General features: G+C 42.7%; 13 protein-coding genes and 1 long non-coding RNA gene across 19 annotated transcripts in view; 9 read left to right on the plus strand and 5 right to left on the minus strand.

Moving 5' to 3' along the window:
* The window catches only part of top1a (DNA topoisomerase Ia), an 11,429-nt gene extending 1,732 nt beyond the window's left edge, over nt 1-9,697 (plus strand). The window contains exons 3-21 of the mRNA XM_082534974.1: nt 1,785-1,881; nt 1,980-2,100; nt 3,199-3,251; nt 3,348-3,443; nt 3,560-3,629; nt 3,744-3,832; nt 3,977-4,092; nt 4,172-4,293; nt 4,399-4,521; nt 4,876-5,063; nt 5,153-5,297; nt 5,615-5,758; nt 5,905-6,090; nt 6,170-6,238; nt 6,388-6,502; nt 6,662-6,789; nt 7,798-7,892; nt 8,006-8,155; nt 8,356-9,697. Of these exons, the coding sequence (XP_082391100.1) occupies nt 1,785-1,881; nt 1,980-2,100; nt 3,199-3,251; nt 3,348-3,443; nt 3,560-3,629; nt 3,744-3,832; nt 3,977-4,092; nt 4,172-4,293; nt 4,399-4,521; nt 4,876-5,063; nt 5,153-5,297; nt 5,615-5,758; nt 5,905-6,090; nt 6,170-6,238; nt 6,388-6,502; nt 6,662-6,789; nt 7,798-7,892; nt 8,006-8,155; nt 8,356-8,458 (2,210 nt within the window). The 3' untranslated portion in view covers nt 8,459-9,697. The remainder of the gene's footprint in view (nt 1-1,784; nt 1,882-1,979; nt 2,101-3,198; nt 3,252-3,347; nt 3,444-3,559; nt 3,630-3,743; nt 3,833-3,976; nt 4,093-4,171; nt 4,294-4,398; nt 4,522-4,875; nt 5,064-5,152; nt 5,298-5,614; nt 5,759-5,904; nt 6,091-6,169; nt 6,239-6,387; nt 6,503-6,661; nt 6,790-7,797; nt 7,893-8,005; nt 8,156-8,355) is intronic.
* A 936-nt stretch (nt 9,698-10,633) lies between these two features.
* On the minus strand, nt 10,634-24,348 carry zhx3a (zinc fingers and homeoboxes 3a). 3 transcript variants are annotated; one of them, XM_082532580.1, is made up of 3 exons: nt 24,136-24,348; nt 12,768-15,672; nt 10,634-12,222 (listed from the first exon to the last, which is right to left on the minus strand). In XM_082532580.1, exons 2-3 carry the CDS (start codon nt 15,473-15,475, stop codon nt 12,186-12,188), a joined length of 2,745 nt encoding a protein of 914 aa, XP_082388706.1. In that variant the 5' UTR covers nt 15,476-15,672; nt 24,136-24,348; the 3' UTR covers nt 10,634-12,185. The 3 variants fall into 3 exon arrangements, with proteins under 3 accessions (XP_082388706.1, XP_082388705.1, XP_082388707.1); XM_082532579.1 differs by having other exon boundaries at nt 23,948-24,348; XM_082532581.1 differs by having other exon boundaries at nt 10,634-12,219; nt 23,948-24,346.
* Nucleotides 24,349-25,959: 1,611 nt separating this feature from the next.
* On the plus strand, nt 25,960-30,054 carry fam83d (family with sequence similarity 83 member D). The gene is made up of 4 exons (XM_082532582.1): nt 25,960-26,728; nt 28,209-28,376; nt 28,482-28,606; nt 28,721-30,054. The coding sequence occupies exons 1-4, from the start codon at nt 26,243-26,245 to the stop codon at nt 29,586-29,588; spliced, it is 1,647 nt and encodes a 548-aa protein (XP_082388708.1). The 5' UTR covers nt 25,960-26,242; the 3' UTR covers nt 29,589-30,054.
* Nucleotides 30,055-47,045: 16,991 nt separating this feature from the next.
* Nucleotides 47,046-48,978, minus strand: mafbb (v-maf avian musculoaponeurotic fibrosarcoma oncogene homolog Bb). The gene has a single exon (XM_082534390.1). The coding sequence runs from the start codon at nt 48,637-48,639 to the stop codon at nt 47,674-47,676; it is 966 nt and encodes a 321-aa protein (XP_082390516.1). The 5' UTR covers nt 48,640-48,978; the 3' UTR covers nt 47,046-47,673.
* A 1,596-nt stretch (nt 48,979-50,574) lies between these two features.
* LOC309706439 (DEP domain-containing mTOR-interacting protein) lies at nt 50,575-53,375 on the plus strand. The gene is made up of 9 exons (XM_082532986.1): nt 50,575-51,094; nt 51,204-51,382; nt 51,520-51,643; nt 51,799-51,977; nt 52,129-52,338; nt 52,456-52,590; nt 52,715-52,785; nt 52,990-53,094; nt 53,203-53,375. Exons 1-9 carry the CDS (start codon nt 50,859-50,861, stop codon nt 53,326-53,328), a joined length of 1,365 nt encoding a protein of 454 aa, XP_082389112.1. The 5' UTR covers nt 50,575-50,858; the 3' UTR covers nt 53,329-53,375.
* LOC309706440 lies at nt 52,376-54,408 on the minus strand. The gene is made up of 3 exons (XR_014276740.1): nt 54,167-54,408; nt 53,248-53,319; nt 52,376-52,581 (listed from the first exon to the last, which is right to left on the minus strand). It is a non-coding gene; the product is annotated as an uncharacterized lncRNA (long non-coding RNA).
* Nucleotides 53,561-58,083, plus strand: adnpa (activity-dependent neuroprotector homeobox a). Its single transcript, XM_082532983.1, has 4 exons — nt 53,561-53,980; nt 54,417-54,530; nt 55,162-55,254; nt 55,381-58,083. The coding sequence occupies exons 2-4, from the start codon at nt 54,423-54,425 to the stop codon at nt 57,712-57,714; spliced, it is 2,535 nt and encodes an 844-aa protein (XP_082389109.1). The 5' UTR covers nt 53,561-53,980; nt 54,417-54,422; the 3' UTR covers nt 57,715-58,083.
* Nucleotides 58,084-58,518: 435 nt separating this feature from the next.
* LOC309706438 (bcl-2-like protein 1) lies at nt 58,519-61,081 on the plus strand. Of its 2 annotated transcripts, none has more exons than XM_082532985.1 (3): nt 58,519-58,625; nt 59,180-59,754; nt 59,858-61,081. In XM_082532985.1, exons 2-3 carry the CDS (start codon nt 59,203-59,205, stop codon nt 59,984-59,986), a joined length of 681 nt encoding a protein of 226 aa, XP_082389111.1. In that variant the 5' UTR covers nt 58,519-58,625; nt 59,180-59,202; the 3' UTR covers nt 59,987-61,081. The 2 variants fall into 2 exon arrangements, with proteins under 2 accessions (XP_082389111.1, XP_082389110.1); XM_082532984.1 differs by having other exon boundaries at nt 58,560-58,721.
* Nucleotides 61,082-64,713: 3,632 nt separating this feature from the next.
* Nucleotides 64,714-69,044, minus strand: gata1a (GATA binding protein 1a). The gene is made up of 6 exons (XM_082532335.1): nt 68,926-69,044; nt 66,902-67,133; nt 66,313-66,813; nt 65,715-65,860; nt 65,476-65,601; nt 64,714-65,379 (listed from the first exon to the last, which is right to left on the minus strand). The coding sequence occupies exons 2-6, from the start codon at nt 67,113-67,115 to the stop codon at nt 65,092-65,094; spliced, it is 1,275 nt and encodes a 424-aa protein (XP_082388461.1). The 5' UTR covers nt 67,116-67,133; nt 68,926-69,044; the 3' UTR covers nt 64,714-65,091.
* Nucleotides 69,045-74,955: 5,911 nt separating this feature from the next.
* On the plus strand, nt 74,956-79,894 carry LOC309706214 (ras-related protein rab7). Its single transcript, XM_082532528.1, has 5 exons — nt 74,956-75,102; nt 75,355-75,481; nt 75,592-75,810; nt 78,088-78,213; nt 78,332-79,894. Exons 1-5 carry the CDS (start codon nt 75,041-75,043, stop codon nt 78,416-78,418), a joined length of 621 nt encoding a protein of 206 aa, XP_082388654.1. The 5' UTR covers nt 74,956-75,040; the 3' UTR covers nt 78,419-79,894.
* Nucleotides 79,307-92,440, minus strand: hcfc1a (host cell factor C1a). Of its 2 annotated transcripts, none has more exons than XM_082532523.1 (28): nt 92,305-92,440; nt 90,948-91,148; nt 90,263-90,411; nt 89,192-89,352; nt 88,875-89,083; nt 88,557-88,641; nt 88,340-88,446; nt 88,058-88,237; nt 87,732-87,974; nt 87,482-87,630; nt 87,205-87,387; nt 86,895-87,119; nt 86,417-86,521; nt 86,088-86,304; nt 85,836-85,972; nt 85,603-85,750; nt 85,298-85,518; nt 84,025-85,027; nt 83,639-83,778; nt 82,955-83,089; nt 82,636-82,843; nt 82,184-82,459; nt 81,978-82,084; nt 81,749-81,883; nt 81,467-81,652; nt 81,060-81,357; nt 80,901-80,964; nt 79,307-80,801 (listed from the first exon to the last, which is right to left on the minus strand). In XM_082532523.1, exons 2-28 carry the CDS (start codon nt 91,141-91,143, stop codon nt 80,762-80,764), a joined length of 5,307 nt encoding a protein of 1,768 aa, XP_082388649.1. In that variant the 5' UTR covers nt 91,144-91,148; nt 92,305-92,440; the 3' UTR covers nt 79,307-80,761. The 2 variants fall into 2 exon arrangements, with proteins under 2 accessions (XP_082388649.1, XP_082388648.1); XM_082532522.1 differs by having other exon boundaries at nt 84,025-85,030.
* A 4-nt stretch (nt 92,441-92,444) lies between these two features.
* LOC309706211 (blue-sensitive opsin-like) lies at nt 92,445-104,716 on the plus strand. 2 transcript variants are annotated; one of them, XM_082532524.1, is made up of 6 exons: nt 92,445-92,517; nt 100,907-102,881; nt 102,997-103,165; nt 103,263-103,428; nt 103,696-103,935; nt 104,493-104,716. In XM_082532524.1, exons 2-6 carry the CDS (start codon nt 102,503-102,505, stop codon nt 104,595-104,597), a joined length of 1,059 nt encoding a protein of 352 aa, XP_082388650.1. In that variant the 5' UTR covers nt 92,445-92,517; nt 100,907-102,502; the 3' UTR covers nt 104,598-104,716. The 2 variants fall into 2 exon arrangements, with proteins under 2 accessions (XP_082388650.1, XP_082388651.1); XM_082532525.1 differs by lacking the exon at nt 92,445-92,517 and adding an exon at nt 100,789-100,819.
* Nucleotides 104,717-109,039: 4,323 nt separating this feature from the next.
* Nucleotides 109,040-112,093, plus strand: LOC309706212 (blue-sensitive opsin). Its single transcript, XM_082532526.1, has 5 exons — nt 109,040-109,583; nt 110,059-110,227; nt 110,353-110,518; nt 110,718-110,957; nt 111,511-112,093. Exons 1-5 carry the CDS (start codon nt 109,205-109,207, stop codon nt 111,610-111,612), a joined length of 1,056 nt encoding a protein of 351 aa, XP_082388652.1. The 5' UTR covers nt 109,040-109,204; the 3' UTR covers nt 111,613-112,093.
* A 5,517-nt stretch (nt 112,094-117,610) lies between these two features.
* Nucleotides 117,611-119,825, plus strand: LOC309706213 (red-sensitive opsin; the record flags this gene model as incomplete). The annotated part of the gene is made up of 6 exons (XM_082532527.1): nt 117,611-117,713; nt 118,448-118,744; nt 118,877-119,045; nt 119,141-119,306; nt 119,398-119,637; nt 119,727-119,825. The coding sequence occupies 6 exons, from the start codon at nt 117,611-117,613 to the stop codon at nt 119,823-119,825; spliced, it is 1,074 nt and encodes a 357-aa protein (XP_082388653.1).
* Nucleotides 119,826-131,311: the final 11,486 nt, after the last annotated feature.

Here is a 131,311-nt window from a genome sequence, read left to right on the forward strand (position 1 = left end):
AATATTGTATAAGCTTAAAATATTAAACAGTTAACTTTTAGTACAATAACTTTAATTATTAACTTTCAGTTTTAAAGACTAAAAGTAAATTCTCCCTCTGTTCTTTGAGTGGAAAAGGTCTGTTTAAAGCAAATGGTATAACAAAATAAAATCTACAGTGCAGTTTACAAAAAATAAAATCTTTAAATGTTTGGGAGTGCAGTCTTGGAAAAATGTCCTTTTCGGAGTGTGTATCACAAGTCTAGCTTCTTCATAAGCTGCATGAAGTCTTCCCTTTTCCAGCGTTTGGATTGGCATCATGTCTTTCGCCAAACAAATGGTGACATCGTTCCTGCGTTTGCTTTTCTTTCTTGTCATATGGAGTACAACTGGCGAGACTCGGCGATTCCATGATGAACTAGCTCACTTTGTTTTAGTTTTGTAGCATTAGCTGCAGAGCTTTCCTCCTTGGCTTTCAAACACTCCTGGTACAGACTCGGGTGCTGATGCTTGAGATGGTGAAATAAGTTAGATATTTCCCGTATTTCTATATTACTGACTTCTTGCGCTCCTTGCATGCTATCGTGGTCTGTTCTGTATCTGTTCATTTGTATCCAAAATATTCCACACCAATGAAGTAGCTGCTCTTTTTGGGAACTAAACCTTCAGCAGTAATGCTGCATTCACCTTCACAACTTTAATAAGTTTGTGCTTCTTGACCCACTTAAGTGTAATCGGGTGACATGGTTATGCCATGAAATTGACTTTTTTTTTTTTTTTTCTTCTTCTCTGAGGCAACCCGCCCCCTCCCCCCCAATTCAGCTGTATTATTGTGAGTGATATGACATGGCCCACCCCTAGCTATGACACAACTCCACTTCTGATTACTCTGCACCAGGGCAACATTTGTCTGTGGTACTTGCAGACCCTTAGCTAACACGGTCTTTACTTTCAGGCTTGGCTAAATTGGCACAACTTTGTAGTTTATTAGTAACAGTGCTTTTAATTTCACTAAGCAGTCTGGCATAAATCGGAGTAGAATAAAACTCATCTTTGGATTAATGGCTGAACAAAGACATCCGAATTAAAAGGAACTAAATGAGCAAGATCTGAATCTGTTCTGAGACGGGCTTGGTCGCTGATTAAACTTCTCATGATTGGTACATGTGTGCCATTTTTGTCTTGTACTCTAGGAAATGTAGACATTCACATTGGTTAGATGGGCTAGAAGCTCTCAGATCTCCTTTTGCCTTAGACCTAAGGACAGTTTCTGTAAAAGAACCAGATTTAATTTGGCATTTGTTAATGACAATGTTGGGGTGTTAGCTCTTTAATTTTGAGAGAACTCTCTTTTAGGATTACGTTCCAGTCTTGGCTTGCACATTAAAGAAACTCAAAAGGCTATTTGGTTCTCTTGCATGTTTTAACATGCTAGTTGCTTCATATTGTCCAAAGCATGCGGCTTATAGTGGCAGTAGGAGGTGCTGTGCTGCTGTGTAATACATTATCTATTTGCAGCCTGCATGACATTCATTTGGGACAGACCTTTTTGTACTGAGTAATTTGTTTCTACTAAGAGAATAGACACAGGTGGACTGTTAAAGTTGTCATTTAAGACTAGTTTTCTGGACATTATCAATCTTGGCTGCTTGAGAGGACTCTGTTTTTGCTACTTATGCATTAAAACACACTTTCACATGTTTGCATATTAGTCCTCAGTGTGAGCAGACGGTTGTTTTTAATTCAGTGCGTCATTGTATCATTGTCTTGTTTATTTTGAAATTTAATACAGTTTTTATTTTCAGACTCTCACAAGCATAAAGACAAATATAAAGAGAAGGAACACAAACATAAGGACCACAAGAAGGATAAGGAGCGGGAGAAATCAAAATATGGAAACAGGTATAGTGTGTGTTTGTGCTTCGCTAGACATGCTTGATTGCTTTAAATAGTAGAAACTGAATGAGGTTAAATTAAGTTGTGAATTTCTAACACTATAGTGATCACAAGGATTCCTCTGATAAAAAGCACCGAGATAAGGAGAAGGAAAAGATGAAGCACAAAGATGGCAGCACAGACAAGTATAAGGAAAAGCACAAGGAGAAGAGGAAAGAAGAGAAGGTGACTTGCCAAGGAACTTACATGATTGTAACATTTACAAATTAATTTTAGTGGTGCTACATTAGGCAATTATGTTGTCTAAATCATACACTGGTATTATGGATTAAAATAGTTGTTTTTTTTTGTTTTTTTTTTTTAAAGATGTGATAAATGGGAGGGGGAGAGCTGTGTGATATGACCAGAATTTCATTTCCTGTTAGTCATTTCTTATCCCACTAACAAAATCACAATCACTATATGGAAAGAGTGCTGTTGCTCTTTAATATTTAAATTCAAAAACTAAAAACATATTGGACTTGTGTGGCGACATCCATAATGATAAATGCTAGATGACCCCCACACAGTCCCAAGGTTTCCCCAGAGCTTTCCTGATGTTTCCAGCTATCCTTACTGCTGGATGCTGAGTGTCCAGTCTCTGAAGTGCACCATTGAGCTCGTGCAGGGATACGTTGTTCAAGTCGTCCATACATCTGCTGTTGCAGCGTAGTATGCTACGTTGTGGATTTCCTCCACTACTTTGGCTCGACACTCGTAATATAAATGAGGCAGTTCAACTTAGGTGAAGTGTTTTCAGCGGGGCGTCGTGTACCTTAAATAGAGTGCTTTAAAGTCACAAAACCCTATAGATATGTTGTAATGGATGCTGTTATCTTCATGAGTCTTTCTATGGCATCCAATGCGAAAGCCTGTTCTAACATTAGACTTTGCTCTAGCTTGAGCACTTAAACTCCTTTTGCTTCTCATTCGTAAACTCTTTCCATATTCTTTCACGGGATTCTTGCATAGGTTTGTAAGAAGAGGTTTGTGTCTGTGGCAGGGACTGGTTTGCAGTATAACTGACATAACGTCATTATGGTATATTTCATATTGCACAGTCTTAATGGGGTTGTCTACTTAAAATAATAATGTATTGTATTGTCAAACTGCTCTTGATATCAGTGTTTATCTACTTAGATTTGGTGCTCTCAGATTAGTTTTGAACCCTGTAGAGAGGTTTTATAATGGAAGTATGAGTTTATAATTTTGCGTGTATGTGGGCATAGTTGTCATTTGCACTTCAGGCTCTTCTGTCTTACTGCCATTGTGTAAACATTTCAGATGAAGTCCTTTGATGAGAAAATAAAAAAGGAAAAGGAGAATGGCTTTGCCAGGTATGTCAGCACTATACTTTGCTCTTAAGTGCTGTCAGGATGCAGCATTCATATGAAGCTATCTAACTTCTGTTTTTAATGCGTTTTCTTTGGCAGCCCACTGTATATGAAGTCTGAGCCTGAGGATGATTTTTACCACTCTCCAAAACACGAGAGGTCTCTAAAAAGAGAACGAGATGATGATGATAACGAGTAAGTTCTCTGTTCATAGACTGTAGTCTGTTTCACTAGGTTAGAGCATCTGTAGTCATCCATGCAAGTAAAGTTGTATCGCTGAGGCCTGATAACAAAGAGTGTTTTTGTTTCAGCGCTGAATTCAAACCTAAAAAAATAAAAACTGAAAATGACAAGAAGGCCAAGAAAAGGAAACAAGACGAGGTAAGTAAGAGACTTTAGTAGAGGGCAGAATTGTTTTGCTGCCATATCTTTTGTGTTAAATGTTAATCCCTACGTTGTCAGAAAGAACTAAATACTTTCACTTCCTTTTCCCAGGACATTAAGTCCAAAAAAACAAAACACAAAAAAGAAGTAACCGATGGAAAAAAGAAAGCAAAGAAAGAGCCTGAGGAGAAGTGGAAATGGTGAGTTAATTGGGTTAGCCAGCTGTACCAATCATACATGCTTATCAGTGTGGTGACAGGACAGCTGGATGTATTGTTGCTGGTTTTTTGTTTTTGTTATTTTCACTGTCATTATGTAAAAATGATTTATTTGCTTGATTCTAGGTGGGAAGAGGAGAGATACACAGATGGTGTCAAATGGAAGTTCCTTGAACACAAAGGGCCAGTGTTTGCACCAGCGTATGAACCTCTTCCTAGCCATGTCAAATTTTACTATGATGGTAAGGCTTTGCACAGTTCATCTTGTACGCTAGTGAAGGACTCTGAGGTGATTATAAATGTCTGACTTTTACATTTCAGGTAAACATATGAAGCTCAGCCCAGAAGCGGAGGAGGTAGCGACCTTCTTTGCCAAAATGCTGGATCATGAATATACCACCAAGGATATCTTCCGTAAAAATTTCTTTAAAGATTGGAGGAAGGTAAGCCTAAAATCTCTGCTCCTGTCAATAAAATAAAAATATATATATATCAAAAAATCTGTTCTTTGATTTACTTTAGTTTTTTTCAAAATTTTCTGGACACAGGAAATGACTTCAGAAGAAAGGGCTAAGCTCACAGACCTGAAAAAGTGTGACTTCGGTGAAATGAGCAACTACTTCAAGGCACAATCTGAAGCAAGGAAAGCCATGTCTAAGGAGGAAAAACAAGTAAGCTGCTGCCTACGTGTAGTGGGGCACACAGCATATTAACCTTAAACCCTTACATTCATTGATTCCTGTAGAGGGCTCTAGAGTTTTCTGCCATGCTGGATGTCATGTACCTAATAACAAAAGTGTGTTTCAGTTCTCCTTGGCTTTAATTCTGTATTTCCCCACTGATATCACACATCTTGTGAAACTTGATCAGTTGGTCAGAAAGAAATTCATAATGTTAGGCTGCTGTGATTTGATTAAAATTGGCACTTAAATGGTTCCAGTGAACAGTGAGTACCTAAAGGACCTCTGCAAAATGAAGCTTTTTTATTTATTTTTTAATTTTTTTAATTTTTATGCCTTTTGTAGAAAATAAAGGAAGAGAATGAACGCATCTTGCAGCACTATGGCTTTTGCCTCATGGACAACCACAAGGAACGTATTGCTAACTTCCGCATTGAGCCCCCAGGCCTGTTTCGTGGTCGTGGAGACCATCCTAAAATGGGGATGCTCAAACGCCGAATCAGGCCCCAAGACATTATCATCAACTGCAGCAAGTGTGTAAAGTAGTTTTATTTTCTCCTCGTGCTGATTACCAGCTTTTAATGCAGAATGTGATAACTAAATATTCACTGTTCCATAATAGGGATTCCAAGGTTCCTGAGCCTCCTCCCGGCACCAAATGGAAAGAAGTTCGTCATGACAATAAGGTGACTTGGCTGGTGTCGTGGACAGAAAACATTCAAGGCTCCATCAAGTACATTATGCTGAACCCGAGCTCTCGAATCAAGGTAGGCACCATAGCTGGCACATGCACAACGACTTTTTTTGTCTCCAGTCAAAGTTGAAATGATGCTGTATGGTCCAGTGGTCTCCTTAAAACTTTCCTGACTCTTTTGTGTTGCTTGCTCCACTGGAATGTAAAAATTGAGACCTTTCAAGAGCAGATTTTATTATTTTATTTATTTTTTTTAAAAAGTGACACAACATACTCCTGTCCTGTGGAAAAACCTAATTTAATTGGCTGTCACATAAATCAAATTGGGCATGCTTGTTTATGTAGACCTTTGCCTAATTTGTTACTCCTGTCTCATCTTTTTGCCTGCAGGGAGAGAAGGATTGGCAGAAGTATGAAACGGCACGTCGACTGAAGAAATGTGTGGACCGCATCAGAGCCCAGTACCGCGAAGACTGGAAGTCCAAGGAGATGAGGATCAGACAGAGGGCTGTGGCTCTCTATTTCATTGATAAGGTGAGGTCCTGTTACTGCTATTTGCATTATCAAGTGGGTGCATTTTGAAGGTTTTATGGTGTAATGACTTCACATTGCATGTGAGGGTTGGTGCGTTCTTGAACACTACCTCATTTAAGGTACTGTCTTTGTCTGGTGTACACTAGCTGGCTCTGAGAGCGGGTAATGAGAAGGAAGAAGGAGAGACTGCAGACACTGTGGGCTGCTGCTCACTGAGAGTTGAACACATCAAACTCTATCCAGAGAACGAGGGTCAAGAGTACGTAGTTGAGTTTGATTTCCTGGGTAAAGACTCGATCCGCTACTACAACAGAGTCCCTGTGGAGAAGAGGGTGAGCACCATTCTTACTGAAATGCAGTACTTTTGTGTAAACTCTGCTTCTTTATTTATGTGTGATTTGCCTTTTCCAGGTATTTAAGAATCTACAGTTGTTTATGGAGAACAAAGAGCCTGATGATGACCTATTTGATCGGCTGAATGTAAGTAAAATATACCCAGTTAAAGAAAACAAATCCCCTTTAATTTATGACTTGAGAATTCACAACATAAATCCTTATTTGAAATGACTTTCATAGCACCGCCATCTGCCTTTTTAAAACTTGGTTTCTTAATTCCATGTCTTCCTCAGACATCAATCCTGAACAAGCACCTTCAGGAGCTGATGGATGGTCTGACAGCCAAAGTTTTCCGTACATACAACGCCTCTATCACCCTGCAGCAGCAGCTGAAGGAGCTCACGACTGGTGTGTTTCCACGTAAATTGTGTAGAAATAACAAGGGGAGACAGCAAACTGTGTTCTGGTTTTGTTGTTATTGGCAAGCTTTTTATGTAGGTTTGTCTGCTGTTGTATAGCTAACAGGGTGGTGATAACTTTATTTATTTATTTTGTTCATAATCTTAGCGGAGGAGAACATTCCGGCCAAAATCCTGTCCTATAACAGGGCCAACAGGGCAGTGGCCATTCTGTGTAACCATCAGAGGGCTCCACCGAAGACATTTGAGAAGTCTATGCAGAACTTGCAGTCAAAGGTAAAAACTTTTTTCATACTCCAGTGAACTGAAAATGGTCCTTTTTTTTTTTAATTATTATTTTATTTATTTTGTTTCCTTTTGCCAGTCCTGGTGTGGAGATTGCTCTGTTTAGTTTTTATATTTGTTTTTTGACTTTTCACTCTAAACTCAACCAACAATGCTGCTAACATAAGAGGAGTTTCACACCACTTTACATAGAAATCAAAACTCTGAAGTCATTCAAATGCAGAGTATTGAGGAAATATGTTAACACGATTACAGAACCAAAAAGGTGGAACTGGGTAGTGAGGGCCTTGTGCACACATACTAAAGCAATTATGTAGTTTATCTCCTAAACAAAAAGGCAAGCATGTGGGCACATTTGGATTAGATGACTTACTAAATGGCTTTGCTGACAAGGTTGAAGCGTTTTTGTAAACAATAATTAAAGACCGCCTGACCAACATGCACTGCAGAACATTGTTCCATGAGTTTTGTCTCCTCTCTTTCCAACTTGAAGACAAAAAAATTAACTTTGTCCATCATCTAAATTGACTTTTAAAAATCCCTACAGCTGTGTTCTTTTATTTTTATGCATGACAGATTTACCCATGCTTGGAGATGTGTCCATCAAGCAGTGCTCTCCTGTTGTGCCATGCAGAGCACTCAAACTCCCTGACTCAGGCACTTTGGGTGTCATCCCTGCTAATTTAGGGGGGGGGACCTCTAAATGATATTGCAGTATTCACAGTACAACTTGGGGTTATAGTACAGTTTTTCATTAGGCATTTGCTTCCTTGGGATTTATAGCCACTAGCCAGCTGACGGAGCTACACCATGTGAATCATGTTTCTTCTGATTTTTGGCCACCCTGTAGGGGTACACTAAACTATAGTCTCAAGTTAAAAACAATCTGAGCATGGAAGTGTCTAGACAGTAAAATGTAATCTCCAAAATATAAAAAGGTCCAGTTGATCAAAAATAAAATTGATCAAACTCATCTGAAATGATTACTGTCATCCTTAGATTGACGCTAAAAGGGACCAGCTTGCTGATGCCAAGAGAGAACTGAAGAGCGCCAAGGCAGACGCCAAAGTACGAAAAGATGAAAAATCCAAAAAGTAAGTAGTCAGAGGTTTTAATAAAGTGTTTTTTTTTTTTTTCTTTCTTTCTCTCCCCTCTTGTTGTGAATCTTGTTTACATGCTTGTATTGCATTGTCTGCTTTCTCTGTAGGGCAGTGGAGAGCAAGAAGAAAGCGGTACAGAGGATAGAAGAGCAACTGATGAAGCTGGAAGTGCAGGCAACTGATCGAGAAGAGAATAAACAGATTGCACTCGGTACTTCCAAACTCAACTATCTGGATCCTCGCATTTCTGTGGCTTGGTAAGAGATTATTAAATTTTCTACCTTATGGTCACAAAGTAAAGGTACTAAATGAACAAATTAATTTTGGTGGTCAAAGGTCACTGACAAGGCACCAACTCCAATTTAAGAGGTGTCCTGTTACTTTTTGTAGTAACATGTAGTATGAAAAGCACTACTGCAATAAAACCTGTCCTTTATTTTATGACATTGTGGTGTAGGTGTAAGAAGTGGGGCATTCCCGTGGAAAAGATCTACAACAAAACCCAGCGTGAGAAGTTTGCCTGGGCCATTGACATGGCAGAAGACGACTATGAATTTTAGTTTGTGGTTTTAACTATGATACTTTTTTTTTTTTTTTCCAAAAAAAAAAAAATTGGATACTTGTTTTTTAGCTTTACTGAATTTTGCTCCGTGGCCAGACCTGACAAGGAATTTCAGAACTTTTGAGCGAAAAACAAAAAGGGCGACAAGATGAAATGATGTGAGGCCATTATGAAGGGTTAGGGGGGAGTTGTGGATAGTCTAAACATCTGATCTGAGATCGGGCAACAAGACTGAACTTTACCCACGACTAGGATTCAAGGCTTATTACTTGTAATTTAAAGACCCTTTTACCTTCTGTGATTGTCCACACTCTGGGACAAAAACCTGACAATGCCTGAACTTTGAACTCTGTGGTCCTTTTAGCTACTGTATCAAGCAAAAACAATGCTTTGTATCATTTTATTTTCTTTGTTCACTCACTTTGTATTTTAGCCATCCCATGTATTATTAATGAATTCTATATTTTGATAGACAAAGTAAAAAAATTGAATGAATTCCTTAACTACACCCACGCGCCTTTTGAGGAAATGAAAATGTGTGTTTGCGTGTGTGCGTGCGCGTGCTTGTGTGTGTTAGGGCTCAACCGTAGAAGCTGTCTGTTTGGGTGAATATTTTAAACTGGACTATGTTGAATTGTTGAGCATGGAAGGGGATGTCTGGGCAGGCAAAGGGGAAAATACTGCAACCATGTCAATATTTACTTAAACAAGCAGAATGTGAATATTTTGTTTTACAGCTTCTATCAGGGACTTTTTTTTTCTTTTTCTCATTGTAAATGTGAACCAATCAATTTTATCCTTTTGTTGCTAGCACCCTCGGACTCTCTCGCTGCATAGCCCTGTCTACATCTGATTTTTAACTTAATTTAAACAATTGTTCCAAAAAACCTCCCATATCTGTTACTTGAAGATGCTATGATAATGTATAAAGTCAGAAAATGGAGAGCGTGTGTGTGTGTGTGTGAGGGATATCAACTTTTGCCAAAAAGGAAAAAAAACTTCACCAAACTGTTACAATTTTAGGCAGGTTTTTAATTGTGTAATGATTGAGTATTGTAACATTTAATGTGAATTCAGTTCATTTTACTCCACTCTGTTCCACTCTTATAGAAAAGTTGATGTAAGTAGCTGTAAAGTCAACATTTTATTCCTGTTTTACCTTTTTTGTCATAGCCTTTTGATCATGTTTTAAGCTCATTGTAGATTGAAAAATGATTAAAACATTACAGGTAACTCATTGGCTTTGTGTGTTTTCTCGTTCTGTCTCTTACGCCACTGAAATGGCAACACCACCTGAGTTCAATTGCCCCATCAGGCCAGGGTCTTTCTGTGTGTTTGCATGTTCTCCCCGTGTTTGTGTGGGTTCTCTCTGGGTACTCCGGCTTCCTCCCACATTCCAAAGACATGCAGTTAGTGGAGATGGGTTAAGTGGTAACTAAATTGCCTGTGAGTGCGACTGGTTGCCTGTCTCTAAGTGTAGCCCTGCAACAGACTAGTGACCTGTCCGGGGTGTACCCTGCCTCTCGCCCTAAGACAGCTGGGATGGGCTCCAGCCTTCCCCTGCAACCCTGACAAGGATAAACTAAAGACAGTGGCTGGATGGATGCATATATTTTCCCCCTCCCTGATCAGAGGCGCCCCCCCCCCCCCCCCCCCAGCTTAACGGATGCCTGTTGGGTTTGGAGCTTTAGCCACCGTGGCTCTCTTGCCTGATTTACAGCATTCTTAAACACAACTTTATTTCCTGTAATGGGAGAGCAAGCATGAGCTCTAAATTTTATTCCTATATCCATGAACAGCCCTGAGAACTGAATCAACAGAGCTCTGAAATACTTTAAGCTGGAAAACAAGCTGGTGTTATTAAATTCATGTGGGCAAAAAAAGGGTTACAAAAATAAAAACTGGAAGGCTTCCCCCTGAATGTGATGTAGGAGGACTACACTACAGATATAGAGATGTTTGGGTGTTGCCTGCCGCCCCCTTATCTCTGGCACAAACTGTATTGTCAGCTGCTCGCCAGCAGGTGAGGCTGTGTGCATTTCTCCAGTCCTAGCACATTGCATGCTGCTTGAACATTCATCACACTGAATAATTTGACTAACACCACATGATTCATATTCACCCCTAACACAAGGTGCCGAACAAAAGAGGTGGGGGGGAAAAAAGGAGCCTGTTCTGCTTGGTGAGTATTCAGTTTATTCTGTAAAGATTCAGAAGTGTAGAAAGGATGATACAACAGTGCTTTATGATCAGACTATTTCATAAAAGTTTAAGTCATCATAACACCGTAAGTCCAGATTCCATTTATCTCAAACCAAAATAAATTTGTAACATTCGACACAAGTGCATACACTGCTGGTAGGAGATGAACCTCCAATTTCACTTTGGATGGTATAGCACCGTTCTTAGCTATTAGCAGCTTGACAAAGATGCAGCTTAGTAGGATTCATGTAGTGACTGTATGTTCATATAAACAAGAAAATTCAGAGGAGAGCAAAGATCTCCTCATTTGGCTCTCTAGCTAGCACAATATCTCACTCTGTCAGTGTCTAGGGATCAAATTGATAATTTTGCTTTAAACAACATTTTGCCAGTAACAATATTTGATACAATTACAGCTTAAAGTTAAACATCTCCAAGTGTACAGAAAGCAGCACAAGATTGTTTCACAGATATAGACCAACAGTGACCATCAATGCACTGGCATGTTTTATCTTTTTTTTTTTTTTTAAATCTTTTTTCTTCTTCTCTTCTGGACAGCACAGTAGCTGGAAAGCAAGGTGATGGACAGACAGGTCATATAAACACATGGACAGAGCTGAGTAAGGCAACGTTAGCGTGACAGGCTTCTCTCTGTTCAGTTTGCAGGGCAGTGTAGTGTATTGATCTTGACGGAGCAGTCAATACCTTTACTGTGGAGCAGTGTGATTCTTTTTTTTTTTTTTAGCATTGCTGTCTTCATTAGTGCATTGTATATAGTCTCTTGCGTGTAGCTGAACTGCAAAAGTGATCACCAACATTTATACAGATCTAAATAAAACATGTTTGATTGCATCTGGACTTACAGTGACTATAGAAGAGTAAATAGAATTGAAAAACCAAATAAAGGAGAAAAAAAGTAAAATTCAAGGCAGTGCTGAAGTACTGGTTGCTAAAAAAGTAAAAAATATCACAAAGCCAACAATAACATATCCTTGACACATCATTTGTTTGTCCAGTCAGTACAAACCCTCTTTTATAGTGCAGTTTCAATCATATATATATATTTCTCCCTCTGACCCCAGAACAATATCTCTCGGCCCTATCCTACCCTATCTTCGCTCATTCAAGTCAGTTTTCCAGTCAGTGTGCGTCTTTTCTCTTTCTTGTCTTTGATCCCTCGTACTGACCTCATTGTGCACCCTCCCCACACAACCACAAAGAAGCATGAAAGGCTTAAACATCACAGGACTCAAAGGTGAGAAGTTCTTTCTTTTGACGATGGCAGGAAGTGATGGCAGATGGAAGAAGAAGAAGAGGAGGAGGAGGCGGAGGAGGAGGAGAAGGAGGGGTGGGGGGTATTCACAGTTACAGTCAGAGTCCAACGGTCCAGCTACAATCACATCTGCTGTCATTATGAACACTCTTTTTTTCTCTTTTTTTTTTCTTTTGTGTTAAGACCACGGCCAGGGGAGCGAGCCAGCTTTTGAACATCATGGTCCTCTGGCGAGAGCAGGCCTGCTTCATCACACCTCCAGCATCTCCATCCTCAGGCGATCCCTGCTAAGCAGCACACGCAGACAGACAGGCAAACAAAACATACACAAACTGTGAGGATGCGATTGGATCATTCTGGTTGCATGGCACTGCTGCAGTGTGTTGTAAAATTGAAGGGCTTTTTTTGGGGTGGGGGGTAGCACAGTAAAAAGACGCCTGCGTATGGCTTGTCTTGCCTCTCGGAAATCTAACTCACCAAAGGCAATTGTCATGATTTATTCACATATGTTAGCATGCGCTCTCAATCTATAATTCAGCGGGCCAGACTCCTACTTATCTAAAAATAGCTTCTTAAACACAGACCTTTGATTGCCTGAATAAGCTACACAGCATGAGTACTTGTACCCGCTTCTCCTGCTTTCTTTTTACTGTACATCACGCAGCAGTCACTACAAACAACAAGCTGTCACCCTTTCATCACTCCACCTGCCTTACGTTGTTTTTGTTTTCTTGATTGATAAATAGCATCGAGCTTGTAAAATATCACAAGGCACTGTGAGTGAAATGTGTGTTTCAGTGGTGTGCAAAAAGGATTGCTGTGACTCAAATACCTGGCCTGATTGGAATCAGTCTGTTGTTCAATGAGTGACTGACTAGCCACTGGCTGCTGGTGGTCCTCCGCTCGCTCTGACCAGAGATCCTGCAAAGCTCCCGGCTGCCCCAATTCGTCGCGCTGGCCTCGCTCGCCGCTCCCCTCGGATCCCATCAGGCCCATCAGCGGTGAGTATGAATCCTGCCACACAACCCGCTGACCTGAGTTCAGTCCTGCTTCTCCTTCAAGGTGCTTGTTCATGTCTTGCTCAGCAAGTTTCTTTTTGGCCGCCGGAGCGTCCTTGGGTGGCTCGAGCTCTGCATCTCTGCGACCCCTCGCATCCTCCGACTCCGCGGGCGGCCGCTGGTAATTCTCCAACCACTTCAGCTGCCCGTTCTTGTGGCTGTACCGGCTGTCGCTGAACCAGCGCACCACCTCTGACTTGGGAAGGCCCGTCTGGATGCTTAGCTCCTCGTACTGCTGGCTGCTGGGCCAGCGGGTGTTGGAGAAAACCTGCCGGAGGATGTGCAACTGCTGCGGGGTCTTGTGGCCCCAGGGGGGAGAAAAAGACGCCTGACAAGCCGACCCCTCCGCAGTTTCGGACTTGTGTTCTTGATGCGCATTCTCTGATGTAGCCTCTGGTTCAGTCATCTTCAGCCTCTTGAAGTTGATCTTGATGGGGTCAAGCTTGAGCTCGGGGCAGCTTTTGTCCCCGGCAAATGCGTCCTCCTCCTTAATGAGCTGCTGTAAGATTGACATGCCTTTGATGGGAAAGTCTTTGTTGCTTTTACCTTCTTCAATAATGGATGAGCTGCTTTTTGCAATGACAGTGGTGCTGGTGCTTTCCGTTGGGGATTTGCTGGCATGATTCAGGTTAGGGACACTGTCATTACAGGTAGTACTGGGATATTCACTGCTAATACTGCTGTTGTTGGTCACGTGGATGTAATTGTTTTGATCATCGTCGGGCTTCGAGGCGTGGGCTGGCTCTTGTGCACTGATGATGCTGCTGTCATGATTGTTACAAGTGATGTTAGATTTGCTGGTGTTGTCAATGGACTCTTCACACTTGTTACTGTTTGAACCTTCCGATCCGATTGGTAAACTGTTGCTTTTGACATTTGGTTTGCCGTTGGTGTCAGCAACACAGTGCTCATCATTATTGCTAATGTTGGCAGAGCAAGTGGCAATGCTGTTGATGCCGTTGGCTGGGCCGCTGTTGTGCACCGGTTTCCTGGTGAAACTGTCAACACCATTACTACTGCTGGAATAGCTGCTGATGCTGCTGCTACTGCTGCAACTGCTGCTGCTACTGCTGCTTCGAATGTTGCTGGTGCTACTGACGCAACCGCTGCTCCCCGCCATGTCCAGGCCGTTGCTCTTTTCCGGCTCCACAGTGGGTTCAGTATTCTTGGTCAGTACCTGTGTAGTTCTGACTACAGAGGGGAACTTTGGGGGGACAACCGGAGTAGAATACGAGACCCGGGTAATGTGGGGGTTGGTTGACATGCTGGCCTGTGTGGCTATGACTCCGACAGATCTGGCCTTTACACCACTGTATGGAACTTTGGCCATCTGAAAGTTTGGTCCTTTTGAGCCTGGATGGGCAGTTACAGTGTGGTGGGTTACGATGTGATTGACGTGCCGTGGTGTGGTCGGTTGCTTCTTGGGTGCTCCACCTTGGAACACGGTGTTGAACATCTTCCTTCTGGCCTCTTCGATCTCTTCAGGAGACCAGCTTATGCCCTGCTTGAGTCGTTGGGCAGTAAACCACAGTTTGATCTGCTCTTCGGGGAACTCTGACACCACTGTTAGGTAGCAGAGCTCTGCTTTGGTCGGGTAGGGAAACTTGCCAAAGGATGTCTTGAGAAAGCTGCTGGTGTCCATGGCGGCATCGTAGGTGGGGATGCTGCTGAGGGGGATCATTACCTTTGGAAGGTCTTTATTGGAATCAGAGGAGAGGGGAGAGTAAAGGGAGGGAGTGTGCTGGTGAAAGACTTGGTTGGACACTGTCGTCGCAATCACGTGAGTGACAGTGGTCCTCGGCATAGCTGGGGCACCAGAAATACTGAGAGCCCCGTTTTGGAGTTCAGGCACATTTGTCAGCATGCTGGGGTCTACATCCTTTCCAGTGTCAATCTTCCGTACCTCCACAGTGTGAGAAACCACAATCTTTTTGTGCTCCCCCTTGGCTTTCATCATCTTTGCAATTGGTGTTTTGGTGAGGGAGATCCCAGATTCTCTGTAGTCTTCTCCGCTGTCCGTGAAAAGGCTTTGCTCCACAGTCGTTACGCCATCCCTCTTGTTGACGGCTAGAGAGGCAGTAGCGAGGCCCTGCATTATCTTCGGGTGGGCCTTGGCGTTGTGCAGAGCGAGAGCCTCGAAGCGGACTACTGACACCCCGCAGTTCAGGCAGTAGAAGGTGGGCTGGGCCCTGAAGTCTAAGTGGCAGTTGTGCATGTGATCCAAAAAGTAGTTGAGATCTCTGGACTCGAAACGGCAAGTCAGACAGCTGTACGTGCCTCCTTTCTGCATCTCACTGCCACTTTCAGATTTGGAGGAGCTGTGAGAGAAATGCCCAGATTCTTCTCCAGAGATGCTGAGTATGCTATCTTCTGGGATTGTTGGTAGGAGTTCTGGTAGCGAGCCCAGTATGATTTCCTCACGCACATGTTTGGATTTGGATGGTATCATGCAGGGTACAGTGGATTTCCTCTTGCTGGCCATGGTGCAGCTTTGTGTAAATGGGAGCGTGAGTGATTGGTTGTCCGGTGTGATGAGAACAGAGGGCGGGTGGATAGTGGAGAGGGTTGAATGGAATTTAGTGTCATGGACCAGCCACTATGATATCACAGTGTTGCTTCATGCCTTCTGCCACTTTAGGACTCCTGCCACATGGACAAGTTTAACAGCTCCCGGGGGACCTGTGAGGAAAGAGTACAAAAGAAGAGAGAGGTGTGATTCGTTCATCTTTAAAAAGTGCAAAAAACAGCGAGTAAGAAGCAACGAGAGGAGGCAAAGCGGAGGAATATAATGTGAGATAATTACATTTATTCATTAAACTTGAATGTCATGCAAATCAAAGATAAAGACCTGACAAAGATGAAAAGCAGGTATATGGTCTATGCTTCCAAATGAAAAGAATGAAACATTTTTACATATTACAGTGAGCGCAGTGCGGAGGACGCTAACAGCTCCACACAGGGTAATACGTGTAGGTGGAAATTCAGTGTGATAAGTGTATTTATCAGCAATTACAGCACCAAAGTAAAAGAGTCAAGAGCTTTTTTTTTGTAAAGTATTTTTTTTATTATGATCATAATCAAAGAGGAAGATCACCTTAAATTGCCGTACAGAACGAGGTAACATGAATCTCGCTCGCTAGGCAGATTGTTTAAAAGTGATCAGAGATCATGCACAAATTATTGGTTATTATTCATCTTTTAAAATGATTTTAGGCTGATTTCATAAATGCCGAAAAATATTTAGCATGAAATATATCAAGGCGAAAGGCATAGGAAATATGAGAAAGCATTCCATCAACGAGTATATTAATAGAATTTAGAGCTTCACTAACAGACAGTAAAACACACACACGCGCACTTTGAATACACGCAGTCAGAAATTACTAATCTCACTGATATTTGTTTTTTCCCCCCACAGCTGCCTTACGATCGTCCCTTCTTGTAGCTGATAACACTTCTGAAATGTATTTAGTAAAGCTTTGCCATATTGACAAAACATCATCAAAATGATGCTTGCTGGTAAAATAAAGATAAAGGTAGTGTGTTAACATAATGGTGCTGGGTTCCTTTCAGTCCTGAGATCTCCGTTTCCTGCATTCGGGAAAGGGTTAATATCATTAAATAAATATTGTCCCTGGTGATTTTCGCACCCGCTGAGCGAGCTGCACTCCACTGCAAATTGATAGTGCTCACTGTATCTAACCCCACAGACTCTTTCACATTGTCTCAGCAACCACAAATATGCAAAATATGCGCACAGATTTGTGTCTTACAGAAATATTCCCTTGTCATTGTGCGTGTGCGATTAGAAATGAGAATTCTTTTAAAAAGCTGATTTTTGATTTAAATTTTTTTTTTTTTTTAAGGGGAGAGCCGCACTATATTTCGGCACTGTCACATGCGCAGGTCGTCCCGCCCTGTTCCTCTTTGGTTTGTTACTATACAGCAAACATATGAAGGTTAAATTCAGCGAACAATATTAGTCCACTCTTGGATGTGAGCCATTTGTTTTACATTGCACGTTACGGCGTACCTTCCGGGCATAATGTAATGTGGAAATGGAAATTAGGTGACTCGCGTGTCTGGTGTGTGTTGCAGCAGCCAGCTGACAACAGTACTGTTGAGGACTTGAAATATTCTCATAAGGTTACTACAAACAAAGCTAGATACAAGCTGGCGGCTCAATCCGTCTCATCCTGCATTTGTTCAGCCAGCAGCATGGCGATGCGTGCATGCATACAAACACGATACACACATCACTGAGTGCACAAATCCATTAGCAAAACACTTCCACAGGCTTTCCCTTTCTATTACACTCCAGTTATATGGATGGATATGGATTGTCACTTCAGTCTTCAACATTTCCCCTCTTCCTTCTTCGCGTTTTTATAAAACGTGCTTGTTCTCTCGCAAATATTTAACAAAGTTTGTAGGACAAGATGACAGACACACTGCAGTCTGCATTTGCAGTAGAGAGGTTTTGAGAGTCATTTTACCAGCCGTAAGTGCTAAACACAAAAAAAAAACCCAATGAAAAAATATCAAAGTAGAGGCGCAGCTCCGCAGCCTCTGCCCTCTGAATGAACTTCTGACACACGCGCAGAGCCTCTGTATTTCACTCCTGTCTTCTTTTCTGAGACTGGAGAGGCACTGATGTGTGATATGCTGCTGAAAACGGGTCTCATCCAATCACCATCTTTCTATATCACTTAAGCTTTACCTTCTACCACAGGCTTATCGCCCTGCGAACGACATCAGCCGCATTAATTTCCCCCTAAACCTGCTTTCCTTTCAAATCCGGCATACCTCAAGCACGGCGTGCTGCCGTTTGCTGCTTACAAAGGAAATCGTTTCACATACTTCCAGCACATATTTTTTTGGCACGCTGCGCTCGCGCTAACTGAAGAGCACTTTCACAGACTTTTCATTTTACTGCATCCACGTGCGCGTTCACCGCGGCTGGCTGGATGGTAAATAAAAGATGAACCTGTTCCAGAATTAAAACCCTCAAATGACTGCTCAACAGTACACACTGATCCCAGACAGGCTGTGACGTCCTCCTTATAACTGCCTCTTTTTCATTCCTACTGATGGCTGCTGCTTTCTGACAGGAGGGAAAAAACTAAAATTAAAACAAAACAAACAAACAACAACAACAAAAAAAAACTAGGTCACCAGCATCTTATGCAGTAATCCCGGTTCACTGCATCCAGACGCGGGCATGTGCTGTATGTTTTGCCGCCAGAGAGGTCATGATATTCTCTGACGGCACACTCGATTAACCCCTGGTGAGGACAAGGGGTTCACTGAGGCTGTTCCACGGAACGAGGGATTTAGACGTCAGCTTTCATGCAGCAGAGGGATGTAGTCATGCACATCCGAAACATCTGTGCGAGAGATGTTCCTATGCTATAGAACTCAGCGAAAAATCAGCGCTGGCTCCGTTTGTCTGAGCTGCCCCAATTGCTGCGCTGATCCAACAGAGAGCACATTATGTGCCAGGATGTGTTTGAAACTAAACTCACGGAGAGGGTACTGTAATTTTGGCTGTGGGCTGCGACTGGCGTAGCAGCCCCTGCAAGGGATGCCGGTCTGTGACGAGACAGACGCCGGCCCAGTACAGACGCTCTCCCCTCCCCGAGAGAAACACTTCACTTCCTGTATGAGAAAACCTGAAACAAGCCAAAAGTTGAGAAAGGTTACATAAAGAATCAGGTCACCTATCTAAAGAATGGGCTGCTTTATCTGGCGAGCGAGACGTGCGAGCAGACACAAGACAAGGGCTTCCCAGACAGGGAGCCATTGAATGGTTCCCTCTGAAAAGCCCGGCCTTGTGTTTCAGCGATGAGGTAGACAACGCTCAGACGATCACTGTCCTCGGTGTGTTGTATGTCCTCGCAGTGGCACCGTCTCTGTGGGGGTGGGGGGGCACACGAGGAGGAAACTCTTTTCATCTCATTTGACCAGAGGAGTTGTATCTGAAGTGAGGGAAAGTGGCAGAGCTCTCAGACGTGTTTTTCCGAACACCCACGCTCCAAAGGGGGAGAAACGGAGAGTCCTCGCTCGCTGGACTAAAACCACGTTTACACCGTTACACTTTTTTTTTTCTTTCCTCCCCCCAAAAAAACAAATGGGATTAGGCCAGGTTTAAATTCTGATGGGGTTTATACGTTCCGCCCGATTTAATAGCAGCATAAAGATTTACAGCCTCATGTGCTCTTACACCATCATTTCCATAACAATATTATATTTACATCTCATTAATATTTAATTATATCCCCGTCTACTTTTAAATGGCAACCACGTGAGTGCTACCACCTTTTTTTTTCCATGCCAAAAAAAAAAAGACAGTTGAAAGAGAGCAGCATGTATTCCCATCCATCACCTCATAAACTGCTGCAGTAATTACAATATTACAACACGAAAAAAAAGGGGGAAAAAAAACCAAAAAAAAAACATGCCAAATATACAGCGAGCTGCTGCCAGCGGAAGAGGGAGGCGAGGCTGCAAAGTGGTTGCTAGACATTAAAATTTAATTCAAAACAGTCTGATGACTGATTCAAACACTCCCAGATTGTTGGGTCACATACAGTTGACACGAACAGAGATTGGTGTTTGTGTTGTGCCGCCCGTTCACATGAATGAGAACGCGAAGGCTGGAGGAGGGAGAAGGACAAAGGAAGACAGAACTCAGACATTTGGGAGTGAAGTGTGAGGATGACTGACGATGATGACAGGCTGTGCTGTTTCAATATTCCTCCCCGCTGACACGCTTGTAGGCACGCAACTCTCTACGCTTGGTCCTCACACACTCCCACCTCACCTCCGCAACATTTAGCACCTGCACCGTTCTGAAAAATCTTTCTCTTTGAACTGAATAACTGGCAAGGAGTCTCTCGGTGTGACAGTCACAGGAGAGCTAAAAAAAAAGGAAAAAGAAAAGGAATAAATTCTCGCACTTATGACAACATTTATTTTGTGTGTAATTTGCTGTGACAGTGATCCACGGCTGTCTTGAGAGACTCCTTCAAAAAAAAAATCTGTTAAAAAAAAAAAAAAAGACTTTCTGTCTGCTGGGGGTTGGGGTGGATTTGGGGGGAGGGGGGCTCCTGACAGATACATTTGAATGATCAAAAAAAATCTGTTTAGCAGGAATCTTTCCTGCCAAACGTCCATTAAATAGATTAACGCCATGTGAGTGGATCAGCTGGACACCCAAATATAAGCCAGAGACAGAGAGCAATTACTGTCTTGCACAGAGAAGAGATAGGGAACAATGGCGCCTCATTTATAAGGGAAACGTGACCCAGTGCTGGGAGCCTTTACGCGGCCGACTGTGGAATTGTTCAGTTTCCGCCGCCTCTGCTCGTATCTCGTGTCCGTCATGACGCGCTGCTCCTTCCTGACATCTAATGAGGGGCAGCTTTCAGTTTTGGGGACACCTTTGTGCGTGCGTGCCAGCGTGAGTGTCGTGCTCCAGCGTTACGTGTGCTGAAAAACAATTCAGAGACATCAGGGTCATTAGAACTACGCTGACAGAGCGCACAGGTCTCTCCACAGCCCGTCCAGCCGAAGACATATGAAGAGGTTTCAGTGTGTGGTCTCAGTCTCCATTGTGGGCTCTGATTATTTCCTTTCCATGGGTGTGTTTGTGTGCGTATTAGTGTCTGAATGTCTGAGACGCAGGTGTTGTCAGCCAGCTCGTCCACGTCCTTCTCCTCCTCCTCACGCACGCCGCCCCCCCTCTTACCTCCATGACTGCAGCCTCGTCCACTGGGAGACCAGTCGGTGGTGCCACTCATGTGTTAACATCGCCATGGCAACCCCTCTCTTCCCCTTGCCCACCATGCCACACACACACACAGAGCAGAGTCACTCATCCACACCCACCCAACCTCAAGACACACACACACACGCGTGCGTGCGTGCTGAATTCCTTGGACTGCATCCGGTGCAGGACAAACTTAATCCACATGCCCCGCCAGCCATCTTTGAAAACTCCATTCATGGTTCAAGTCTCTTTCAGTCAACTTTGGGTGAGGTCTGCAGCAACAACTTTGCTTTTTCCCCCCCCTCTCAATCACATTGTGGGGAAAAAAAGAAACTCTGCCGCACTGTTCTCATGTGTGTGACGGGCCGATGAAAGGAATATCACAGCTGAACGGGACACAAATGACCTCCCGTCACTGTTTTTATCTTGCTAAATCTGCGCGGAGGCCCGGTGACCGAGGCGGACAGTACATACCTACGCGCTCTGCCTGTCTGCCGGCATCTTTTTCGGGCGGCCCTGTTTTGTGTTAATATGACCGCTCGCTGTTGAAATGTCTACATTGTTCTGCCAACCCTTCTACCCGTGACCCAAATGAATGACAGACGAGTAAACGGTGGTGCGCTGAGAATAAAAAATAAATAAATAAAAAAAATCTGAGTCATGCATCTTTTTAAAAATCACTTTTCATGAATAAGTTCTTCAGTTTTGTAGCCAAGACTACAGGCATTCATTTGGCAACTTAAGAAGAAAAGGAAGAAAGATGGCGGCATACTGCACATTGTACTGTCCATCCTAAAATGGCTGACATCACAGCCTCTTCTAACTGCCAAAGCCTGGTAAATGCCAGCTCCTGCTGACCAAACCTTTCTTGGATGGGACAGAAAAAAAGTGGCAGGGGCTCTTTTTCCCCACTAGCCCCAAGGTTTTTTCCCACCCATCAGTGCACGGACGTTTCATTTGGTTGGAACTGTGCAAACATGCTGTTTTAGTGAGCCTTTTGAGCGGTCCGGGCTTCGATACGGCATTGGTCCGCTGACAAAAGCAAAACCAAAAAGGATGAAAGACCCAAATAAAAGTGAACCTGCTTTGAACGCCGACCTTTTTGGTGGGAGAAATAGGACTCGCCGTTGTGTGTTGGAGAATTCTCTGTGAGGATCATGAGGTATGCCGCTATCATGAATGCTTGTTTATATAAAACGGCTGGAAATAGATCTGGTTGGCATTAGATAGTTGATTTTCTTCTCCGAACCCAAGGAATGTTATACACTCCATGTCAGCTAAATCTGCAAATCATGACCATATGACCTTCCTTGGTATTCTCTGGCACGGGATTCGTTTTAAGCTGTGGGAGGCACACACACAAACATAACATCCACAGCGACTGCTATTGGAACTCAGAACACCACATCCTTAAAAGTACAGTATGCCAGGTATATGGAGGGATGGCATGGGCAGAGATGCTGTATTTTTTGGAGGGGAGTGGGCACTCTTGGCCCACTACATTGTGTCTGTGTATACAAACACTCCGCTGTGGCCATGACGAAAACTATGAGCTGTGCCTAATTGCAGGGAGTGCGGGATGAAAGGCAATATGCCTGGCCTCATTAGAGCAGTTCCGAGAAGGGAGATGGAAGACCGTTCCCAGGGATCAACAAAAGGGAATTGACATTCCCCCGGTGTAAGTGTCCTGCTAGAGTGAAAACCTCCACACATACTCAACTCACCGGGCCAAAGCTGAACCCGGTCTGCCGGAGCAGCACAGCGAGAGCTCATTTACCTTTGTTTTTGCTGGTCATCACACAGCCTGCAAATTAACTATTGGAGTGCAGAAACGTTCACTGGAGACTGGACTGCGCCCCACACAGCCCCCAAAAACACCTCCTGTCTGAGGAAAACCTCTGTGGCAGAAGAGTTGCGCAGTCATTTCCATGACCCAACGTCATTTCTAATAAGCTCGCATGGTTAAACAATTAAAATACATTCCAAAAATTACCCGTGAACCATGCCTGTCTAGCTGACTGCTTGAATAATTTGGGGTTGTCTCCTGTGCTATGGACACTGGACCCACAAATGATTCACAGAGGCAACATTAGTCAGCGCAGAGGTCCCTCCCCTAAAGCCAGAGACAGACACATGGCATTCAAAGCTGGGTCAATATTTATGTGCAGATAAATGACAATGTGCCCTACAGGAGCGAACACTAACACACACACACACACACACACACACACACACACACACATATATATATATATATATATATATATATATATATATATATATATATATATATATATATATATATATATATATATATATTTATATATATTTTTTTTTTCAATGGATCATTAATAGTGCACAATTTGCGAAATATCTGCCAAAAGAGAAGCTCTACTTACTCTACTGTACATGTATCGTGTGTGTGCGAGAGAGACCGAGCGAGAGAGGGAGAGAGAGAGGGAGAGTGTGTGTAGGGCACCAGCACATGTTGGTAGGAGGAAGAGAAGGAAATGAAAAAGAGTCCTTTGCACAGAGATACAGGCCTACCTTTCTGCTCTGGCAACAGAAATAAATTTGCAGCGAGTGAGCGATCAATAGGTGAAAATTGATACTTGGCGTACAGTTTGAACATCTATGAACTCGGAGGCTGTTTTCTTTTTCTTTTTTATAAAAAAAAAAATCAGTCGACAAGCCTGCTACACTACTGTGTTCAGAAGTCTTTCACAAGTAAAAGCACTCACACTCGCAGCACAGTGGGGGAAACAGAGCGCGTTGTGCAATAAAATAAGCACATACGCCACATTGTATAGCGCGAGAAGGAGCGCAATTTGAGCCCGACGGAGGATCCGTGGTTGTAACTGTAACAAACTGACGAGTTAACCCGTTTCGCTCCATTCACGAGGCTGTGGGGCAACACACCGCCTCGGAGCCGACTTGCCAAAGGCGATCTGCCATTCTATATAACCTTATGAATATTCCCAAAAAAAATCCTCCACCCCCCTCCTCCACCTACTGTCGCCATTTTATACATTGGCGACTTCATATAAACTGCCTCCACTACAGCACCAGATGAAAATTCAATATTCAATAGCGACACATAATTCCAGTAAACAACTTTGGAGATCGCACCTCGTCACCCAGTGAGACGTATTCGTGTTACGGATGAATAAGATGTGTCCTTACCTCAGCCGTCGGTGGTAAAAAATGGAATCCGACATTAATATATAAATGAATAATATTGGATTAGCTCCGATCGCTGCGCTTTGCGAAGAAGAGGAGGCGAGCTGGGGGTGGGAGCTCTCCTCAAGTGAACCCGGTGAACTGGCGTGAACCCGTCAGTGACCACGGCAAGGTACATTACATTACATTACCTTTCCACCCCTCCGCTACACTGTATGAAGACTGCAAAACAACTATGGTCGGCGGTGCAGGACGAGGCTGCTCCAAAAAAAATTAAAGCGAGTGTATTTCCTATGAACACGTGATACAGAGCGTCATCCAAAATCCAAAAGCCCTTTCATCTAAAATTTTGGAGAGGGGCGGGGATGAGATGGGGATGTGTGTGTGTGTGTGTGTGTGTGTGTGTGTGTGTGTGTGTGTGTGTGTGTGTGTGTGTGTGTGTGTGTGTAAGGGGGAGGAGGGTACGTATACTGAGCCCAGCGCACATTTGGGTATATCGTTATAGGGGTAAGGCAGTGCATTCAACACACGCGGGTTATAAGTAGCTGCAATGGCATAAGTAGCTGCAATACAAAGCAGGCCGATCAGATGTTTTGTATTGTGTATATTTGGAATTTGACAGTTCATTCATCTCCCGTTTCACTGAGCTTCATCACCCAAAAGATAACCCTAATTAGGTCACATGCTTTTTTCAATACATGGCTGTCATCTTTAGAAAAAAAATACTCTTGAAGAGCTACTATGAATATTAATCGTTGTGGGAATTGTCATTTAAAGCACAGGCCTATTAGACCACCGGCTTAAAATAGACAGTTACGCACAAGCATAATAGTGATAACACCAATTTACGCAGACGCACAGTAACTGTAGCCTAATTGGACTTGTCTGCATTTAACTTGAAACAGAAGAACACATTTCCCTTTATTCAAACTAGGAGTGGTAGTTATTCGCAATGTAAAGGGAAAAGGGTTTGTACGGCCGTGACCCTTGTGACCTTGTTGGCCTCATGCGCGTAAAAGCGCACAGGAAAAAAATCGGACGACCGTTAAACAGAAAACCTGTGAATTTAAGGGCTCATGGTAAAACAGCATACCTAAAAGGGAGCAATCGTGACTTAAAATGGAAAGCATATCAACAAGCGGCATCAAAGATACATGAGGACATGTTTACATGGTAATATTAAGTATGATAAGGTCACTCTAAATCCACTAATCCACTGGACAAACAATATGGACACATGTCTACTTAAAAGTATAGCAGTAGCCTAACTTCTTAGGCATGTGTAAACTAGGTTATGTGTATATGAAACAAGTGGAGTGCCTGCAGCCGGATGCCCACAGTATATACAAAAACAGCGTCAGAACATATAGGACAAATGCGTGCCTCCAGTATTTACGGAACATGGTTTAGCTATCCCCTCCCAGTTTGTCCTCACTGGGTTTAGACGTTGCCTACAGTCAGGAAAAACAAAGATAATCTATCAAGAAGATGAATCGCAAAAAAAAAAAAGTAAGACAACTCAACCAGCAGGTCCGGTGTGCAGGAACTTGTGCATGCTGTGCTGTAAGGTTAAAAGACACATGTTGATTTAGAGTTCAGAGCTGTAGAGTATTTGTTTGCTTTAGTGGACGGTTTGTGATCTGGTGGAACTTAGTGGATCTGCTTCTCTTCTGGTTATACCGGCTTGTCAGGTTAAAAAAAATATATATTCTGCAATTATTTTCCCTTAACTGCATCACTCCATAAATATGTAGACTTTAAAGTTTATGTGAAATATTACTATAATTCAATAGATTGTGGTATATTGTCCTAATCTTGAGTTTCACTGTGACAGATGAGTAAACTGCTTCCTGTGTTTTTACTTCCATCTAAAGTCAGAGAGTCTGCATTTTTATTTTCTTAATAAACTGTGTTTTTATAAAAAAAACAAAACAAACAAACGTTGAACTACGAGCTAAATGAATCCTCAGAGACACGATATCACGAAAAAGCGTAGGAGTGGGACCTCTGGTGATCCCTGCTATCTGCGGTGTAACCGGATCAGGGTAGCAGAGGGACGTACAGGAGGCTTGTTTTCCTCCAAATGAGCCAATGAGACAACCTTTACATTACACTGACAGCCTGGCTCGGCGAGTCTGGTGACGCCGCTCTGGTTTGACAACCACCCCGCAGCCAATGCGGATCCACGTCGAGCACGAACGGAGGGAAGCAACAAAATACAAATTTCCTTCCTGCAGGTCAAAGCGTTACCTGCCCGCTGCTGTGTGATTCAGGTAAAAGGAAGCGGGAGACGCGGCGATGGCCCTGTCTCAGTGCCTGGACGACTCACCTCTGAGGTTTGGTCCAAAACCTCGCGGGACAGACGAGCTGAACCTACAGGAAGTGTACAATGAGAGGCACCGGCTGGCTCTGGAGGAGCTGCTGTCCGGGGGTCTTGATAACTTTCTGGACTTTCTCGTGAGAGAGAGGATCCCCAACTTTCTGTCGGACGATGAGATCCAACAGATCAGGAGCGCCGCCGTGTCACCGCGGTGCTCGTCTTTCCACGGGGAGGAACAGGCGCTCGAGCGGTCGCTCAGTAGCACCCTGGACTGCTCCTCGGTCACTTATTTCCCAGAGGTGTCAGACGTGGAGCCGCCGCTCCTGGAGCTCGGATGGCCCGCCTTCACAGCGGGCTCCTACCGGGGAGTGACGCGGGCCGTGGCGCACTTCCAGCCCAGCTACGGCGAATGCATTTACAGCTGCAAGGAGGCTGCAAGGCGCATGATTAAAAGCGCTAGAGAGGTACGCACAGGCCCGCGCACACGCACATATCTGCTGTCATTCATTCTATTTTGCATGCCCTTAAAATAAACTGTCCTTTAATGCGTGTCCTGTATCACACTGAAATGTGATATTCACTTGAAGTTTGTGCAAAAATAATGGTGTAAAAAAACAGTCCTTTGTAGTAGTCCTCCTACAGTATCTCTTATTTGTGCGTTATTATCCTAAAACAGGACTTTTATTTTGGTTTTGTCAGGTGACATTTATCACCTGGGCTTTATCTCCCCCCATCACCACCACAACAACCACACAGTCAGTAAGCCAGTATATGCAGACACTTTTTTGCATCATTTGTGGAGGGAAAACGTAAAAAAAAGTCTCCATTGTCCACATGAAACTCCCTTGATCACTTAGAATTTTAGAAGTTCGTGCTTTGAAATCTGTATTAGAAGAAATCACCAACCTTAAAAGGACGGGGGGAAAAAATGCAACAAACAAAAACAAAGCATGAATATTTAATGTGATGTTCCTGACGGGAGCTGTCAGTACAGCCTCTGGTTTTGAAAAGAGACATTCCTGCACGAGGAGAGAGGGAGTTTGTAGCACCTCAGGCCTGTGTAGAACCTGCGTACCAGATGTGCCTCGACTTGCTTCGCTCATCTCCATTCCCTCTTTCGCTAGAAATGTTTTCAAACACTGGATTTTCTCCCAGGTTTAGAGCTTAACGGTGGTGTTGTGCATGTTATGTGCCGACAGCCGGGCCAATCCTTCTAAAAATATTCTAATCCTGGTCGAGCTGTAAGATTGTTTGTTCTTTTGTAATGTTACACCACTCACTGCACAATGTCTTTATTGTACAAAGAAGGCCACTGACTGTAACGGCACACACTGAGCATGCACTGCTGGTGGTCATCTCAAAGGAACGGCCCCATTCCTGAGTTTCTATGAATTTTAACTCTGCTTTTATGCTGCCTCTTGAAAACAAGCATCCCCCAACCCAAAGCACACACACACGCGCACAAACATCATCCAAATAAGGCGTGGTACAAATGACAAAGCTGCGTGTGGATAAAACACCAGTTTGAAGCGATAAATCTAAGATATGTAAATGTCCGTGTCTAATCCTCGACATGCAACCTTTACCGCAGCGTGTCAAATTCCATTCCTCCTCGTGAAAAAGGAGAAATCTGGGTGCAAAACAAAGCTGGGGAAAAATGAGGCAAACCCTACAGTGCACCTACTTGTCTCCTGTATAAAAGTCATTTGTTTGCTGACCAAGCGTTACTGCCGATTGCCATGGTAACAGACCACAGTCAATAGAAAGCTCATCAGCACACACATTACAGGGAGTGTGTCAGACAGAGATTCACGGCTCTGTTTGAATAGGGCCTTGTATTTGATAATAATGAAAACACAATCATGTGTTACATCTGCGAGAGCACGGCTGCGGCCCCCCGAAAAGAGAATTCTATTATATTACCTCTGTAATTTTCCACTGCAGGTGATTGCCATAGTTACAGACTCCCTGACAGACCTGGATATCTTTAAGGACCTTCAGGAGGCCTGCTCCCAGCGCAGAGTCCCTGTCTACATCCTGCTGGACCAGTCGTGCGTGCCCGCTTTCCTCAAGATGTGCAAAAATGTCAACGTTCGCCTGGATGACCTTCGGGTATGTAGCTGGTTCGTTTAAGACAAGCATGGCTCTGTGTGCACAACATGAGCATCAGATGGCATCCCAAAAACCTCCCCAAAACATGTCTCTAATCCTTTGCAGCAAATGAAGGTGCGAACTATAACCGGCACAACTTATTACATGAGATCTGGAGCGAGGATTACGGGTAAAGTTCACGAGAGGTTCATGCTGGTTGATGGAAACAGAGTGGCTACAGGTTCCTACAGGTAAGAGCCCGCTAGCCATCGTGCCCTCCTGATTTATTAGACTGTAAAGTTATGCATCCGTCTTGCTGGGTCTGCTTCTTACCTTCAGCTATATGTGCTTAAAATTCAATTCAGGTTCAACTGGACTGATGGCAAACTAAACAGCAGCAACCTGATTGAGCTTTCTGGTCAGATAACTGAGAAATTTGACGAGGAGTTTCGTATCCTATATGCCCAGTCTCTACCCATAAACACTCACGGACCTCCAAGTGTCCGCAACAGCGGCATCTTTGAGCACCTCAAACACTCAGTTGCTTCCTCCCCTCACCTGCGTAGTGAGAGGCCAGCGTGTCTGACAAGCACGCCCAGCCGTAAGCCACAAACGCTAGCATTGCAGCTACCTTGTGACCCCGCATCTCCACATAAAGCCAGCCCAGAGTCTGACACTTCGACTCTAAACGACGAGTGGATGGAGCGGCAGCACGTTCAGGAGGAGATCCTTGCTGGCAGCACGACTCCACATTTCTCTGCAGAGCAGCAAGCAGAAAAAGAGACGGAGACCCCCAGCACCTGCCACGTGTCGACTCAGACGAGGCGGTCGGTGACGGAGGCTGAAAGCCAGACCGACCTGCAGCTCCCGCAGCATCTTAGCATCATTACTCAAATAAGCAGAGGGCCGAGCCAGGACACCTCTCCCCACTTGGTGTCTTCCAGACAGCCCGTGCCCACCCAGGCAGCTCCAGACACCACTTTAAAGGATTGCTTCCGCAAGCTGACCAAAGAGCGCCAGCACCACTACACAACCATCCGCTCCAAGCTGGAACACATGGTGACCGCCCTGTCCGAGAGGCGGGAACTGGTGGACGTCACCAACGTGACTCAGGGGCTTGGCGCTCGTGGCAGTCAGAGGATACACAAAGACTGTGTGCAGGAACCCAATCCCAGAATGCCTGCTGACAGTGCGGGCATGGGAACATGGCCAAGAGCCAGATGTGTACACTAGTTTGTCTTCGGGGATTTTAGTGGTGGTGGGTAGTGGAGGGAAATGTTACAAAGTTTCTCTGTGCTAAATAAATCATGTTGGCTTATGTAGGAGAATTTCAGCTTTATTCTCTTTGTCTAATTTTCTGCAGTGCCCGTTTTTTTTCCCTCCTTCTTTTCATCCTTTGTCCTTCCGATGTTGAAACAATCCTTTCCAAAGAGGTAACAGACCTGCAACTGACATCGACGTGGCAGAAATTCTAACCAAAGACAACGTAATAAGTGTGTCTTACTGTGAATATTGTAACACTAAGCTGGTTAAAATGGAGTCATATCTGCTGAAGTGTGAGATAAAACGAATCTAAGCACGGTTTTTTATTTTTTTTGTTTTGTTTTTTAAACTCAAATTTGTCTGCTGTAGTTACATTGGAACATGATCCCGAGGAGCAGCTGTGCCTTGCAGATAAATAAAGTAGTATTTTGCTGTATTGCTGCTTTGCTTCCACATTTCCTTTTTTTTTTTTTTGTTGTTGTCTCTTTTATCCTCAATGCTGTTTAAATGGGAGACAACAGAGCTCGGAAAATATTTGCTCAGAAGTTCCAGCATACACAAGGAGACAAACCGCACTTAAGTGACTTCACGAAAAGAGCGAGCACCTGCGCCTCGTGCACCGCCGTGTCTTCATGCAATTAGCTGAGAGACAGCATCTGTGATACTGGCATCTTTTGCTGATTACGCTGGCAATCACGGTTTCTGTCCAGGGTGGATCTGGAGAACGAACAGCACCGCAGAACACAAGTGTAGATTAGGTTGAATCATAAGTAAACGCTTCTTTACACACAGATGGAATTTAAAAAATATATATAACTTCTTACTCCTCTGTTCCATTTTAGATTCATTTTTCACAGAGATTTTTCTCAACAAGTAACAGTTTAACTGAAACAACAGCTTTTTATGCTTTAGTCACAAAAAAGAAAGAACTCGGCTGTCATCTGGGCAGAGCTCTAAAAATTGAATCACGGCTGTTTATTTGTTTAATGTGTCGCTAAGCTGGTCACAAACAGTGTTTCAGTCTTCGTATAGCACAAAGGTTAAGCACAAAGGTCCCACTGTAAAATGCCCAAAACACACCAGTGTCTTGGCTGTGGTCTGAAAGTGCGCTCTGTTATAAATGTGTTACTCACACCATGCTTTATGTGACTAATGTTCAACTACACCGAGAAGTCAAGGTGCAACTGCTCCACAACAACGTGTGCAGATGGCTTAACCGAGAAGAGATAGGAGCGTGTGATTTTAATACACAAAGGGGAGAATGAAATGATTGTGTGCGCCATGAGATCTTCTCAGGTTTAACTACATTTCTTTATGCACTTGGATTAAATGTGAGGAACTAAACCTTTTGTGGCATGTTTTAAAGCAAAACTCAGTGTTTACTATTCATTGCACATTAGAGTTTATAGACACATTAGTCCACTTGACAAATTACACTATAACAATAAAAGTAGCACTGCTGATTGTATACACTTGGACTGAGATCTGGTGATCATTTGTTTAATCAGTATCTACTTAACTACTGGGCCGTACGAGGCATTGCTTTACAGAAATTCAATTCAATTTGCCTCAAGGTGCTTTATATTATAAAGTAGAGGCCGTACAATAATACAGAGAAAACAGAGAATCCCCAACAATCAGATGACACCCCCCCTTCCCCCCTATGAGCAACAAACAAACAAACAAATAGTGTGAAGGGCGGAAAACACGACAAAAGAAACTACTCTCCTGTATGCAGATCAGTTACCTGAAGCTCCTTCGAAATCATCTGCATCATTAATATGCTCTCTGTTTTCAGGTAACAATAATCCAGCTTTTAATATACAAATAAACTGAAGACTTCTTCCTCTATAATAAGTACTCTAGATACTCTGGATTTGTAATTTTTTACTAAAGGGCTGTACTGTGTGGGGTTTTTTTCATGCTGTTTTATTAATTCAGCAATGTACCTGTTTGTTCCTGTGAAAGGCCCCTGAGATGGTTCATCTAATACCAGATAATGAATGAACTAATTAGCAGATTAATAGAAATTGGTATTGTTCCAACAGTTGTGTGAGAAAATCCTAAATTAGCTTTAGGTGGGATTTACAGAGAAATGCACTGAAATGTCACAATAACAATGAACATATCCTGGATAAATGCAACTTTTCTGATGAATTTCAAAAGATTCATCAAGGTAGCAAAGGTCTGCCATTTACAGCACGCCACATTATTACCATTCAGTCTTAATAAAGCCTACACTTCTGACTATCAAATGGCAAAAAGGTAAGAACAGCAGGCCCTCCATCGGCTCCTCCCGTGGTGCGTTCATCCCCTACCAGGCAAACACATCAAAAGCCTCTGCATTCATTATGTGAAATGGCGCAGCTGAAGGGAATTGATCTACAAGTAAATACAATGGTGGTAATATGTGAGAGAATGGTATTTGATTTTAATTGGCTGCTGCAAAGCAACCACTGGCTGTAATCAAGGAAGCAGTGGGGGATCCACAACACAGCAGTGCGCACCCACAGCATTAGGCTCGGCTCACTGGTAAACAGAAAAGCTCCCGTATTCCTCATCACATGGGACGAATAAAAAAAAAACTATAGCTATGATTTGCTTTTTAATTGATTTTTTTCTTCTTAATTGAGAGTGCATAGCTTAACACATTTACCAGAATCCCTCTTACGATGAACATTAACTGTAACACTAGCAAAACTCTGCCACCAGAGAGAGCCCTGTCCCTAACTAAAGCACGCTCACTGGTCTGTTGTATGTTCTGCTTCTGTTACATAGAAGAGGTGACATTCTGGAAACACCAAAGACGTATTTCTTAAATTGAAATAAATCATCGCTTTCTGAGAAGACTTTGATCAACTATGATGCTTATGGTTATTCATTTTAGATATTTTTGTTTGGTTTTGTCCTGGTGATCCTGTAATACTGTGTTCATTTCCAGATTATGGTGAGCAAACAGCCAGCATCTGATGTCCTTATGAGGTCAGTCATGATCCCCGGAGACCCGCAGAGGCCGAACTTCTGCTAGGAAATCCTTGTGGATATCAGCATGTCTGAGACAAGGTGTAACATTATATCCTAACACAAACACTGTGTTCAGCTCTCATTCAGTTATTGACTCTATTATTGGGAATCATCAGAGATCACAGATGTAAAATAACCGTTACGTGAATTGCTCTGGTAAAATTTGATTATGTGCAACATTTAGTGTTTATTTCTCTGTGGGATTCTCACCAGGATGCGTGTAGTTTTTAACCTACTGTCCTCTTCACAGCCCCACACAGTCCCACAGGACAGAATAGATTAGGATGATGCAGACAGACAGCAGTCAGCACACAATTGATTATTGGATTTATATCCATCATGGTGTACATTTACGCGTGCTCCCTCCGTGCCCGAATGTCAATGCAAAGACTGTAGCTCGCTGCGTTTATGATCAGATTGTGTTATTATATAAACTAAATGAACAATTAGATCAGTGGAGTTTGTGTCAAATATTTCGATTTTGGCTTCGGCTTCCGGAAATAATAAACATCCAATCTGGCTTCTGACACTGACTCAAACAGCTCTCCTGATCCTGAACATAAACCTTTTAATTACTGCAAACATGGTTGATGAGTCTGAAGCTTGATTACTTGGCCTTCATTAGTCAGATTGTGGGCTATAGTGACTCCCACAGGCGCAGTTTGGCATCCATAAACGCTGCCAGACTCTGCATTAAGCAATTACGTTGACCCTACTGTACACCCGAACAGGTGTGAGCACGCAGCTCACACAAACAGCGTGTGCTCTGCGTGCACATGCACCTGCATTCCTAACAAAACAGGCTGCATGTAGGAGTTTCAGTCTGTTCTGACTAAAAGAAAAGACTGATAAAATGTGCTTACTACTCGGTGTAATCCGGCCTGTCATAACGGTTTCGTGTTCTCAGTGCCACCTTGTGTTTTGTTTTCCATCAGGGCGGCCGGTGGCTGTCACTACACCGAGGAGGGATTGTTCTGCCTCAGGCCACCGCACGCTGATAATGAATGCTCAGCTCATTGGAAAATGAAGTGTGTCTGAATTATGTGGTCAGGATTTGGCCGTTGTTTGGGTGTATGAGTCAGGCGCAGGGACATGCGCGGACGCTCAGTTTGCACAACACTTCCTGTGTTGTAATGCTGATTCGGGGCCACGCTCGGGCTAATGCAGGTGGAAGGTATTGTTGATAGGACTTTTGTGCTAAACTGCATGATGAGCTTAAAACACGCTGTCCGGCAGCAGCCTTGGAGCTATTTTTAGACAGGTACAGCTGCTTCTCAGCACCCACCCTTAAACCAGCCATTCACCAGAGATTTATAACTCTAGCCCATGAGAAACAGCTGTAGCGTTTTACCACTTGGTTGTGCAGAAGCTGAGGTTTATCCAGAATTATATTTGTTTATTACAATGTCTTTTTCAATTTAGCTGACATCACTGTTAAATGCAGTTATCAGTTAGTGGGATGCATCACACTGCTAGGCATTTAAACCACAAGACTGGAGCGTCCGGTACTGCGGGGATGAGTCAGTGTACAGTCAGAGTGCCACCTGAGACCAACACAAGTTCAACACTTGTGGTGTGCCGCTCCCCCACATCATCATGTGTCCTGGCCCGTCAGATCAGAACACTGTCTTCCAATAGGAAAAATAACAACACACTTTGTTTATCAGAGGAAAATACTTCCTGTTCCTACTGAAAGTGGCCTGGTGTTTCCTCGCATGCTTCATGTGTGCGTAAAGAAACGATTCCTGGGACTCTGTGTTTTTGCACAGAAAACACAGATGTGTCCTTTTGTATGTTTTCCGTGCCATGAGAGTCATATGTTTCCGGTCTTTCGGGCAAAGAAATTGGGCAAGCGTTGGCCACCTATAGCTTTAGAGAGTGTGTATGGATTGAGTGCCAGTGTGTGTGTTCGTTGGGGGGTAGAGACTAAAAAACACAGCCGCACTCTAACAGCCAAGCTTAAGTTTAGCTTACCACTGTCAGTTTGTTGTCTGCATTATTCAAAAGGACACTTTATCAGCCGGGGGCGACTCGTGTTAGCCTGCCTACACTGCGTGCTCCACACAATGATGTTCTACGCTGTCCCCCATTAACTGCGGTGTCTATTTCAGTAGCTCTCTATCCATTTATTGATGCATGTCTTCCATTGATCCCAGCATTGATTTGCCATGCAATCCATTACCCATCTGTCTGTTTCAGCGGGCTTTTAAATGATCCATCAGATTGAGCTATTAAGGAGAACAGTGGGTGAAGTCTAAAGGTTAGTGATACCTTCAAGGAGAGACAGGTTCCTTGTATGTGTGAGTGTAACTGGGGGTGGGTACAGGTGGTCTCACAAGTACAGGACTCAGCGTGAACGTCAGAAGCAGAGCTTTAAGAACTACTAAGTTGGTTTTCTTCAGTTCTATTGTCCTTGTGTTATTTGACAAAATGTTCAAGAATTACCATTTTATCAAAAAGTAAAATTGAAGAAATGTTTAAATGTTTTTATCAATGTGGATTCAATAAGGACTTTACAAGGTGTGCTGAGGTAATGAGATGTTAGAGCAGAGTCTTTAAGTCTGGCGAGGTGCAAGCTGGGGTTTCCGTGGATCTTTTCTTGCAGCAGATCCTCCAGATGGTAGATATTAGAAGCTAAGTAAATCACTTTCACTTTATGTTGTTCTTCAAACTATTCCTGAATGTTTTCACTTTGTAGCAGAGCTCATAATCTTGCTGAAAGAATAATATACCCGCTGTCCTCACAGCTGCCACGAAGAAGAGAACAGGGTGTATGCTTAGGCAGGTGGTAGCATGTCAAAGTAACATCTCCTCCCAAGGAGTACAGCGTACTGTCCAATTGGTTTAAAAGAAACTGTTAGACCAGACCACCTTCTTTCATTGCTGTGTTGTACAGTTCTGACGCTCAGGGTTCAGCATGGACAGTCCGAGTGGCCTGCAACAACACATGCTCACAAACAGCAAGCTGCAGTGTGCCGTCTGCTCTGAAGCTTTGCTCTCAAAGCCAGCATTGGCTTTGAGAGTTATTTGTGCTACAGTATGATCAGCATGATTCGTGCTTGTGTATGATCAGACCCCATGGGTACACCGTTAGCAGGTACTGCGTCTGTATGCCAACATATAACTTAGCGTCCTTAGTCTCATTTTGGCCCATTTAAAGCCACTTCTTGCTGCTTCCATGAATTTATTCAAGAATTTATTATTTTTGAACTTCATGTGTCTGTCTAACATTTATGTATATTTACAGCTTTGATAAATAGATAATCTTTTTCACTTCACCTATCTGATTGGAGCTGATTGGCTTGTTCTTCATCATATAGCTGCTTATTTAACACAGGTATAAAAGCCAGTTGAAAAAATGTTTTAAAATGCAAATTAGAAATATAACAAAAGAGTGTCATGATTAAAAAGCACAGGGAATATATTGCTTCTAAGACGGCAGGTGAAAAATGTCCAAAATGCTCCATTTTTGAATCAGTAATTGTATTGATAGATATGCTTTTAAGCATCCAGATGTTCATTATCTGACAAATAACACATTTTTGTATATTTTGTCATATATGTTGATTTGTTTTACAGGATATTAGTTGCAATGATCTGTTGCTCAGCTGTAATAATATTTGACTGCACCACACTTTGAACAAAGATTACCAATAATTAGATAATTACTAAATTAGATAATTAAATAAATTTAAAAAAAAGTTTAGAGATAAAAAAAAGATTTCAGTTGGGCAAAACCAAAAACAAGCTGTTTATTTTTTAATGACATGTTTTCGCCTGACAACAGCAATATTTGGGGAAAAACACATCTTTCCCAAAGCACTCTGTATTAAAGTTCCCAGAAATGTAATGTAATTTTAGGGGGATTATTCTTTTACACCAAGAACAGCCTGCTGAGAGTTTTGACGGTTCCTACTTTCTTTTTTCAAGGTAACTCTTTAATCTTCCTGCAAAAACATACTTTGAAGAAACAAAGAAAATGCCACCAGCCAAACATGGATGTGAGTGTGTGTGTGTGTGTATGTGGGGGGGTGGTGGGTTCAGATTGAGATGCAAGATGGATTCATATATATTCATGAATTCAGTCAGAAAAGTCAAACGGAAGCAGTATGATAATCTTGCAGTAATTGCATTTTTTCCCCTTCCAACTGTTTTTTGGCAGAGCTGTGAGCCACTTCCTGAGACATATGATGGGGACCGAGTGAGGCAAAGGAGTGTCACAGCAGTAACGGTTAGATACACTCTGACCCCGTACCCGAGGCCAGTCAATCCAGCCCGGGGTCAAGTGGTGGTTCTACCCAATCCTTCAGCTTTATGGGTAATGGGATGGCTATCATTAGTCCTTAGGTGGCCCGTTATATGTTTAATTAACCAATACAGACAGCAGATAATTGAACTATTGACTGGCCTCTCCGAGTTACATTTGTCTTCTGATCCAGCGAGAGCACGAAGAACGAAGTCCAATCAGATGTGTTTAGGCCTGTGATGTCCTGATATCATCTCCTTTTACTCACCTGACAGCTTCATTTGACACCCTGACCTCTGGCTAAAGGCAATTTTTATTTTGTTGAAATATTCTGACTGTGCACTCCTTCTCTCCCAGGCCTCAGGAAACACCACCAAAAGCTTACAAAAAAACAGAGAAACATCCAAAAGGCCATATTTCAAACTATCAAGCTTTTTTTCCCCTCATACATGTCAGTCTGCTGGATACATGTCAGCAGCCGTCTGAAAAGTGCTGACATCGCTGCCCTCCTGTCCGGCAGCATGCTCCCTCTGTGTGAACTTGGATTTAGCTCAAGGGTATAGCCACCCTCCTAATGTGATGTAGCTCTGAGAAGGAAACAAATTGGCCTGACGTCTCATGCGCTGCCTTGTCTTGATTGTGTGATGGCTTCTGCTGCTAATGTGTTACGATGGGTAGACCTGCTTGGGGAGGGAGACAGAAGTGTGTGTGTGTGTGTGTGTGAGAGAGATGGAGAGAGAGAGAGAGACTGAGCAAGAGAGGGAAAGAGAGAGAGAGAGGGGGGATGGGGGAAGGGCCTCAGTCTGCAAGATCAGCACAAGTGGAATTGCATTGATTCAGTTAACTGCAGAGTTGGAGCGTGATGTGGAATTCTGTTTATCAAGGGTGGAGTTTACAAGATAGGCTCCATTTTGATCATATTTTATACACTGTATTCATAATCAGTCCCCGTTCTCTTAGTTTCAGCTCTAAAATATTAGATCAACCTTATACACACATGCACAATAGCTTAGATCCACCAGGAGTTCTAAAAATATGTCCCAAAAAATTTAGCCGATACGTATCTCTTATTCATTCAAAGTCTCGGATTTGACGGCCATGTAAGGCGCTGTATTTTTCCAGTGTCATCAAACAGAAACACAAATGCTTACATAGCTCGGATGTAATGATACTGGCAGATCCGCGCACCGTAAACATCATGGTAATCAGCATAAATCTACAAGATCAGATGCAAACAACACACATCATGCTCTGTAAATTACCCGGAAATGTGCAGCACGTTCTAAGAAGCCCAGAAAAGGCATCTGCTGAATCTTAATAAAATGCAAAGTCAATCTCAAACGTTGCATTAATGAAAAAGGGGCACAGCTCTTCTCAATGCACCGCTTCCTGTAAATAAGGAATATTTAGTGGCTAAAAATATGCAAAATGAAGACAGTGTGATGTATTTTTTTCACTGGGCGAGTTTCTCCTGTAATAAATCAGACTGAGGTCAGATCTTACTGAGCAAATCTTACAGCTGCCGTTTTGTGTGGATAAAAGCCATCTACGTGCAGCCTGCCCGTGCTTTTGGCAGAGAGGATATATGTATTTTAAATTAATGAAGCTCTGTTTTGAACATCCATTAAAATGTTGGATATGTATATTTTCTTTTCTCCTTTCCCCTCGCTGCCCCGCTCTTTCCTTGCCTCATTTCCACGTCTAGCTGTAGGGAATTTGTCTCTAAGGGTTTATCATGACTGCCTCATATTTCCCCCCGTGGTTTGTCATTTTGCTGATCCAGACGCTTTTTCATATTTCAGTATTCTTATCATCCACTGGCAGTAAGATGATCCATTTCACTTATTTCTCAGAAGTGTGACTGCAGCCTAAGTCAATATCTACAGAATGAATTCAGCAAAAGGCGCGCCGTATCCGAGGAGGGGCAGCTAGTTAGCGGTGGTGGTGGTACTGGTGGCGCAGGACACTTTTTTTTTCTTTTTTTTTTATCCCGAGTCAGCAAGGGTAAAATGTCAAGCATTTCTTAGGGAAGCGGCTCCATAGGATTCCATTCGAAGCTTTAATCTTAATTGAGAGCATCGCACATTGATATTCCATAGGCCTCTTTGCCCTTCGCCTCTCAGCTACTTTCATTTAGAGGACAGCCGTACTGCACTACAGCATGGGGACTGCTTTGTCAGACAGCCAAAAGGCCAAAGGCAAGGTCAACTTCTCTGTGTAACAGTGGCTCAATATGGAGCGAAGGCGTCACCTCTTTGATGCTGTCGGTGCTTTTGTGAAATAGTTTTGGAGTTTTGCTAAAGTAAAACAGGATCAGATTTATTCCATCCTGGCTTTAAGTTGGCAGGAAATATCACGGAGGACTCGTGCTCTTGTTTATTATGCTAGGAGTTAAAATTTCAGCAGCTTTCTCAATGTTGATCTAACAAACCACTTCATTCCCCAGCAGCTAGAGGCCATACAGGACACATCATTTAATGCAGTTAAAGAGTAAAAGAAGACATTTCCATATTGAGGACTGAGAGGGAGTCCATCGCAGCCATCAAAGAGGTGATTCAGTCAAGAGAAGAGAGAGATCTTCTGCACACTGTTAACTAGATTCTGAATAATTGCTGGACTCTAAAATCCAGCCTATTCACAGAGGAAAACATCGGTGCCACTTGGATGTCAGAAAGCTCCTAATTTGTCTTTCTATGCTGGGTTCAGCAACATCTCTTAATCCTTAAACAAAGGGGAAAGACTAACTGGCCCAGCAGATGCAGATGTGATAAAGCCCATGTCATCAAGTGAGGTGGAGATAGGAGGAAGGTGCGGGGTGGCAACTCTCGGCTGTTGCTGCTCCTGTGGGAAGACTTGTCATGCCACCTTTCCAGAGGTGATGAAAACAGATAGAAACAGAGACAAACACACACACACACACAGAAACTGTTTACAGTTAAGTACACAACCCCTATCTGTGGGACTGAGGACTGAGCTCGCCTCCATTTCTCATGCTCCTGCCTCAGCCCACTGCTGACACAGATGTACTGTAAAGAGATAGCAGCACAGATAGCTATGCGTGTGCGTGTCAACGTAGCCCCGGGGGGTAAACTAGTCTGAAAGGGCAACAACACGCCGTCGTTCTGCACACGTTTTTCATTAATCTCATTTATGTGACACATTTGGGAAGCACTCGTTGATTCAACCACTCGAGGTGTATTCTGCTGATGAAACACTGACTCTGGATTGAAGGATTAGTCCTTTAAAGATCTGTTTTACTAGCACATAATTTTAAAAAACAGGTTCTTATAGAGGGGCTGCGGCTTCTGACAGATTTATCAGGTAATCAGGGTTTGTCAAAGCTTCAAGAAGCCACTCCTATTTCAAAGTCTTCTCCGCCAATTCTGTGGGAAAGCCCAATGCCCGTGTTTTCCACTGCTTCTACTGTTCAACCACAGTTTGTCTTCACCAAAACAAATCAACACATTCAGCCTTCAGATCCATTGAGACAACAAAGCTACCGGACTCCTCAGCAGGGCATTACAAATAAATCTTTAAAGGCAGAGTCCACTTTGTCACACACAGGCCAGTAAAATCCATAGTGAGACAGCTATTTCTCAACCTACTCTGAAAATCAGTGGACCTAAAAACGAATTTACTTTGAACATTTTGTAACATTTGGTTCCCCTTTAATTCAGAGGCAACCAGTAATAGTTCTGAGAATGATTACACAGTCAACATCTCAAAATATTTGTCATTGCGACAATGTTGATGGTTTCATTTAAGCCAGCTTGACATAAAAGAAGCAGTTTCAGATTTGTGTGGAAAAAAATGATGAGCAGGGTCCACGCGTAAGTCAAGGCTGTCCCTCTCCACGGGATTTAAATATAGCCCCACTCACCATTACTGCTGTCACTCACAGACTTACGATGACCTTTTGACCTTGCCTGTAAAAAAAGAGACTTCATGCTGACACACTCACTCCAGATGCAGTGCAGCACAGAGACACAGAAACACTTTTTTTTTTGTCTCTCTTGGCTTTGAAGTTTTCAGCCTGATTATCTGCAGCAGTATCGTTTTCACTCATTTGTCTGATTTTGTGATGTTAGATCTGTTCTCAAGAAGACGGCGTAAGCTTATGTGAGGCTGGCAGGTGGGGGGATGCCCAGAAAAATTGGACAGTTCAGTGTTTCTCAGCCAGCGCAGGCTGAGGTTTTCAGGGTTTACATGTCAGAGGGCACAAACTCCCACTGTCTACAGCTCGGAGGTGCTGCAGGATACTGTGCAGCCACGTGTGGGCGGTGTGTTCCTTTACACTAATCGCATTCGATTCTTTTTCGCTGGTTTGCTGCGTTTCTAAAAATGATTTGCGACTATACGTCAGTGCCTTCCAAGCTCTTGTTTGCCTTTTAAAGGCAGTGGAAATCAGTTGCATTTCATAATAATCAATAATAAGAGATATAGCTTGAGAAAGTTTTGAATACACATGCCCCTTGGACAGTTTCACAAAAGCTCTTAAGGCTGCTGTAATCAATATTTTTTCTTAAAGTATCTCAAAGTCAGACCACCACTTTGGTCCAAACTTAAACACGTCAACTATTCTCAGGTGTATATTTTGTAGAAACAAACATAGTGAGTGAATATATGCTTGATTGTAAAACCCAAAGCTCCAAATGAAGCCCTGTATCAGTTGGATCTGTTAACTAATAAGTTTGATATGTTGATCTAAAGCAGGTAACGTGGCCCTGCTGTTTTCACACTGTGCTTTGGTGCAAAAACACCAACAAAAACTGTTACTGGAGGTTTAACGCCATAAAGTTATATTTTTTGCATGCATTGTCTGCATTCATTACTTTTCATCATGCAATTTTTACTTCTGCTTGCAGCCATCGCGGTGAAAGACAACCAGATTTGTTAGACTGATGTGACTGCTGGCAGCCTCGAACGCTTTATTGCGAGTGCAATATATCTTAAATTCAGTGGGAATTGTTATCACACGCCCAGTCGACTTTGTTGTTTTCTTGTAACCTTTCTTTCTTTCTTTTCTTTTTGAGAAGTTGGGTTTTCTCTCTCTGCTATTACAGAAGCCAGAACAAAGTACTTCCTGTATCTTGGCCACAAACAGAGCAAACAAGTACATGGGTTCACTGTAGGATAAAGGCCTGCAGCCCCTTAAATAGATCCCTTATAAGCTCTGGGTTGCCCAATAACAAGCTTTTCTCCTTGACACTCCAACCACAGCACACAGTTGGTTGTTCCTCAGTTATTTTAGCTGAGGCGTCACATCGAACATGATGACAAAGATGGCCAAAGAATCAAAGAGTGGGTGTGTGAACAGTTCTCTGCCAAGTCCTCCAGCTGCATATAATGCAGACAGCGGTGCTAAAATCAGCCAGAGGGGAAAACAATATGACTTTAAGCTCAGCCAAAGGCCTTCTGTGAAACACGAAGGAAGAGTTTTGACACAAGGGAGATGATAACGTGACACATTAGTGGGAGAGTGACACACCCAATTCCAGGGAGGCCTCTTAGACTTCACCAAATGTATGACACTACAGCCATACTCTCATGTCAGCAACACCCACAGAAACTTATGAAGAAGGGTGTCGAATTATACATGTGCAGTGACAGCTGTAATTTCTGAAAGCTCTAAAGATTCAGCTAAACTTCACAGTTATTAGTTATTTTTCTAAAGGATATATTTTGAACTGTTTATTTTTCTTCATCTCATTCCTCTAAGCACAATGTAAAATATGAGGTCAAGACCATGAAACTCCTGCTCTCTTTAACACCCCCACTAAAAAAAAAAAGCAGTTTCTTGTCTTTCATTTCCTAACAACAGCCAGAAGTGTTTATTTTCTCATCTGCTGGGCTCTTCCCAAAAACCAGAGTGACCCCTTTACTTTTCCCGGATGCAAGTATGTTATAGACCAGAGACCCAATAACGTCCCCAGGGGCTGGACCCGCTTTCCAGGTTGTGCTAAACATACTGGTGTCTGAGCAACAGTTGACCCTTAATCAGCAAAGCTTTGTCAACAGCAACTGTGAGCTACAATTATCTTCCCTAGATAGGTAGGTAGTGTACTGGGGTCCAGGCGCAGTGGAAAGGGAAGAGGCTGTCGTGGGGGGGGGGCTGACTTAACCTCGGTGACTCGTGTTTCTACTGTGCACTAATGGATGCCTGTCATCATTATGGACAGAAACAGGAGGGCGCCTGCCAGCTGTATGACCCCCATAAAACAGAACAGGAAATCCTTGCAGGGATTGAAAGGGAAAGACTCTTCTCTTCTCTTCTCTTCTCTTCTCTTCTCTTCTCTTCTCTTCTCTTCTCTTCTCTTCTCTTCTCTTCTCTTCTCTTCTCTTCTCTTCGACCTTCATGAAACCATGCGTATCCATGAAAGGAAGGAAAGTTAACATGTGGAATTCTAACCATGCAAGTAAAATGATTAGTAATTTTAACATCAACTGCAGAGTTAATTTACCCCCCCTGTTGTGCACTACAGTGAACCCTCAAGCTCAGGCTGTTTTATAATGGTTCTGTCATGCTGGGAGGAACCTGTATAATTATTACATACAGTGCATCACCTTTGCTCTGTAACCAAAGTCCACCGTCTGTAATGTGACAGGACTTTGTCTGACTTCTCTCAGTGGTGTCCACTGGAACGTGACAAGCACTTTATCAGAGGGCCTTCCTATCAGATCCCCAAGAGTTCATGCACAAACACGTTGGACACAACGTCCCCAGGAAGCCAGATTCCTTATTACGCCAATAAGACCGCTTTATTATGTTCCTGGGGCTACATATTAATCCACTCTGTTGAATCCTTCAGAGGCCATCATGTGATAACTTTAGTCATTACCAGTAGTACAATCATAATTACACTGGAATCATTCAGGATGTGGCAACAGGGGGGGGGGGGGGGGGGGTGAAACTGCTGTTGTAATCAGCAGCCACGACAATATACTTCTGACCAAAAAAAAAAAAAAAAGATCGTCACAATCACATGATTTTATTTTTAAAAAGTGTGTGTGAGAGAGCAAGAAGGCGCATGCACACACAAAGTCCTGGATTTGCATACGCATGTCTCTATGTGTGCTATGTCCATGGAGATGCCTGTGTGCGTGTGTGATCGCTGCATGATTCACAGTGTCACAACTGTGCGCAGTAACGACTGGACATCCTGAGCGGAAACCACAGCCATCGAAGTTGCGTTTTCCTGAGACACACAGGCTAACACTCTCACAGAGAGTCACTTGACTGGACCCTCATATAGGAAGTGAAAGAGGAAGCCCGTCGTCCATCCTGTCCTCCATCCCAGCCTTTGCTCTGCACTTCACGTGAAGTCGCTCTTAGCGACGATCGCTCAGTATGAGGCTTTGCTATTGCAAAACAACCGTGAAAAAACTGGCTCAGGCTGGAACTGGTTTGTTATTTGGGGGTGAGGGGTCAGAGGTCAAGCGTCTGGCCAGCTGACATTTAGCTACGGAAGATTAGCGAAAATCATTACTGTAAAGGTAGAATTCACTGATTGATCAACAGTGTTTAAACATTTGCTCAGTTGATCAAATGATTGTGACTTGATTTGAGCAAAACATCCATTTGGTATCTAATCTCTGAGCGGCTTTGTTGCATTAAGTCAGAAGCCACCCCGACAAGATACTGAGTGTTGAAAGAGTCACGCTGCACCAGAATCAGTTGAGCTGGATCAAAGTAACACTGTCAAGAGGAGAATGGGTATAATATCACAGATGGAAGTGATAAGTGATGTTCAACTGTGGGGTCTTTTTGGCTGGGTCTTCCCTCATGGCTCGAGGCCTCTGGCTGTGTTAGTGTATGAAGCCTGGCAGCCTGCATTCCTGTGCCTCTCCCATGCACACAATGGTGAGTAGCTGCAGCATTCCACTGTCTGTGTCCGCTGTCTGAGACACAGCCAAGTCTTGGCAAACCCTAGCACTCAGGCAAGAGGTTGGCACCACATTCAACTGCTTATGATGAATCCGTCCGAGTGTTTCCACTGCACACCATTCCTTCAGGTTCTCTGTGTGTGTGTAAAAGTGTGTTCTGGTTAAATTAAGACAGAGCGTCTCATTAAACTCTATGAAATAACGTGTGTGTGTAAAAACTAAGCCCTCTGCAGTAGAGATTTTTTTAAAAATTATAGGCATGATTATGCTTCCTCTTTAGCATGCTTTATCATTCATCTTGCAGCCATTCCTTCTCGCTGTTTTTAAAAAATGCAAGCATGTCTGTTCTAAGCCGTTTTCACTGCTCTTCATCATTCTCTTGCTATTTGCTTTCTCTCTTGTTCTGATGCCACAGCCGTGCAGACACCTTTCCCTCCTGCTGACTCAGTAGCCAGCCTCAGGCGCTGTGGGCTCAGGGTGTTGGTGGCAGGGAGGGGTGAGTGGAGGGGAGAGGAGGGGGTGGCGGCGGCGGTGGTGGTGGTGGAGCGCGAGGCTCCCACATCAGGCCCCAACAGCCTATCACATGCGAGGGAAAAGAGCTGGCTAATCGTTTCTACAATGGCACCCTGCGCACTGTCACACAGTACCACAAACCGCTTTCCTCACCAACACTTCTACTGTATTATTCCACTGTTGCTTGGAAATCCACGTGTGATGTACGCAAGTGCGCAAACACACAACCGATAACAAAGCACTCTCCTCTAAAAACCACATTTTTGTGAGAGGCATAAGTGTGCGCAGTGTGAAGAACATGCAAGTGTACATTATCACAAGAGCATTGCACCAAAAAAAAAAAAAAAATCTCCACTACCGTTACCGTTACCGTTACCGATTTTTCAGTTACACACTGAAAAATCTAAATTTTATATAATTTTTTAAATAATTTTTATGTGATTTTAATCACTCACTTGATCAGTGATTTGAAACAAATCAACTCATTCAATTATTTTATTTTCTCTGTTTTTCGAGAGCAGCTATCTGAATAGGTGAAGTGTTCATGCATACATGTTTGTTTATTGTTCACAAATATAGGCTCATTTTTACAAATGACAGCCACAGATTAACCCTTTTTATTAGGATTCAACACCGCAGCCGTCTAGATATCCTGAGCTCTTGTGATTAGGCCTGTTTTCAGATAGAAAGTGCTTTTGCACCTGTGCTGTGACTTCAGGCCTGCTTTGCTTTAACAGAGGGGTGAGGTCAAAACTGTTGGTGGGGGTCACACATGAAAAGACAATCTGGTTTCCAGACTAAAGTGAGCCACCTGCCAGTCCAAACTCTCACTGAAAGGGAGGACGGTAACAAAGTCTCGTCTGACACTGAAACACTCTCCAAGATATTCTGTGCAGAGGTAATCACAGAGGTTATAAACTCAATTTACAATGTAACCACTTATCACAGATTATTACCCTGGCCTTGGAACTACACGCTCATTCAAATATTGTTGTAATCTTAAACTGAGAATGATCAGTTTAAGATTAGGAAATTCCTCATTAGGAAATTCTCCTAATGATTTAAATTTAAAACAAAACAAAACACCAAGTTGTTGAAGCTGGCCAAGAGAGCGCGGAGCAGTGTGCCGTGGTTGTTGTTTCTCTTTTCCTCTGTTAATGAATGCAGAGGTGTTTGTCCGAGGAAGAGAGGAGAAGGGAAGCCTGATTTCCACTCCATTTTATCTGTGCCCCACAGCCCCGGCTAGTTAGCGCCCTGTGCTTTCACATGCTGGGGTCCCACAGGAAGCAGTACTCCATGATGGGCAAAGGTCAGGGAACGAGAGAGGCCACTCCTCATTTCATCCGCCGAAACTAACTAATACACTTTGTTCTTATTTGTTTTTTGGAAGAATAAGAAAATAGGAATATTATGATGAGGAAAGTGAACTTTGCTCTAATTTAGATTTTTGTTTATGTGCTTATAGTCTTTCAGTTGCAAATGAACCAAATTACTTTCATATTTATACACACTATGCACTAGCTGAAATACTGTGATACCCTTATTTTATGTAGCATGTACAAATAGTAGACTTTGGTTTTTTTTTCTAGTATTTATCTTCTTTTTTTTTTCTTTTTTGCTTTTATGTTGTGTATATGATTATTAATGTGTTTGGATGTCTCCAAAAACTACAGCAAGCCACGATGACAAATGTGCAAGTGGAAGTAAATGTTTCACGCGGGTAAAACATTTACTCGTGAGAAGATGAGACACGATTTTAAAATGTCACAATAGGTTTATTGATCCATAGTAGATGAATTTAAAAAAAAACCAACAAACAAACATTGTAGATGAAAAAAATGAAAATCTGCATAATTATTTGCATAACTGTGTATTACATTGAAAAGAAAAGCAAATAAGGAACACATCTGTCCAGCAGAATCAGCTTCATAAAAACAATAGACATGTGCTTTCTAACATTAGATGTTTTCTATATAAAGAAAGGATGAACACGAAATATAATCCTGGCTACAAAAAGCAAAGCAAAGCAAAATCACCAAAATGAAGATCAAACAATAAGTGAAGCAAAACAATATGGTTGCATAATTATTCAAAGCAAATATCCTCTGATTTCAAGTACGTCCTCTGAGACAAAATACAGATATGTCTGTATAAAATAAAGACATCTCATACATGTCCTGCATGCATGCTTATTCGCAAATTTCCATTCATTACTTGTTGCCTAGTTGCATCTATTACAATAAGTTGAGTCGTGTCCTTTATGCCCGAGATTTTTTTTTAAACTTGATAAATCCGTGGAGTTATTTGGTAAGGAGCAAGGCGACCAGGTGGCCAACATGCCACCCCTCATACATGGAAAAGATTCAGTTCTGCAGAAAATCTACAAACTCACATTAAATACTCTGGTGAGGATGGGTTGTCGCTGGTAGACCCTGTTTCGTGGTAACAGTTTGCACCGGACAGTTTTTCACATTTAAGTTTATATGCGTCCCTCTCGCGGATCAGCCTGTTGAGTTCATGTTTCAGCTGCTCGACCTGAGACAGCAGGTTCGTCTTCTCGTGCTCCAGAACGTGTTTCTGTTGCACGCGCTTGTAGCGGCAGGACTGCGCGTAACCCCTGTTTTTCAGGGTCCGGCGTTTCTGCTTCAGACGCATCACCTCGTCCTTGCCTAGGCCTCTGAGAAGCCGATTGAGCTCTCTGACTGACATGGACACCAGCTGATCGTCTGAGAAGTGCATCTCGGCGTTGGATCGCCTGTCGTGGCGGTTGTGTTGCTGCTGGAGATGGTGGTGCGCACCGAGGACCTGCTGGGCCTCCGGCGACTCAGGGGATGCGCACCCCATGTCATCTTTGAGATATGGGTCTTGGCAGTGGCTGTTGGGCATACCTTGCATGTCCGAGTGACCCGGAAGACCCGGGTAGTGCTGGACAGGCTCGTTTAGGTGGCCGTAGCCATCGTAATCAGCCGGGAAAGGTGGCGGATTGTGGCCGTGGGGCGCAGATGGGTGTCCCTGCTGCGCTGTGGCTCCGATGAGGGCCTCCATCGCGTCTTCGGGTGTCAGGCCAAAAGCCTGAGGGTACATTTGCTGAGGATAACCCCCGTTGTTGGGTATCCAGAACTGGCTGTTTTCGACGTTGTTTCTGTGGTCGTTAGGATTGAGATTTGGCGATGAAGGCACAGAGTTGCAAGGTGTGCTGCCAGGAGTGGAGGAGACGGAGTCTGGTCTATGGAAAGAGCGATCCAGCCCCTGCATCGTCTCCTTCTTCACGCCGAACTTCATCAAGTCATAGTCGCTGACGAAATCCATGGGTGGTTTCTGCAGTCCCAAGTGTGAATGCGCCTCAGTCGTCATGGTAAATGGAAAGCCGGTCTCTTTAAAGAGCTCCAAATGTCCACTGATATTTCATGCAGCCAGTGAAATCGCAGTCACTTGTAAAAAAAACAAAACAAAAACAGCCCAAAAATAAAACCCGAATAATAAATTTTTTAAAAAATGAAGTATTTCCAAACTTTCGATCACAAAGGTGGAAAACACCACTCGTGAAAAATAAATCACAGCAAAAAACAGGATAGCGCCTTTTTCAACTTTACGTTGAATTGCGACGTCGCACCGCGCAGCTTGTTTGGCTTTAGGAACTTAAAAGTCCGGTGATGCCAACAGACTGAACGTAACTCTGCCTTTTCAGGAGAAGCGCACTTTCTTCATAAAGCTGCATTGTGTGATGTCACGGCTTTCAGACTACACCTCCACCCTGCTCTCCAATGAAAAAGGGAAGATTTGCATAAAAGCTTCTACGAGCGAGTCCACACGATCTGTTCGTGATTGTCACTTGACCAAAGCCTATAAAGGTCTGCTCAGAGGCGCAAACTCCATTCTGTAGTGTCTTTTGTGTTTAATTTCTTTATTTTTATTGTTTTATCCGCCCTCTATTTCGCATATTGCCAATTCACCCCACAGGAAAAATTATGCACCAAAGTGAATTGGAGCCATGAGAACAAAAAAACAAAAACCCATAAAAACAAAACATAATCGTCTGAACGATAAGGATATGATTTCAAGGATTTTGAATAAATATACGGCAATGAATTTGTCTATTAAAAACTAATATTGGTTGTGAACTATAATAGAACCATACATTTATTTTCCATCAGTCACAATTTGCTGCAAATTGGTTTGTGGTAATTTAGGAATTTATGGTTATTTATACGTCATTATTCATTAAGAAAACAACAGGATGCTGTTAGAAAATTCATTTGACCCTACTGTGATTGCTGTGCTCCTTGGTATACCCAGGTGAATACTGATATCTTGTGGCCAACTGCCTACACTGCAGTGGCTTTCATAGGGATATGGTATATTCACTGCTTTGTTGCTTTTCCTGTTATTAGATTTAAATTGTGAAGCTCACATTTTAATGTACAAATATATATTTGTTCAGTCTTCACCGCTTATTTTTTAAGGCCAAATACATTTTAGATGCATAAAACAATGGTACTGCTACTTTAAAATATATACATATATATTTTCCATTTTAATTAACCAAACTACATCTTTAGGGAATATGACTGTATTACAGATGCAAAGCCTCATCACAAAGAAGTTCCTGAGGGATCCCACCAGAAGTCAGCAGCTCAGCAGCAGCTCTGACATAACAGATACCAGGCTAACCAGAGTTAAAGCACAAACGCACAGGATATCGAAGGGTTAAGTAATGTTCCTGCCCTGAGCTGACCCTCTCAGGCAGCGCTTACTCCAATGATAGTGAATGCTTTACTGACAAGGTAAAAAGACTCAAGCCAAAACCAATAGAAATTGCTGCCTGAGAACGGCCAGGCATTGTTTCAGCGAGTTCGACTTGCTGGGAAGAGAGGAAGAGAGGAGACAGTGTGACTGAGCAAAAATTTCTCAGGGACACATAACAGGATTCACGCCAGAAGACCGGGGTGATGCTTTGTGGTATAGCTTGTGCTAATGATAGGATGCTCACAGCCTAAGTGCACGTCACAAGCTGGCACTTCGGTTCTTTTGCCATAACAAGCATGTATCAAAACAGTCAAGTCAAAGAAAAAGCAGAATTTCTAGGCACTGCAACATCAAGTTTACACTTCAACACAATATCATAGCCCTAGAAACTCCACTTTATCTGTATCTGAGAACACATATTTTGATGCATACATTGATATTGACCTGAATCTTTAAAAACAGCTGTTTTATTTGAGATGAAGGCTAGGCTATATACCAACATACGAAGCGTGTTTTTCTAGTTTCCTGTTTTGTGAGATAACTGTAAGGTGACCTCTAAAAGAACAATGTTGCTCAAGAAACTGTAACTTATAGATGTATTTTTCAGTTTTATGTTACCAGTATTTCAGGAATGACACACTAAAACAAAAACAACAACACAATTTGATTTCAGTTATAGAAAACACAACCTAGGTGGACACATCAAGCATCACTCAAGCAAACAGCCCCGTGTTTCTCTGAAAATAATTTAAATTCAAGTACTTCAGAATTGGAGCAGGATGTTTTACCCAAACACCCAAATGAAAAACTAATATCTGTAGCACTGAATGAAACAAAACAGAAAAAAAACAAACGTCTTTGTCATTTCTGTATACACAACATTGCTCCCACATGACAATGGGGTTCTGTGTGTTTCGGTAAACATGACGGCCATTTCTAAAAGTCAGACTCAATCATTCTTGTGTCCAGTTATAAGAAGCATGGAGCGAACGAGCAGCATTAGGTTAAAGGCCATGGCCAGGCAACACAAGGCTGAAGTCATGATCGCAGGAGAACAGCTCAGGTAAGACGAAACAGATTCGCTGACGATGTCGGCAAATTCTACTCTGCAGGTCAGGTAGATGACTGATGTCAGTTTTAAGGCTCACGGCTGATTTAAACGCCACTTTAAGGCTCAGACTTCACGATGGAAAACTGATTAAGGATCGACGCTACCACTTTCGCACCTACCCTAACTGCTTTGTGGCACACGAGCTTATAGACTGGCTTGTGAGCCACAAGGAAGCTGCAGATCGAGCAACAGCTGCCAGCCTCATGCAGCACCTCATGGACCATGACATTTTACACCACGGTAAGAAGGAAGCACCAGCAAGCGCTTCAGCTAAAGAAGCTCTCCCTTCTTTAGCTGAAATTAATTCCTCTTCTTTACCTGAAGCTAAGTCCTCATGTTGCTTTCACGACTTATATTTAAAACTGCCTTTCTCTCAGTCTGTGACAAGAGGGCAGAATTCAAGGATGCCAAACTGCTGTACCGTTTCCGCAAGGATGATGGCACATTTCCCTTTAACACAGAGGTGAAAATCTTCATGCGAGGACAACAACTATATGAGCAGTAAGAGCTGGTCTGTTTGTGCTTCAAGTTTTCTGGTCTGAGACAGATCAGCTTAATCTTAGAATTGAAAGACCTCAATAAAGGTGTATCTCATCCAGGTTTTTCCTCCACTGCATGCTATTTTAAATCTGATTCTGTTTTGTTTTCTCTTATAGACTTATAGCAGACAAGAACTCCATTCTGCAGCTGAGAGAGGAGCATGGTGTTACTTATAAGCGCTCCTTTCCTGGCTGCCAGTTGATTGACTATCTCATTCAGAATGGAGAGGCAGATAGCCGGCGACAGGGACTGGAGTTGTGCCGTGCATTGCAGGAGCATGGCATCATTCAGCACGGTGAGGGGAGTTTTCATTTGCCCTTTGATGTACAGCTGTCAGTGGTGGGCTTGCCATCTGGGACTCTTGCAATCAAAAGTAAAAATACACACTGCATAGATACCATTTATACTAAGACTGCTGCTTTTTGCTCTCTCCCCAACTCCCGCAGTGGGACAAAAGCATGATTTCTTTGACAGTGGGCTACTCTACCAGTTCTGCATCAATTTCCGCCGGCGTTGGCGCCTGTCTGAGCTGTTAACTGAAAATGAGCAGGTTAATGATGAAGCTGTGATGGCATCAACACAAGAGGACAACAATTCTGAGAGTCCCTTTCTTCTACGCAGAAACTCATCCAAGGAATGCAACCGTGCATTCAGTGGTAATAAATTAATTAATTACTGAGTAAACATGAAATAAAAGGAAACTCTTGCAATTTTCACAACATACACCTTGGTTTTTTTTTATGAATTCTGACATCGCCACTAATATCTAATAGTGAGCTCAAACAAAGACTCCAAACAGATTACCGGTGTTCGTCGAAGTAGCTTGAGTTCCCTTCAGTTTCACTCTGCTGGATTTCCACCTCTTCAGCTGTTGTCACACTCAGCAGTACGATGCAATCCTAAATCAGGCGAGTGTTTTGTTATTTATATTCAACTGTTAAATGTTTCATAGTATCATCAAAGTTTAAATATTACTGTAATGAGGCTTGTTTGTGAAAGCACATAGACATAATCTTTTAATTGGTTTCACAGTCCTTAAAAGAAAAGTTACTTGTGAAGAATTATTGGAACCTGGTGCACCCTTTATCAAGAAAGTGTTGACGGTGAGTTATGAAAATTATACGTATAAATTATTACTTAGATTTCTGATTGGATTTAATAGCACCAATTTAGCATACCTGAGCAACAGTCCCCTAAAGGCTAAAAGTCAAAAAGTCAAAACAAGCTTAACACATTAATAAAGTTGTGTTTTTCTTCTTCTTCTTAGATTAAAGTCTAAGGTGTATTTTATCTGATTGAGATTGCAGGTGATAGGAGACGCCCTGGGCTGGGGCTTTGTTGTCAGAGGCATGGCTCCTTGTTATATGCAGGCTGTTGACCCTGGAAGCCCTGCAGCAGCTGCTGGAGTTAAGGTTAAATAGCTGAAACAAACTGAAAAAGATACTTATCTTGGATCCATAACTTTAAAAAAAAAAAAATATATATATATATATTTTATGTATTTATTTATTTATTTTTAGGTGCGGCAGTTTGTGTGCCAGGTAAATGGACAGTGTGTTCTTTACCTGGACTACAGGACAGTAACCAGACTGGTGATGACAGGACCTCGCACTGTTGTACTGGAAGTTATGGAACCACTGGAATGACAGTAGCTATATTATCAAAGTCTGGCTCTCTCTTTGAATAGAAATACTGCATCTGCAAAAAAATATAAAATAATAATAATAAAAAAAATCAGCAATTACGTTTGATATGTGCTCATTTTGGGGGGAACTTAAAAAATGCACTTGTTAAACTGTTTATCTGACTTGCATCATGGAAAGTGTTCTAAACTGCCTAGATTGTTTTCATGAATTTGAGGGGGGAAATCGGCACAATCAGGTCAGTCAATCCAGCCCAGCGACTACGACTTCCGTCTTTTTGTAGTCGCCATTTTGGTTTGAGAGTTGATCAACGCGTTAGCCAGCAAGCTGGCCTGACCTCCGGTGCAAGAAAATCAGAGAACTGGAGGAGTATAGGTGGCCCTGGAGGTTCCCATTTTCGAAGTGTACTATTTTCATGAGCTGTGCACAATTCTACCGCTGTGTTTTGTCACTCGTCCCCCAGCTAGCAGCTCTGCGGTGCAGATGAACGAGCTAACTAGATAGCTTGGCTAGCTAACTGTGGAGCTGCTGAGCACCGGCGTTGAGGGGAGCATCACCGCCAATCTGCATGTCCCGCCAGCCCCTCTGTTTTTTATTTTAGCCATTAATGTCGTGAGATAACCCCTGTAAAGTTACTCTTCTGGCTTATTGCAAGGTGAGTAAAACTTTAAATATAGTCAATGAAAGTGGAAAGAAAGCAGCTATGCAACGCTAGTGTTTGTGCTCAGTAGGCATTGCTAAATCTGGCTAACACTGTAACGCTAGCCCACAAAGCTAACACGTATTGTAAAACTGTAATTCCCGAAAGCTCTGTGCATGGTGAACAATAGAAGCCGTGGACCTGTTCTGTTGTTAGGCTTTCTGATCAAACCCACCACTCAATCAGAAACAAGGTTGTAGTGAAGCGTCACCATAGAAACAGTGCCGGACCCCTGAAGCTCTGAAACACACAATGCCATCATAATAAACACGCTGTACTAGAGGGAGACACGTGCTGAAAGGGCGTGTTGTCTCTTAGTGAGTCCGGATAATGTGATACAGGTTATAAATGTACCTGAGGTTATAATGAAGAATTCATATCTGTCTGCCAGGAGATAATGTATCAGCTCCCGGTGAACAATCTTACAAGAATCAGGAGAGCCAGGAAACAAGTGAAAAAAGCACTCGGTGACATTGGACTTGAGTTCTGCAAGGAGGCAGCAGAGGTGAGCAAGTGTGTTTTGAGCTGCATGTGATGGATAAGAACTTTGAATAACATAAAGGTAGCATTGATGGACCAAAGACCACTCACTTGCCCAAAGATGGTTTTCAGTAAGGTGTAAGTGTGTTTGTTTTAAACCAACGTGACGATTTTAAGGCAGTTTTGATTGGCACCTAATCATCGGTGGACGTAATAAGGATAACAAATTTGTTCTCTCTCTCTCTATACATATATGTGTGTGTGTGTGTGTCTTTAGAAACAGCCTCATCAAGCTTTAAAATGACAGACTCCAAAGGTGTGGATACATTTCCACAGCTTTGCCTAGTGTAGTTTGCAGAGAATGAATTTGCAGTCTAATCCCTAACCTCTTTGTGTTTGCCTTTCACAAATACACTCACTAGTGCTCTGGCTTGACAAAGGGAAATTCAGTACCAGTCCCCATAAGAATAAAGGGGGGGGAAAAAAATCAGAAACATATTACCCTTTATCAAACCCAAACAAAAAAGGGGGATTAGAGGGGACGCATACAAATTTAAAACCAAGACTTGCATATACAAATACTATACAGACATGGTAACAATGTTAAAAACTTATTTCCATTGGAGTTGGTCTTTAATATTTTAAATTTTTTGCAGGAGTTCAAAGAGTTTTGCCCTAATGAGCAGTTTGTGAAGGGCACGCTTTGCCTTGATATCTGCGCCTGGGATCCATCATACTCTAAAACACAGGTAAGATTTTATCCTATCTGAAAGACTTGCTCACATTATCATGCACTAATGTGCATATTTTTCTTAATGCAAAGTTTTTGTTGTTGTTTTTTTTTTTTGATCATTTTTTTTTACATTTTTTTTTAGGAATACAGATCAAAGCCATTTTGCTGCACAGAGTGTCCATTTTCTTCCAAATTCTACTCAGGCTACAAGAATCACTTCCGTAATGTGCACAGGAAACTCTTGGACAGTAAAATCCTGCTCAACTGTCCATACTGCACGTTTACTGCAAGCAAGAGAACTTTGGAGACGCATGTTAAAATATTCCACATACCCAATTCAACTCGGCACAATTATGGAAGCTCACAGGGAGCTGCGCTGGGGAAAGCTTATCTTGATAGATACAAACAGGGAAACGGTGTGGAGAAAGCAATGTATTTCTGCAAAAAATGCACATTTCGGGACACGCTATACAATGTGGTGAGAAGGCACATCTACAGGGAACATTTTCAGCATATTGTCTCACCATATCTTGGTATGGTTTCTGAGTCATCTGTGAAAAATGGTGCTAGTTCTGTTGTTGGCAACAACATCCTCTGTAAAAGATGCCAGTTTACCACTCGTACCTATGAGGCTCTGGTCCAGCATGTTATTGAGTACCATGAGCGCATTGGTGCCCAAGTAACAACCATGATTGGACATGCTAACATTATCGTCTCCAAGCCTCAGTCTTTACCAGTCATGTCACAGAAGCCTCCTCTAGTTGTCAGTAGACCTCAAACACTTAGACCTGAACCAAATGCACAGCAAGTAATTGGCTATTTAAAGCCAGTAGGCCCGGTTATTAAAAGTCAGTCTCCCATTATAGGCAGTCAGGTGCGTGCCACTGTTCCAGTACAGAGGAACAGTACAGCAGTTGAAAATGCTGGTACTGGTGTAAACACAGCCCAAACACAGAAGTGGAAGATATGTACAGTTTGCAATGAGCTTTTTCCTGAAAACTTATACAGTGCTCATTTTGAGAATGCACACAAGGCGAAAAAAGTGTGGGCGCTTGCCAAGTACATCATGAAAATCCACAACTTTACCAGCAAATGTTTGCTTTGTAACCGCTACCTGCCCAGTGATACACTGCTAAATCACATGCTAATCCATGGCTTAACCTGTCCACAGTGTCACTCTGCTTTCCACAATGTTGAGAAAATTATGGAGCATACAGCTCAGGCACACCCTGAGGAGTTTATTGGACCCCCTGGTGCATCGCCTCTAACCTTTGACCTCACCATTAAACAAGAGAAGTCCAGTAATGTACAGCTTGCTGTTCTTACTTTTAACATGAAGGAACCCATCAATGGTCAAGATCAGTCGACGCCTGTTCAGAATAGTCTTCCACATCTTGTCAAACTACCTGATCCTAGAGGGACCGATAAGAAAAGTGAACATCTTGCAGGAAGTATCCCTTCACTAATGCAAACAAGTGAGATTGGGAAGACTGTGTGTCCGCTGTGTTTCACCATTCTCAAAGGGCCTATCTCCGATGCTTTGGCCATGCATCTGAGAGAACGGCATCAAGTCCTTCAAACAATACATCCAGTTGAGAAAAAGATGACGTACAAGTGCATTCATTGCTTAGGGGTGTACACCAGCAACATGGTGGCTTCCACAATTACGTTGCATCTTGTGCAGTGCAGGGCTGTTGGTAGGAACCAAGCAACCCAAAACTTTAAACCTGGCTTGACACTTAACTCCTCTGGGGCTGGCTATCTTAAGAGGCAGCCATCAACACAGGCTATGTCTAACTCCAAGAGGATAAAGCTGGCCAAGGATGCTAAGACGACTTCCACCATCTTTGGAAAGAAGGCTGAATCTGATGGGCTTGCTCTGGATCCTAGAAGCTATGAACACAAGACTTATGAGGCCAGGAAAAATTTCCTGACTGCCTACTTCAACCGGCGACCGTACCTTTCTTCTTCTGAAGAGGACAAGCTGTCGGCGAGTCTGTGGCTGTGGAAATCCGACATCGCTACACACTTTGCAACCAAGCAAAGCACGTGCGTGAGAAACTGCAAGACCAAGAAGGTGTCGGTGCTGCTCGGCTTTGACATGCAAGCTCTAAAGAAAGTTAAGCATAACTTGAATTTTGAGGAAAGCAAAATTGTTGGTACCTCTGCTAAGAAGGCCGTAGGCATCAGTTGTCGTACTCCAAAGACGGACCAAAACAAACACAGTGAGACACTAAATTGTACCTTAAAACTTAGTACGTGCACAGAGACTATTTCCATAGACTCTGACAGTGAAACAAACACAGATGACAGACCCACTGAGAATGGAGATATCGATGTAAATGCGCACGAGAGTTTCCAATCCAAGGAACCATTAAACATGACTGAAGAAACAAAACCTGCAGATAATGCTTCTAGAGAGACGGAGATTTCTTTGCAAGATGGGAATGCAAGCCTTGCAGTGTGCCTTGGTTGAGTAGTAAAGGGGTGTATTAAAACAAAGATGACTCAACAGTTACAAATAGTAGACCAGAATGTGTGGGTCACTAAATCAGCAGCTGATTCTTTTTTTTCTGAACAGTGTTGAAACGAAATAAACAGCATTATGTAGGTAGTGTTGTGTATATATTTTTAGCCATTGCTCCTTGTTAGTTTCTTCATGCACATCTGTATCACTCACTGGTTTGCTGTCACACCATATAAGAAATATGTAAACTGAACTATTTGCATATTTTTCCCCCAACTGTGACAAAGAACTGCACCATACTGTTTAACATTTAGAAAATGTAGGATATGTTAATTCCTTATGGACACATTTTAATAAAGGTGTTTGATTAATAAGAAAGTTTATTGCCGCTCTTTCTGTGCTATTAAGCTTTTGGACCAGGTGAAATTAGCTGCTTAAAGGTATTTCTGCAGAAAATGTTTTTTTTTTTTTAACTTAATAACAGTTTCTAAGAGTGAGAGCACAGGTATGTATATAAATGTAAATTTAAGGCATTTTGGGCAACCAGAAGTCGCACTTTCTCTTCCATGATGGCGTTAGGGCATACTGTTTTTTTCTAACATGACACATTTGTTTATAAGTTGCCCAGTGCTCCAAAATGAGAAGACTTTACAATAAGAGGCCCCTATTCATTAAACACGAACATTTAACTCACCAGGTAAAGTGCCACTCCGTATAATTTACTGAGTGTCAGTGTCACAACAGATGCAGCTGCATGTTTTTAAATGAAATTTCAGCGACTTCCTAATTTCCGGAATGTCTCCTTATTTGATTGGTCGCTTTGTATGAGTGGGTGGGACTCCTGGCTGCTGCTACCGTACAACTGTCCAACCGCCAGCGTGCATCGCTACCCAGGCCACAAAGTGTGACGCTTCAGAAAGGTGCGTTTATCTGGAGTATTCGCAGCAGTAGTTTTTAAAACTTCATAGCTGCTTTCTCAAACGGAGAACAAGGTTTTGGCAGCTCTAGGTATAATGGTGAGTGGAGGCGCCGCATGTTCACGACTTAAATAGAATTTTTAGTTTTTTATTGATTTAGTTTTTTTCTAATTTTGCTGCGTTTCATGCGGAGTGTGTGGCAGCTGGTTAGCACGTGAAGCTAAAACTGGTAGAATCCAAGCGTGCGACTTCCTAGCTGGAGCTGTCAACGATGGTTAGCTGGCATTCAGAGGCTCTGGTATAGAAGTAATGCTGGTGAACAGTTCAGGGCTAAGCTTGAAAAACTACTAGTTAGCTGCGGTTAGCTCGCATAAAACGTTATTTTCCAAATTTCTGCCACAGTTGCAGTTGCAGTCCTCATACATAAGTTTACCTTTTTTACAATTGGTGAAGAGTAAAGACCATGATCAATAGAGATGGATGCTAAAACACAGTTGCACGAGTTGCTAAATTTTTAAAAGAATGAAGCTAACTGCAATATCCGTCTGTGCTTCCAGGTGACCACTCCAAGTGAAGCCTAATGTGCCAGATGATACACTGGTATGACTGGCAGGAGAGATCGTGGCATTTGATTAGCCTGGCCCTGCAGAGGAGGTCCAGAGTGGAGATGCAGTGCAGGAACCGAGAGCTGGTGGAGTTCTTTATAAGCTATAAACTGTCTCAGAAGAATCACCCAACTTCCCTTCTGAGGCCAACCAATGTGGGCCAAAGGACTGAGAGAGACCTGGCCAAATCCCTGCCTGCGTACGATGGCATAGAGGCTTTAAAATCAGCTCTTCTAGACTCAGGAGAGCAGTTTGGTTTTCTGTTCACACAGTCTTTTAGGGACGTTGCTTCGCACCTCAACATCACGCCAGACACAGCCCAGCAATGCTTCGAGAGTGTGATGGATGAGTTGTTCAGGGATGGAATCAATTGGGGGCGTATAATTGGTCTGTTTGTCTTTGGTTCTGCAATGTGTCTGGACTGTATTGACAGCAATATGGGTGAGCTGGTACCCGACATTGCAGACTGGATGACTGCGTATCTAGATGATCACATTAGTCTGTGGATCCAACGAAATGGAGGATGGGTAAGTCGGCAGGGGATGAAGTTGACATGAGGTGTGCAACTTTTGTGCTTTTAAAGGGAGGGAAAAAGTCATTTAAAACACTGTCTAATCTTTTTTTTTCCAGGACCGCTTTACAGAGATATTTGGGAAAGGGATGTCTACTAGGAGCTCTGGGGAGTCTCTGAAGAGATGGCTGTTTGTTGGAGTGGCATTAGTAACAGGGCTGCTGGTTGGCATGCTCATGACAGATTAACAGTGAAGGTGCTACTTCTCTGCCGTCACTGAACACCCTGTGGAATGCTAAACCGAGGGAGGGAAGCGGTTAATGTTTACATGGAAGCCCAGTCCACATGTGCAGTGACCATAGTGGGTGGGCAAAGTCATTCTGTGAGAAGCTTCATAATGTGTAACTTGGTGAGCTGTTGCAGACCACCTGCTCGCCTTGCTTTGACCAATGTGTTTTTATTTTATTTTTAAACGCACAACAGTTTAGTAGCTGATTTGCCTGTTCAGAGGGCAAATGCTTTAAATGAACCTAATTAAAAAGGCAGTGAAAGTGATTCAGCTAGTCTAAGCTCTCTCTCTCTTTTTATCCTGTATTATTCAGGGAACAACGTGTATGACTGAGACTATGTTGTATTCCCCCCTTTAATGTGTAATTCTCAGTTTCTTTTGACTGTTCTTGAGTTTTTAAGTCTGTTTTGAAAGGTTTTGCTGAGTAAACTGTATGGAGTGCAGAGGCTATCCAAAAAAATCAAATCTATGCTCTAGCAGAGGCCTGTGAGTTCTCTTCCTCCTACAGTCCAGAGACATGCATGTGAAATTGACTTTTTCCATCTCTCACTAGTATCTAAAATTATCCATGTGCAACAGGCTACATATCCATGATTGTATTCAGTGTTTTTTGTTTTTTTGGCTGTTCCTCTAAGGGATCAGATTGGATCATCTGCTGCCATTTTGCCCTACTCTTAGCACAGTCTTGTCACATCAACCCCATGCAAGCCCCCTTCACTACATCTGTGGTCTGCCTCTTTTCCTCTGCTTGGCAGCTCCATATTAACCATACTTTGTTCACCAAGTCCACTAACTGAGCTGTCACTGTGACATTAACTTCTCCAGCTCTGCCACTTTCACCTTGTTCTTGTTCTCGTGTCAGTGCCACCGTCTATAAACCATACATCGTAGCAGTGCTCGCTACTGTCTTGTAAACCTCCCCTTTCACTTGTGCTGCTATTGTTCTGCCACAAATCAAATGAAGTGACTCCATATGAAGTATCTTAAAAGCTGGAATTAAATGAGATGTATTCTTTTACACAATGTGCATTAAAATCTTCTTGAAAATATAAAATCCACATGTCTTTGTCACCATATCAACATGTACACAAAGATATATACCAAGGTCTGATATACATGCAAGGAAGATATTCTGCTAATGCTTCTGGGCAGTTATTGAGTCAGTGGGTGCTCCACACCAACTGTGCATGGAATAAAAATAGGGCAACAAGAATAAATAACAGACAAGAGGAGTTTAAACAAAACAGGAGGAAGGCACACATTAAAAAGACACATTAGAGGACGGGTTGCAAAGTGCTTGGAAGTAGTGCAATGGACTATGTCTGAGTATAGAATCCATGTGTGAGTGGCCTGAGTGATGAGGGTTATTCAGTGGCGTGGGTGGGGTGTTGGGTGGAATTGCTTTACAGTCCAAATGGCCCAGGGGAAGGAGGTCTTTGTGTCCTAGTTTGAAGTGTAAAGATGTGTACAGTTTTACATCCTGCACAGCCTCGCTTAACAGCAGTGTTGCACTTTCTCCACATGGGGGTGCTAATGTACCACATATTCCAAAAGGAGCATTCTTAAAACTAAGCTGTGCTACTCTGCTTTCAGTTACAAGTAATTTCAGACATGACAGCTGTAGTGTTTGCAAGCTCTTCCATCACAGTTTTTTCCTTTTGTATTTTTCCCACAAGAAAGTCAAATAAGACACAGAGAACGTGAATTCTCCCAGTAATGGGTTTAATCTGTCTGATCACACACCACAACAAGTAGTTAAATCACCCACTTTCCACGCTAGAACAGCTTTTCACAAGATTATTCTGCGAGCTCTGGATGATATAATGATAGTACGAATGGGAAAGGAGACAAGCAGTGAGGCAGCGGGAGAGAGAAGGCTCTAACGGATGGCCTTGTGAGTGAACTGGAGAAGGCCTGTGGTTGCTAATCTATCCCCGTCATTTGTTGCCATTTCCCCAGAGCAGAGCTGACAGCTGCAGCAGATAAACAGCAGATACAGACAGTTGAGGAAAAGAGTATAAATTATGGATGTGCTTGCCAAATCATCTTATTCCTTTAAAAAGAAAAAGATCATGTCTCCCCCTCCCCCCCGCACTTGTCTCGTGTTTGTTTTGCTCACGATAACTCCTGCAGAGGTGAGCACTGCGGATTGGTCCACTTTAGTGTGGTTTAGAGTCAACTTTGAGTAGATGCTGTAAACGGATTCAAATAGAAACCCACCCTCATCTCGCTCCGTAATTTCACAGGGCACTATCGCAAATTATTCCCATAATCAAGGTCTTTGGGGAATCAGTTGGGTTATGTATTGTAACGGTTGGCTGCTAATGAATGAAGCTGCACTAGGAGGAAACATTTTTCATATTATTTTTTCTACTGTGGATTTGTTAAGCGAGTTGAACAAAAAACAAGCAAAAAACGCTTCTATTGATAAATTCTGTCAAAGACTTGGTTTATCACCAATACACCCAGTGGTGCGTGTCATGCAGCGTTATGAGTAGGTGACTTGCCCAGATGTTCACAGGGCCGTACTCGCCGAGATGAAACCAAATGCATAAAAGAAAATCTTATTTCTCCTCGAGGTCTGCAGTGAAGCGTGCACGAATCAGTGGGCGACGTGGGTGATAATTTATAGATTTGTCTCGAGGGAAGCATTCTGTGAGCGTACTCGCAGATTATGAAACATGACAGGATTCACTTGGCCCAAACATGACACACTGGTTTTGTAACCAAACTGTTCTTCTACACCCCAGCGCCTATTCACATACAGCACCCAGTTACCGGTCCTTCAGATGATTCCAGTGATATGTGTGTTTGTCTTTGACACCTAAAGAGACACTGTGGCCCTCAATGACTAACTGACAGGGAGTGTTAGAGTGGCGGTGCCAGCAGCAGGTGGATGGTTTGGGGTCTGTGGCCTCAGTGATAACTTATCAGCCACCCCCCAGTACTGAGCGAGCAACCCCAGCCCTGCTGCTCAGCATAAAAAGTACACAGACATGTATACACTAGTATTAGGCGTTTCTTACATAAATGGTAAATGGCCTGTATTTGTATAGTGCTTTTCTAGTCCCTAAGGACTCCAAAGCACTTTACACAACCAGTCATCCACCCATTCACACACTGGTGATGGCAAGCTACATTGTAGCCACAGCCACCCTGGGGCGCACTGACAGAGGCTGCCGGACACTGGCGCCACCGGGCTCTCTGACCACCACCAGTAGGCAACGGGTGAAGTGTCTTGCCCAAGGACACAACAACCGAGACTGTCCAAGCTGGGGCTCGAACCGGCGAACTCCCAACTCTTGAGCCACGATCGCCACGATAACCTGTTAAGGCAAGAGTCTGTTAAGACCCTGAATTCAAGGTGTTTCTTTGCACAGAACAATATGCATCTTGCGTTTTGTCATAAAATTGTGCCAGAGAGCTTTGCCTGTGTGTACTAATTTAACCCTAATAGGGCAATGCTGCTGGGCAATGTGTCCATTATCAAACAGCCTGCCCTGTTTGTTTTTTAAAGCCATATTCCTCTAGAAAAACAATCAAATCAGCTCCAAGTGTCTGAATATTAAAATATTAATATTATATCAACTTAAAAAAATCATTCTTTAAGTCTGTTTTAAGTAAATGCATGTACCCTTGTACTTATAAATAATTTTAGGCATTTAAATTTTAGTTTATCTGGATTTCTTTTTTTTATTTCCTGCTTCTCCACTTGCTGTAGCACAAAGGTCAGAAACTACAGAGAGGTAAGCCAAAAACGAGGCTGAGGAGTCAGTGCACCTAGATTGTTAAGTGCTTTGTGTTTGTTCAGATGACAATGCATTCAGCTGGTTAACACAATCACAGACGTTCTTACACAGCACGTCTTTGAATGCTGTCCCTCTAGGGTTTTTCAAAATAAAACATAATGGCACCTTAATATGTCACGCACTGTTAGAGCTTAAAGTGAAAAAGTAAAAGTCAAACTAGCCCTTGTTTATTAAATGTTCACAAGTCCCTCTTAATTCCTTTGTAATATATTTTTACAATTTTGTCAATCTAGCCGTGATCTCGTCTTTACTTTGTTAAAGTAAATTTGACTGGTCCATTTACTGAAGTAAGAGTTTCAATGTTGGTGAGGAAAATGTGCATGTGTGCATTTTTTTCTTCTACTTCACTAAAGGCAGAATTCACCTCACAATCTACATGTGCTCGGCTTTCTTTGGCCTACATGGGCAAAAATAAAACACGCAAAGGGCAGCGACGTCATGAAACGTATTGTTGTCTTCTGATTTCTAAACACGTTCTCTGTTGTTTGAGACCTTTGACATGAAAGTGGAAAACTGTAAAATTGAAACAAAAATCCCCTTCTGCACATTCAAACAGAGATGAGTAATGAAAAGTACAAACGTGACCTCGTGTGTCCAGTTGTGCTGTAGCTCGTCTAAATATAAAAGCAGCCATAAGTGGTGCACTTTAGTTGAATGTTTGTCACTTATGCGGAAAAGACGATTTGCATACCCGCTATGTACTATTACACTGTCAAAGTGGAGAACTGCCAGCACAAAGACACCATTATACCAGGGCAGGGGAGTACAATAACCTCCCACAGCAGGCCTTGCTGTGGTTAGCTCAGAGAGCTGAGGATTCAAATGACTTAAAACAAAAGCCTTCATAAGTCAAACAGAATAAGTCACGCATTTTTTTCTTTAGAGTTTTAATATGGTAATAAGAATTATGCAAATACAAAACAGACCCCTGAAGCACAAAACTAAGGTATAGCTTTACTTTAAGAATAATAAAAGAAGAATTGTCACACAGATACCGTAAATCAGATTTGTGTTTGTATTTACAGCTGGGAGAATTCCCTTATTAGGGTGTTTACATATGCCAAAACCTGAGTGATTTTATCGGACTTCACACAAGTGCCCAGTCAGCACAGTAACACAACATGTGGATGAAACGCAGGTAAAATACACAGGAAACTCCATTCGCATGACAGCCAACAACACATATGTACAAATAACTGGCAATACAAGGAAGCGGGCTCGTGTCTGAGTATTCACAGGTGCCCGTCCTGTTATGTCACACTAGTGTGGGCACCATGCCAGAGTTGAGGTGGTGCGTGTAGGGTAAGCTGGCAGAGGGATGGATCGGGGACGGTGTAGGCATGAGGTGAGGCGAGTGACTGTAGGTGAGGAGAGTCCCGGGGCCGAGGGAGAAGGGCCCACCGTTGTCGTCCAGGGAGGGCGGCTGAGTCACCTCCATGTACGGCTCCAACAAGGCGGCCTTCTTGCTCTTCTTGTTCTTGCTGGAGACTTTTCTGTTACGTGTTTGAATTCCATCCTTCTTCATGGTGAGAGGCCGGTTAACCTGTAGTGAGGAATGAAGGAGAATTTTTTTTAATTAATTAATTTTTTTTAAATATTTACCAGGTGTTTGTGGATTCATCTGAAATGACTGACTCACGTTATGCAGTTTAAAGTAGAGTCCGCAGGCATTACACACAGGTTCCCCGTTGGCGTTGCGTCTCCACAGCGTTGTTGTGCTTGTGTGACAGTTGGCACAGAGGGTACCTGCGCGCTTGCTGACAATCTGAGACACAGAAAAGGATATAGTCGAGCTTTTCAAACTACCCTGGTAACGACGGATTATTTGTTTGATGGTTTACAAAGGAGGCAAACGAGGCCCGTATCAGCCTGTCATACCAGTCTCTTCTTGGGTCGGATTAGAGGTCTATTTTGGCCGTTCATCTTGTGGTACAGTCCACAGGCATTGCACAGGTAGTGGCCTGTACCATCCCGGCGCCACAGAGGGGTAGCTGTGGCTCCACAGTTGACACACTCTCTGGCCTCTGTTCAGAGAAATAATGACAGTTTACAGAGTGTAACATATGACGGATGAATGTTTCTTAATATATTATTTCATGTGCAAAGATCTCAGTGACACATTATATAATGGGCAGACTGTTATACTCAACATAGAACAAAATGTTTTAGTTTCACAACTCTCTCTCTCTCTCTCTTGTTTTTGGAACTTGCAGATGCTCAGTTGTTGTTGAAGTACAGATGTTCGAATTTCTATTTTGGGAGAGCTACAAGGGTTGAAAGTTTATTCAAATTTCTTGTAAATGTAACCATCTACAGTTCCATGAAATCTGCATCTGCTGAGAAAAATCTGATAATTTCCAAAACAGCCACCAACCGTCAAGGCTGAACTTTCAGAGCATTTTCATTTTATAGAATATTGTGCCAAAATGGTCCACCCAGGGAAAAGAAAAAGAGGCACCTGTCAATATATCCTCACCTGGAGTGGATATCCTCATCTTGTTACGGAGTTTAGGGGAGTACGAGGGGTTGATCCAGGCTCCGGGGCTGGAGTAGAGGGCAGCGGAGCTGTAGTCCTGTGGGCCACTCATGTATGAGCTGTAGGGGCTTAGCATGTGTGGGTGGGATGATGGAGTGTACACGCTGCCAGCTGCAGGAGTCAGGTTGAGAAAGCTGCTGCTGGCCCCAGACCCCCCAAGTGGGCTCAGGCGCTCTGCCTTGAGGGCCTCCTGAAAATGGGGACTCTCCCTGCCCTCTCTGCCCGGAGACGAGTATCCATCTCTGGAAGTGGTGAAAGAGGAGGTCACTCCAGGGGTGTAGAGGGAGGTCGGGGTGTGCGAATGCAATGGCGTCTTAGTGAGAGGGCTGCTGCTCCAGGTGGAGACTGGGGGGTTGTAGGGCGAGCTCAGAGAGTGGCTGGGCAGCCCATCCAGCAGCTGAAGGTTGCTGAGCAGGCTCGGTGAGTTAAACATTGGTCGAACTGTGGAAAGAAGAAATAAGAGTCAAATCACAATTTAGAAGGCGAACTAGAGGATGGATTTGTTGGGTGACGGCTTGGAAGCACTGACCAGAGCCGTGTCGGTAAGGAGCTGGCGCTCGACTGAGGCTTGGGGTGGAGAAGAAAGAGGGCAGGCTGGTGTAGTCAGTGTCCTGGCCGGTGAAGAACGTCTCACCCTCTTCTCCCGGAGGCAACAGGCCAGAATCAGAGGAGAAAGCGGCCAGAGGGTCTGAGCTGAGCAGGGATGGAGACACCCAGTGGGACTGCTCTGATGAATCTTCCATGTTGGCAGGTAAAACAGCCTGTGGCGAGTATAGTGAGAAATCTAAATTGTTTTTGCTGTCAAATGCACCAACCCAGGATGAAAAGATCTAAGCTGTGCACAAGCCTCATTTTACACGAGTCATTTATTATTCATTCATGTACTCTTTGCACTCTACACCCTTACACTAATGCATTTGTCTTTACAGTTAGCACAGTTTAAAATGAATATAAGGACACGAGCATCGATTGACTTTGTTTTTAGGTGTGTGGCTCTCAGTCTTTATGGAGACATGTTGTCAAAAGGTCTTGACAGAGACACCACCAAACTCCTCGCACACTGGAGGTTTGCGACTCTCTTAATTCAGATGAGAACGAGAGAGGCCGTGACTTTGATTGAAGTCGATGCATTATCACCGAGCTTCTCTCTTCACAACAACCAGTGCAACTTGAAGTTATCAGGGACAAGATCTCTCGACAGCATGCTTTTTCAAACTTCCTTTTCTAGGATCCTCATTTGACTGCGGCTGAAAGTAAAAACTAAAAATAAACGAGTCTATAAATGTAGCGACACAGCCAGTGACCAAATGGTTACCAAGTGGCCCCACTACAATAGGTGTGCCAGTTAGAGGAATGCAAAAGATGTGCCCATAGGGATGACTGGCCGTGTGGACAAACAACACAGCAGCGCACACAAAGTGTAATGGTGTTTGCTGGCAGATTTTTTTTCTTTTCAAGTCAGAGTGTTAACAGCAGTCTCTTTCACACTCTCACTTATTTGTGTGATTAATAACCCTTTCTGTTTTTGTTTTTTTGGGGGCGATTCAATTTTTATCAAAGAAAAACGCAAATTTCGAGCAGATTTTTAGAGCTTGAGATGAAGGCCCCTTTCTGAAAACTGCTTTAAAAGTCGAATCAAAAACAAATTCTGCTCCAAAATACCAGCAACGACGTCCCACAGCATCATAATGTGCATTATAAGAACAGCGGACGAGGCCTCTCCCCGCGCCGTATCTTTAGAGGGAAGAGAAGAGGAAAGAGAAGAGACTGATACTGGCTGATAAACTCTGAGAAAATCTGATAGACAGCATTATTATAATGCTAAATATATCCAGCCCCACTGATACTACATGAAACTAATCTCATCTGATTAATAGAAATCTGTTTGATGAGAAACGCAACAAGCGCAGTGACACAGCGGGGTGAGGCGGCACGTTGTGGAGGACTGATCAAAAGAGACAAAACTAAAAAAGAAACAACCCCAGAGGGATAGATGAAATAATTTGAAACTCACACCCAGCTGCTCATATCACAACACAATTAATTACTTTGAGTGTTATGCCCCTAAACTCCAATGTTAATAGATTGACATTATGCTACTTGCATTAAAACACACTGAACATATATCTACCGTGTAAAGCAGTCGACTTGTTTTTGATATGGATGTAAGCAACTTCAAGCTGAACTCGTGCAGTGGGCGAATTAAATTAATATTATAATTCATCTCTACCGTTACATATACTTGTGGTAATTATTGAAAATTCAATTGAAAATAATGAACGGAAAACAAAAAGTGTCACTTTCACAGAGAAGGAAACAGATTCTCTGTTGCCCTCATGCAAAGTTCTCGCCTCTCGTATCTCCACAATTCACAGTCTGCCAAGCAATAAATTGCCTCAGATGATCGTAATTCTCGCCAGTGAAAGTTTCACATGCACAATTATTCTTAACCAACAAAACTAGCCAGCTGTATTTAACGAATCAAGCTGGTTACACCAGGTGTTTGGGGTGGAAATATGAGAACAGAAGGCAAAGTCCCGACTGGTCACCTACCTGAGTGGACGCCACCGACGACTGATGGGTGCAGTGAGCTTTTAGAGCCGAAAAATATATGCAGCCAGGTGGGAGGTGGTGCACAGCTGGACCTCACTGTAGGCTGATGGCTACAACTAAAAAACTTCTCTAACTACCAGCAAAGTTTAGGGCTACGAGACAGTCCGTGGGAGGGGTTGGGGACAAACATTTTTTTAAAAGACACACCTCTTTGGTCCAGAGAGAACGAGCTTGTGTGGGGCTTAGATGTTACATATGTACAGGCATGAGTTTAAAATCACATTTAAGCGTGTCATCTACAGATATAAATAATGTAATAAATATTTGTGGCATCTGGAGCGAAAGGTGAAGGTGCTTTAAATCTTAGTTCCTCTGCTCTTCCTTTATGGCTGTGTGTGCTGCTTGTGTAGTATTGATAACGTGTTTGTATCTCTGATGATTTCCACAGAGGAAGCACCGTATATAAAAAGCATATCAGGACCAAAACCAAGGCCAGTATGAAACAACTACACGTAGTCGATAGGAATCATCAGATCCATTGCACATCATATTTTGTGTGTTATATTGTCTTTTTCCAGATCTTAAAAGAAATGCATATACTAATGCAATATAAAATAAACTCCGCTTCCTGCGGTGTGCATGCAGGATGGACACTTTTTTTGTCTGTTGATGAAATGTGCATACAGCCCCTGATAAGACCAAGCCCACATGGAAAAGAGTTTGACAGACATTTGAACAAAGCAAATATAAAATGCAAAGACACAATTTCTTTGTGGTCCAGCAAAGCTTAGAATGGAACACAGTAATGCAAATCGGCGAAGACGCTGCAATCATAGGGAGAGATATGGTCTGAGCACGGCCTGGCTGCGCACAAACCCGACACTGTCGAAGTCATTTGATAGTCAAAGCAGCTCCCCAACTTTCCTCTCTCTTTGTTCATTTACAGTTTTCAGGGAAATCAGGGGAGAAAAACAGTTGGGAAGAATTGATGCCTTTCTTTTTTTCCTTTTTGAAAAACAAAAACAAAAAACCACACTGGGTTTTTTTTAGGAATGAGGCAGATATGTTGAAATGCGTCCGACAAGGCAGCGATGGCTAATAAGTGGTATCAGTTAGGCCAGATGCAAATCAATATATAGGTCATGGCAACTGTTACACAAAAATTCTAACTAAGCCTTTCATTTCCCTAAACGTTCCACACACAGTATCACCGGTTGCTGTGAAATTAGTATCCTGGAACAACAGAAATAAACTGTTAAAGTAGTAAAAGTCAGTGAAGTCAATGTCCCGGGGACCCATAAACAGTTGGATATCAGGAAAAAGCAGAGCTGTAATAAAATGTCCTCCTCATCACCTCCGTATAACTTCTGATGACACCTGTGTCATGTTTTCTTTGTTGTCACGTAGATAAGTGAAGAAGAAACCTGCTCTGTTCGCACCTGTCAGTGTTTTTTTTGTTTTTTTTCCTTTTATGAGATTTGTCAAAAGGCTGCTGTTGGTTCAATAATAAGACTAAGAGCAAGTGATTATACTAAATAAATAACCAAGCAATACACACACACACAAGCGGTGAATACTGTCTGAGTTATTATCTGCTCTTCATCTACCGTATAAGACCAATTCAGATTCTTCCAGGAACATTTACACTAAGGCTGTTGGTAATACTATTTGCAAATACTACTTATTGTTCTGCAATGCAATAGAGTACCAGGTAAAACTTTAAAATTCGATTCAGGATTCTGTTATACAAAGCTTAAAGTTTGTCTGACATCATCGTGTAATCAAGGTATGATAATTTGTGCAGTGTAAGCCCACTTCAGGCAAAGCTGGATAGGCTCCAGCTTGTGCTATCAATTTATTGTGTTGACAACTTAGGTTTGTCCCCTCTAGGTTTTCCTTTTTAATGGCAGTTATGGCACAGTTAAATGTGAATGTGCTGGATGTGAAACACTGTAGCCTGGGTGAATGAGAGCAGTAGTACCAGAGTGAGATGAGGTCTCTGTGGCAGCGTGGACAGCCGGGCAGGGATGTGGCTGCCGCCACAGTGCGAGTGTGCTGCTCTGCTCTGATAAGAGGTTATCAAGATGAAAGGAGGAGGCCAGGAATTACAGGCCCGCCGCTTACTGTCATAAAGCGGTACAGGCATACTGTCAGGGTTACAAGGCCCTACAGCGTGTAAGTGGCTGTACTACATAAATCACGCAAGGCAAACACACACACACGGACACAGTTTTCTTCTTCTGTTGACAGTATCTCGACAGAGACAGTTTGAACTAACGCTGGAGTGTCTTGTCGGACAGTTAGGAGGTTGCTCAGGGCCTTCGTAGCTGGATGACAGATGACATTGTGTGTCAACAGTGGAGTATGAGGACAACTTTCAAATTCCCAAGAAACAGGCTTCTGTGAAGGCGGTGGTCTTATCTCTGCAATGCAGGGCTGCAGCACCACTGCTATACCCAGGAGGATAGCGCTCTCTCTTTCTCCCCCCCCCCCCCCCCCTCTCTCTCTCTCACACACACACACACACACACACACACACACACACACAAATGTTCATACAGTCTGTTTCTGAGGACATTTATTGACATGATGGTTTCTCTAGGTCCTCAATACAGACTTAACTAAGTGAATAGCCTAAAGCTGTTTCTGACCAACACCCATAAACCTGAATCTTGACACTCACACACCTTCTGTTTCTTTCTTCTTTCTAAAAGGTGTGAAAGAAAGGAGGAGCAGACCGGGGTCACATCCAGAAGGTCCTCACTTTTTCAAAAAGTCTTCACTCCATGGTTGTACACATCTCCATTACTTTCACTGTGATTGAAATAAATGTTTAGGCGCTTTCTTGGCACCCAAACAAGCGTGGACTTTGTGCAGCAGCACAGCGTTATGAGTGTGTCTCCATCCATTGTCTAATAAAGTTAGGCGGGCACTCACGAGTGCCACTCACAGAGATACGCTAGTTTTTCTGTTGCTGTTTTTTTGCAATCTCAGTGTTCTGCTGCACCTCTGACAGTCACTACAGGACATAGATATGAAGGAATCTCAGCATTGTGTCAAGTAGTTGAGTTTTTCTTTTCTTATAGGTTTTATATTCTGTTTTTAACTGACGATTGCACAATTTTTTTTTTACCCCTCTTATGATCACAAATATAAATTCTGCATTGTTTATATTTTCTGTGTCCGTGTGTTTCAGTAGTAAGTACTACTTCCTACTTATTATTGTTTATATTTTATATATGCTTTTATGTTAACCTCTTGATAACCAGCTTCCAATTTAGCTCATACATTAGGATAAATAAGTAACTTTGATACTAGACAAAGAAAAATTGAACTCTACCTCATCTGTCATTAATCTAGAATCTCATTTCTAAAGGCAGGCATCAAGTAAAAAAAAGTGTGATAGTATTGGTTTGAAAACACAACATGTTAGATGTTGAAACTGATCAATTGTATTGAGTTCTAAAAATAGTGCACCAGATGTTTTCAATGGGTAGATGAGGGATTGTGACTGATTGCATGGCCTCACTGAAAACAATCAAGGCCTTCACAGAGGCAGTTTATACATCCAGTGTGCGCTGATGTGCCCCATACTATCACGGGTACTGCCTTTAACCGTGCTCTGATAACAAGCCAAATGATTCCTCTACTCTCCAACAGCAAGGACACAAAGTCCATGATTTTCAAACACAATATCAGCAAAGAGAGACCAAAGAGTTTACACTTTGCCTCAGTCCATCTTATATGAGGTCAGTCCAGAGGAGAGCTCAGAGTTTCTGGATCATGTTCATGTATGCCTCTATGTCTCTGTATGGTGGAATTTCACCTCACATTTGTGGATGCAGCAAAAAAAGTTTACTGACTGTGACTTTCTGAATAATACTAAGATGGGATTTCCACTTCAGCATCATGTTTAAGATCAGCATTGTTTTTTGTTCTTCTTTACGCAGAGATTTACTGAATCGTTTAATGATGCTGTTTAGATGACAAAATTCCCACATTCTTGGCCATTTTATTTCAAGAACCATTATTTTTAAAGTGTTATTTTTCATTCTGTAAGACCCAACAATGACACTAACTGTATACTGAGTTATGGTAATTATTTCACCTCATTAACCTCATGAATCATGAGATTTTCCGTTGGCTTTTGGCAGTGAATTCAACATATTCTTATGATGATTGTATGATTGATGTATATATAGATAGATATATATGAACCTGTCCTCAGGTTACTGTAAGGTTCTTTTCTTACACTAACCTGAACACTCAAAAGTGAAACGTAATAAACGATGGCAGAATTTGATTACTCCAATAAAAGGAAACTCTTAAACATCAAAGTACAAAGTGTGAGTAAATGTCAGCATTTTAGCCTTTCTGATATGTCTCCTTCTTCTTTTAGCCTTTTTTTTTTTACATTTAATTAAAATATTGATGATATTTTAACTTTCATTAATAACTTTAACCTCACAATTAGTTAAAAACACTAAACTGGTCATTTAATGATTATTCAAAGCAACCCTACCTCATGGCTCTAAGCATATCTGTCCGAGAAGAAAAATAAACCACCTGAGGTCTATACTGCCCTCTAGTGGGGAATAAAGGAAGGGTTGTTTTTTTTTGGGCTTTTTTTTTACAGTTTTGAGCATTTCATTTTTATTTTTATGTATTTTAATTTGTTTAGTGAACATTTGATGTACTGATGGGCTGTAACAATCCCATTTTTGAGATTTATAGAAAAATTAATCTTTACTGTTCACCAGTGTAATCATTATAGTTTGATCTAAAATAAATAAATAAATAAATAATAATAATAAATAAATAATAATAATAATAATAATAATAATAATAATAATAATAATAATAATAATAATAAATGAAGGGCCGCTTTCCAAATGTAGAATGTAAAGTAGAATGTAAAGTTTTATTAGTAAAGCCGAACAGTGATCAAAAACACTGATCCATTACAGAGCCTATAGGCTACCTTAGGGCTGATCCAGTTTGGAGTCACTGATAGAGTCACTCAGGTGATCTTCAGTGGAAAATATTTTGAGGTTCAGTTGCTTTAAATTGTTTCAGATTATTCAGTGACTGAATCTGTGAACAATCTGTGAAGATTAGTCTCACCTTCACTCAAATATTCCCATCATATCCAAGATCGAGCTGTGACAGACATTTTTCCATCACCATCAGTATGTGGTGCGTCTAAAGTTTTACACAGACGAGTTTGACTGAAACAGTCATTGCTACAGTAAATGTTTCAGAAGAGCTGACTGACAGTCTGACAGCTACTCTCCACAGAGCCACAGAGATGGAGACTGTGGATCTTATACTGGGTTGATTAGAAATATGCAACGTCATGGCTGTATATACCTGTATATCGAGGAGTAAATGCCTGTTTAATGTTAAGTACAAAAATAGAACAAATTAGCGTCTAACTGGGATTTCAGTGCTTGTAAAAACGTCAACTTCTGCAGATTAGTTCACTCCCCTACACAATGACTGCGATTTTATAAATGAGGAAATGATTCGAGGTGTCAGCCAGGTGATTCAGGTGCAGCAAGAGGGGAGGAGTCAGAGAGAAACTCAGTTCGCTAATTAAAACCTGCCAGCGAGCAGGTTATCTGACCCCAGTTACTGACTCAGAGTTGAAGTTGACTGTTTTTCTGGAACAAGAAGATCCGGAGTTTCCTCAGCTCAGGGTTAACAAACTCAGAGTTGTTCCTGGAGTAGAGCCCTGTTGCTGAGTCTGTGGACCTTTCATACAGGAATGAGGAGAACGCGGCTGTGTGCCAATCACCTGTCATGATGAGGTGCCTTCAAAGCACAGCCACTTAATTGGAATTTTGGACATTTAGTTGCAACTTGCCAGCAGTGTGGTAAGAACAAAAGAAAAGAAAAAAAGAAAGAATATATTTAACACACGGAGGAAATCACTTGAAAACTTTAAAACAATAATAATAATATTAGTATTTTAGTTATTTTATTTTAATTTCTAAATCTGGCTATAGGCGTGTGACACGTCCAGTCATTGAAGGCGCATATTTCTAGGGACCCGTGAAGGCATCGGCAGCGTGAGCTCTCGTGGGTTCATACCGGCTGGGCCAAACAATCAGACATGGATATGAGTGACAAAAAGGGTCCTATTACACTGAAAATAATCCTCATAGGAAACTCTGGGTGAGTTAAAGGGGCATTTAAAGGTTCTTATTAATTCCGCAGTTCCACCGATACTTGTTTCACTTTCATTTACTCCGGCTCTCTTTCTGTTCATAGTTTAAGACATAATTCCAAATTCTCAAAAGTGTGAAAGTGTGGGCTTGTATTTAACGGCGCAGTGCGATGCAAGAAGAATAATGCGCCTGTCTCCGGTAAAAGAGCGAGAGGTCTTCATTTTGTCGATTTCCACTAAACATGTGAGTGTTTACTTAGGGTGGGAAAATCCTCCGTCATGAACAGATACGTGAATCACCGCTTCACCAACATGTACCGGGCCACTGTGGGGACCGACTTCCTCTCTAAAACAATCAGCATAGATGGGGACACAGTCACGCTGCAGGTAATTCACCTGTGCATTTGGCAGTGAAACAAGCCCCCGCACACCCAGGAACAAGACACTCATGTCATATAGGATGGTTAATCCCATGTTTCCCACTGTGTGTATGTCAGATCTGGGACACAGCAGGCACAGAGAGGTTCCAGTCTCTGGGTACACCTCTGTACAGGGGAGCTCACTGCTGCATGCTGGTGTTTGATGTCACATCCAAGGCCAGCTTCTCTGCTCTGGATGGGTGGAGGAAGGAGTTTTTGATCCAAGGGGAACCCAAGGATCCTTCTGATTTCCCTTTTATTGTACTGGGCAACAAAACGGATCTGAGCGACCGAGAGGTTAGTCAAAGTCCTCTTCTTTCAGTCGGTCTCAGTGAGGCATCTCCAGGTTTACCACACACGTGGCTCAGTACAGTTTTATTAAATGCAGATTTGTTGGAACCACGACTGAACTATAACATCATTTTTGTCTTACCTGCTTTCCGGCCTGGTGCTGTAGTGGGAACCTACTAAACCTAAGTGTGATCACTTAGGTTTAGGACCTTTAGTCTATATTGAGCTACCTTGTTATCGGGTTTGTTATCAAATTGCTTCAATTTTGCCATTCTGTGTGTATGCAGTCACTGGGCACTTTTAAATGTACACCTTAGCTTAGTTTTGCCTTTAGAACTGCCTTAATTCTTCATGGTGTAGACTCCCCAGGTGGTGGGAAAAGATTCCTCTGAGATTTTGATCCACAGCCTCACACAGCTTCTCCAGATCCATGATGTGAATCTCCCGTTTGACCACATCCCCCGAGGTGCTCTGTAGGATTCCAGTCTGGTGACTGTGGAGACCACTTGAGTAAAGCAAACTCATTGTTAAGCTCAAGAAGCCACTTTGATATTTTTGAGCTCTGTGGCATTATCCTGCTGGAAGCAGCCATCTGAAGACGGTCATTAAGGTATAGACGTGGTCAGCAACAGTTCTCGGGTAGGCTGCGGTATTTAAACCATTCTCAGTTGGTACTAAGATGCCCAGTGTGCCAAGAAAATGTGCCCTCTCACCATTACACCACCAACACCACGACCATCAGCCTGAACTGTTGGTAGAATGGAGCCATGCTTTCATGTTGTTTACACCAAGAGATTTCTCTTTTCTTTCTGAAATACACTTGTAAATTACACTCTTGCAAAGGAAATGCAAGTCACAGTGAGTGTTAGATCAAAAGTGAAGTCTCTATTAACATTTTGTATTCTTCTGTTCTATTTTTGGTGTGAGCGCACAGTAAAGTAAGCTGCGTCCAGGGTAACCAGGTGTCCTACTTTATGTGGAGGCTGCACAGCATTTTTTTTTTTTTATCTCTTGTCCCTCAGTCTCACATTTTGATTGGTTCTGGTATTCAAAAGTCAACACTGCAGGAAAGATACGTGAAGAAAGCATGGGTCAAGTGCAGGTTAACCTCACTGTTCTACTGCCTACCCAAGGAGGAAAACTGTAAATCACAATCAGTGCAGATTTTACTGGAATTGGATGGAAACTACCACAAAGAGAAAATGCAATGAATCTACAAGAAAGCCTGAAAACTACTTGAAGTCGGTGGAAGAAAATTGTCAGTTGATATTATTTTGATTATTATTCAGTTTTGCAGAATGAAGAAAGCTGATGCAAAGTGACACACTGCATGTGACTCTCACAAGGAAGTGGCAGCTCAAAATCAGATGTGACTATCTATAGCCACATCCCGACTCGGACCTAAAAATGATTGACGAAGAAGCCAGCAGCTGAAATAACAGTGTACCCATTTAAGTGTTATTGGGATAGAAAGAGAAACTGTCTAAACGATATTTAGCTTTCCTTTGTGCTTATTTTATTTGGTTAGGCAGAGTTGGGACATTTGAATTAAAATAAAATACAAAAACACAAGCTGAAGTCTGACAGAATAACAGTTAACAGTGACTACTACATTACGTATAGTAGTCACTGCACACTTTGTAGAGATGCGAATGGAAATCCCTTTGCAAAAATATTTTATGCCTGTCAAAGTGTTGTCTTTGGGATTTTTAGTAGATTCTAGTCAAGAAATGTGAACAAATGTTTTTAATGACAGGCTGCTAGTAACGGAGCACCTAACAATATCATTTGAAATGGGTTTGCTATGTTTTCGGTTATGTGAAGACTTCATGCGTTGAGTTAGGTGGATTTATTTAATGCTTGAATGATTTGTAGATTAGTGTCTATGACTGGATTGAACAGAGGGAAATGCAGTCAGTGTAGAAAGAAAAACTTTGAAAGACCTTCAGAAAGCCTGAAGAACTATTGGTCAAGATCACTGGCTCACTAGGAGCAAATATAAAGAAATCAGGGCTGTGTTTGTCCTTTATATTCTTAATGCTAAGCCTTTAATCTGTATAATCCATGTTTATTAACTCTTACAAATCAGATGCCATCTCAGGATGGCTCTCAGCATGACAAAAGTGACCATTGTTTAGTTTGACGTGTTCTGGTCACCACAGGCTTTCCAAGCCCGCTGCTCGTGAAACTCAGTTTGCCAAGAGGCCCATCCTTTAGATTTGTGTGTTTTATTCCACACATTACTCTGATCCATCATGTGAGTAACATTTTGTTTCCTCTCAGGTGTCTGACAAGCTGTCCCGGCAGTGGTGCGAGGAAATTAGAGCTGAATACTTTGAAGGAAGTGCCAAAGAAGATCTGGATGTAGAGAAGCCGTTTTTGAGAGCGGCTCAGCGTGGCTTACAGCAGGTGACTCAACTTGTCTTGTGTTTACTTTTAATAAACACACACGCACAAAAGCCTATTTTTTTTTTTTATGTTTAACATGTTTATTTTTTGATGATAAAAGATACATTACTCCCTACAGTACAAAAAACACACATTGGAAAATACAGGACATTTCCAGATAACCTGCAAACAGCCGAGAGAAACTCGCAACACCTGTGAGTGCTGAGAGGCGCACTCGTCCCAGTGTGGAAGGGGAAAGTTCAGAGACCTCGGCACTGCTGATGAGGACCTATCTAACGAGGGTGCAAAAATAGTGACCCAGCAAAGGTACTGTGGAAGGAAAGGACACAATTGTATACCACATGGAGAGAGGAACAAACTCATTAAATGTTTTTTCTTCTTTTTTTCTTTTTTTTCTGAGAACCTTCAGCTTATGGTCTAACTTAAGGCATCACTACTAAAATACACTGCTTTTTTGCATGCATGTCTAGTTTTGTTCAACAGACACACCGACACGCACAAAATTATGAATGCATATGAAGAGAAAGTTTTCATTTCTAGAAAGTAATCGGGAGAAATCACAAACAGAACCCGAGGCACGGGCCAGAGAAAAAGCGGCAAACCCGGGCTCTCATCTTCGTGGCCGTCGTTACCATCACAACTGAATCCACTCTTACAAAGTAGATATACACTCATGTCCAGTCAGAAACCTCCTCCCTGTACAAGTTTTGTATTGTAACGAACCTAGCAGTGATTCGGACTCCTACAGTGAATCAGCTTGACAGAAGCAAATTAGGGAGACTATATATATTTATATATATATATATATATACGTTTCTTTTATAAGCAAAGACACAAAAGGCAATCAAGAGATGACCAACATGTAAAAACAGTTTGTTACAGGTAATTATATAAAAGGCCAAGATGTTTCCTTTTTTTGTTTTGTCTGTTTTTTTTTTTTTTCATTCTTGCTCTATGAATGAACTAATTTACAAGTGAGTACACTCCAGCTATGTAAGCTTTCTTCCCAAGACATCGCCGTTCAAAAGACATATGGGTTTTACATGTCACAGTTAGCTCGCACACCATCTGTAGTCTGGAATACAGAGCCGTGGAAAGGAACAAAAGATTTATTAAATGGATTTACATACATCAAATAGGGGAAGGGAAAATTATTCTACTGATAATTTGCCATTCTAAAACTTAGACGTGAGGACAGCACATTCATAAGCGTAAAAAGCATAGGACAACTGATCGGGATATCATGGAGGGGGAGGGGAAAGGATGGAAAAGATCTGATGTTGGTCTTTTCTAAGCCTCTCCTCCCCCTTGTGTTTCCATGTTTGGCAAATGAAGCAACACAAGTATCGAGTAGTAAACAAAGTAAAAACTCCTCTCCCTGGGTCCACATCAAAAGTTCCCTTCAGTCCTATAACCTCTGCGGTTTCTACTTGGAACAAATACAAAAAGTCTTTCTCACTTTCATTGCCATCTGTTAACAAGAACATACAACCAACTGAAGATTTCTTTTTTTAAAATAGAGTGGCAACCTCAACATTAGCCACAACATCTTCCCATGAACACAAATTATTGGGATGAACAACAGTTAAAAAAAACTGATGTATTTTTTTTTCTCTTAAAAATGCACACAACATACACATACACACAGAAGGAAAAAAGCTTAAAAAATACAAAAATAAACTACACAAAAGATCTTCTGCATCATTGCTTGCTAATTTTTTGGGAAGATTTTTTTTTTCCATGTGTGCTGCAAGTCTCAGTCCTAGCAAAGTCATTCGTTCTCTACAAATCTCTTCCTTTTGCCATTCTTCCAACATGTTGGCCACCAGTCCTCATCTTGGGGTAAAAAGCGCACAGTGATGACATTACCAGGAGACTGGAGTCCAGTACGATGACTGTACAGACTTGGTTCTCAATGAAGCAAATTAGTTTTGAGCAAAATAATAATAATAATAAAAAAAAAAAAGTCCTCCTTCACAGAGGACAAGTGCTTTATTTGATTCCATACCGATTTTTTTTCCTCTCATCTATACTAATGCTTCCACAGCCTTTTTCAACACTGTACATCATTCCATGTAGTCTCTCTCTACATCCCCCCCAGAATTCCCCAAAAACACAGGAAAAAGAAAAAGGGTAACATTGCGCTCAGGCTGGCTCCCAGTTTGTGAAAGATGTAAATGCTTCTCTATACTGTTCCAACTATTGAAATAAGTCAAAAATAGGTGTTAAAAGGATGGAAGGGGATGTGACTGAAAAAGATAATGTGCTTCTAGGTTTGCTCTAAAAATAGTACGACCAACAGAACGAGGAGGAAGGAGGGTTTTATCTACAGAAACATCTCTCAGATCAACTTTCGTCTCGGCTTCATATGGTTGTTCTGCCTCCATTGCCGTCTCTGTCTGAGACATTTGGGGAAGTGGATGGAGGATGAGGTTAGGATGAGGATGAAGAGGAGAAAGGGTGAAGGTCAGTCTTCTTGATAAAAAGACAGCGAGTGGGGTAAAAAAAAAGACCAAAAGAAAAGACTGGGAGGGATCTCCAGGCCACCTCACTGGTCCGTCCTTGCTTTCTTTGGACCAGTAGACTTACTGCAGGAGAACACACAAAACCAGAATAAGTGCTGGATGTTTTATTCATCGATGAAATGTTCCTGTGTGCACGATATGAAACATGAATACTGTACTTACGTATCAGGAGAGGTGCCTGGTCTTTTGGGGGCCGGTTTTGCAGAGGAGGCATCTTTGCCAGATTCTACAGGGCATTAAAGTGGAGAGATTCAATCCATCAACAGCAGCCTCAGTAATTAAGTATTTTTAATATTTTAAAGAACTTATTTGTGAACTCACCTTGCAGCCATCGAACTTGTGTGGCAGGACCATAGCCCTTCTCGTTACGGGCGGCAATGCGGAAGATGATCGCTGGCTTGGTGGTGTAGTCGATGTGTGCGTTAGAGAGGCTGGACGACTGAACCAAGCAAGATGGGTTGGGTCCACAATACACACGCATGAAGGCTAGCTGGGCTGGGGTGGAAGCCTTGGCTTCAGCTGTTTGGTTGCTCTGGATGGCCAGGTACACAGAGTACTCAATGATCTTTCCTGACGTCACCGAGGGTGGCTCCCAGGTTAGGTGGGCACCATCTGGGCTCTGGGGGGGATACAGTGAAAAGATGCTACTTGGTGCCAAAACCATGGCTCACGTGATCACGTATGGCACACCTGTGAGTAAAATCTATAATGCAACAGGGTTTGTTTACCTTGCTGATTTTGATGGCACAAGGTGCCCCCGGGAAGCCTGGTAGGCAAGTCTTGAAAGCTGAAATCTCAGAGAAAGCTCCACGACCGCAGGCGTTGATTCCAGCAACACGGAACTTGTAAGCTGTTCCAGGCTGCAGCTCCATTTTCTTCATCTGGCTGTAGTCTGGTATAATGCCAGAGTCATCCTACCAAACACATAAATACAAGTTAGATAAAGATGGATTCTTGTAACGCACATCAATATCATTCTGAACAAGAAAAGGCTCCCTGAGACAACTTACATCTCCTTGAGAATCATCTCCTGGCACATAGTAGTGAGTGACAACCATATTTGTCACTTTAACAATCCCAACATCAAACCACTGGTTCTCCTTTTTCACGACAGGCTTCACTGGAGCTGGCTGAGGGGCTTGCTTCTGCATGGGAACAAAAACGGTCAGCAAATTCCTCCTTTCCTCTCTTCACCTCAACTGACATAATCAGAAGTGCAGCAGCACCAAAATGACTCACCTCTCCCTCAATGCCATTGGCGACCTCTGCTAGAGTGGCTGCTGCTTGAAGTTTAGCTGGACTTGCCACAGATACAGAGGGTGCAAACGTACTTGATGGCGCAAGCGCTGTACAATGTCAAGAGCAATACAAAAATAATCAGTCTGCTGTAACAAACAGTAACATTCAAAGTAACTATAAAAAAACCAAACACAACACAAACATACTCTCAGCTGTGGTGCGTGGCAGGAGAGAAGCCACAGCACTTGTGACTGCAGCGGCCATTTCGTTGTGCCCATTGCTCTCAACAGACGGATCATTGAGGCTGTCGGCAGGAGCAAGACCCTCGGTGGGCAAGCTTGTGTCCACCGTGGCCTGCTGAGCTGCGGCCTGAGCCTCCTGCAATTGTTGCTGCTGTTGGACCAGTGCTGCAAGATCTTGCTGGGTCAGCATGATGGGGATGTTGGTGGGTTGCTGGTTCTCTCCAGCAGCATCGCCTTCATCTGTAAGTTATACATTTTTTATGAATAGCAAGATCACAGAGAATTCAGGAGTTTCACATCTAGAGGAATAGTTTTACTGACAAGTGTCCTGTTAACTAGAGCCAGCCCTTGAACTTAGGCTATGCTATGGTTCAAAATTCGAAAGTCTGTGAACAAAAAGCTTTGATTCTACTCACTCATTACGGCTTGCTGAGCTGCCTGGAGGACCGCCTGGATAGCGAGGGCCTGGGCTTCCTCTGTGGCTGCTGCTTGTGCAGCCGCCTCTGCTGCTGCAGTGACAGCCAGTTCCTCGTCCGACAGCCCCGTCACCATTAGTGTGGCTCCCTGGCCCTCAGACATCAGCTCTGAAGGAAGGTTCAAGGCTGTCGCTGCTGCTGCTTCTCCCTGGGGAACACATTAAAGCAGTCCCATCAAAAAAACATGGAAAATGCATGACTGCAAAGAATTTCAAAATCAAAGGCCAAACAGACTTTTTTGCCTTCATACTTTATTCACCTCTGCTTGCGTCTCCATTGCTGCGGTTCCTTCCTCAACAGGTGCAGCTTCTGCTGATGCTGGCTCATCAGTCTGCATGGGTTCCTCTGTGGAGCTAGCTGCAGTGCTTACTCCCTCTGTGATGGATGAGATCGACTAGAGGGAAACAAAGAAATCATACCCCACAATGAGAAAGAAACTCTGGAAATGACATTCTTCTTACATATTCGTACACACATATTGACAAAAGTATTAGGCCACACTTCTTAATCTGCAAAGTCAGGCGTTTTCAGTCCTATGGCCACCGGTGTTTAAATTCTGGCACCTACCAATACAGTCTGCCTTTACAAACATTTCTGAATGTTTTGTTCATAGATATTCAGCGCAGTAATGTAATAGGACGCCAACACTCTATCAACACTCTGCTGACTCAATACCTACAGGATTATAAACTTGCTCTGGCTTTCTCGTCAGCACAAGTACTGTGCACTAGGAGTTTCACAACTTCAGTTTCCATGGTCAAGCAGATCCTTTAAGTGTAATGTGTAGGTGGCCTGGTACTTTTGTCTGTACAGCATATCAAATTCAGAAATGCAGCCCCAACGTGGACATCTACTAGGATTAGTTTTACCACCATCACCTAGTCATACTGGATGGTTTTTAGAAAAGGATCTTATTTTGACAGGAATGATGTGGTATTCTTACAGGCACAGAGGGTCCAGGGGCTGGTGTAGACTGAGTGACAGTAGTGATAGCCCTGCCCTGGGTGGTGCCAGTTGTTGCTGTGGTGGATGCCTCTTCTGTGCTGCTGGTACCTTCTGCTCCTTCTTCTGTCTGCTGGGTCGCTAATGAGACATAGTAACATAGCTGATTTCTAAACAAACTACTTTTACTGCTTAGAGAAAAACAATCATCCGTCATGTGAGATCTAGATGTTATTTTAAGAAATATCAAGACAAGTGTAATTAAAAAAAGAAGAAAGATTGAGAGTCACCACACAGTGTACGGAAACCTAACTTGCTGTTAATTATAAAAGAAAAAGAAAAGAAATAAGATTATTCAGGTAAAATGTACACAGTATGTTTACATACCAGTGCCTTCACCTGTCTCCATGCTACAAGTGGCAGTTGTGGCTGTGTTGGTGGTCCCTGTCTCGTGTGTTTCACAGGGAGGGTTGGAGCAAACCCTTTGGACCAGGGCTGTTGTTGTGCTGGTCTGGTCTCCTCCCATGCTGGAGGTGGCTGTGGACGGAGAATTGGTGGTCCCCGTCTCATGGGTTTCGCAGGGTGGATTAGAGCACACGCTCTGCACCGTGTCTGTCTGGTTTGCATTCATGCTAGATGAAGCTTGTGTGGTGGAGTTGGTGGTGCCCGTCACATGGGTCTCACAGGGCGGGTTGGAGCACGCCTGCTGCACTGCTCCCATGTTCGATGTTGCTGTGGTAGCCGTGTTTGTTGTTCCGGTTTCATGGGTCTCACATGGTGGGTTGGAGCACATGCGTAGCGCAGACATGTTTGAAGAAGCAGTTGTGGCTGTGTTGGTAGTTCCGGTCTCATGGGTCTCGCAGGGCGGGTTGGAGCACGCCTGCTGCACTCCTCCCATGTTCGACGTTGCTGTGGTAGCCGTGTTTGTTGTTCCGGTTTCATGGGTCTCACATGGTGGGTTGGAGCACATGCGTAGCGCAGACATGTTTGAAGAAGCAGTTGTGGCTGTGTTGGTAGTTCCGGTCTCATGGGTCTCGCAGGGCGGATTCGAGCAGACCTGTCCTGCACCGATTGTAGCTGAGGAAGTGGTGGCCGTGTTGGTGGTTCCTGTTTCATGGGTTTCACATGGTGGGTTAGAGCAGACCTGCCCTGCTCCAATTGTTGCAGACGAAGTGGTGGCTGTGTTGGTAGTTCCCGTTTCGTGGGTCTCACAGGGCGGATTAGAGCAGACCAGAGTGACAGTTCCAGAGCTCTCTCCAGCAGCTCCAGCCTCAGTGGAAGTGGGTTGCTCAGAGGTTGGTGAAGCCAGGATGGATACTGGTAGATCTTGTACTGGCTGAGCCTCAACACCACTGGGAGTTGTGATCAGAGTCACCTGGGTGGGCTGGTTCTGCTGAGAGGAAAGAGATGTCAGCTCTAAGGCAAATAGTATGTTATACATGGTCTAAAACAGAAGAACTTCATTGACTGTCTGAAAATTTCTGAGGAGCAGCTCTCCATTAGTCTGTGTTTACAAGAAGAGGTAGCAACATCTTCACATATGGTCTTTTTCAGCATGTTGTGATATACTACTTAAAGCTTATGACACATGCTACTGCAAGAGCTTCAAAGCCTAATGACTAAAATACAAATATTACAAAGTGGAGCTGCTGAGTATTACCTGCACTGTCATAGTAGAAGAGGGCAGTGCGGAGGAAGAAGTCAGGCTAGTCTGAGCAGCTGAAACTGTAATGGCAGTTGGGTTGATGACCTGGCTGGACAGGGTAGCAATGGTTCCCAGTGTGGTGATGGGAGTAACGAGAGAGGAAGTTGAACTATCAACTGTGCCTCCCGCCAAGCTAGAAGAAACGGTACCAGTGACTGTGCCGAGAGTGGTGACACCTGGAAGAAATGTGGTTTGAAAAATGAAACCAGAGAAACAAAACTGTTAATTTACATAATCATTACTTAGTAATTTTTTCGTACCTGTAGTCCCCTTGACAACCAGAGTTGTGACAGTCGGCTTAACAGCAGACACAGTCACTGGTGTAACCAGACGAACGCCACCCACTGTGCTCATGGGAACAGTGCGTAAAATAGTGCCAGGTTGCCCGGGAGCACCCTTCAAAACCACCTAGAAACAGAAGATTTAGGATAAACAGGCAGCACAACAAACACAATATGTACCAAACACTGCTGAGCAAAAAGAGACAATTTACCTGTGTCAGTCCCTGCTGGCCAGCTGCCGTGGCAAGTTTGGGCACCGCAGTGATGATTTTCCCAGGAGTTCCTGTGGTCATCACCTTTGTGGTAAGGATTGTAATGGGCGTTTTCATACCTGCACTGCTTGTTACACCTGCAAGGACAAACACAAGCATGAATATAATCACTGATCAATCACTAATCCTAAATCTAAAGGTTAATTTACACAGCAAATGCCAAAAAGTGTGCAAACTTGAATGAGAACAAACCTGTAGCTCCAGGCTGGGTCATGATGGCTGACATGGGGATAGTCTTAATGATGGTGGTACCCTGCTTAGTGGTAGTAGGAGAGACTCCGCTGATGTTGAGGATAGTGGGCTTGTTTCCTGTGCCTCCAGCCTGGGAGGTGGTGATGATGGTTGTGGGTTTGCCATCTGCAGAGGTCACCAGCTTCAGGATTGTGCCAGCTGGGAGTGGACCCTTCGTCTGGAAAGAAAGGTGCATGTTATGAAAACTATTCAGGGAAAGACACGTGGTGCCTGTCTCAGGAGTTTTAAGCTACCTCCTGTTTTTTCCTGCACTCATGCAGATAGCTGACCTGTATGATCTGTGTGAGAGGGTTAGTGGAAGCCTGGCCTGTGACAGCTGATGTCTGCACTGGCTTGGTTTGTACCACAGACATCATCTTGCCAAGGTTGGAGATCTGCCGACATAGGAGAGAGACTCAAATTCATGAGTCACCAGAAAACATCGGATATTACGGGGAGGTCAGCCGGATGCTCGACCACCAAACTTGTGGCTCTAGAATCATTCTAGCCCTAACTGACCGACAGTCATGCAGATCACTGACATCATGCTCCCTGTCTTTTCCAATAGTCACTGTAGGCCAACTTTTACACCCTCCCTACTGGTTCAAAAAGACGCCACCATTGAGTGACCAATCGATACAAAGATGCAGAGTGCGAGGAAGCATTTTACAGAATCCATGGTTTAAAGCATGCCTGTGAAAGCACCAAAGGGTGCTCTCAAGTAGAGTTGCAGTATTACATTATGCTAAAGAATCCATGTTTTCTTACCAGAGTGCCACTGCTGCCCATGGTCAGGGGGCTCTTGACCAGGGTGATGGTCTTGGTGACTCCTCCCACCACAGTGGTCACCACCTGGGCCTGCTGGGCCACTGTGACTGCACCAGACTTGTGCACAGTGATGATGGGTCTGGTGGTAGTGGTGGGAGAGGATGCAGTTGCTGTGCCCACTTGGGCAGCGGCAGTCTTCAACATCCGGGTGGCCGGGTTACTGACCTACAAGCACATATTTATTATCACAAATGGCTTGTGATAGGACGAGCATAATGTTGGAAATGAGAGCGTTTACTGCAACGCGTACCATGACTGGAGAAGCCACTTTCACTGTGGTTGTGCTGGGAGAAACTGCCACTGTTTTGAGAATGGTAGCACCTGCAGGAACATTGAGGACAGTTCCTGCCGAAGAGGGCGGGATCTTCTGGGTTGCTGCTGCAGCAGCAGCTAAAGCTGCCATGCCACTCATCTGAGGGCTACTTCCAATTGGCTAAAAGTTAAAAAGAAATAAATGTTGACATTATTTGCTGATCTGGCAGTGCAGTTCACAGCGAAAGAACACAATTGTATGAAACTGCTCATACCGATCCCTGGGTAGTCTGGGCTGGAACTACCATTCGAACACCTGGAGGAAGGGATGTCACAGTGACGGGGGATTTCCCCGGCTGGCTGGGACGAACTGTGACAACAGATGCGCCTGTTGCAGACTGCTGAGCTGCAACCTTTAAAACTGCTGTAAAACAAATGAACCAAATTATTCACACCTTGTAGAATTTGGGTTGTTGCAGTTGCCGAGCTTCCTGGTGTGGTAACAAAAATGCAAAATTGTAATACCTGTCTGTGGTAAGCTCTGAGCCGACGGTGCTGCAGCAGCTGGCACTGGGCTCTTTGGAGAGTTAAGCGGCTGCGATGGGGTTGCGCTCATAGCTGGAGAGGCTGCAGCTGGAGTTGCAGGAATGTCATACTTCTGCAGCTGCAGCAAGTATGTGTCAGCTGTGGAGACTGCACCCCAACTCACCTCCAGAGAGTTTGTGTTGGCACGGACTAACTGCACCCTGGCAGGGGCGTGCGGTCGCTCTGGGGGGGGGAGAGCAGAATTTTCAATACTATCTAATAACGAGCTGTTGTCTCCAACAGCACTCATGTTACAACACACCTACCTGTTTCCAGGTACCACAGATCTTTACAACAGACTTGGTTGTTCCAAGCTTTACGATAACCGTCACGGCCACTCCATACATAAAGCCTGGAATTGATAGCCACAGCACAGTGACCAGCACGGGCCCTGGGGATGTTGTCTTCAAGAGTATCCATCAACACTGTTTCCCAACACATGGTGTCTAACGAAGAATTACACAAAAGTTAAGAGTGGCACTGCACATTTGCTATTTAAAAAACAAACAAAAAAAATATGATTTCAATAAAAACAGAGATAGACAAACCGAGGTTCAAGCACGCAAGAGTGTTTGTGCATTTCCACTCTTTTTCGTGTGTGGCCACTTTGACATCATCCATCACCAAAGGTACCCATCCTCCGAAAACATACATCCTGCACAGAGAAATGAATTCGCACTTAGACCATTTAACAAGCACAGAATTTCAAAAATGAGTAAAATAAAAATTAAGTTTGCTGTTGGAAATGTGCAGCAGTCATCTCACTTGTTTGTGATGGTGGTAGCAGAGTGAAGACTTCGAGGAAGTGGCGCTGTGCCGCTTACTGATGGTTTGTTCCATGTCAGGGTATCTGGAGATTAAAAAAAATAAAATCAATAAAAGGTTATCTATTCTTAAATGCAAAAAGATAAGGCAGCTTGTGTACAGAAAACTCACAATTTCCTATATTGCTTCTCTAACAGTGAAATGCTCAGTTCCATTTGTTCTGATACTCTGTGAATCGCATCATGTCTCAGAGGGCTGATGGCAGGGCATTTCAATTTTAGTGTTGTTATTTCTCCATTTACACTTTATAAAACATACCAATGTCAAGTGTCCATAGATCTCCAAGACGGCAACCGCTCATTCCTCCATAGATTATTAAGCGCGACTTCCTGGTTGCCTTCTCTGTGTATACCACAGCAGTGTGGCTCTCACGAGGAGGAGGCAGGACTCCGTATGTGATTGGAATATCCCATCCAACCACACTGGAACCTGCACGAAGCTCGAGTGTGTACAGATCATTCAGGTATCTGATGAATAAAAACACAGTGACACTCACGTCGGTGGCTGAAACAGAAAAACATTTGCAGTCCTGCAAAACAGTGCTCCCCTGATGACTGTTCAGAAAACCTCTGTACCTGGGAATGTTGTTTTTTGGGTCTTCGCTGTCATTGGCGAGTCCACCAAACAGGTAGCATTTGTTGCCAACCAGTGAAAAGCTGTGGCCAAGACGAGGGCAAGGAGGGGGGCCATTCTTCGGGTTTTTTGCTTTTAATTTTTTCCATTCCCATCTGCTGGCCTGTAGCAAAAACCACAGTGGAAAAAAACGATCAGTCGATGGATGGCAGCATAAGCTGTAACTAACAAGTCTTAAGCTGACCACATTCCTTGTTCTGACAACATAAAAATAAGGACAGATTTAGTATCACAATTGTGACTGAACCCTTACATACTTTCCCCCCCTCATCAAATCCACATTTATTTAGTGTTTGTTTACAGAGCTACTCCATTTCCCAATGATTAAAAATCCACCTGGGATCTGGTGACAAAGACTTTTGGCACACTGCTTCCTTACATCCTTTAATCAGAAACGTAACATTTGAGAACTTCTCAGGATCGGTTAATGACATTTGGCAAACCCAAACATACTAGAAGAGCAGAACAACGTAAATTGTAACCTTTCTACTACAGTTTTAAGAATAAAGACACATTACTCCTTTAATGTATTTTCTCAAGACTAGCACAACCAATGAAACCATAAACTTTGCAACACAGTTGTGTGATTTCACAAGTCATCATAGTTTCAATGACACAACCTTACTATAATGCTGTACAGCTGAGCATTGAACACTCAGTAACACGTATAGTGATGAAACTTACAAGTGACCTTGATTTTAATTGTAATAATTTGCCTGTTCTAGTAAATATTTTAACTGTAACAGGGGTGAAACATAACTTTGCAATCAACTTTCTCAATTTTTTCCTGTATCAGTCATCTCTGATGCAGACAAGACAAAATTTCGCATGCAGCTGATAAAGACACTTTGCAGTACGATGGCCTACATATGAACATTGCTTTGTAAATATCTCTGGAAAATCTGACTTAGATACCAGCTATATTTTGTTGCTATAAATACTTTACAAGCCTTCATTATACTGACAAGCAAACTTAGTACGAAAACTGGGGTTATTTTTCCATAAAGGTTTACCTGTAGTTCATAAAGATCGTTGCTGTACTTTCCATACTCCACCATTCCACCAAATACCAGCAACCGTGTGCCATCACAGACAAAACCATATGCAGCACAACCAGGAGGGATATCACCACGGACTGCTGGGATAAACCACTGGTTTGTTGCTAAAAATTAAAACACAATAACAATAAAGGGGTTATTTCTGGAGGCTTTCCTGTGGCAAATTGTAATTAATAAGTAAAGACATGCTATCACACCCACTAAGGCTTTAAAATGCTTAAAAGTAGAAGCAAAAAATAACCCTCTATTTATTTTTGGAAACATAAACTTAAAATCTACATTAAAGAATGGGAACACAAACACAACTGCTGAGTCTGCCTGCCCTTATTGGTTTATAAGCAGGAAACTGGGGCAGGGGATATGCTTAAACCAACCAGCATCATCCATTTTATTTTAGCCCGCCTTTTTTAACGTGTATTAAAATCCTTCTCCGACAGGGGGGGCTAACTTCTGTTTGGCCTACTGGGGCCTGCAAGGCTATTTAGTTTTGCGCATTATAAACATATACTGAAATGAACTGTACTATTTTAGATGTAGAAGTACTTTGAGTTAGCCTTCTAAATATCTGAATTTTATTTGTAAGAAATGATGCTTTCTGCAGAAACAATTGATAAAGTTCCTTATGCAAAGTTGCGCTTACCGGTGTTGTATACATGCAGCTCATCCACAATCCCTTCGTTTCCACCGCCGAAAACAACCATAAGCTCCTTTATAGCCACAGCTCTGTGTCCATGTCTGGGCCGGGGAACAGGACCAGACCACCCGAGGACCCGTTTCCATCGCGGCTGCAGAACCGACGCCGTGGTCCCAGATACCGCGGAGCCAGGGGCAGACATGACTTCTACCGAAATAAATAATAAAGACGCATTAGTCATGTGTGCTTGAATAGTTCTGTTATCTTTCCATAAAACCTATGCAATACAAAAATAGCATCTAACCGTGCAATATAGCTAACTTTAAAGCAGGCTTTACAGTTAGCGGTTAGCTTTGGTTAATGAACACTGTCAAAAAAAGACAAGAAAAAACAATAACAGCAATAAACTATATTTGTACAAAACCTTTCGAGCAACTTCTGCTTTATGGTCTCTTACGCAGTTATGACGTCGTACTTCTGTTAAGAATCATAGTAAATCTTGCCATTATCCAAGTTTATTATTAGTTGTTTCTAACCATTGAATTCAATCCATGGAAGCCGCCATCTTGCAACCAAACAAACACCCGCTAACGCTACTGCCCGTCGGAAAAATGGCGGAAGCAAACGAAAAATAAAAATACATGACAACTAACCCACTACATCAACAAAAAACAAGGCAGGATGAATACAAATCCAACAGGTGATTATAAGCCCGTGTTCACAAAACGATACACAGTCGTACCACTAATTTATCCACTACTGCAATCGTTAGCAACAGTCGGCTATTTTCATGCCTCTCTGGGAGTCGCCATATTGTAGCTAACAACTTTAGCATTCTTTGCAACCGCTTTACCGCAATTATCAACGTTATAAAAAATCCAAAGTTTGTGTTAACAGTTGCAAATATTATGGGACTAAAGGGCCAAACAACTATGAGACCTTTTACCCAGATTTACAAAAAATTTAAAGTTGCAATCGCGGCATTCAAATTCTCATGTTAGCCGTACCCCGTTAGCTCTAGCGGCTAGTTACTCAACCTAATTTGCTCGAGCTAACGGCGTTAGCTGGCATCTGTCAAAGCGCTGCCGAATTTCTCAATTAAATTCAACGCAATTTAAAGTTTCTCTGTCGTGCATAATTTACCTGATACAAAGGCAAGCTCGGCAACGGTCTTAAAACTGAGCTAAATTGAGTTAAACAGCATAAACACAATGTTATTATGTTTCATGCCGTCTCTGGAAGCAGCCATCTTTTCAACAATCGGCCTAAGTCTACAGCTCCCACAAGAAAAATGGCCGGGCGGTTTGCTACAACAAAACACAACAGAGCGAAAAGGGCACAGACGCTTCAGAATTTTACTCACTTATTTCGATGCAGTTATTGCAAAAACACAGATATGTGCTCTAATCTTGCGGCAATAATCCAAATTCATTCGATTTGTGAAGAAGTATTTCCTCTCATGCCTGCCTGGAAGCTGCCATCTTCTTGACAACCAGAGGCGGAGGAAAATGGAAGAGAGTTGGCGTCACCCAAAGTAAACATGGCGACAAGGACCCACTTGCAAACCGTTTCGGAGGTAAAGGTATATACATTTTTTTTTATTTTTGTCAATCTGTGTGTGCGAATCGTGCAGTAAGTACCAGTGTACTTTTAGGAACACTGCAAATCGATTTAAAGTAAACACGTTACGACTTTGCGCGAATTACAACAAGTTGTGTTATAGGAGTTGGGTTATTGTCCCTTACTAAAGATGGCGACACCCGTACCGAATCTCCTTTTATTTTAATTTTGTATGCAATTCTGATTTTATTCCCCTCTAAACCTACTTGTATATGCCCACAAATTCTCGACAACACCGCACGAGCAACAATTTACAGACTTTGCGCTCGCATATATTAATGTTGACACGCCCACGCCCCCCTTTAGCGCGCCCTCCACTGATACAAATACTCTACTACAATGGCTTCAACATAAAAAAAAAGCGTCCCTGGTTTTGACATCAATATGTTCAGCCGTAGGATAGGCGGAAGACAATGGATGGATGATGGACGGATGGATGTTCAGCCATATTCTTTGATGTCAACCTAAAAGACAAGTAAATGTACGCTCCAGGTAGCGAAATAAAACATATAGTTAAAAAGTATTTCGGTTTATGACCGAGACAACAAATAAAGAAATGATTGTACATTATGACCAATACTGCAAAACAGATCACATCATATTTAGAGCAACTCAGATTTAAAACACAACATATATACACAGTACTTTGTCAAAGTCTTGAGATACTATTCATTTATTTATATCTTGTTAGGAAAATGGTAAATCCATACAGAAACATGTATTTTTGGAAATACTATTTTTTTTTAAAAGGCAAAAAAAGTTTTTTCAATTGTACCAAGCTTAAAAGTCAATATTTCAGATGACAAGCTTTATTATTTAACACAGCCTTAACTCTCTTAGGCAAGCTTTCCTGTCATTTCATTGCGTAGCCTTCAGGAATAGTACTTCCAGGCTATTTGAAGAACATTCAAAGCTCCTTTTTTGGACCATGGCTGCCCTTTGTTCTCTTTTAATAACCATACATTGCTTCAATAACTGATAGTGTTGTATTCTGTGTTTATCTATCCAGGTGTGCTTTTACTGTGCTGGCAGTGTGACAAAAAAGTCACTGCCAGATGTAGAAAGTCTGGCTACTTGGAAGCAAAATATAAAGAAATAAGTGTGGTTCAAGCATTTTAGTTTGGCAGACTAGTGCCAGATGTCCGGGTAACCAGCAAGAGAAAAAGGTGAGCGAGTATTAGCATAATTCTGACTTTTTGCAGGTTGAATTCGTTGCTGCGAAGATGATAAGTTAATGTGGCTTAAACAGTCATTGCATGTTCTGATGGACTGCAAAGCTATCCTCAGCAGTAGGCCAGGACTTCTTCTTCTTTTTCTTCTTCTTCAAAAAGTCTGCGCAAACATTTTTTAAAATTATTATTGCCAGACTACTTTATCATCCATTAGCTGGTTGGCAGTAATTCAATCTGTCTCTTTTTACACTACAGCTTTATTTCTGCTGCATGTGGGGTGCTTACATGCACCTTAAAGACCTTAGGTTCTGAGTACCTGAACCTGACCTCTGACCTTCTTCCTAAAGAAGGCCAATAATAAAGAAAAAAAACATATTTCATGATATGAAAAGTAGCTGCCCTTTGTTGCAGCACTATGTTAGTCCATTAGATGGCAGACTTACACTACTGATTTTCTTCCTCCATCAAAGGTGACTTTTGAGGTGAGGTGACTTTTCAGTGCCTTTTGTCTGTCTGTGTACAACATTAAACAAAACTGTACACATGTACATGTACAAATAAACATGTACACATGCAAACTGTGTTTGTATGTGTACATGTTTATTTGTAACAGGCTGAAAGACGGAGGTTTGCGTGCTTGTCAGAATCAGAATCGTGTTTATTGGCCAAGTATATGTGCAGACACATACAAGGAATTTGGTTCCGGTAGATGGTGGCTCAGCACAGCAATGTAAATCTCACACACACACACACACACACACACACACACACACACACACACCTACCTCCTGGGGAGGGAGGCAAGAGAGGTCCCCACAATCCTCTCCGCTGCTCTCAATCAATCAATCTTTATTTATAAAGCACTTTTCATACAAAAAAAAAATGTAGCACAAAGTGCTTTACATGGTTAAAATCAGCCCACCCCACCCTCCAACTCACTCCCCACACTCTCATTAACATAAACAATGTGAATACACACATACCCCCCCCCCCCCCCCCCACGCACACACACACGTGTCTATATATACATTACACATGCATACACATACAGTACATACACAAAGCTGTGTAAACCAACTATAAATAACTAATCTAAACTTATTTACATAAAATACAGAAATGAAATGAGGTGGAATGAATACTACAGAATGTACATAAGGTGCAGTTGCAGTCTGGCAGTGGGAGCAGTGTGACAGGTCAACTGTTTAGAAGGGAGATGGCGAGGGGAAAGAAACTGTTCCTGGTCTGCAGGCTTCTGAACCGTCTGCCAGAGGGCAGCAGATCAAAAAGTCTGTGTCCAGGGTGTGAGGGGTCTGTGATGATTTTCCCTGCCCGTTTCCTGGTTCTTGAGAGGTACAGATCCTGGATGGAGGGCAGGGGGCGCCAATGATCCTTTCTGCTGCCCGTACAGTCCGCTGCAGTCTGCTCCTGTCCTGTTTAGTGGCTGCACCATAACAAACTGTGATGGAGGAGCACAGGACAGACTCAATGACCGCAGCGTAGAACTGGATCAGCAGCTCCTGTGTCGACTGTACTCCCCAAGTTGTCTCAGGAAGTACATCCTCTGCTGGGTCTTTTTGAGGATGGAGTTGATGTTGGTCTCCCACTTCAGGTCCTGGGAGATGGTGGTACCCAGGAACTTGAAGGTCTTCACAGTCGACACACAGCTGTCTGATATGGTGAGGGGGAGCAGAGTTGAGGGATGTTTCCTGAAGTCCACTGTCATCTCTACAGTCTTAAGAGTGTTCAGCTCCAGATTGTGCTGACTGCACCAGAGTACCAGCCGCTCAACTTCCTGCCGGTATGCAGACTCATCACTATCCTGAATGAGGCCAATGACAGTGGTGTCATCTGCAAACTTTAGGAGTTTAACAGCCGAGTTCTTGGAGGTGCAGTCATTAGTGTAGAGGGAGAACAGTAGTGGTGAGAGGACACATCCTTGAGGGGCACCAATACTGAGGGACCGAGTTTCAGAGGTGATCTCCCCCAGCCTCACTTGTTGCTTTCTATCTGTCAGGAAGCTGGTGATCCACTGACAGGTAGGTGGTGACACGCTGAGCTGGGAGAGTTTGGAGGAGAGAAGTTCAGGCACGATGGTGTTAAAAGCCGAACTAAAGTCCACAAACAGGACCCTGGCAAAAGTTCCCGGGCGGTCGAGGTGTTGCAGGATGTAATGCAGCCCCATGTTCACTGCATCATCCACCGACCTGTTTGCCCGGTAGGCAAACTGCAGAGGGTCCAGCTGGTGGCCTGTAATGTCTTTCAGATGGGCTAACACCAGTCGTTCAAAGGATTTCATGACCACAGATGTCAAGGCGACAGGTCTGTAGTCATTCAGTCAGAGTAAAGATGGGAGCCAGCTGTTCAGCACAGGTTTTAGTGCTGTGATTTATATACGCGTTTAACTCACTGCTGTCATATAAAGAACATTTTTTTAAAAAGAAAGGAAGAACAAACAAATTAAAAACCAAGCCACTTTTATATACATGATTCTCTTGAGCCAGCCTCCATTTACTTGTATTTTATTTCCAAGGAGCCAGTTGATTGTTTGTTAACTCGCTTAACACGAACCTATCAATTATTCAAGCATAAAAAATTGCACCTAACTCAAAAAACGAAGCAATGTTGTGTCTACGCATAACGAAAAAAGGCTCTATCACAGTGTGGGGCTGTATTTCAGCCAGTGGTGTTGGGGATTTGTCAAGACTGATCTAATTATGAACAAAGAAATGTTCCATCAGATTTTGATCCATTATGCAATATAGAGACCTTACCCTCTGGAAAGAATTATTTTCAGGATGATGATCCCAAACGTACTGCCAGCGTAGTAAAACCATACCTGGATAGAAAAAACACAGTGAAACACCACGAGTCATGGATTGGCCTCCCCAGAGTGGGGAGCTCAACATTATTGAACAGAACAAAAGGACGCCAACATCCAAAGAAAAGCTTTGAATGTCCTTCACGAAGCCTGGAGAACTATTCCTGAAGACTTCTTAAAGAAATCACAAGAAAACCTGCCTAGGAAAGTTCACAGTGTTTTGAAGAATAAATAAAGTCATACCATTGACTTTCAAGCCCATCAGAATATAAAGAAATGAAGGATGATTCACGAGTTTTGCACAACGCTGGAAATGACCATCAAATAGGCTATAAGGTCCAACTACAGCTGCACACTCAAATAGGTCCCTTTGTTTTTCTGATCAAACCTAAAATGAAGAAAATTGCCATTGATGCAGAAAAACTAAAGAATAACTATTCCTCATATTGTGTTTGGTCAAGATTGTTTTTATTTTGAAAGAACTAGAAAGAAAGAAACTACAATGGTAAAGCCATTTCAGTGGACATTTCATGCGTGCCGCAGAAAAGGGATTATGTCTCGGAAGTCTCAACAGACAGATTGGAAACTCGTTAGGGCCGTCATGACGATAATGATGAGATAAAAGGATGAAAGCTTCCTAGAAAGCCAAGCATGACCTCTGCCTAAAGAACGAAAACAAAGGAAATAGCAGAGATCACGGAACACTTGGAAAAATACTCTTGTTCACGTCTTGCTGAGTGATGTCTATACATGCTGTACTGTGAAAAATCTTGATCAGTGTCACTGTATTTTTTATTATCATTATTATTATCGTCATGTTTAGATTTTAACCAGATTGGGTCACGAAAACACAGCACATATATATTTTTTGTAGTACATACTGACATACTGTCCATGTTTCTCATACATGTGCTCACCTGGATGAGTACAGCAGACTGAGAAAGGTCAGTGGTGCTCAGATGCCAGTAATTGTTTACACTCATTAAGAGTCTTAGATAATGGCAGGAGAGCTGAGCTTTCAAACCCTAAAGAGATCATGATGTCACTCAAGTGACACGGATCAAGGATTTTGAGCGGGATTTTGAGAAGGGATTTTTTTTCCCTCCCACCACTACAGCAGGCTGTCTGACTCATTCATATTCATATTGTGCCCACATCTGTGAGGTTGTTTGGCTTTATAAACTTATATTCAGGAATTCTAAAGGTAAATAATCTTGTAAAGGGTTGATTTGTCACAGCACAGAGTTGTCACAAATGATGAGCAAGGTTGTAAAGTAGGAGTTCTATGCATTTTGTTATTTAAAAAGAAAACATCATGCACCAGATTGCACATCATTTAGTTTTTTGTTCACACATCCTGTGATCGTCCACAGATCTTCACTGAGCATCTTCAGAACACGTACCTAAATGTTTTTGTTTTCTTTTTTTTCTACCAAATGCTTCATTTTAGGGACTTGCACGGAGGGTCACACCAGTGTACAAACACAGTAACACAGTGACAGGAACAGCGTCACATCCTTGATGGTCTTACATTTACCCTCTGTTCTAAATGGATGTTATCTTAATTGCTTTCCTAATCACACACAAAGCCATATTAACCTGATGAAAAATGACAACAGTGACAAAGAAAATGCAAACATGGGCGCTGGTTTCATTTAGGTATTGGGGTGGAATAAACCCAGTTACTTTTATTACAGCCACTACATTTCTTGCAGTCTGGTGAGTTTGTATGCACCATTTGCACCTTTTCAATAGGCGGTGAGATTTGTCATTATTATTATTTATGGGAAAATACAAAAATCAGTTAATCTCAGACTGGAATGCAGTGGACTGAGGACCACTTTTGAGTCAAAACACATCTTTTAGGTTTACCTTGTTGCTTATGAAAGAGTCTGGACAAAGGAATTATCCATTCTATTTCTTAGCAGGCTACTTTTGTGCCTTCTGTTTGGAATGGTAACTGCCTAAATGTACGTCTATCACCTGCCAATAATATCCATCCATCATCCACCCACCCATAGCCCATCCATCTTCTTTGGTTTGAATTTAAGGTTGCAGGGGCTGAAGCCTATCCAGCTCACACTGGGCAAAAGGTAGAATACCCTCTGGACAGATCACTAATGTGTTGCAGGGCAAACACAGAGAGACAGACAACCATTTACCTCACTTCATGTTATTGTCCCAAGTAAAGAATCTAGGGGTAGAAGACATCTACGGCAAATAATTCTGGACCTCTCATACGCTAAATTTCGAGAGGATGAATTGGTGGGTTTGTATGGTAGTCTGAAGCTGGATGGCATGCCACCTGGTGGAGACTGATATTATTTCTTTATTGCTGGCAGAAGCTCATTACAATGGCATTGCCCCAAATAAAATGCCTCATAAGGAAATGACAGCAGTCTAGGGAGCAAAGTAGGATACTTTTTTTTTAATGTTCTCAATGCTTTTATTATTTAAGGTCCAAAACTGAACCGTCACAGGCCAGAGCAGGCTGAGCTGGGTGGGCATAAGAGGTGTTTGTGTTGAAGGCACAGGTGGAGGATGTGCAGAGATGATGGCAGGGTGCTAACCACCAACGTGTACACTAAATGTGTTTATGACCTATTTTTGATTAATTTTATTTTTTTAAAAATATACATATACTACTTTATAATAAACACATGTACAGCAGACAGTCCTTAGAATTCTCATATGTACTTGTACTGTATGTGTCATTCACATTCACAACAACATCTGTCAAATAAAGACAGCAGTCTGGGTCAAGTCTTTGTGAAACTCTGGCATTAGTTGTCTGATTTAAGGTTGGTCCAAATGTCCTTTTACAATAATGAGATTGCAGGTTTACTTGTTACTGTTTAGGAACTTACAGCTTTAACACCTAAAGCATTATTTTACTTTAAAAGCTTTATAATTACACAAGATATCTGCTAAATAATAAACAAATGTATGCAAAATTTCAGAACCTATACTTTGACTTCCTTTGCTATTAATTTTCACTCATTGCATCAAATGTCATATATGTACAGTATTTACAGCATTAAAACAATTATATATTTCTGAAATCGAGCTGAATTTGTGAATAGTCTTTCTTTTATAGTGTTTCTATGTGGGAAAAAAATCGTCATTCACAGTTACAGGTTTGACTTGTAAGTCCACAGTCTATATTTGTAATTTTGTTGATATTTAATATATTTAAATTCCTGGAGAGTTAATAGGAAAACACTGTTAAATTACACAGTTTCTTTGTTGTTGTTGTTTTTTACAGTGAGTGTGCATTTCCACAGTAGAACTCACAAAGACAATATTCCCCACTTTCTTCACCTACTTGTCATGAAGAGACTATCAACATTATATCTGTCCTGCTGTAATTTGTTCTGAAGTGGAAAAAAATGCCCAAACTCTGCCGTCTGCAGAGATCCATCCTCTACATCGGATAATCCTTTCTTGAGCCTGATACGATAATGAAGGTCAAGATCATCCATCCTAATACTAACAGCAAGCAGGTTAATCAAGATCAGACGGAATGTGATTTGCTGTCGTAATAGCGCTGGTACCTGGATTAGCAGATCCCAAAACAGTGTCCTTCCCTCTATAGTGGAACTAATTGTGCATTGGCACTCGCTAACGTGTTTGCTTATCTGTGGAAACATGTTTGTCAGTAGATAGCCATTACTTCATGTTCATTATGTTGAGCATACCCTAAAAACATATATTGGCTTCTAATTTTTCATTTTTATATTTCTTGCTTCTGGTGATATTCCTAGAGGAGTTGCTTTTTCCTTTTCTGGATAAATCCATCAATACATCCAGTTACAGTCATAGGGGTCAAGTCAGCTGATACTGTGAGAGGCAGAGTACAGCCTGGACAGGGTGACTGCCAACTTCAGAGAGTGACAAGATCAAAGTTACATAAAATTCCAATTAAGACCTACTAATTAACTTGTCATATAGGTTTTTGTTATATGGGGTGAACTTCCTGAGAAAAGCCTCACATGCACAGTAAGAACAATTCCACAGAGGAAGGCCCCATGCAGTTTCAAACCCACAACCCTCTTAATGCTGTCGCTTACTTAATGAATAAATAATTGTTTAATCATTGAATTAATTAAGTATTTAAATGTTTGACAGGCCTGTAAATGTATTCCCACTCCCTCTGCTGCTTTACTCCAGCACACCTACAATAGATGCTGCACTAAACATCACACAAAAACTGCCCCATTCCTGTGGATGTGGAGAAAATCACACATACTACATACTATGCAAAGGTAAATTTTCTGTAATGAAACAAGCAGATGGGTGACTTGCTGAACATGCAGAAGCCATGTAAGTCATCTTGTTTTCTTACTTGACAGGCAGCAAAGACCCAAGCTGGATCTGCGTCCACCCTGAAGCCCAACAACAAGGTGACCAGGATGGTGTTGATCTTTGTGCTGGGCTTCCTGACATGATACATCCCAGCTTTGCTTTTGTACTTGTGAACAACCACCATCAGTCTTTTGATTTGAGATTTGCTTCTATAGTGTCTGTCTTTTCCAAGATCCCCTGCAGTCTTTAACCTAGTTGTCCATGTTGTCCTTGATAAACAGATCTTTAGGATCTCCTGCCAATTTTTGGCAAGCACAAAAGAACAGCATGGACATCACGTGTCTCCACATTCTGGAAACTTGCTGTCTGTAGAAGTCCCTATCCTTTCCATAATTAAAAGATCTCAAAAATAATATAAACTAACAAACAGGTTTAAATTTAAATGTCTTATTAAAGCAGCTGCAATGCATCAGGAAACAGCAGCTTATATAAATAAACTATAGAAACAAAAATTTTTATCAACATCTTTTTTTCAATGTTAAAAAAAAAACTAAATAAAGATGCTGAGGATGAGCAGAAATAAGGATGAAGACTCCTCAACATGAGTTGGACCTGCTTCGAGTGGAAATGCATGTGATTAGGTTGATTTTTTATAAACTGCTGCTGACTGGCTGCATATCATAGCTGTATTTTGTTAATATTCACATACACACCAAATTGCTGAGGTTGTGCAATTTTGTTTTTCCTGTATGAAATAGTCTACAACTTTTTTGCCCATTAAAATGAAATAAAGTTAGAAATAAGAAAGTGTTGAGCAAGCTAGTTTAATAGTTCTATTTTCCTCCACTAACTTTCTTCCTCTTAAGTATGCTTATGCACATCCTCCTCTGTATCGGATCGTTGGGACGACAATGAGCAAATTCTGCGATTAACCCGCCAGCTTAAATCGTACCACAGAGTGTTACCATAAAACCTTCAATCTTGCATGCTAGTGCAACAAAGACGCTCCCTTAAGCTCAGTAAAGGCAGCAAAATGCCAAGGTAACACAAAGCTTGAGTTAAATCCCCATGCAAAATAGGGTGTAATCCACTTAACAAGAGATTATCAAATATAATGTGATTGGAAACCAGATTAGCAGGTGAAGACCGGCAGGGAACTTCCTTAGGAAAGAGGGATTAACCTCTTTAACCAAGTTTGGATGCCAAAAACATATCTAGGTTTGCACAGATTTTTGGAAGTCCAAATATGCTTGTGTTTGTTCCCAGATTCAAATACTTGTTAGTTCAGATATCTGTCAAATAACCAAATCTCAGAATTTAGCATCACAGCACGCAACACAGAACTGGAAACCACAGAAGCATCAACACCAGTTAATAAAATGAAAAGCTATGAAGGCAATTAAATTAGTCAATTAATTACGTAGTCAATTAAATAATCAATTAACCACTTTATAGCGATCAGTGTCATGAAACCCTTTATAAACGTCAATACGACGCACACAGCCAATAAAGACAAGAGACGATAGAATTCCTAACCGCACAGCGTTCATGTCTGCTCCTTAAATTTATTATTTGGCAGAGCCTGCGCGATACCTAATTTGAGCCGTAACATCAGCAGGAGTACGTTGTTCGAAATAAGCAAAATGAAGGGTAAACGTGATATGGAGCTGCCAGAAGACTTCTGGATACCCGTCAGCCTGGACACAAACAACATCACGTCACTTAGCCCTTTTCTGGTTCCACAGGACCACTTGGGGGATACTGCCACCTTTTACGCCATGGCAGTTTTCATGTTATTCATATTTATTTTTGGCACTTTCATCAACGCCCTTACCATTGCATGCACCATCCAATACAAGAAACTTCGATCCCACCTCAACTACATCCTGTTGAACTTGGCAGCAGCAAACCTTCTTGTGTCCACTGTGGGCTCCTTCACTGCCTGCTGCACTTTTTCATTCAGATATTTCATCTTTGGTGCGCTAGCATGCAAGATCGAAGGTTTCATGGTAACACTCGGTGGTAAGTCATTGGCTGCAGACAACACTGTAAAAATCCGTTGTAGCCCATCTCCCTTTTAATAGACTTATTTATGCTGATTTCTAGAGGGAGTTAAAGGGTTTTCCTGTCATTGCAGGTATGGTAAGCCTGTGGTCCCTTGCTGTGATAGCTTTCGAGCGATGGCTTGTGATTTGCAAGCCGCTCGGTAACTTTATTTTCAAGCCCGACCACGCTATAGCCTGCTGTGCATTCACTTGGTTTTTTGCAGTATTTGCCTCAGCTCCTCCACTGTTCGGCTGGAGCAGGTAAGCAACAGACACAACATACTTCAGAAAATCAGCTGGCAACACAATGCATTTAAGTAGAACTGTACAATCAACGTGCTTCTACTTTTCCTTGCAGGTATATTCCAGAAGGCCTACAGTGCTCCTGTGGGCCAGACTGGTACACCACAAACAACAAATACAACAATGAGTCCTATGTGATGTTCCTGTTCTGCTTCTGCTTTGCTGTTCCTTTGACCACGATTATCTTTTGCTACTCCCAGCTGCTCATCACACTGAAAATGGTGAGACAAAATGAGATGGTTTTGGTCTACTGAAATTATTCTCTTGATGACTGAGAAACATGTATACTTAAATAAATGCTGTCTTATATCCTATCAAAGCCAAAATCTAACAGGCCAGATCTACTTACCATTCAAACTGACACGCTTAGTATTATTAATATCTGCAAGATCAAAGCACAACGTAAACTCTTCTATTTATTCACATGACTTGTGGTTTTTTTCAAAGTAACCTTTCCAACATGACCCTGATCAATCCCACATTAACAGGCAGCCAAGGCCCAAGCTGAGTCTGCCTCCACCCAGAAGGCAGAGAGGGAAGTGACCAGGATGGTGGTGATCATGGTGCTCGGCTTCTTGGTGTGCTGGATGCCATATGCCTCCTTTGCTCTTTGGGTTGTGAACAACCGTGGGCAGTCATTCGATCTGAGATTTGCGACTATACCGTCCTGTTTCTCAAAGGCTTCAGCAGTCTACAACCCTGTTATCTATGTGGTCTTTAATAAACAGGTCAGTTACATGCTGTGCCGAGTAAGTACTAAGTTATTTAGAAGCAAATGGGTTGTCTTCTCCTGGTTTTTAATACACCAAACAACATGTTTTAAAGTTATCTGATGTGCAGGAGCTTTGAATCGATGCTCTACTTTATCTATGTGTATCTCACTACTGTGACTCTTTTATATCCAACTTAAACAACATGTTTGGTTAATTTTTGTCCCATTTAGAAGGAATGTAAATAAAAGGGGTTATAGGTAGGGGTAATCTGGGGGTCAATGGCTCAGTTCCCTTGCTGTGACTCCGTTAGAAGGTAGAGCAACAAGTCAGTTGTTGGATCCCTGGCGACTCCAGTCCATACACATGTCCTTGGGCAAGATGTTCGTGCTTTGAAGATGTTTTTGGTGCAAAAGTCTACTAACCAACCTATTTTCTTAACTTTATATAGGCTGTATCATATCTTAGCTGTGGTCCTAAAGCTATAAATAATTGGGCTGTTTTTATGCATAAAAAATGATACTTTATAACTTTGCACAGGAGATTTAATCTACAAATATGTTTTTCCCTTGCAGTTCCGTACATGTATGTTAGCGATGATGGGGATGGGAGGAGGTGAGGAGGAGGAGAGCTCAACAACACAATCGGTGACTGAAGTTTCCAAAGTCGGGCCTGCTTAGGCAACACGTCAATGCTCGCTGATTTCTGAACTGTAAATTACAAAGAATGTACATGTATTTTATCATATGTAAAAATGTCATGATTTAAGTAGGAATAATCTGCAAAATGAAAATGCAAATAAAAAACAGACACAAAATCTTTACTGAATCTCTGTGCTTGACTGAAAACACGTTTTCACTTGCTCTGTGTTTTTCTCCAACACTTAGAAGTTATTAAAAAGTGCACTATGAGAGTATATTATAGTGTGCTATATAAAAGTATTTTTGTTATCATTTTAAATGTGATATTTATTAAGCGTGTGATTAATATGTATTTGCACTTTTATTAGCGAAATGTTTTTGTCTTATTGTCTTAAACTTATTTTATTCAGGTCACTCTCATGCAACCAAAGTACAAAATATTATATCGTTCAAAAAGGTATTTTATAACATAAAAATCTGTAGTTCACATAAGCACCATGAGCCATAGTCATATCCTTCAGCCATCTTGGTATTTTGAAAGTGGACATGATCAGTGAAGGAGTGGGCATGGCTGAGACACTGATGGACATCGGATACACATGTAACTGCAACGTGACTGTTCAGTTAGGTAGATCTGTTCTTAACCTTACCCTCGTTTGTCATCCTCTCTGACTCTCAGACCACAGTTTAACTAACATCATGTTGTCTTTCATAAGACTAGAAAAACAACTGTGACCATGAATTCTTCAGAAAAGTGCTAGCGTCAATCACGGGAGCTGTGGGATTTTTCGCAAAAGACTTTTATGCAAAAGGACTTTTCAACCAGAAGTCAGTGAAATTACTATGTTTGGTCAACTTATCCAAACAAAGACAGGGTCACAGGGTCTGCCAGGTCTCTGTCACCAGCAGCAAAAACTAGCTGTCCACCTGTATCAATTGTCACCTTATAGGTTTGGAAATGAAAAAAACAACAACCCCAAAACAAACATAGAATATGGCCTGGAAGTCCCAAGGTCAAAATGGAAGATGCCCTCAAGGGTGGTGGAGAATGACAGAGCAGTGGGACTTCCAGATACAGACAGACAAAATGGTGGCTCCAACCGAACATAGTGGTTGTAGACAAATAGAAGAAGATGGCCACAGTGATAGATGTAGCGGTTCTGAATGACAGCAACATCAGGAAGAAGGAACACGAGGAACTTGAGAAATACCAAGAGCTCAGAGAAGAGCTTGAGAAGATGTGGAGGGTGAAGGTATCTGTGGTCCCAGTGGTAATCGGAGCACTAGGTGGCTCAAGCAGATCCCGGGAACAACATCGGAGATCTCTGTCCAGAAGATCGCAGTCCTGGGAACAGCTAAGATACTGCGCAGGACCCTCAAGCTCCCAGGCCTCTGGTAGAGGACCCGATAGGATAGACCGCCCCAAGGGGCGAGAGGAAGATTATTTTTTTTTGATGGGCCATCCTGCTTAGTTAATATTCCCTAGTCAGCTATGTGTCATCACACAACCACTGAACTAAAACTGAAAGACACAACCAGCGTCTTTCAGTTGGGGCAAGCAGGGCTAGCAGTGCTTGTTTTTTGTGTGCAAGCTAATGCAGCTTCACTGTAAATGGGTTGAATTCGATGTTTAAGGGGGATCTGCGTGTGCTAGTCTTAAAATATGTCAACTCACATTAAAAATTTAAGAAGAATGTGGGTTTTTAACAAGACACGGTGATTAAGGATTAGTCTGAATAATGAGACTAAACAATGTGAGTGAAGCGACTCTACTTCCTCTACAAACTGAGAAGCACAAGAGATTCAACCCCCATTATGAGCACCTTCTACGGAGGCACAGTTGAGAGTATCCTCACCAGCTGCATCACTGTGTGGTATGACTCCTGCACTGGGTCCTGCAGGAAAAAAATGACAACGGGTAGTGAGAGCAGCGGAGAGGATTGGGGGGACCTCTCTTGCCTCCCTCCCCAGGAGATCTACTGCGCGTGCCTCATCCGGAAGGTCCTCTCCATTACAGGTGACTCCACTCATCCCTTCAACAGCTTCTTCAGTTTGCTGCCATCAGGAAGGACACTGAAGAGCCTCCGGGCCAGACTGAGAGACAGCTTCGTCCATCAGGCTGTCGAGATGCTGACCATCTCTGAATCGAGAAGGGGGGCCCAAGGGTACATCTTTCGCCATCTTTCAATGCTGTGATTGCAGCCATTCCCCAACTCTCTGTGAATGGTACTCATGGCCATTCGAGAATCTGTGTATTGGATTAGTAGTCGTTGATCAATGGTCATAAGAATTTGCATACTAACAATCATGGAACTAACCCCCCAGCCCATTGTTCATTCAGTGGTGCTAGTTTAATTCGCTGTGCAAATGCACTGTTTATAAGGTTGGGGAAACCTGCAGTCAGCTGAGACTGAAGAAGTCACTTGGATGAGTGACAAAACGTTTCTCCCACTGAAAATGTCCAGATGAACAGAATCAACCTTTTGGAATTTACTTACCTGGATGATTGAGCACGCATCAAGACATTATTTTATTAATATTTTTGAAATGATAGCAGCATAAATGAAAATTTTTGCAGCACAAACCAGCACAAACGTAGCACAAATGTTTGACATCATTTTTCTTTGATTTGGGTAATGTGGGGGGGGGGGCTGGTTGACCTTTTGACCTTTACATTTTCATTAATATCGTTAAAACAGAGGCAGCACAAACGACAGTTTTAGCAGCACCAAGCAGCACAAACATAGCACAGTTGATTGACACCAGTTTTGTTTGATTCCATTAATGTGGGGGGGCTGGTTGACCTCTGATGACCTCTAGAAATCAGCTGTATAGAAAGTCAAGTCAAGTCAAAGTCAAAGTCAACTTTATTGTCAATTCTGCCACATGTACAGGACATACAGAGAATAGAAACTTCGTTACTCTCAATCCCTAGATAAAATAGAAAATGAACATTTAAATATAAGAGTGATTAAAAATGCAAGTAAAATATTTTAAAGTAAAAAAAATTAAATAATATAATACAATTTTACATATAACAAGAAAGCTATACAATATACAATATAAGGGTAAATGACATTGAGTGCAAACCAGGCAGAGTAGTGCAAATAGGCAAATAGTGCAAATGGAGATTTGGTAATGTACGGTATGAGATAGTGTAACACAAAGTCTTATGAGGTAATGGCTTTGTGTTACACTATCTCATACCGTACATTACCAAATCTTATGAGGTAATGGCAGTCCAATGCTCCACAAAGTGACTGGTAACTGGTCCAGGCCAGTGAGTGAGTCAGAGAGTGTGTGTGTGTGAGTGTGTGTGACAGAGAACATTTACTATGTAGTAAAAGTAAAGGTTTGAGAGTAGGATGAGCAAGTATTTTTTTTGCATGGCTTCTAAAAGTGAGTCTGTAAGTTTGTCACTCAATGCAAACTGCCAAAATGGAGTTTACAGGCAGAAAATAAAATATATACAATACACAGACTGGTGATCTGTCCCTATTGTAGTTGGGACAGACTCCAGTCACCACCTTCCTAATCTAGAATTGGATAAGTGGAGGAAAATCAATGGATGGATGGATGGATACCAAGACAGTCCTGACTCATAGGTCAAGTACAGGCAGATGCTTCATCCAATTAAGATCTGTGGAATTTGGATGCCAGGTCAACAGCTTGAACTTTTTGTTTTGTAACTCAAGCCAATCCTAAGATGTTTTTGTGACAGTACCTACTCCAGGACATTGTCCTGCTGGGTCAGACTGCTTCCAGTGCTGGGGGGAGGGGGTCTGCTTGTTCTGGAACAAACAAAAATAACATCCACATAAACACCAAAATCCAATGGTTCAAGAAAGTTTCTGGCAAGATTATCAGTGTTACAGACTTCACCTGTCAGTGGTTTAACATTTTGCCTAGAGCGGTGTTCACTGCAGTGGAAGTTTATATAAACTATGCTGTCTGAAGTGGTGACATAATTAAGAGGTCACAGAGGAATGTGATATCCTCGGCAGGGGAAGAAATTTGATCTTAAAGGTTTGATAATGTTGCCAATCAATAGAGGGAAGACCCCCAAAAAGAGACCAATGACTCATTCAAAGGACCTGTAACCACCAACTGTAAAGTAGATCTGATGAGTAGTTAGCAAGATAAGGGATGAAGAGACAGATAGAAAAACCTTTTCCATAAGTCTGATTACTCCTTCTTGGTGAAAAATAATTGTGCCAGAAAAAAGGAGTACTGAGGGTGAGATGCATGCACTGACCTCTTGGAAGTCCCTGTAGATCAGATTATATGGTTCACAAACACACTGCCCTTACACTAGGATGTAATGAGATGATCCTTGCCAAGTCTGGTAATGCGATAGTAATCTGTGTATTAGCTATTGGGTAGGGTATGTTGTTATCGGAATGCAAGGAAAGCTTTAAATCCTGTCCTTTAGCCAATTATGTTGAGCCTCAGCAATCATCAAAGTTCCTATAAATGCCGCTGTTAACTCCGCTTCAGACAGACGAGCATCTCAGATATAAGACGGAGGGAAAAATGAAATCTCTGAGTACTATTTGAAATTAGATGCAGTTTATTTGAAGTCTTTTAAACTGTTTTTTTTTTTATATTTTAGATATAGATTTTGATCGCAAACTCCATCTAAGAAAATGAGAGGAAATCATCCCACTGAGTTCCCAGATGACTTCTGGATCCCCGTCCCTCTGGACACCAACAATATCACAGCCTTCAGCCCATACCTGGTTCCCCAGGACCATTTAGGAAGCCCGATGATCTTTTATTCCATGTCAGCATTTATGTTCTTCTTGTGGGTGGCCGGCACAATCATCAATGTCCTCACTATCGCATGTACTGTCCAATACAAGAAGCTCCGGTCTCATCTAAACTACATCCTGGTGAACCTGGCTGTTGCGAACCTCCTCGTCTCCTCTGTGGGCTCTTTCACCTGCTTCATCTGTTTTGCTTTTAAATACATGTTCCCTGGTCCAATTGCATGCAAGATTGAAGGATTTACAGCAACTCTTGGTGGTAAGGAGCATAATTATAGACTTTGTTAAGTAAGAAAAAAGGATTACATCATGCATCATATTATTACACTCGAATTAAAATGATGCGTGTGAGAGATTTGACCTATGCCAGTTTTTGTCAACCAAAGCGCTCTCAATAGGGATTTTTAAAAAAATCTGAACTGCAATAATAATAATGATAATAATAATAAGCTATTTGTTTTTCACATGACACATAAAATACATATTGTGTCCTTATTTGTAAGAGAAATAGAGCTATCAGTGTACTGGTGCCAGTATCATTGCATACCGTATGGTACTATATAAAGCTAACTTTATTTTGAACATCAAAATGTTCTTTTTTTCAAAGAATACCACATAAGGCACTGTTGTTGTTAAAGAAGTTGTTGGTTATGTGGTTATGTGAGCCAATATATAAAAAGCAGCTGCTGTTTCTAAATATTAACGTAGTTATCGTTATCTTTGTCCTCTTGCAGGTATGGTTAGCTTGTGGTCTCTTGCTGTGGTAGCATTTGAAAGATGGTTGGTTGTGTGCAAGCCACTTGGGAACTTTGCCTTCAAGTCCAGCCACGCTATAGCATGCTGTGGATTGACTTGGGTCTGCGGTCTGAGCGCTGCACTTCCACCTCTGTTTGGATGGAGCAGGTGAGTACATATAGATTAAGCACTTTATAATTAATTTGCTCTAACCTTGATGTAAATGGTTCTCTTAGGACTAATAACAAATGTATACATATACCACAGCGGAAAATAATTGTTTCTCTTTCTAGGTATATCCCAGAGGGCATGCAGTGTTCCTGTGGCCCAGACTGGTACACAACAGGCAACAAGTTTAACAATGAAACCTACGTGATGTTCCTCTTCTGCTTCTGCTTTGCTGTCCCTTTCTCCACCATCGTCTTCTGCTACTCACAGCTGCTGTTCATGCTGAAAGCGGTAGGCAATATGACATTGGTTAGCAATTGTCGTATCCTATGTTTAGGGTGATTGTGTTGTGTTTAGTTTTGTTTATTAAAAGGAAATACTAGAAGGCAAAACAAACCAGGGAAGGGGTGGGAATGAAGGAAAAAATATATTTTTATACTTACAATTTTCCAGTCTGATGCTGATTCTGACAAATGATCTGTCTCAAAAGGCAGTAAAGGCCCAAGCAGAGTCTGCCTCTACCCAGAAGGCAGAGAAGGAAGTGACCAGGATGGTGGTGATTATGGTGCTGGGCTTTCTGGTGTGCTGGATGCCATATGCCTCCTTTGCCATCTGGGTTGTGAATAACCGTGGGCAGCCATTCGACCTGAGACTGGCCACCATTCCTTCCTGTTTCTCAAAGGCCTCCACAGTCTACAACCCAGTCATTTACATCCTCCTCAATAAGCAGGTAAAAATCTTTGGCAGCTCAAAGTGAAATAAATTTAACTTAGCCTAAATTTGAATCCATTTCACTAAACTGAAGCTTTGCTTAGTTTAAGCAGGGTAACAAACATGGATCATCAGCTTTGTGTTTTGTTTTGTTTTTATTTGAGCTTGTGACTGAGTCGGCCACGGACGCCCCCTAATGGTGGCTGTTAGAAAATACAAAAGGGTTGACCCATCCTCCAAGACAAAATCTGACAGACAGTTGAGCCTAAATAAACATGGAACAAAAAGAAGACACTCATTTATTGTCAATTTTCATGAAAATGTAAAAAAAAAAAACATCAAGAGGGAGTAAATAATAAGTTACTACCCTCCAATCACGCTGACTTTTGTTGTGCCAGCTTTTGCTTTTATCCATCACTGCTGGTAACATGCTAATGCTGCACTGAGTGGTGGTCTGTGAGTCCCCTCCATCTCCCCTGAGACACTTTAATGTGACTAAGATGGCTTTTTACAAGGACTACTAAAAAGATTAACAAGAAGTGACCAAAACCTTTCTCTTTGTTCTCTTTTAGTTCCGCTCGTGTATAAGGCAGATGCTGGGAATGAGCGGAGGTGACGATGAAGAGTCATCAAGTCAATCCACCACTGAAGTCTCTAAAGTTGCACCTGCATAGGTTACTCGTGCCCAATTTGGACAGCTCGCATACTGAACATAGCACAGAAATGCTAATAATGTGACAAACGTATTTTTGCTATTGTTACAGATACATAGTTTTATGCAGTAAAAATGTTTAACAAAAAGGAAATAAATTTCATTGATGAAGCAACTATTTGTGTCTTTAAAAGGCTCATCACTGCACATAATGATGGACATGATACTAAAGCATACCTTTTTAGCATTATATTTTATTTTAACAATCTTGTTTTGTTTAGTTTTTAGTTGTTTTTTTTTCCAGTATAACATTCAGGTCATGAAAACCCATATTAGGTTTCAGAAATACTTACAGTATGATAGAAATATGTGTAAATATGTTTGATAAGTTGTGCTGCAGTTATTATAGGAAGCCCGAAATAATATATTTGTTTATCTTTTTAATGTGTAGTGGTGTAGTGCAAGAGAAAACCAATAAACTGGACACAATGTTGCTGCTTGTATTTACAACATTTACTGCTCCTGGATCAGCTCATCACATAGATGGGCTCGTGGGATCAACAGGATATACTTGAGGTAAAAGGAAAATCCACAAATGCACATCAATGTTATTGAAGTGAAGGAAATGGTTCTAGTTTCGCACTTTAGTTTAGTCTTTCATGGTGTACTCTTTATGCAGAAACACAAACACATGCACACACCTAGCAAGCCTGTAAAAGTTATTGAGTGAAGACAAGTACAGCAGAAACACACTCCTGTAAACATTCACATTGAAATGGAAGTGGGAAAAGAAAAGAAAAAAGCTTTAACAATGATGCAAACCAACCTCACTCTTCTGATTTATTCACAGCTCATGGATTTGTTTCATAGCTTCTATTTATAGATGCTCAGAAAGCAGCATTTATCTCCAAGTCCTTGTTAATATTTGAAACCCTGCATCAATCACAGCTAAATATGGTAAAGAAAATGGTTACATTTATTTTCAGGACATTTGTATGCAATTCAAACATAATGCAAAAGCCACATTACAGTTTTCAGTAAGTGTTTAATATTATTGAGTCTGCTGAGGAAACACCCACTTTGTGTGTTAAATTTAAATATAATTGTTAATTTGCTACTGTGCTGCAAAAGGTGAGGATCTGCAGCATTTGGCCTACAGATAGTGTCATAATTAATGACCTTTCACAGCAGTCCCAATAGAGATTAACAGAGAACCCATTAATCCCATTGCAGCACTATTGGCTTACAATTCACCTAGAGTGTACTTGTAAGATGGTCTTTATTGATTATGAACGAATGGGGATGAGACACAAAAGATCAACTTTTATCTTTGTAAAATAAAAATACAAAACGGTTTTTCTTGCAGAGAAAGCCCTTTTCCTCATAAAATGGTAGATTTCTTCAAATTCATGCTGATGGGGAAGCAATCAGAGGACACTGTGCCTCTGAGGCATCCACCTCCATACCATAATCATAACAAATGTTCGATTAGATCAAAACATGCAGTTTCTTATATGTACCTACACATGCATATAAGAAACTCTATATTCCAGATGATTGTGATGGTTGAAGGTCAAATCTTTCAGGCAGCTGCAGCCAAATATTCTCTGTTTTTGCTTGCTTGAAATCAAAATATTAACTGATGTAAGGGGGTTTGTTGACCTCACAGTGACTCATATCAGGGATTTTCTGCAACTGAAAGCACAAACAAATCTAAAAATGGAACTATAACTACTCCTTTGGTGCTTTTTTAAAAAAAAAAAAAAATCAAAAACCTAAAGGAAAATTGCAAGTTACATTTTGGATCTATAACTCTGTTAACCCTTTGCAAAAAAACAGTCCTTGCCAAAATACTAAAAACTAAGATTACTGAGAAACATTGTTGCTAAGAAGTGAAAGTCACACAATCACACATCATACTAATATTTCTGGAATTGATTTCTTTTTTTGCACATCTGTACAGCAGGAGAGAAGGAGTAAAAACTTTGATCATCAAATCCTCCTCAAACACAGATTTGAAATAAATCAGAATTATCTGGTGTGAAGTAAACACAAGAAAGTAAAGATTGGCAAAGATGGAGCTGGTTCACGTCACACCAGTGGAGCAATTTGCAGTCATTTCCTGTCACTGCAAGTTAATGACTGGAAATTACCTAAGACAGTGAATGAATAAACCAGACCTCTTAGTGACTATGGTCATGGAGATACCAGTCGATAGTCGGGAGCAGATCTGAGTTCTGCTAGTAGTGAACTTTTGACAAACACGAATAGTTCAGAACTAGCGGAATTCCAGTCCTACCCTCGAAACATCTCGCTGTGACGTGGGAAAAACAGCCAGAGTAAAACAAAACCAAAAAGCCCTTTACCTAGCATCATCTCTACCTCTCAGGTGATATGTAAATTTACATTAAGAGATAGATCCCTACTTAACTTCACATTTTAGAAATGTCTTTGTTTAACCCACTGTTGCTTCCTAATCTAAGGTGGAAAATTTTAGCAAGTGCTAACATGAAGAGAGACACAGTTGGAAATACAAAAGTAGAAAAATATAAAGAAAATTTACAACTCCCTCCAGTTTTGGGGTCCATCCTTTTCCTGGTGTAAAGTCCTTGTCCGAGGAAGGGTTCTTATCAAATCTGCATGTCTGCTACCTGTGCAAGAAGTGGACTCAACAAAACTGCAGAGTTAGGGATTAAGGTAAACCACTACAGCAGCTTTGAGGACCCTTAGCTTTCCCCTGAAATGAACCGCTGTTCCGGAGAGATTAAAGTGTTTACGGAGCGAGCATGCCAAAAGTAATTACTCTGTGTTAATGTGTTTTGTGGAGGAACCTGAGTTGTCCGTATAATCTGCTTTGGCCTGCTTGGAGATGAGAAATCTTCGCTCACTTTTCACTGTGTCAAATAGGTTAGACATTCACGGCTAAGACAGGAGAAGGTGGTGCAACACAGCTGCTGTCCTTGCAACGTCCTCAGCTAGGAACACTGGTGCAGTGCTGCTATCATATAATGTTACAGTTATGGTAATGTTTGTAGCCAGTGAAAGATCCACAATGAAACTGTGCAGATGAGGAATTTCTTTCAGAATCAGATATTTGAAACCTGACGGCTACTTTGTGATTTACAGCCAAGGAGCTGAGTCACACTTATATTTAGTGCATTACAATGAGTCCCCTCGGAGACAACAGGCTTTGGAAAATAAGTTAAACAGCCCATTAACAACAGAAATGAACTATTAACCTACTGCGCTGACCTGTTACCTCAATTGTGTTTTGGAACAGTTAATACTGACACATCCTCCTCAGTCAGTGGCAAATCCGGACTTTCAGGAGCATACCCGGTGGGTCACTTAAAGCGTCAGATTGGTTTTGCAGTCGTAAACAAAACATTCTTATCAAATTTAACAATGATCACATTAGTTAACCTGCTCTAAAAGTAGGCTACATGTTCCACTTTCTGTGGCTGTGACAGTGTGGCCTCTGGGTGGCACTAGTCAGGGAATTCCCTCCACCCAAATCGTTATACTTAGTTTGGCCGAAGCAGCTCAGCTTTAGTCTTTTTAGGTCATAGACTGTATAAAAAAGATTAACATAGTGTACGACTCTGAAAGTTGAAAGCAGTTCATGATTCCTTAAACCTGCTCTAATGACTAAAACTGTCGTCTGCTACCCGAGTTTATGATCTCTGTTGCGAGTGAATGCAGTGTGATTTAAATGTTGTAAATTATGCTCCGTGTTATAGTCAAGAAAGACCACAGAGCAGCATTTGTTTTAAGGAATAATTGTTGCAGCTTCATAACATTGTTGCTGCCACTGAAAATTACATTTTATTCAGCTTTAAATGTGCATGATGGTCAGCTTGATGAATAATACTAAATAGCAACTTTAAATATGATTCAGGACTGAGACCTCATCTGTAATCCTAAATATTAATCTATTAATGCTTTGCTAGCAACACACAGTGTTTTTGTAGCTGTGTTATCTGGAACCTTTATCTTATACTTGTTTTAGCTAACATTAGCTAAGATGTTAATATCTTTGACTCAAACTCCAAAAAATAAAAGTCAATCTATATTTAATTAATTCTTGCAGTCATTGTCTGTCTAACCCAAGGACACCTAATACTGTGTTGGCTCCCCAGAGGAAAACATAGTATTTACTTTGCTAGGCCTTAGATGTAGCTGTTGGGTTGAGCTTAGGGGACTGACTCAGACATTTGACTATCGGTCTGAAGGAGCTCATGTTTGTTTTGCTGTATATATTGCTTGTTATTATCCATGTTTACACTGAGACATTGCCACATCGCCATTTGACTCAGCAGCTAAATCATCAATAAACAGCAGTTTCCCAGTTCCCCTGCATGCTAATTTCACAGCACTGCCTTCAAAATGGTTGAAAAATAATGGGAAACGCTTTTCTTCCCACGTCCCATAGTTCTGCTCATTGTTCATCTTGGTTTTAATCAGTTCAAAGAATCTTGTTTTGTAGCTACGCATGTTTTTTTCTGTTTACTTGAAATTGTTTTTACATTCATTAAGTCATGTCTTGATTCTAGATTTAATAACGTCCCACCTTTTATCTCATTAGTCATTAAAAAAAATCATAACTATGGTATGTAACAGTTTCTGTTAAGAAATCTCTGGTAGCCTACTGGTTTTCACTTGTAACACTTTGAATATTAGATCAATGGCCACAGATGCATTAGGTTCTCCGAAGGCTTACACAGATCCTCCAGTGCTTTTTCCTATATCAATTTAATCACATAATTAAGTAGCTACAGGAATTATCATCCAGTTGTCACATAATTGCATGAGTTATTGTTAACGTGTGAAGTTGGATTTCATAAACAGCGACTTAGAACAGATCTCCCAGATACACACTATCCTGCAGAATAGTGCATCAGACAGAGGACAGAGGACAGAGGGACTTTAGACAGATTGCGTTCAGTGCTCTTTGTCAAAAATGTGAAAAAACAATTGAATTTGCAACTCATGAAAAGATTTAAAAACACTCTCACGCAGTCTTGTACCATAAAATTACTACCAACTTTTCAATTATCAGGCTTTCCCATAACCAAATGAAGTCTTCAATAGCCACCCTCACAGATCCATCATGAAGTGACTCATCTTGAATGAGCTAGTTCTAAATTTTATCATATAATTTATTGTTTAAGTTACTTATTAGCCTAAAGACAATCATTCAAACAACCAGTTTCATGAGGCTTGCTCATAATGCTCATAAGTACAAAAAGTGTTCCTCCCTTTGCTTGCCACTTGCCATAAGGGCTATGACGTGTGTTGCAGGGTCAAAGGACTGTCAAATAATCCGATGAACCCTCTATCCGGAGGGATTAAATGTGTCTTACTTCCCTCACAGGTCAACAACTGAAACCTGCACTATTATAGGACCGCGGATCTCCACTTCTCCACTAAAGCTGCTCTGAGAGTGCTATGCAAATCAGGGCTGACACATATACCTGTTAGGATCACAGTAGCATCAATATTAAATATTGCAAAGTGTCTGGATTTGACACCTCTCTGTATTCAAAAGTATAAGAAAGTAAACATTTTCTTTATAGGTTTAATGGTGATTTGAGAGATATATGCACTTTTATGTTTCTACTTTTCATTTCTACATGGTTATAAACCAAATGAGCCACTAGAGAACTCAGTGTGGAAAAATTAGGACACAAAACTGGCATTTATTTGTTGGTCAAAGATCTTGAAACTAATCCTTATCTGAAGTCAGTGGACGGAAATCCACTTTCAAACAAGATTATTCTAGCATTTTGTCTTAACCTCATTAGTTGATTGTTTTAATTACAGTTCAGGGTTATTGCTTTGCCACTGTGCTGCACTGCCAATAGGCACATCACAGCTATAATTTGATTGTGACCTAATCCAATCATGGGTTTGTGAAGCATAGGTATAAAAGCAAAAGTCAGATCTGTAGCACCAAGCAGCCAAGGAGGTAGCAAGTGACAAGAAAGGCTAACAGCTCAGGACCTCCTTCTAAGAACAGAATGGCAGAAGAGTGGGGAAAACAAAGTTTTGCTGCAAGGCGGTATCATGAAGATTCAACCAGGGGATCAGCCTTCGTTTACACAAACAGCAATAACACCAGAGGTACGGTACCACAGTATTATTCTCTCATGAATTGACCGGCATAGGAGCTTGTAACAAAATAACAAAAGAAAAGATTGCTGTTTGACTTGCTAGAGCTGGATTCAAAATCAGTCTTTTAGTCTTGAAACAATAATGTCTACTAATGATGCTGTATGCAGTTGGGTGTGCATTTTTAAGAGTAACTGAAAACTGTTTTCGACCAGTGTTTGGTGGCATTCTTATTATAGTATTGTTACATCTTATTGGTAACAATCCTTTTTATGCATCCAGTTTGGTAACAAAGATCTGGGCTGTTTTTAAAAAAAAATAAACACCCAGAGGCTCTTTTCATATAAAGATACTTATTTTAACTGTAATCTGATTCAAATCTAATGAAGTAGTTTGGACTGTTGTATGTCAAAATGGTGAATGATACCAGCACATAAGTAGTGCTGTGGTGCTGTTAGTGATTCTGTTAGTGATCTTTTCACAAGTACAAGTACACGTACAAGTACAAGTACTCTCACTTGTTGAGCTGCCATGCAAGGTCTGCCATCAGCAGCAACTTGGGTACAGGCTCTTTCTCCAAGAAAATCTCCCACACAAAGGGGGTCGAACCACGGACTTGAATCTGCTGCCTAAGCCATTTGAAAAGACACACAAACTGTTAGAACCACAGTTAGTGCAATGGAGAGAGGTTGTGCAAAAACATGAGATGCCAAATTGTTTTTTCTTTTTTTCTTTTTTTTTTTTAGATCCCTTTGAGGGTCCCAATTACCACATCGCACCTCGATGGATTTACAATCTTTCAACACTCTGGATGTTTGTCGTGGTGGTCTTATCAGTCTTCACCAACGGTCTCGTCTTAGTGGCCACAATGAAGTTTAAGAAACTGCGTCACCCTCTAAACTGGATCTTGGTCAATCTAGCCATTGCTGATCTGGGAGAGACTGTTTTTGCCAGCACCATCAGTGTATGCAACCAATTTTTTGGCTACTTCATTCTAGGACACCCAATGTGTATCTTTGAGGGCTATGTTGTCTCAGTTTGTGGTAAGTGGCCACCGTTTTGTTATTTATTTTTTTATTTTTATATTAAATGTAAAAGTATTTGAAGACAGGATTATGTCAAATGTAAGGCTGCAGGCTAAATAAACTTACTGAGTATCCTGCTTCTTTACACAGGTATTACTGCTCTTTGGTCCCTGACAATCATCTCCTGGGAAAGATGGATAGTTGTGTGCAAACCTTTTGGAAATGTCAAATTTGATGCCAAATGGGCCACAGCTGGAATTGTCTTCTCCTGGGTCTGGGCTGCAGTTTGGTGTGCTCCTCCCATATTTGGATGGAGCAGGTAAACTACTCTGCTGCTTCTTTTAATGTCACAGATGCATACAAAGGCAGAGTCTTTTAAATATAAACTAGAGACTAAACATTTTCTTGCTTTAGGTACTGGCCTCATGGACTGAAGACTTCCTGTGGACCTGATGTGTTCAGTGGAAGTGAAGACCCTGGAGTACAGTCCTACATGATTGTTCTCATGCTTACTTGCTGTATCCTCCCCCTGGCTATCATCATCCTGTGCTACCTTGCTGTGTGGATGGCCATCCGTGCTGTATGCTACTTTAATTTGATTTTTATAATTTTCAGTTCAGAGATGTGAGAATAGAAGATTTGATCTCACATTCTTGATTTTTCAACCACAGGTTGCCATGCAGCAGAAGGAGTCAGAGTCAACCCAGAAGGCTGAGAGGGAAGTCTCCAGGATGGTCGTTGTCATGATCGTGGCTTTTTGTGTCTGCTGGGGACCTTACACCTTCTTTGCCTGCTTTGCCGCAGCCAACCCTGGATATGCCTTCCACCCTCTGGCTGCTGCTATGCCTGCATACTTTGCCAAGAGCGCTACTATCTACAACCCAATCATCTATGTCTTCATGAACAGACAGGTGGGCTCAATATTAACACAAAGGTAAATTTACCCTGTCAAATCTGTTTTAGTTTTTAACATGCTTTTATTTTATTCCTTCCCAATCAGTTCCGCACATGCATCATGCAGCTCTTTGGCAAACAAGTGGATGATGGCTCCGAAGTCTCCACATCAAAGACTGAGGTCTCCTCTGTGGCTCCCGCATAAATATCCATGTTCTCCATTTTGGGAAAAAAAAGATAAATGTTTTGATTTGTACAGTAAATATTTATTGTTTCCTTTTTTCTTTCTTTTTTTTAGTAAATATAGCTTTCTCTGGCAAATAAAAAAGAAAAAAAATACACATAAAGCAAATGAATCATTATATTACTTGTCTTTTTTCAAATGTAAATAAAAATATCAAGCATATTTCAAGCTGTAGTGCTGGTGTATTTTATAACTACTAGTGTAGCAATTGTTTGACCACTATTGCTATTTTCACTGGTGTTATTTGGTATTAAGCAGGAGACCTTACAAACATTTGTGTCTTGAAATGCTGTAGCACAAACCTTCACATTTACTATACACTGCCAAAAGCACTTGACTGAATCAGGGAGTCAAAGATTTCCTCATCTTTATTTTCCACCTGGGATGTAACTTCACTCAAAAACGGGAAACCACTCCTCTTATCTTTAGCAGAATGGCCAACTTTTTGAGGATTGGTTGTTGGTTTTCTTCAACTGTCGCTGGAAGAAGAAGAACCAAACAAAACTTAATCACATACTATATATATATATATATGTGTTACAGCTCCAAATTAATGGTTCTTAAAAAATGTTAATGAAACAGCAGCAAGGCTAATTCTTAAATTTGTAAGAGATTTACTGGAATCAAAGGTTATTCATCATAATGTTAGAACTCAGAAAATGAAGCTAAATAAATAACTGAGGATCAACTAATTCTAAATGTATAGCAGTGAGCTAGTGTCAGATTTCCTTCTTACACGCCCATGTAAAGTTAAACATTTGCGTGACTATGCCTGAAAAAGTTTATACCAAGAAAAAAAAAAAAGGTTTTTCAATATCTGTCAATTACACGTGCACACAAATCTGATAAAAATAAATACTAGATGTGACATTAAGATGAAGCTATTCACAAGAGAGTAATATTTGGTACACAGATGCAGAACAAAATCACATTTTGCTCACCTAGTTAAGGAAGTTCACACTAACAGCTTGTCTACATTCACATTAAAAACAAGTGGAAAAGTTAACATCTTTAGAGTCATCCAGGAGCCTTTCACCTCCTCCTCTCCTACATGGAGTTCTTAACTAATGTTGACCTGTGAGGCAAGTGGACTTGAGGAGTGCACTGATTAAACCATTATGCCAGCTTTGGTAAATCTCACCCTTTCTCTCAAGCGAACTGTCAATCCGGAGAGATTAAAAGGTTCCAGAGCAAACTTGCCAGACGTGAAGGGTTACGGAGTAAACAGGTCAGACATCAGATGCCAACGTGAGGCGTTCCTGCTAATCTGATTTGTGAGGATGTGAGAAATTGTCACCTTCATTATCACGGCACTCACACTACCAGAACATCAAGAAACAGCTGCAAGAGCAACAGTGTCCTCTGATGCCTTGGGTAAAATCTGAACATGCTAAAACAAATACAAATGTGGCATTTAACATGTTATACTATATTAAACACCTGATCCAAAGTCTGGCACAGGACTGTACCCTTTAATGCTACAGATGTTGGGAGAATGGGACTGCCACCAACAGTGGGTGACGACAGGAAATCGTGAGGGTCATACAAAATGACACAGCATGGATGACAGAAATCATATATGCAGGAATAAATAACAATTTTGTGTTTCAACTCATTGTAGGGTGTCTTCCTCTCTCATGTTTATTAAAATAATTGCCAACATAGGACAGTATTGCCAGGAGTTGATACAGTTGGTACATTTTTAGTCCCTTTAAAGCATGACTCAGCAGTACAGACAACACTAACTGAGTAAAAAAAAAAGTAAATAACCGATTTATAACCAGAAATGAGAGTAAAGGAAATGAGGAACTGTCAAGGCGCGGCTGTGTGGCAGGCAGGAGGAGGACCCAAACGCAAAACTCACAGACACGGAGATGAACTCAAAATCACAGCTTTAATGCTGGAGTGGCAGAACATAGGAAATACAAAACTAAACTGGGAAACGTAAACTAACATACGCAGAGACACAGGGAGATCCACACAACATGAGGGACGACGTCACGCTGAACAGAGGGAGACGCAGACAGAAATACACAGAGGGTTAACGAGGGGAGTGGGAACACACGGGGAACACAGGTGACACTGATAATCATAACGAGACAGGGCGGGGTGAACTGAACACTGACGGGAGAGGTGAAACAGGGAGCACAGAGGTTCAGACAGGAGGAGAGAGAGCACGAGTAGAACACCAACATAACAGGCAGGGGAGACACGGAATAAACACGAAAGGGGACGAGGGCTCATAAATACATAGAGGGGCACACAGGGAGACATGAAGGGCAAGGGATCAAAACTAGAAGCCATAGAATAAATCACACAAGTACAATAATACGAAAATCACAAAGAACTAAAAACGCTGGGTCAGGAGACCCAGGACCGTGACAGTACCCCCCCCTCAAGGGCTGGCTCCAGACAGCCCAAACACAGAAAAACAAAACCAAACAGAAAACAACCCAGGGCGGGCCGCGGGGGCCCAGGACGGAGGGCTCGGAACAGAAAACAAAGAGCACAGAAAACACCGGAGCCCAAGAAAACAACCCAAAACACAGAGCAGTTCAGGGGGCCGACCGTGCGCAAGGCAACGGCGGAGACGCGGAAACAGTTCAGGAGGCCGACCGTGCGCAAGGCAACGGCGGAGACGCGGAAACAGTTCAGGAGGCCGACCGTGCGCAAGGCAACGGCGGCAACGCGGAAACAGTTCAGGAGGCCGACCGCGCGGACGGCAGCGGCGGCCCTCCAGTCCCAGGCGTGCCGGCCATGGCCCGGTGGGCGCAGGGCCAGACGAGGCAGCTGATGAGGATGCTGGACCAGACGAGGCAGCTGATGAGGATGCTGGACCAGACGAGGCAGCTGATGAGGATGCTGGACCAGACGAGGCAGCTGATGAGGATGCTGGACCAGACGAGGCAGCTGATGAGGATGCTGGACCAGACGAGGCAGCTGATGAGGATGCTGGACCAGACGAGGCAGCTGATGAGGATGCTGGACCAGACGAGGCAGCTGATGAGGATGCTGGACCAGACGAGGCAGCTGATGAGGATGCTGGACCAGACGAGGCAGCTGATGAGGATGCTGGACCAGACGAGGCAGCTGATGAGGATGCTGGACCAGACGAGGCAGCTGATGAGGATGCTGGACCAGACGAGGCAGCTGATGAGGATGCTGGACCAGACGAGGCAGCTGATGAGGATGCTGGACCAGACGAGGCAGCTGATGAGGATGCTGGACCAGACGAGGCAGCTGATGAGGATGCTGGACCAGACGAGGCAGCTGAAGAGGAGGCTGCGGCAGACGAAGGCTCTGAAGAGGAGGCTGCGGCAGACGAAGACTCGGAGGCCGGGCCAGGCGAGGTTGCAGAGGCTGAGGCCGGGCCGGGCGAGGTTGCAGAGGCTGAGGCCGGGCCGGGCGAGGTTGCAGAGGCTGAGGCCGGGCCGGGCGAGGTTGCAGAGGCTGAGGCCGGGCCGGGCGAGGTTGCAGAGGCTGAGGCCGGGCCGGGCGAGGTTGCAGAGGCTGAGGCCGGGCCAGGCGAGGTTGCGGAGGCTGAGGCCGGGCCAGGCGAGGTTGCGGAGGCTGAGGCCGGGCCAGGCGAGGTTGCGGAGGCTGAGGCCGGGCCAGGCGAGGTTGCGGAGGCTGAGGCCGGGCCAGGCGAGGTTGCAGAGGCTGAGGCCGGGCCAGGCGTAGCAGAAGCACAGGCGGATGTAGCCGGGCCAGGTGATGACGAGGCGGTCGCAGATGGCGGCTGGACAGGCTCCTCGGGCCCTCCAGCTGATGCGGCGTGAGGCTGAACGGGCCCCTCAGACCCTCCAGCGGAGACAGGAGGCTGAACGGGCCCCTCGGACCCTCCAGCGGAGACAGGAGGCTGAACGGGCCCCTCGGACCCTCCAGCGGAGACAGGAGGCTGAACGGGCCCCTCGGACCCTCCAGCGGAGACAGGAGGCTGAACGGGCCTCTCGGACCCTCCAGCGGAGACAGGGAGGTGCTGGCCGGGCTCACTGGAACCCCCAGCGGACGAGGTAGATGGCGGCGTGGGAGCCGCGGAGTCCTGGATGAGCTCATCCGAGCTTCCAGCAGGAGCTGAAGTAGAGCCAGAGAGGATTGGGACCCCGGGCTCAATGTTAAGCTGGCTAGAAAACTGCACTGCTACGGGGAACTGGGCCAAAGGTTCAGGTGCGAGCTGAGCTGCTGGACACACGGGGACCTGAGCTGCTGGACACACGGGGACCTGAGCTGCTGGACACACGGGGACCTGAGCTGCTAACGGTGGAGGAGTAAATGACTGCACAGGGGACTGAACTGATGTCTGTAGTAACGGTGGTGGTGAGAGTGGAGTAGGTGGTGGAGTTACTGACTTCACAGGGGAATGAACTAGAGGTAGTGACGGTTGTGGTGCTGGTGGTTGAGTGGGTGACTGTGCTAAAGGAGGCTGCACTGGGGACAGCAGGGCTGCAGGAGACTGCACTGGGGACACTGGAGACTGCACTGGGGACACTGGAGACTGCACTGGGGACACTGGAGACTGCACTGGGGACACTGGAGACTGCACTGGGGACACTGGAGACTGCACTGGGGACACTGGAGACTGCACTGGGGAAAGCAGAGCTGCAGGTGACTGCGCTAGAGACTGCAGTGATGGTTGTAGTGGAGGTGTGACGGGTGGAGGAGTGGCTGAAGTGGCTGCGGGTCGGGCGGCTAGTGGCTCAGCTACAGAGCATATTAACGGCAGGGCTATGGGTTGAATGACTGACTGAGTAGCAGCCTGAGTGGCTGGGTGTAGTGACGGTTGTGGTGGAAGAGAAACAGGTGGCAGTGTGGATGATGGAGCTAAGGGCGACTGAGTGGCAGACCGAACTGATGACTGAAGCGATGGTAGAGGTGAAAATGGAGCTTGTGGTGGAGTTAATGGCTGAGCTAACGGGGACACAGGAGACTGAACTGAGGGTGGCTGCGAGGGAGCTAACGGAGCTGTGAAGGACTGCGAGGGAGCTAACGGAGCTGTGAAGGGCTGCGAGGGAGCTAACGGAGCTGTGAAGGGCTGCGAGGGAGCTAACGGAGCTGTGAAGGGCTGCGAGGGAGCTAACGGAGCTGTGAAGGGCTGCGAGGGAGCTGGCTGAGCTGGGACGGGCTGCGAGGGAGCTGGCTGAGCTGGGACGGGCTGCGAGGGAGCTGGCTGAGCTGGGACGGGCTGCGAGGGAGCTGGCTGAGCTGGGACGGGCTGCGAGGGAGCTGGCTGAGCTTCTGGTAGCACAACAGGTGAATTAGAAGGCTGAATGTCCGGCTGTGGGGTGGCGCGTCGGCGGCGTGAATGCCGTTTCTTTTTCCCCGCAGATGGCTCCAAAGGGCCGGGAAAAACCACATCCGGCCGGTGAAACTGACGCGGCTGCTCCAGGGTGGCTGTTGTCTGTTGCTGCTGGGCCAAGTCTGATATTTCCCGAGTTCGCGCCGCCTCCCGGGCGTTATTCAAATTGGCCAATAGGTCCAAACATCCACTGACCTGGCGGAGATGAGAATTTCCTTTGAGGATTGCTTCGATAGCATTTATCCCCACAATCTTGGCCCTTGTATTGGAAGTGTGAGTTATCCACTCGACTAGGCGTTGGACACGTATCAGATCGCTCTCCCCGGGTAAGTCTGCTGGGTCCATATCTGGTGACGTCGTACTGTCATGGAACGCTGTGCGGCAGGCAGGAGGAGGACCCAAACGCAAAACTCACAGACACGGAGATGAACTCAAAATCACAGCTTTAATGCTGGAGTGGCAGAACATAGGAAATACAAAACTAAACTGGGAAACGTAAACTAACATACGCAGAGACACAGGGAGATCCACACAACATGAGGGACGACGTCACGCTGAACAGAGGGAGACGCAGACAGAAATACACAGAGGGTTAACGAGGGGAGTGGGAACACACGGGGAACACAGGTGACACTGATAATCATAACGAGACAGGGCGGGGTGAACTGAACACTGACGGGAGAGGTGAAACAGGGAGCACAGAGGTTCAGACAGGAGGAGAGAGAGCACGAGTAGAACACCAACATAACAGGCAGGGGAGACACGGAATAAACACGAAAGGGGACGAGGGCTCATAAATACATAGAGGGGCACACAGGGAGACATGAAGGGCAAGGGATCAAAACTAGAAGCCATAGAATAAATCACACAAGTACAATAATACGAAAATCACAAAGAACTAAAAACGCTGGGTCAGGAGACCCAGGACCGTGACAGGAACTACTTACTGAACAGTTTGAATTGCAACAGCCAACCTCATTAAAGAGTAGAGCAACTTCACAAAGAAAGGCATTAGCAAATATTCTGCAATGGAAAAGAAGTAATAAAGTATTACTAAAGTAATACAATGTCTGACTGTGTTTAGTTCAGGTTTAAAAATGGCTTATAACATTGTTAATCTTCAGGTGTACACCTTAAAGCCTCACATTCTGTTGTCAGGAGAATAAGACTACAATGTTCTCGAGAGCTTACAAAACACGACACAGTGGATTACGTTTTTTTTTCTTTTTTAAAAAAAATATTGTTGATGCTCCCAAACTGCTAGTTTAAATCAAGAGTGAACTTAACTGTTTTCATTTAACATGCTAATGTTTTAATTAAAATTACTCTTCCTTTCTTTAACAAAACCGTATTCAGAATTTAATGGTAATTTTCACTTATACTTTGCATATAAAACAAGGTTAATATTAACATGTTTCACGTACCACTACTCTCTACTCCACTGATTCAATTCAGGGTCATGCTGAGGCTGGAGACTGTCCCAGGTGGGTGAGAGGCAGGGTGCACGCCGTAGGCTGCAATGATAACATGCATTTAATCATGCAAGTCTTTTTATTAAATATGATTATGGATGGACTGCCACTGATAATGCTTTTATTTTATTTTATTTATTTTATTTATTTTAAGACAGATTGCGAACTCAGAGTTCTTTGCATGCGCCACCTTTCTCAGCTTCAATAGTCGTCCTCTTTGAAATCAGGCCATTTCTGGGGTTAAGATTGCAAGAGTTTGTTTTGATAACTTGAAAATATCATTATTAGCTATAATAGAAGTAAAAATAATGTCTTTATCAGCTATAATAACATTCTGGTAGTGTTTGCTGTTCATAAATAGAAAAAAATCACAATCTTTTACATTTCTCTATTTTCTCCACATGGTTTAAGAATTGCAGTGTTCATTTATTATAACGACTTTTTATTAAACATTTTTTCTTATGTTTTGTTTGTTTGTTTGGGCTTCTTGTTTTTGTTGTTGTTGTTGTATTATTTTAACATGTTCAAAATAAAGCCACATTGCATCTCAATAAGGAGAGATCGTTAGAAGGAACTAAACATAACTTATTGATATACAGAATTCAATAAAGGTATTTGCCGATTAGACTCTGATGGCCCAAAAAAGCACAAATGGAATGACAGGGATTAGGGCAAGACCCCCGGAGTCTAGACACTGTTGGTAGAGATGGAGATGGAGGCTTGAATTGAGCCTGAGAATCAAGGGGGAGGTGGAGATGGGGAGGAGGTGGGGTGCACGAAGGCGTCTGCAAGGGAGACTGACTGATGAGCAGTGATATTTAAAGTACGCAGAGTGGAGGCTGGTTGGCTTAAAGTAGGCTGACTAGACCAGTGATGCCACAATGAGCTTGACAGCGTGGAAAAGTGAAAGTGATGTAAAGCTTAGATTAACCACCAAACACCTGGAAAGCAGACAGATATGTGACTACAAATCTTCCGCAATGAACTTATGCATAAATTCATTACATTGGTGCCAGAGCCATTTCAGTGAAGACTCTTTACCAGTATGGAACGCCAGGACTGCCATAATGAATTAATTAAATACACCATTAAATAATTAATTAAATGTGGCAATAATTAATTAAAATTGGAATTAATTAATTAAATAAATAGTTATGACACATGTAATTAATTAATTATTGACACATTTAATTAATTATTTATGTATTTCACATTTTAATTAATTATTGACACATTTAATTAATTAATTATTGACATATTTAATTAATTATTTATGTATTTCACATTTTAATTAATTATTGACACATTTAATTAATTATTGACACATTTAATTAATTATTGACACATTTAATTAATTATTTAATGATATATTTATTTATTTCATTTTGGCAGTCCTGACGCCTGGCTCTCATCATGAAATAATTTTATCTGTCAGCCTCACCCATCAAACTCAGGGGGCGGGGTTAACGCTGATCGAGTCAAAACCATTGCTTTGGCCTGGTGGCCATTGTTTCTAGCACACAACAACCGGCATGTGGAAGCTAACAGAACTGAGCTTTGAAAAACCCTGTTTGTGTGTTACCAAATACCGTTTTAATATTTTTTTAGCCGAGAATGTAGTGGTTTAATCTTCATGTGTCTGGTCGGTTTGTCAAGATACAGCCTCTTTGCAAAAGTGTTTCGATGATTTCGGAGATGTCGTCCCAGTCTCACGGCAAAGCGTGGGATAGACCCGCTCGCCTCGCAAGCAATCCCACCGACAAAGCGCAGGCCCCGGTACACAGCTGTAGTAACCCCCGCTGACTTCTTTTACTGAGGTTATATTTATCGGTGTTTTATTTCCTGATGTTCTTATGTGTCCTACGTGTTTCAGTCGCCAATTCTGAATTATAACTAACATTAAAAACATGTTGTGGTGGGGCGTGGTCTGCGGGGCCGTGCGGACGCACCTGCACGGCATCCGCAATCACGCCCGCCGTGTTAAAACACGGGGACTCAGGGGTTGGTGGTGGTGTGGTGTGATGTGAATCAAATAAAGTTGGCTCTGAACGTCGCTCTGTGGTCCCGTCGTGCCTTATTCATGCCACATTGGTGCCGAAACCCAGGAGGCGGCATGGCGGGTACCTACCAGAGCCAGGAAAGGAAAGAGCTGGCCGAGATGGTGGCCGAAATAGCGGCCACCCAGCGGAAGCAGGCGGCGGAGCTGCGGCAGGAGAGCGAACGCCACCTGGGGAAGATGGCAGAGCTGGCAGCGCTGCTCTGGGCCTGGGCGCCACCCCCACAAGTGTGTCTCGAGGACAGTGGAGGAGCCGTGTGGGTCACCTCGGCAGCCGGAGGTGGTGGACGAGCCACGCGGGGGTCCGAGCCTGCCGGAGGAGGAGGAGCAGCCGGGTGAAGGGCTGCTCCTGCCGGGAGCGGTGGAGGAGCCGCTCCAATCGGAGGCCGAGGACGAGGCGGGCGAGGGTCTACACCTGCCGGAGGCAGAGGAGTCGCTCCACCCGGAGGGGGGCGAGGGGCGGTGCCTGCTGGGGGCGGAGGCGCAGTGCGGGGAGCCGCTCCAAACGGGAGTGGCGGAGGCGGTGGCGGAGCAGCTGTGCGGGGAGACGGAGGTCCCTGCTCCAGGGCAGCCTGTGCAGCCGGAGTTGGAGGCAGAGGAGCGGGACAGCCCCGCTAGGCCGGGGATCGGCGGGCTGGCTAGTCCAGCCTCGCTGCCACCAGTCGATTCTGCGCGCCTGACGTCTGCCCAGCCGCCTGTGTGCAGGAGCACACGGCCATGCCGGTGGGGCCGTGTCCGCTTGCTACGCGGCCGACCTCCGGACCAGCTTCGCCGTTGCCGCTGGATGCGCGGGCGGCCACCAGAACGGACGCTTCCCCGTCGCTTGGTCGGGGGCTGGGGCGCCGATGTGTAGGGGCCGAGTCTCGCCCCAGTTCGCGGGGGGGAGTAGGTTTGGCCGGATCACTCCCCGGCCTCAATCGGGCGATGGGGGTATGTGGTGGGGCGTGGTCTGCGGGGCCGTGCGGACGCACCTGCACGGCATCCGCAATCACGCCCGCCGTGTTAAAACACAGGGACTCAGGGGTAGGTGGTGGTGTGGTGTGATGTGAATCAAATAAAGTTGGCTCTGAACGTCGCTCTGTGGTCCCGCCGTGCCTTATTCATGCCACAATGTTTAAGGAGGAGAGAGAGCAAATCTGTTTAACATCTGATCTTTGGGTTTTTGTTCAGTAATCAGCGTGACCTGTGTATAAACACATAAAAGAGATAACGTTGGTGTTTCCGTCATGTAGTAACTGCTGGCTTTAACTGTACAAAGGTTGTTCGACACTATGAAACACATACAGACTTCATGATGTTCGGCTAATATTTTTATTGTGAATATTAATCATGCTGACCTCGCTCTGTAAACCACGCAGCGAGGTCAGCATATCCACGATATCCTCAGCTCCATGAGTTTCCCAGCTGACTATCTAACTGCCAACTATTCCAGAGACGTGAAAATATACAGCATAAAGAAAAGTGTAAGAGACTCAGCAGCAGATTAGAATTACAGTTATACATTTAATAAATCACCAAATGAATCCAAGAAACGAGCAAACCTGTTCCGACAATTTGAATTTGTATTCCCTCAGCTGCAGACTCGCTGCTGTTTAAATGTTTGAAAAGGAAGATTAGATATAAACAAACGTCAAACATAGACTCAGTCTGCCTTCACATTTGATATGAGGCCAGCACGTATAGTGGCCTCAGCAGGCTATTACTGAAATACACATGCTATATCATAAACTATGATATAAATAGGGAGGTCCTATTAACATGTTTAGTTTTAAAGGACACCTTCCTGCCTTTAGTCTCATTCATGAGCAGTATTCGTTTTCTTCTAACATCCAGAAGTCTGCACAATGTGTTTCATAGTTTGTAACAAGCCTTTGACAGGTAAACATAACATGACCGAAAAAGCAAAAAAAAAAAAAAAAAAAAGAGAGAGAGAGAGTGTTGATATAAGAAGAGAAAATTCTCTCAATTATGGAGACAGGCAAATGGTTCATTTATGTTTGATGTGTGTTTATTCCTCCCTAAATATCGTCGGTGAAGTTCGCCATGCACGTCAGATTTTCCTGCGCATTTTTATACCTCTGCCAACAGAGAGAGAAAAAAATCACATTCTAACAGACAGCTGGTGCTTAGAATACAGTTGAATAACTATTAAAAAACAGATGATATTTAGATGATAGTTCAGTCTAACACATGTGCCAGTGAACCATTAAACGTCTGTGAAACTATGCAGTTATGAAACGTAACTTTAACCTCAGCCAAACCGATTTGCTCAGTTGTAAATAAAACAGCGAAGTAAACGTGACCCGACAGACAGAACCTGAGTGAATGAAGTCCAGCGTTTAACCACTGAGAGCTAAAACTCAGCTGAGGTTTGAAAGCTGTGTGCCGGTGATTGGACATCAGCCGCTGATGAAGCTGTTCGCCTATAAAGTGCTCTGTAAGGAAACGAGCTCCAGCAGCTCTGCGCTCGGGGAAAACACTATATTTACTTATCTTGTGCAGAAAAATGCGCTGACATTGCGTTATATCGAGCACCGGCTGCCCAGTTAAACTGTGACTATCACCAGGTAACTAGGCGTGTTTCTTGAATTAGCAGCAGGTGTTAAACAGCTGACAGATGAGG

Source organism: Aulonocara stuartgranti, assembly GCF_965226115.1.
Source record: "Aulonocara stuartgranti genome assembly, chromosome: 5".
Classification (NCBI taxonomy): Eukaryota; Metazoa; Chordata; class Actinopteri; order Cichliformes; family Cichlidae; genus Aulonocara; species Aulonocara stuartgranti.

Bases quoted from the DNA above. Each gene is read 5' to 3' on its own strand.
- zhx3a (XM_082532580.1), bottom strand. From the start codon at position 15,475: ATGGCCAGCAAGAGGAAATCCACTGTACCCTGCATGATACCATCCAAA. The intron at 12,223-12,767 runs GTATTTGAGTCA...TGTGCTGCTTAG, and splicing joins ACTGATTCCAATCAGGCCAG to CAGGGATCGCCTGAGGATGG.
- fam83d (XM_082532582.1), top strand. From the start codon at position 26,243: ATGGCCCTGTCTCAGTGCCTGGACGACTCACCTCTGAGGTTTGGTCCA. The intron at 28,377-28,481 runs GTATGTAGCTGG...AATCCTTTGCAG, and splicing joins TTCGCCTGGATGACCTTCGG to CAAATGAAGGTGCGAACTAT. The intron at 28,607-28,720 runs GTAAGAGCCCGC...AATTCAATTCAG, and splicing joins GTGGCTACAGGTTCCTACAG to GTTCAACTGGACTGATGGCA.
- mafbb (XM_082534390.1), bottom strand. From the start codon at position 48,639: ATGACGACTGAGGCGCATTCACACTTGGGACTGCAGAAACCACCCATG.
- LOC309706439 (XM_082532986.1), top strand. From the start codon at position 50,859: ATGAAACAAAACAGAAAAAAAACAAACGTCTTTGTCATTTCTGTATAC. The intron at 51,978-52,128 runs GTGAGGGGAGTT...CAACTCCCGCAG, and splicing joins GCATGGCATCATTCAGCACG to TGGGACAAAAGCATGATTTC. The intron at 52,339-52,455 runs GTAATAAATTAA...AATATCTAATAG, and splicing joins ATGCAACCGTGCATTCAGTG to TGAGCTCAAACAAAGACTCC.
- adnpa (XM_082532983.1), top strand. From the start codon at position 54,423: ATGTATCAGCTCCCGGTGAACAATCTTACAAGAATCAGGAGAGCCAGG. The intron at 54,531-55,161 runs GTGAGCAAGTGT...AATTTTTTGCAG, and splicing joins TCTGCAAGGAGGCAGCAGAG to GAGTTCAAAGAGTTTTGCCC. The intron at 55,255-55,380 runs GTAAGATTTTAT...ATTTTTTTTTAG, and splicing joins CATCATACTCTAAAACACAG to GAATACAGATCAAAGCCATT.
- LOC309706438 (XM_082532985.1), top strand. From the start codon at position 59,203: ATGTGCCAGATGATACACTGGTATGACTGGCAGGAGAGATCGTGGCAT. The intron at 59,755-59,857 runs GTAAGTCGGCAG...TTTTTTTTCCAG, and splicing joins TCCAACGAAATGGAGGATGG to GACCGCTTTACAGAGATATT.
- gata1a (XM_082532335.1), bottom strand. From the start codon at position 67,115: ATGGAAGATTCATCAGAGCAGTCCCACTGGGTGTCTCCATCCCTGCTC. The intron at 66,814-66,901 runs GTCAGTGCTTCC...TTCTTTCCACAG, and splicing joins TCCTTACCGACACGGCTCTG to TTCGACCAATGTTTAACTCA. The intron at 65,861-66,312 runs GTGAGGATATAT...TTCTCTGAACAG, and splicing joins GATGAGGATATCCACTCCAG to AGGCCAGAGAGTGTGTCAAC.
- LOC309706214 (XM_082532528.1), top strand. From the start codon at position 75,041: ATGGATATGAGTGACAAAAAGGGTCCTATTACACTGAAAATAATCCTC. The intron at 75,103-75,354 runs GTGAGTTAAAGG...GTGTTTACTTAG, and splicing joins ATCCTCATAGGAAACTCTGG to GGTGGGAAAATCCTCCGTCA. The intron at 75,811-78,087 runs GTTAGTCAAAGT...GTTTCCTCTCAG, and splicing joins CGGATCTGAGCGACCGAGAG to GTGTCTGACAAGCTGTCCCG.
- hcfc1a (XM_082532522.1), bottom strand. From the start codon at position 91,143: ATGTCTGCCCCTGGCTCCGCGGTATCTGGGACCACGGCGTCGGTTCTG. The intron at 89,353-90,262 runs GTAAACCTTTAT...TTTTTGCTACAG, and splicing joins ACGATCTTTATGAACTACAG to GCCAGCAGATGGGAATGGAA. The intron at 83,090-83,638 runs GTAAGAATACCA...GTTTCCCTCTAG, and splicing joins CCCCTGGACCCTCTGTGCCT to TCGATCTCATCCATCACAGA.
- LOC309706211 (XM_082532524.1), top strand. From the start codon at position 102,503: ATGAAGGGTAAACGTGATATGGAGCTGCCAGAAGACTTCTGGATACCC. The intron at 102,882-102,996 runs GTAAGTCATTGG...CTGTCATTGCAG, and splicing joins TTTCATGGTAACACTCGGTG to GTATGGTAAGCCTGTGGTCC. The intron at 103,166-103,262 runs GTAAGCAACAGA...TTTTCCTTGCAG, and splicing joins CCACTGTTCGGCTGGAGCAG to GTATATTCCAGAAGGCCTAC.
- LOC309706212 (XM_082532526.1), top strand. From the start codon at position 109,205: ATGAGAGGAAATCATCCCACTGAGTTCCCAGATGACTTCTGGATCCCC. The intron at 109,584-110,058 runs GTAAGGAGCATA...GTCCTCTTGCAG, and splicing joins ATTTACAGCAACTCTTGGTG to GTATGGTTAGCTTGTGGTCT. The intron at 110,519-110,717 runs GTAGGCAATATG...CTGTCTCAAAAG, and splicing joins TGCTGTTCATGCTGAAAGCG to GCAGTAAAGGCCCAAGCAGA.